The sequence below is a fragment of the Salmo salar genome, chromosome 16 (genome assembly GCF_965601325.2).
Source record: "Salmo salar chromosome 16, fSalSal1, whole genome shotgun sequence".
Lineage (NCBI taxonomy): Eukaryota > Metazoa > Chordata > Actinopteri > Salmoniformes > Salmonidae > Salmo > Salmo salar.
In genome coordinates, this window is record NC_138306.1 from 68,393,097 (window position 1) to 68,532,500 (window position 139,404).

At 44.2% G+C, this 139,404-nt stretch overlaps 7 protein-coding genes across 17 annotated transcripts in view; 6 read left to right on the top strand and 1 right to left on the bottom strand.

Moving 5' to 3' along the window:
* Positions 1-268: 268 nt before the first annotated feature.
* Positions 269-15,414, top strand: LOC106574243 (mitogen-activated protein kinase kinase kinase 2). Its single transcript, XM_014149973.3, has 15 exons — positions 269-657; positions 4,271-4,349; positions 4,560-4,678; positions 4,799-4,939; positions 6,633-6,746; positions 7,152-7,248; positions 7,473-7,603; positions 8,176-8,255; positions 8,372-8,532; positions 8,686-8,898; positions 9,085-9,233; positions 9,309-9,440; positions 9,661-9,790; positions 10,062-10,239; positions 11,152-15,414. The coding sequence occupies exons 2-15, from the start codon at positions 4,298-4,300 to the stop codon at positions 11,369-11,371; spliced, it is 1,917 nt and encodes a 638-aa protein (XP_014005448.1). The 5' UTR covers positions 269-657; positions 4,271-4,297; the 3' UTR covers positions 11,372-15,414.
* Positions 15,415-16,371: 957 nt separating this feature from the next.
* On the top strand, positions 16,372-35,433 carry LOC106574240 (sterol 26-hydroxylase, mitochondrial). Its single transcript, XM_014149969.3, has 9 exons — positions 16,372-16,691; positions 20,124-20,314; positions 22,809-23,008; positions 23,230-23,427; positions 23,720-23,883; positions 29,455-29,621; positions 33,866-33,947; positions 34,121-34,327; positions 34,715-35,433. Exons 1-9 carry the CDS (start codon positions 16,425-16,427, stop codon positions 34,829-34,831), a joined length of 1,593 nt encoding a protein of 530 aa, XP_014005444.2. The 5' UTR covers positions 16,372-16,424; the 3' UTR covers positions 34,832-35,433.
* Positions 35,434-36,043: 610 nt separating this feature from the next.
* LOC106574242 (transmembrane protein 198) lies at positions 36,044-55,542 on the top strand. 2 transcript variants are annotated; one of them, XM_014149972.3, is made up of 6 exons: positions 36,044-36,478; positions 43,364-43,532; positions 50,503-50,793; positions 51,297-51,881; positions 52,634-52,839; positions 53,077-55,542. In XM_014149972.3, the coding sequence occupies exons 3-6, from the start codon at positions 50,628-50,630 to the stop codon at positions 53,239-53,241; spliced, it is 1,122 nt and encodes a 373-aa protein (XP_014005447.1). In that variant the 5' UTR covers positions 36,044-36,478; positions 43,364-43,532; positions 50,503-50,627; the 3' UTR covers positions 53,242-55,542. The 2 variants fall into 2 exon arrangements, with proteins under 2 accessions (XP_014005447.1, XP_045553571.1); XM_045697615.2 differs by lacking the exon at positions 43,364-43,532 and having other exon boundaries at positions 36,046-36,478.
* Positions 55,543-55,614: 72 nt separating this feature from the next.
* Positions 55,615-62,944, bottom strand: LOC106574241 (desmin). Its single transcript, XM_014149971.3, has 9 exons — positions 62,141-62,944; positions 60,738-60,798; positions 60,237-60,332; positions 58,919-59,080; positions 58,207-58,332; positions 57,690-57,910; positions 56,985-57,028; positions 56,531-56,619; positions 55,615-56,173 (listed from the first exon to the last, which is right to left on the bottom strand). Exons 1-9 carry the CDS (start codon positions 62,752-62,754, stop codon positions 56,132-56,134), a joined length of 1,455 nt encoding a protein of 484 aa, XP_014005446.1. The 5' UTR covers positions 62,755-62,944; the 3' UTR covers positions 55,615-56,131.
* A 17,410-nt stretch (positions 62,945-80,354) lies between these two features.
* Positions 80,355-104,785, top strand: LOC106574238 (RNA-binding motif, single-stranded-interacting protein 1). 7 transcript variants are annotated; one of them, XM_014149961.3, is made up of 13 exons: positions 80,355-80,864; positions 87,571-87,722; positions 89,961-90,019; positions 90,215-90,306; positions 96,397-96,557; positions 96,697-96,776; positions 96,877-96,989; positions 97,542-97,682; positions 97,837-97,887; positions 101,214-101,315; positions 101,518-101,601; positions 101,765-101,840; positions 101,951-104,785. In XM_014149961.3, the coding sequence occupies exons 1-12, from the start codon at positions 80,814-80,816 to the stop codon at positions 101,831-101,833; spliced, it is 1,155 nt and encodes a 384-aa protein (XP_014005436.1). In that variant the 5' UTR covers positions 80,355-80,813; the 3' UTR covers positions 101,834-101,840; positions 101,951-104,785. The 7 variants fall into 7 exon arrangements, with proteins under 7 accessions (XP_014005436.1, XP_014005441.1, XP_014005442.1 ...); XM_014149966.3 differs by having other exon boundaries at positions 101,518-101,589; XM_014149967.3 differs by having other exon boundaries at positions 101,521-101,589.
* A 4,547-nt stretch (positions 104,786-109,332) lies between these two features.
* LOC106574237 (integrin beta-6) lies at positions 109,333-126,124 on the top strand. 4 transcript variants are annotated; one of them, XM_014149958.3, is made up of 16 exons: positions 109,333-109,559; positions 112,980-113,055; positions 113,546-113,625; positions 114,113-114,311; positions 115,326-115,572; positions 116,080-116,245; positions 116,463-116,624; positions 116,911-117,006; positions 117,314-117,403; positions 118,779-118,913; positions 119,067-119,484; positions 119,672-119,894; positions 122,880-122,977; positions 123,907-124,023; positions 124,807-124,973; positions 125,074-126,124. In XM_014149958.3, exons 2-16 carry the CDS (start codon positions 112,998-113,000, stop codon positions 125,176-125,178), a joined length of 2,361 nt encoding a protein of 786 aa, XP_014005433.1. In that variant the 5' UTR covers positions 109,333-109,559; positions 112,980-112,997; the 3' UTR covers positions 125,179-126,124. The 4 variants fall into 4 exon arrangements, with proteins under 4 accessions (XP_014005433.1, XP_014005432.1, XP_082818983.1 ...); XM_014149957.3 differs by lacking the exon at positions 109,333-109,559 and adding an exon at positions 112,706-112,826; XM_045697622.2 differs by lacking the exon at positions 109,333-109,559 and having other exon boundaries at positions 112,765-113,055.
* A 175-nt stretch (positions 126,125-126,299) lies between these two features.
* LOC106574236 (secretory phospholipase A2 receptor) overlaps positions 126,300-139,404 on the top strand; it is a 28,948-nt gene continuing 15,843 nt past the window's right edge. The window contains 11 exon segments of the mRNA XM_014149956.3: positions 126,300-126,559; positions 128,131-128,511; positions 131,018-131,191; positions 131,401-131,565; positions 131,848-131,961; positions 132,265-132,417; positions 134,845-135,039; positions 136,264-136,421; positions 136,533-136,643; positions 138,293-138,405; positions 138,538-138,710. Of these exon segments, the coding sequence (XP_014005431.2) occupies positions 126,421-126,559; positions 128,131-128,511; positions 131,018-131,191; positions 131,401-131,565; positions 131,848-131,961; positions 132,265-132,417; positions 134,845-135,039; positions 136,264-136,421; positions 136,533-136,643; positions 138,293-138,405; positions 138,538-138,710 (1,876 nt within the window). The 5' untranslated portion in view covers positions 126,300-126,420.

The window sequence follows — 139,404 nt, forward strand, 5'->3', positions numbered from 1 at the left end:
TATAATTATTGTATGGACATTTTAACTATGAAGTGCAGGACTAGGAGTGCAAGTTATTAACAAAGATATATATTCAAGGGGTAACCTTGAAAAAGAAGAATAGAGTATATATATATATATATATATATATATATATATATATATATATATACTCTATTCTTCTTTTTCAAGGTTACCCCTTCTGCCTGTGTTATTAATCTGACAGCCAAATCGAACGACCACATATTTTGATGACGAAACCAGAAGCACACACACATTTCTCTGACATCAACAAACTTGTGTTGTGGTTGGACTCTTCCAACTAGGCTTGCTGTTATTATTGGGGTAAGATTGCAGCTGAGCTGTGTTGGTAGAACCGTTTTCACGTAGCTAGCTTTATAAATCAAACAGAAGTGTGGATTAAGTTTTTGTCAACGGATAGATATTCAAATGCTTGTTTTAATTAGTTCACATCGCTATCGTCAGTTTTCACGTCGAAGAACATCTTGCACAACACAAGCGTTAGTGATATCTTGGCCTGAAACTCCGGGCCTTGGACTCAAGTAAAGTTCGAAGCGGACTCTAAACTTCTGCTTTCTCAAAGACCGCTATCCGCGGGGCCGGGGCTCTTGTCGCTGGCCCTGTGGATGAGGAAGTGAAGATACAGAATCCACCCAGGTAAATTAGAAACATTTTTGTTAACCGTTACAATTTACAGAAAGAAAGTACTTGACGAATTGATTTGCACGATGTGTGTGGCTCACGTCACGTAGCTAACTAGCTACGTACCGGTAGCAAGCAAGTTAATCGAGGAAAACATTAGCTAGCTAACGTTAACCAGCTAACTCGACAACTTCCCTGTCAGGCGATGTAATCTAACGTTAGCCATCCTAGTTAGCTGTCGTTTGCAAACTGTTGATTTATCAAATAATCAGTTTGCTAGCACAGATGCATGTCTCCGTCGATAACCAACTAACACGTTTGCTAGCTGTCAACTTCTGTCATGAACCGACTAGTTAGCTGTGCACGCTAGTAATTTAGGGTGTCATGTGTTGATTTGGATCGCAGTGTTTAGTTAACTAATGACCATAGGCATAAATCCGAATGTTATAGCTCAATTAGCTAGATAAGCTTGCATTACTAAATAGCTTGAACGACAGCCTCATATGGGTTCGTTCCATTTGATTTCAATCACTTTTTGACCGCACCCCATTTGGTTTGAATGACACTTTCTATATTTGCCAATGGTAGAGGTGGTTTAATGCTAAAACATTTAGTAGGTAGAGGGGTGCTCAAAATGGACAAATGTTGCATACGGGCAATTACACTGTAACAGTGACACCGAGACTCAGATTTGTCTGACTCAGAAAGGACTAACGTTAGCAACTTTTAACAATTTCCACTGAACGTTTTACAAAAACACATTCACTTAAAAAACAGTGCAGATGCAAAGTTTAGTAACAGAATGGTGGCACAAACCGTCATTCTGTTACCAAAGTTTACATATGCACTGTTCTTCAAGTAAATATGTTTTTGTAAAATGTTAAGTGAAAATTAAAAGTAGTCATTGTGCATAAAGTTCTATGGTTTGTTTAGCTTTGCAATTATTGTTTTTTGTTTGACATTTTTAATGTGAAAAAGTCTGTCACATTGTTATTGTGGAATTACACATACCCCTACATTGCCTAATAAATCAGACTGATACCAATTATTGGTATACAGTCTGAAACAAAGTACTGCAAAATTGTGTACATTTTCCTTACAAGCCAGAATGTTGAACAAAATTATATTTGAACTTACTCAACCGGTTATCTGTGTGGTTGGACTTTCAGCTGCTCAAATTTTTTGTTAAAATATCCACATGAAAGTATTGTTTACCAAACTTACTGAAGTTGAATTTTCTATAACCTGCCACGTGCAAGACCATGTAAAGACCTGTTAGTATGAATGAGTGCATGTGCTTCCGTCTAGTGCACGTGCCTTCGGTCATAAGCAAACACATTTTGATTGCCACACACATAGACCCATGTTTTGAAGTCTGTTTAATAGTACTTTCCTGTGGATATTTTGTCAAATTTTGACCAGCTGAAGGACCAACACCACTGGACAATCGGCAGAGAATGTAATGAAATATAATTTTATTCAACATTTGTTGGCAGAGAATATAATGTTAATTTCTCTATCATAAGCCGCCTCCAACATCAATTTAGAGAATTTGGCAGTATCTCCAACCGGCCTCACAACCTCAAACCATGTGTATGGCGTCGTCTGGGTGAGCGGTTTGTTGATGTCAACATGGTGGGGATATGGTATGGGCAGGCATAAGCTACGGACAACGAACACAATTGCATTTGATTTTTAATTTGAATGCACAAAAATACCGCTACGAGATCCTGAGGCCCATTTTTTATATATATATTTTTTAATTTATTTATTAAGGTATATGTCACCAACAGATGCATATCTGTATTTCCAGTCATGTGAAATCCATAGATTATGGCCTGATGAATTTCTACTGCAGAAAAATATAAACCCAAAATGCAACAATTTCTAAGATTTTACTGAGTTACAGTTAGTTCATTTAAGGAAATCAGTTAATTGAAATAAATTCATTAGGCCCTAATCTATGGATTTTGCATGACTGGGCAGGTGGCTTGGAGGGCATAGGTCCACCCGCTGTGGAGCCAGGCCCAGCCAATCAGAATGAGACCGATACTCCCCAGTTTTATCAGCCAGTCCGGATGGCTGGTCTCAGACGATCCTGCAGTTGAAGAAGCTGGATGTGGAGGTCCTGGGCTGGCGTGAATACACATGGTGTGCAGTTGTGAGGCTGGTTGGATGTACTGCCAAATTCTCTAAAATGATGTTGGAGGTGGCTTATGGTAGAGAAATGAACATTAAATTCTCTGGTAATGGCTCTGGTTGACATTCCTGCAGCCAGCATGCCAATTGCATGGTCCTTCAACTTGAGAAATCTGTGGCATTGTGTTGTGACAAAACTGGTTGATATGCCACACCTGTCAGGTGGATGGATTATCTACGCAAAGGAGGAATGCTCACTAGCAAGGATGTAAACAAATTTGTGCACAACATTTGAGAGAAATGTTTTTTGTGTGTATGGAACATTTCTGGGATTTCTTATTTCAGCTCACTTTACATGTTGCGTTTATATTTTTGTTCAGTATATTTCAATTGACTGATTTCCTCATATGAACTGTAACTCAGTAAAATCTTAATTGTTGCATGTTGCTATTTTTTTTGCATATTTAGAAATTAATTTAATCTTGAATTAAAAATTAAAAATATTTTTAACCTTGAACATCAATGATCAAAAAACAAGTAAAATCTTTTTTTTTTCTTTTCTCCCCATTTTCACATATGTTGTAGCTTAGACCCTATTTTACATTTGAGGTGTTTGTGTTGTGCCTGCCTTCGGTTGATACACAACTTACTCTTGAATACAGGGTGGGTGTCATGTCAATCATACATTTATAATTCATACCCCTTCAGACCACTGCAATTTAACTGGTGCATCATTGGTATTTAAATTGAAATTACATTTTTACTTCCATTTACTGCCACAAAGATGGTAGCTGGTCCACCCACCGTCGAATGTCGGTTCTATTATCTATATTTCTGTGATTTCAATAGGTTTCCTATGGAGGACTGACAGTATAATTTAAAAACAAATTATATTTCCATTAAAGTCAACATTCTTTGATGTGTGGACCTCCAATCATCTTTCTGCTACCATTTTGAAACTTGAAAATAAAATGTTATTCCCATTTTAGTACATTTTATCACACCCACCCTGTATTCAAGAGCATGCTGTGCCTCACCTGATGGCGGGCACAACACAAACATCACAGATGATGTAAAATACAAGTTTTTAGATAATTGACATTAAAGTACGTACATTTTATTAAACTAGTTTGACAACCCTGTTTGTAAGCTTTAAAATGTATATCAAACTGAACCGTTTATCTTTTCCGGTGATGAAGAAATGGATGTCTCATGGTAGGGTGGGGATGTGCAAAATGGCTCATCTTTAAGCACCTTTATCTCCTCAATGTTTCGGCATTCAGGTCCAAAAAGTTACTTTCTGACCACTTCTACCATGGGCAAATATGTATAGAAAGTTTCATTCAAATGAAAAAGAGTGCGGTGAAAAAGTGAATGAAATCAAATGGCACGACCCAATGTAAACAATATTTAGCAAGCAATGCAGAATGATTCTAGTTTGTATCAGTTTGCTAGTGAGTGACTAATTCTGTTTGTGTGCAATACTCAGATTTTACAGGAGAAAGGAACCCCTTTGATGGGAGAATCCTCTATCCTGGACTCCTGGGTGAATCAACGTGTCAAAATGAGTATGTGTACTTTCTCCCAACACATACACATAGTTGTAATACATAGGAACTGTCATGACATTAGGCCATATCTGATCATTTAAGGTGCCCTGGGAATGCTTTGCAATACTGTCTGTTCTATGGCTAAGAACAGAACATCAAACAACAGAGAATATTCTATGGCTTCTATTCTGTGTTTTCTGTTCTGAGCTTTCTACCTGCCCCAAACAGATGAACAGGAGGCGCTGAACTCTATAATGCAGGACCTGGCCGAACTGCACCGCTCTAGCCGCCCTGCCATGACCCTATCTGACCTGGGAAAACCCAAGGCCTCTTCACCCAAAAATCAGGTCTGTCCACCTGCCTCCACTTGGCACTCATTAGAGAATAGTCTCAATACAATGAATGGCATTTCTCTTTCTCATCCCCTTTCCTCTCGTGGATGCTGGTGTGTTGTGTGTGTTTTACAGAACGATGTGCGAGTGAAGTTTGAGTTCAAAGGGGAGAAGAGGATCTTGCAGTTCTTTCGCCCAGTCAGGCTGGATGACCTGGGGAACAAAGCCAAAGTGGCCTTTGGTCAGGCCATGGATCTGCATTACACCAACAATGAGGTACTTATCACGATAACATCATCACCAAGTCACAGTGGGGCTGGGTGGTATACCGTATTTTACGATGTACTTGTATTGATGCACAGACTAGTTTGGGTTTTAACTTGACCTTCTATAACGGTATTTGAATGTTTGGTTTGTGATACGCCGTGTGTAACGCCCATCGTTATAGTTTGCTACTTGAGTCATCTCTCTCTGCCGCTTTCCACACAGAGCTAGCCCCTGTCACTGAAGGAGCGCATTTGTTGTTCCTCAACCACAAGACACTTGCATGTGTATTTGTTTTGTTCATAATAATAATACAATAAAATGCAAAAAATAATACAATAAATCATGAGACACTTGCGTTCAGTCTGCATGGTCAATGCAGCACATGCTACAATCATGTTGATGACAGCTATGATGTTTTCACTTCGCTTCTTAATATAAATCCACTAGTGTTCTATAATTACACTATTGGTTTGTGTTTCTTACATCTGCAAACAGCTAGTTTCTTTTGTTAGCAAGTTGGGCCTAAATCGTGTTTGCTGCTAATGGCTAGTTAGCTGGCTAGTACATTTATTATGTTTGCCGCTAATGGCTAGTTAGCTGATTCAGTACATTTATTCGCTAGCTAGCGAATAAATGTACTGAGTCAGAGCAAACGTAACTAGCTATACAGCCTGATAATACTAGTGACGGTGTAGACCTAAATTAGCATGGTTGTGCAATAGTATCTTCTAAATAAAGAGGAATACCCAAAGCATGAATGTTAGCTACATGAAGTAGCGAAGAGGGAACATTTAATGTAGCCAAAGATTATAGGGTCCCGTAGAAAACACTTCGGTTCCTACCCTGTCACAATTACTTCTCCGTGGCATTTTGTCACGTCAAACACTGTATTCAAAGTGCCAACTTTGCGGCAGGTAGCCTAGTGGTTAGAGCGTAGGGCCAGTAACCGAAAGGTTGCTAGATTGAATCCCCGAGCTGCCAAGGAAGAAAACTGTCGTTCTGCCTCTGAGCAAGGCAGTTAACCCACTGTTCCTAGGCCGTCATTGTAAATAACAATTTGTTCTTAACTGACTTGCCTAGAAAGGTTAAATCAAATTAAAAAAAATGTTACTCTAAAATTAGAATGATCATTCTATTTCCATGATTCCAACAGTTCACACAAGTGTTTGGCTTTAAATTGCAAATCAGATCACAATTGCAACATTTGGTTAAAAATAAAGCCTAGATTGTTTGTCCATATTGTGCAGCCCTACGTGGCAGTGTGGAGATCTCAAATGAGGGCAGGAAATGCAGAAATTGATTAAAATGCAGGAAATAATTTTTGGTTGAATTGAACAGATTGGAGAAAAACAAATTGAAATCACTTAGAATGTATGTGTTGCCACTCTAGGGTCATAAAGAAAATGTAGAACTTTTATTGTTCATAACATAAAATACCATCCAATATTTTTTTTAAATACAGTGATATGATATTTGGGCCATATAGCCCAGCCCCTAGTCACAGTGTTGGTCTCTGGTAGTCAAATAAGCACCAAAAGCCAATCATCAACATGTGTGAGCGAGAGAATGAATTGTTCTGTGAGAAACTACCAATACCTTTCTTTTCTATTTCACTTCCTTCTCTTGCTGCCGTTTCTTCCTCTTCTTCCAAGCTGATCTGTCTGTTTCCTTCTCTGTGGTTCTCTCCCCTCCTCCCTCTCAGCTGGTGATTCCTCTGACCACTCAGGATGACCTGGACAAGGCCGTGGAGCTGCTGGATCGCAGCGTCCACATGAAGAGCCTGAAGATCCTCCTGGTGCTCCAGGCCTCCTCTCAGGTTAGGACCAGGCAGTTCACGGCCCATATTCACAAAGCACCACAGAGTTAGGAGTGCTGATCTAGGATCAGTTTAGCCTTTTGGATAATAATGAATAAGATTACTTGGACAGATCCTAGATCATTACTTCTACTCTGAGAGGCTTGGCGGATATGGGCCCAGACCATATCACAGCACAGTGACTGTAGGGAATCACACACAATCCATAGCATACTACTGTACTGGCTGATTGACCCATCAACAGCTCACTATGTTCAGCACACTTTCTCGAGTATTTACTTTAATGAATCATCTTGAGACCTTTGTTTAAGCTGACATAAAAGCATTGTTTTATTCTGTAAAAGAAACGGCTGTATAGTAAAACTGTTTTGATATGGATGGATGGTGTTTACTTTCTCCTCTCAGACCTCCACGTCCAGCATGGACCTGCTGCCCCCACACGAAGACCTGGACAACACCCGTTTCAGGGCCACAGACAATAAAAGCATGCTGGCTTTGATAGGTGGGTCATCAACTCAGTGGTGTTTTCAATGACAACTATATCTGTGTGTGTAATTCATTTAATTAAATCTGTGAAATTGTCCTTCTAGTAAATACTTTCCATTTCTTTCTTTCTCCAAATCCATTTGCTTCATGGCATTAGACACATCCAAAACACCTTGTCTTTCACCACCAGTCTAGTAGTAAGTCTTCAGCTAGAAATGTTTGTAATTCTCTTTCATCCAGGGTCCCACTCCGGGGACCGCAGCTCTCCCCCTCCAGGCTACATTCCCGATGCCCTCCAGCAGGTTGCCAGAAACGGCTCCTTCACCAGCATTAACAGCGAGGGAGAGTTCATTCCAGAAAGCATGGACCAGGTAACCTCACCTATAGAGGACTCTATCCATCTAACCAGTTAACATTGACATTTAGGGCTTCCACCATTTTTAAAGTAGTCAACTGTTTGGGGATTCCTATGGGTTGGGAGCGATCAGCCAATAATCAGAGCATTGTCTTCTTCAAATTGGGTTGCCAATGGTTTGTAAATGGCTTTTAAGCTAAGTCACGGCCATCTAGTGGCTATAATAAATGAATGACACACACAATTTTGTCCAGGACTCCAGCACTGTAGGTGGCGGTAAATCACAAATTAGCCTCACACTTTTTTTTAATACACAAAATAAGAAAATTGACTACATTAAAATGGAGATGGCCTCAATGGCGATGCCCAAGCTGTCACAGACGCCATAATGGCACAGCTACAAAGATGAGTCCTCTATCTAGATCGAGACAGGGGCCCAGATCAGGAACAGTCATACTAAGGCCTAGTCTCAACACTCTTGCCTACTCGTAACTGTCCTTCATTACCGCTGTTATGAACATTTTTATTAACATGTTCAGAGTATGACAAATAACAGCAGAGTCACAAACTCAATCTCTCCTTTCTTAGATGCTGGACCCTCTGTCAATGAGCAGTCCAGAGAACTCTGCATCGGGGAGTTGTCCCTCACTGGACAGCCCACTGGACAGGTGAACATCCAGCTAAGAACTACATAGCCAGCATGCATTGTGGTAACCTTCAACATTTCATCTTCTGACTCGAACAGGTTTTTTAAAACATGTGTTCCTCCTGTATTTCCTTGCAGTGATAACTATCCTAAGTCACGTATGCCCCGGGCACAGAGCTACCCAGATAACCACCAAGTTTACCCAGAGTATGATATTCCAGTGTTTGAGAAGTCGGGGAAAGGGGGCACTTACCCACGGCGATACCACATTTCCTTTGGCCTTCAGGACTACAGTGATGGTAAAGGAACAAACAGAAACACACCCTCTCTAAAACAAAAGTCATATTCAATTCAACCTTAAACCTGGGTGTCCCGATTTCTTTTATTTTTAGAGTATCACAGAAAACTATTGTTGTTTACCTTCAATCTCCCTCTCCCATCCTCCCCTGCAGGGCGTAAGACGTTCCCTCGAGCGCGGCGCACCCAGGTCCACGGTTTCCATTCCCCGGTCAGTTTCAGCCCCACAGAGCAGTCTCCCAGCACCAGCAGTGGCAGCAGCATATTCACCCCAGACCTGGAGGAGCCTGGGGGTCGCAGACGCAGGGGCAGTGACATCGAGCCCAACCCCACCCTCTCTGTTATGGACATCAGCCCACCCAGCCGCTGTGAGTAGAGCTAGATGGAGGGAGACAATAGGAAGGGGGGGGGGGAAAGCAGAGATTGAGATGGCAGAACGTTCAGGTGGAAGGATAGCTGGTCTGGCCGGGTAGCTGCTAAGCACTTTTGCACCCAGCGTTTTTCTTATAAGCGCACACAAATGACCTGATTTGATTTCCCCCATGTCTGTCCAGCTCCACGTGCCCCTACTAACTGGCGGCTAGGTAAGCTGCTGGGTCAGGGTGCGTTTGGCCGGGTCTTCCTGTGCTACGATGCAGACACGGGCAGAGAGCTGGCTGTTAAACAGGTCCAGTTTGACCCAGAGAGTCCCGAGACCAGCAAGGTGAGTGGAACAGAGATTGTGTGTGTGTCGAGAATTGTGTACACTGTGTACTCAATATATCTTGTCTATCTGCAGGAGGTAAGTGCCCTGGAGTGTGAGATCCAGTTACTGAAGAACTTGTGCCATGAACGGATCGTCCAGTACTACGGCTGTCTACGAGACTCCAACGAGAGAACTCTGTCCATCTTTATGGAGTACATGCCCGGGGTAAGTGTGTGTGTGTGTGTGTGTGTGTGTGTGTACGTTTGAATAACTGGACTTAGACCAACTCAAAACTGTCTCCGTCCACCAGTGTGGCGACGTCGGCTGTGTTCCAGGTTGTATTTGTTTCAGTGAAGTTTCACAGCTGATCGGCACGACGCTGCTGCAGTAAAGATGACCAGGAACGGACGTGCAGGTTGCTTGAACTCTCACCCTCTGTCCCCAGGGCTCCATCAAAGACCAGCTGAAGTCGTACGGGGCCTTGACGGAAAACGTGACGCGTCGGTACACCCGTCAGATCCTGGAGGGAGTGTCCTACCTACACAGCAACATGATCGTCCACAGAGACATCAAAGGTACAGAAGGAGGGGGGGATAAATGGATGGAATATTGGAATACAATGTTGCTGGATTCTGATAGGAAGGACCATTATCATGACTCATAGAGTTCTCATGTTCTGGTTCATGTAGTGCTTATGACAGAATGTTGATGGATATTGAGGGGAATGTTGCTGTAACTCAAGTAGTGACTTCTGGGTAATGTAGTTTCTTATGAGAGAATGTACCTTAAAAGCACCTCCTTACCTCTTCCTGTCCCTCCCTCTTTTTCCTCCATCTTTCTCTCCAGGGGCCAACATTCTGCGGGACTCTGTGGGAAACGTGAAGCTGGGGGACTTTGGGGCGAGCAGGCGGCTACAGACCATCTGTCTGTCAGGAACAGGGATCAAGTCAGTGACTGGTACTCCCTACTGGATGAGCCCAGAGGTGATCAGTGGAGAGGGCTATGGCAGGAAGGCTGATATCTGGTAAGACGGATTTATTACTGAGGCAGACTTATCAGCAAAATTGTTTCCACCTCCTTGTCTCCTTCTCTTTCAAACCACTGGCTGAGACTTAAAGCCCACATGCAGTCTTTTGTAATTTTTTTAATCATCACTGTATGCCTAATAAATCAATGTTTATTTAATGAAAATAAGTCATATTTATTATTATTTGTTTCCCTGAGTTTCCTTTCGCCCTTGCTCTGTCTGATCGTGTGGGTGTTAGGGAACACACATTTTTAAGATATTTATATAGACAGCCCTGATTGGCTAATAGGATGGTCTAGAGCCCACCCCCTTACTCAGATGAACTGTCATTGGTCTATTATAATCAGATCCCATTGTCATAATGTGGGCCAAAAGTTCCATCCCACCTGAACAGGCTGAAATTCCAGGCATTTTTTTCAAACAGCTCTTACACCAAAAGCTCATCACAATTTGTACAATTTCAGACTGTTATTTTGACCTAATAGTGTGGAAATATAACAAAACTGCACCATTAAGAGGTGTTTACCATATGATGAAGTCTCTTTAAATTAGTGGTCAGAAAGGATAGGGGATCTGGATAGGAGGCAATGGTAGATGAGTGTAACAGCCACTGAAAAAAAGTGTCTCCCTTTTTTTGTAATGTAAATCTTGGTGAGATGAGAACCAATAAAGATCTTGATGTGTTGAGTGGGATGCTGGTGGGAATGGCTATAGGAGGACGAGCTCATTTTAATGTCTGGAATGGAATTAATGGAACGGAGTTTCCATATGTTTGATCTGTTTGGTACCATTCCATTCCAGCCATTACAATGAGACCGTCCTCCTATAGCTTCTCCCACCAGCCGCCGCTGGTGGGATTTCTTGTCAACTGTTGATGATGTTGGCTAATGTCAGTGGTGTCCTCTCCAGGAGTGTGGGTTGCACGGTGGTGGAGATGCTGACCCAACGGCCCCCGTGGGCCGAGTTCGAGGCCATGGCGGCCATCTTTAAGATCGCCACCCAGCCCACCAACCCCTCGCTGCCCGCCCACGTCTCCGACCACGGCCGCGACTTCCTCAAGCGCATCTTCGTGGACACCAAGCTGAGGCCCTCGGCCGACGACCTTCTGAGGCACATCTTTGTTCACTAGCCCCTTCCCCCTGAACTGCCAGAGATGGCCTTAGATGATTCGCTGTCCCTGCCTCTGACTCCCCTGAACTCCGCCCTCCCAGCTCCAGACAGAAAGCCCCCATTGGACCAGAGAGGACTTGGTGGGAGGTATCCATCTGGTGATTGGATGAGGTGGGGACTACAACTCCTGCGTCTCTGTTTTTAGGAGACTGGCAAGGAGGAATTAATGAATGAACTCATTTAGAGAAAGAAAGTTGCACCTTAATTTCAGAAATAGGGTAAGTTTCCCAACCGAGATGACAAAATAACCTTTTTTTAAATGTTTTTATGATTAATATCTCCTGCTTTTGATTGTGGAGTGGGACTCAGTCACTCTGTGCTTAGCTCACTGAGTCAGTCGGTGTTTCTGATCTGGACCTTAGTGGAGATTTGAGGTGACGATCATGATAATCTGGGCCACATTTAGTAGGCAAACGTTGTGGACCGTTGCAAATAGAAATGGCATGACTAGAGCCGAAACGATTCCTTACTCTACACGTCTTAGAGGCGGGTTTGTTCTACATGCTATATCCATCTGAACGTTGCACAACGGCGTGTCCTGCTGAACGCACCCCTGGTGGTTAGTGTGGTCCTGACTCGACCCAGAATGTACAGCTGAAAACCCATAGCACGCTGCTATCGAATCCACAACCAGAACACCGGGTGAGGAGAACACTCCTACCCCCCCACGCTTCTTGTCACACTGCTGCCTATGTTGCTCCCCCCTCACTTGCACATTCACAGTCCATGTAGAACATCCAGAACTCAACGGTTCTTCTTACTTATACTGTAGACATTCTATGATGAAAAAAATAATTTTGTTGCTAGGATCCCTCGCTTTACTCCTGTCCTGCGACTGTCTGTCTTGTCTGCTGTGTCAGTCAGGTCCCCCGTCTGTCAGGGTCTGTTGTCAAATCCCCTCCCAGTCTGTCGTTCTTTGCCGTGTGCCTTTTTAGCCGCGTAGGCACGTCTTTGGTTGAAACGTTTTCGCTACGCATCAGACAGGTACCAGCCTATTTACGGTTTGGATCATATCCAAGTGTTTCTATCAGTGTGGTTCAGCCAGTGGTGCGCCAAATTGGTCTGCTCTCTCTGATCTGCCTTTTTTTCTCTCTGTATCAGACTGGTGTTAGATCAGTTGTGGCACTGTTCTCTGCCTTCTCCTCACCAGGGGTCATAGGTCTCTTACTGACCCCAGATCAGATACAACTGAGACACACCAAAGCAGAAACCTAGAGTGCTCATCATAATGGGTTTGGTGCTTCAGTTCTTAACAGAAATACACCGGAGCTCTGTGATTGGCCGTGTTGTACTGATGCCAGTTGATTGCTCAAAGTTTAGGCAGGCCTTAGTTGATTGGTCAAATGTACATTATGGCATTTTAAAACAGGAAGAGTGGAGAACCGCTAGCCAATTAGGATGCTTGTTACTCAGTTGTAGGCATACTGTATGTTATTATCAGGTACTACTTTGCGCTGAAGCACTCTCTACGTTAGCCAGTTTACATCTTGATTAAGATACTACTGCACTGAACAGTACTCAGCAATTATGCCAATATCAATACTCGACAGTGCTGGTGAATACTCAGTTATACTCCACAGTGTTGGACACCATCTGGTACTATTATGCCCTCTTGCCCTACTATGCCTTGGGAAAGAAAGTACTGGTATGTTGTAGTATGTGTTGTTTAATTTCTCCTCTCAAACACTCCTTTAGCATACACACACACCAGAGCAGTTTTCAGTATGTTTCAGTTGGGGATGGGCTCGAGTACTCGATTCTAGATTTGTATTGGAAATTTGCAAATGCAACTGTTTAGCAGGTTCAAATGACATTTCAAACTTTAAGATGTGTTTTTATTGTTTTGGAGTGTGTCAAGTGCACTGAAAACATAGCATTAAAAAACCATGAATTGAAGCAATCGATAGCATACTGCAAATTAGTTTTGCCTTCAGCCCTGTTTTGTGCTTGAATACGAGTACACAAAATGATTTGCATGAGCGTACTCAGACATTTTTTTTCAATGTCCATCCCTAGTTTCAATGCTGTACTCAGCCACACACCTCAACATTACTAACAAGTAGACTTATCTAAAATCACAGCAGTGCTAACTGTTTTGTTGCTGCCAGGTACAGAGAATATGTCAGATATATTTGACCCATATTTTGTAGATGCAGTAGGATAGGTGTTTTTTAATTTAATGATGGAAGTGGCTGTCTATTTGACTCCAGGAGGTGTTGTTGTGATTGCCTGTAAGCTAACCCATAGGTACTCAAGGTATGGAAACACAAGCTCTTTTGTGTGAGGGGTTCGGGAAACCGACTGATCAACTAGCCTGAAATATGATGGCGCATTTCTCCCATCGCCTAGGCACTTTCTCCCCTTAACCATAGCACCACAAGTTACTAAATCCTGTCTCTCTCGTGCGCCGAAGGAGTGCTTGTTAAGCTGGTTAAGAGAAACAATGGTCATTGACTCCACTGTTCTGGACTCTGTTTTCTTTTAGTCTGAGAAGCAAAACGGCGACCCGTGCGTGTTATCATCAGCTAAGCTGGTCCCCAAGAAGTTAGACCCCTTCCTTACCCTCCTGCATTGCGTTGCCTGTCAAAATGAAACTGAACATTTCCATTGGCACTGGGACTCGCTGTTATCAACTCAACAGAAATGAGTATGCATATGCACTATTTAAAACTGGTACATAATGCGTTCTCCACCGCTCGCTTCTTCAAGGTTACTCATTGGACGATGGACTTCTACTCTGTTGAGCATAGTCTGTCTTGTGTTTCTGTTGTTAGCGATGAACCTTTTTTGCACATTTTTGAAACTATACAGATTTTTTACACTGATTGTAATACTTTTGCTTCTGTGTGTGGGTGTGTGTGTGCGCGTGTGTTGTATATGATTGACTCAGTGTGGTTGTGTTGCACAAGGATCTTACAGTCAGGAATGTAATGTTTCATTCTCACCACCAGGTGGCCTCATTCACCATTGTGGATTAACACTCCCCTGTTGAAATAAGAAGTCAAGTCTATTCGAACTCTGAACAGACTGGGTTTAACTACACCTCCCCACTCAGAGGGACTGTTAGTGATGGTAGACGAGGCCTGAATCCCAAACCAATCAATCCCTAGCCCCTGCTCCCTACTTGTGTAGATCTGAGAGGATTGGGCAGGTTGGTTTGGGATTCGGGCAAAACTATTTAAAGTAATAGGCAGTGAAGTGAAATACGGTATGATAAGTCACCACATGGTATTCCCCTGCTTCTTGAAAACCAACAAGATACAGACCAATATGGTCCAATATGTGCTTTTTATAAGCCACTGCTGCCACTCCAAGGTGCTGTAAGCACTTCTCTCGTGTGCGTGTGTGTGACTGTGTGCGCGACTGTGTGTGTACTGCAATTTGTGCTCAAAGGACACTGGGGGCGCCCAAAATGCCTTGCGCATTCGGACTGTAAAAAAAAAGATAGAATTGAAGAAGAAAAAAAATGTACAAATGTATACATTTTGAAAAATGTACCCCTTTTAAAAAGAACGATTACACTTATATCCCTCACATTTGTTTTCTGTGTATTGTAAAAGAAGCCATGTTTATAATTCTATTTGGTTTGTGACCAATAAGCCTGTTTATATCAGAACTGTATATCAGTGGTATGCATAATTTTTTAATATATATTTTTATTTTTAATTTTTAAATGGGAGATTTTATGCATGGTTGGATCCTGAGAGAGGTACAATGGTGGCAGGAGGCCCATTGCTTTTAGCCTGAGTGCCAGTCTGTTTGTGCCATCATGCTAATTCCATCATGCTAATTCCATGTCACTCATTGTTTGGCTTGTTAAATGACAGCGATGGAGTAAACAAGAACATCTGGGACCAGGCTAAAGCTCATTGGCTCCTGTAAATGAATGCTGAAGAGAGGAGACCTCTTGATGGAAAAGGGTCGGGAGACTGTCAGTCTGTTGGCACTTTGATGTGTTAATAATTATGATGACAATGAAAATAATAAAATATATTTATTTCACCTGTTTTTCTAAGATTTACTTTTTATTCATTTTTTTTTTTTACCCACCAAAAAATGATTTCACCTGTTTTGTGTGTGAGATTTGTGAGCACAGTCGATTATTTTGTAAAGGCAGTGATCTTTTGGACAGGCCTACTACAGGTCTGATTGCATCATGCAAGCCTTTTAGGAGGGGCATGTTGTTGACAGGCAAGTATAAGCAGTTTTTCTAGTAATGGACAACAGTGAAACTTGATAGTTTATCAAACTATGTATTGTTGTCTTCTTGGCTCCATGTGAAGTGTATGAGCTATTAGCAGTGTTTCCTGAACTCTGTTCTGTGTACCTCAAGGGGTGCATGTTTTGGTTTTTGCCCTAGCACTACACAGCTAATTCAAATAATTAACTCATTTAAGCTTTGATTATTTGAATCCGCTGTGTAGTGCTAGTGCAAAAAACAAACGTAGGGCCGAGATTGTGAAACACAATTTAGTGACAGGTCGCACACCCACACTGCCCTGACTCACCTAGATAAGATAAATACCTATGGTGAGAATGCTGTTCATTGACTACAGCTCAGCGTTCAGCACCATTGTCCCTCTAAGCTCGTCACCAAGCTTAGGACCCTGAGACTGAACACCTCCCTCACATCGACGGGACTGCAGTGGAGCGGGTTGGAAGCTTCAAGTTCCTCAGTGTCCAAAACACTGAAAACTTCAAATGGTCCACGCGCAGTCGTGAAGAAGGCACGTCAGCGCCTCTTGCCCCTCAGGTTGAAAAGGTTTGTCATGTACACTGAAATCCTCAAAGTTCTACAGCTGTAACATTGAGAGCACCTTCTACCTTGTTTTTAGTATGACATAGTTCTTGATAACTGCATTGTGGTTAGAGCGTTTAAGAAAGGCATTTCACTATATTTGTGCATGTGATGTTGAAATGTGAAACTTATGGGCGAGTCCCAATGTGCCGCAGGGCAAACTGTACTAAAAAGCCACAGTTGGCAGAATGCGCCTTTACGCGCTCCACTCAACATGTGTAGCCCTGCTGCGGTGACCAGGACGCTCAGGCTCACAGTTCACCACGGCCAGACACTGTCAGTGACCCTGGACGGTTTTGTGTCTGGTGGTCGGAGGTTCAAGTCCGGAGCCAGCAGACACGTAGGACAACATTTTCAGACAACAATAGAAACAGCTCCGGAGAAGTACAAAACAATAGACGATCTACGTGGACCTAGTTTGGCCACGACGGTGTATTGGCTGTTCGTGAAGGGATATGCAGATAAGAGCCATGCGATGCAGGTAAAATTAATCCCACAGTGCCTCGCTTAATTTCTGCTGTATGACTAACTGCATACGTATAGTGAGTGCACGTTATCGAGCGAATTAAGGAATATCGACGTCATTTTTAACGATGTAGACCAGGGGCGAAAATCTGGTATCAACTTTGGAGGGGACAATTACATGACATTTTCTCAAGAGCAATTCCTGAGGGGGACACCAAAAGTAGTGCTGTAATACATAGCCTACATTGTAATATGGTAAATGTATATTGAGGAACCAAAGAAATAAGGTGTTTGCCGTACTCCTAACTACCGGTACCCAAAACTACACAACTAATCACAACAGCAATACCATTGCCTTTAACAAATCATAGTTCAGTCACCAGTTTAAGTTGAGAGTGGTCTAGTCTTTGAGATATTAGGCTACTAGGGTTCTTACTATGCGTTTTGGTGTATTGAAAAATACTCTGATGTCCGTCTTTTATTTTTCTGCCATTTTTCTACCTGGCTGGCTACACACACAGTGTGTAGGTTATTTACAGTAGGAGATGGGCTTCTATCATCTTCAATCATTCTATTTGGGCTTCGATCTAAAAGGTAGCTAGCAAATGTGAAACGGATTAAAATGACAAGAGTTGACAGCTGTTATGAGTTCACCATTTACACAACATATGCTGCAACCTTTTGTAATTTTAATAGTTTGTTTCATATTGGCTGGCTTCCAACAATAGCTGAATTTGCAAAGCTAGCGAGCACCAATTCAGTTTCAGTGGTGTTTGCTATAATCTTTGCTACCCAGGTTAAATAAAGGTGAAATAAAATAAATAAAAGTTCACTTGCGACAATTTAGCTTTTGCAACGAGACCATTAAATATATTTAAGACAATGGTAGATGAGTGTAGTTCTGTTCAGTTTGGATTTCAGTTTATCGCTAACCTTATCACAGGGACTTTGAAGCACTAACTTACATCATCTGCATGCTGATTCCATCTTTGACAATGCCACATAAATGGAATAGGTACTAGCTAGCTTAATAGTTAATATTTGCGCGCTAGCTCTGCATATTCAGCTAGTGTGTGTGCGCGATTGACTGGATTAACCTCACGTCAGTTACGTGCATTGAGTGCCTTTCAGACAGTAGATACGACCCCTCTGTTACATTGCCAACTAAGGAACTGGCAGTGGATCAAACCATTGTGAGGCAAAGGGTGGGGGGGTTGCAATCTTTTGAAACTTAAACGTGTTATTAAATGTCTATAATCAGCACAATTGCTTTCATTGCGTATTATTAATATTATTTAAATTACATAGTTATGTTTCAGTGATATATTGGGGGGGGGACAAATATTTTTCCCAGGATGGGGGGGTCGTGTCCCCCCGGGATTTCCGCCCCTGATGTAGACTAAGAAGTTTAGATTATTTCGCAAGAGAAAAGGTAAGTCACTTAAACTATCCAGATCATTTCCCGTCAATGGATGTTGATGTAACTTGGTTAAACTGGTTACCAACGTAATTAGAACATAATATATATTTTTGGGTCATTCCCGTGGTACATGTTCTGACGTTATTCTGTGGCAGATGTAAAGACTACAAACAGTTATAAAATGGCCTATTTGCGAGATTTACTTATTTCAATAGGCATAGGCTACTGACTAACATCTGGGTTTATAATTGCAATTCAATGTTGACATGGTTTGCTGAGCTAGATGCAGCCCCCTGATAGGCCAACATCTAATTTCAGGGAAAAGTCCACAATGAAACTGACAAATGTTAGAGCTGTGACCATGATCACAATTGATAACTGCAGCACTCTCAACCAGAGCACCCTTTTTCAGTCTCACCTCTGCCAATTACATGAATGTATACTATTGTTACACACAAATATGGTATAAGAATACTCTGTACTCATCAAGAAACCGCACATACAAACACCAGTACCTGGTTTCCCTTACCAATTGAAATCAAGAAGAAGAAAATAATAATGAAATAGACCAGTATACTGCTGTGCAATGTCACATGTACTGTGTCTATATCAATAAAGACTAGGATGGGCCAATTTATTTTGTAGATGTTGTTAACTGAAATAAAAGATCAAGGTGATTCTGGAAGTATTCTCAGGGTGATTATTGGGTTGTATAAACATGAGTGCTCCACCCCCCCCCCCCCCCCCCACACACACAATGCTGGCCTTCAAATGTGTTTCTAAAGTCAGGCAAGACTGCCTCTGACTGGAGAGATAACAGGCTGTGTATCCTACTAGAAACCAGTTCTTTCAAAGGTCATAACACTGTCTTGAACTTACATAGTTGAGCCTAATATAACCGTTACAAATGATCCGTCATTGAGAAATAGGGCTCACATGCGAGATGTCCCTTCGCAATAGAAACGTTCTCTATTTGAAAAATATCCTTTTCTACAATTCTTATTTGTACTTATGAATTTACCATGTTAAATATAACTGTATTTATTTATTTGTTAAAAGTTAGCTCACAGAATTAAGGGTTTTCAAGCCTTGTACACCCCCCCCCCCCCCCCCCCCCCCCTTCACAAACCATGGGCCGGACCAAACCGAAGGCATAATTGGCAGCAGGGGGATCCAATCATAATATTTGGAATTGAGTAGTACTGTGTAGAAAGTCAGTACATATGGTGGTTAAATCATTTGACATCCATCAAATTTATCATAGCATATTATTTAGGGGGTCAAATTGGCTCTGATATTTGTGGGATCATAAACCCCCCCTAGCTTCATGGTTTATTTAGGTTGATTTATGACAAATTAGGTTAATAAGTATTTTATATACTGTTATTTGTTAGTAAATATACACTGAACAAAACATTTGGAGCACCTTCCTAATATTGAGTCCACCACCCTTTTCCCTCAAAACAGCCTCCATTTGTCGGGGCATGGACTATAAGGTGTCAAAAGCATTCCACGAGGATGCTGGTCCATGTTGACTCCAATGCTTCTTACAGTTGGGTCAAGTTTGCTGGATCTCCTTTGGGTGGTGGACCATTCTTGATACACAACGGAAACTGTTGAGCATGAAAAACCCAGCAGCATTGTAGTTCTTGACACTCAAAGCGGTGCGCCTGGCACCTACTACCATACCCCGTTAAAAGGCACTTAAGTCTTTTGTCTTGCCCATTCGCCCTCTGAATGGCACACATACACAATCCATGTCTCAAGGCTTAAATTTTTTTTTTTTACCTGTCATATTCCCTTCAGATACACTGATTGATGTGGATTTAACAGGTAACATCAATAAGGGATCATAGTTTTCACCTGGATTCATCTGGTCAGTCTGTCATGGAAAGAGCAATGTTCCTAATGTTTTGTATACTGGGAGTATATTTTGTGAATCATGAATTCATATGAAATATTAATAATATTGGACTGTCTCACTGTACATTTCCAGAATCAAAGATCTTTTCTTTTCCCCCAACCCAGGTTGAACACAAGAAACTGTACGGGCCCATCTGGCGCTCGCGGTTCGGCCCGTTTGATGTGGTGAACGTGGCGTCTCCAGAGCTTATATCCCAGGTGATCCGTCAGGAGGGCCGCTACCCGGTCCGGACAGAGCTGCCACACTGGAAGGAGTACCGCGATATGAGGGAACAGGCCTATGGACTCCATGTGGAGTGAGTGGCTGATGAAGCACATCAAGGACTATTCCTAGATTGGGTGTAGGAAAGGGAATGGATAATACTTACACCCACTGTTCCCTCAAATGTTGGGGCACTGAGGACATTTTAGTTCTTGTGAGCGGAACCTTTAATGTGAGAATTTTGTACAACTTCCACCTCACGTTTACAGTAAACCCTGCGGCTGTACCATTGCAGTTTTAGATAGTAGCCAATAGGCTATTGTGGCCATTTGAGCTTAATGTAGGTCTACTGTACCAACAAAACCAATGGAGCAAATCCCATAACATTTTCACATGGAAATAGCTTTTGATTTCTGTGATATAGCTTACAGTAGCCTATATGTGGTGTTCAATGCAGGCCTATATTGCATTCGATTTTTAATAACGTTTTTACATTATGAAACGCTTGATATTAATGTTTTACTTGGTCTAACACCATGGGCCAAATAGTTGACTGTAAATTGCATTGTATTATATGATGCAAGAAACCACTTTACAAAATAAAATGTATTATTACCATACAGAGAATTAGACAATGTAGGATATTCAAGCATGTCTCAAAATACAACACTGTCCCTTTAATTAAGATGTAAGCTTTTTACCTGATTAGCTTTTCAAAGAGAGCTTGAAATGTGGCCTATAATAACTCCCCATTGCTGATCTACAGTGCCTTGCGAAAGTATTCACCCCCTTGGCATTTGTACTATTTTGTTGCCTTACAACCTGGAATTAAAATAGATTTTTTTGGGGGGGGGTTTGTATCATTTGATTTACACAACTACCACTTTGAAGATGCTAAATATTTTTTATTGTGAAACAAACAAGACAAAAAAACAGAACTTGAGCGTGCATAACTATTCACCCCCCCAAAGTCAATACTTTGTAGAGCCACCTTTTGCAGCAATTACAGCTGCAAGTCTCTTGGGATATGTCTCTATAAGCTTGGCACGTCTAGCCACTGGGATTTTTGTCCATTCAAGGCAAAACTGCTCCAGCTCCTTCAAGTTGGATAGGTTCCTGCTAGTGTACAGCAATCTTTAAGTCATACCACAGATTCTCAATTGGATTGAGGTCTGGGCTTTGACTAGGCCATTCCAAGACGTTTAAATGTTTCCCCTTAAACAACTCGAGTAGAACCCAACCCTGATCTGTACTTCTCCACAACTTTGTCCCTGACCTGTTTGGAGAGCTCCTTGGTCTTCATGGTGCCGCTTGCTTGGTGGTGCCGCTTGCTTAGTGGTGTTGCAGACTCTGGGGGCTTTCAGAACACGTGTATATATACTGAGATCATGTGACAGATCATGGGACACTTAGATTGCACACAGGTGGACTTTATTTAATTAATTATGTGTCTTCTGAAGGTAATTGGTTGCACCAGATCTTATTTAGGGGCTTCATAACAAAAGGTTGTAATGCAAAAAAATAGGAAAAATGCCAAGGGGGTGAATACTTTTGCCAGGCACTGTATATTTAAGCAATAAGGCACCTCGGGGTTGTGGTATATGGCCAATATACCACAGTTAAGGGATGATCTTATGCATGACACAACGTGGAGTGGCTAGATACAGCCTGTCCGAAAAATCAGCATTCGGCTCGAACCACCCAGTTCATAATTTTGATACGATCACAGAAAAAGAACGTTAATCTATATAGTGCAAACTAATGCGGCAAACTCAGTAAAGTTCAATCTCTTGGGTCTCTGCATGGCATTTCTTCAGCGCGGCAGTCCTGGAGGAGGTGCGCAGCTTAGAAGGAACATTGCTTACACCCTATGCTTCAAAGATACACTATGACTGTTATTGGTAATAAATCATTGCCTTGGGTAAAAGCAATATTGGTCTGGTTTGAGGAAACTATGGTCCTACAGGTAAACTTGTTTCAGTAGTACCTCCACCGTAACATTATCCATCTAACCTACAGGTAACTGCCAAAATAAAGGAAACGTCAACATAGCGTCTTAAATGGGGCATTGGGCCCCCACTAGTCGCCAGAAACGCTTGAATGCGCCTTCGCATAGATTCTACAAGTGTCTGGAACTCTATTGGAGAGATCTGACACCATTATTCCATGAGAATGTAATCGTTTTGTTGATGGCGGTGGAAAAAGCTGTCTCAGACGCTGCTCTATAATCTTCCATAAGTGTTCAATTGGGTTGAGATCTAGTGACTGACGCACACACTTTAAACCCCATTTGCTCCATTGAGAACCCTATTTCAAAGTCACTGAGATCTCTTCTAGCCACGATAGCCAAAATAATAGGCAACTGGGCATTTTCAGACATGACCCGAAGCATGGTGGGATGTTCATCGCTTAATTAACTCAGGAACCACACCTGTGTGAAAGCAGCTGCTTTCAATATACTTTGTATCCCTCATTTACTGAAGTTTTCCCTTTATTTTGGCCGTGACCTGTAGATATACCTCCACCCCTTTATTCTGAATATCTACTGTAGATTCACTGTCTGTCTCCTGTCCTCTCCTCTCCTACAGTAAAGGCCTACAGTGGTACCGTATCCGTAGTGTCCTGAATCCAAAGATGCTGAAGCTAGCGGAGGTGTCTGTGTATGCGCCTGTCATCCACCAGGTGGTAGGGGACCTGCTACAGAGTATTGAGAGGCTCCGCCTTCGCAGTCAGGACCACACCACCGTACCAGACCTCACCGCAGAGCTCTACAAGTTTGGCTTTGAAGGTGTGATACCATTGGTTCATTCATAATTTTTGGATGCTTTTAACCCCTTCAGAAACACACACACACCCAGTGGGGTTGGAAGCAAGGGTCTGCCACAGTGCCTCTAGAACAGCTTAGGTAAAGTGCCTTGCTCATGGGCACAGCGGCATGAGATGGCATCTCGGATACCTAGAATCTCTGTGTAGTCCTCATTGTTGACTGTGTTCTCTCCGTCCCTGCAGGGATCTCTTCCATCCTGTTTGAGACGCGGCTGGGTTGTCTGGAGGAGGAGATCCCTAAGGACACGCTGAAGTTCATCGCTGCAGTCAACGACATGCTAACCCTGTCTGAGACCGTCCTCTTCCTCCCGCTCTGGACACGCAACGTCCTGCCCTACTGGAAACGATTTATCCGAGCCTGGGACGACCTGGTGAATGTAGGTATGTTTGTAAATAATGTTAGGGGCTCCTTCTATTGAGTGTCAAGCGGACTTAAATGTGTAGGTGGAATGGTTGTTTCTATTGCCCTGTCAATTGCACGTCAGCCACTAAGCACTGTTGAGAAGTGTCAGAAATCACAGACCTATGTGGGAACTTTGTTAATGTGGGAGGCAACCCGTCTGCCTAGGGAGACTAACTGTTGAGCTATGTTCACTATTGAGACTCATTTTGTGTTTGTGCGTGTCCACTACATGAATGTGTGTGTTCAATGTATTTCTATATAAACCCTCAGCTCAGCGTCTGATTGACCATAAGTTGGCGCAGATGGATGCCCAGGTGCTTGCTGGGAAGCAGGTGGAGGGGATGTATCTCACCTACCTGCTGTCCTGTGATAAACTGACCCTGGGAGAGGTGTACATCTGCATCACAGAGCTGTTGCTGGGCGGAGTGGACACGGTGAGAGAAAAGGGTCATGGGAGGTCATACAGAGAGGAGGGTGGTGCCATACACAACAGCAGGTTCACGTTCAGTAGGGTACACCGTAAACAAACCTTTTGAAACAGAAAATGACATTGGGAAAATGCTATTATTTCCTCTACATTTCAAAGTGTTTTCTTCTGTTTTGTGCCTCCTGGACACGTCCTAGGGAATGGGTGGTGGTGTATTTTGGCTTTAAGATTACATGATTCACCCCAGGCCATAAATACTGAGACCATTTCCTTTAGTTTGTTGACATATATATTTGCAGTGTAACTTTTTTATTTGTTTTAGAGGGTACAAAATGTACTCGTACACAAACGCATGTAACCACAGAGAAACACACAGTAACCATACAAACACAGCAGGACCTGCCAGACTGCATTCCCTGGTGCAGTCTGGGCTTGTCTTTGTCAAGCGCCACTTGCTGCTCTCTGGGATCTGTTGCTGAGTAAAACACAAGCCTCGAGCTCTATTTATTCCACCTTTATGTAACGTCAGAGATGAAAATGTGTTTTGTTCACTGAAAATCAGTGTTCTCGCTTTTATTCAATGACTAGATGTCACTTGAAATGATCTGATGTTCCAAAGTAATTTCCTCAGCTGCTTTAATGTTGATGTCAATAAATGTTGATGATCACTGATAACTTGTCTCTGATACAGCCTCCACCACTCCCTCAACTTTTCATCTTTTTTTGGTGTTGAAACATCAGCATTTAAATTGTCCAAGTCAAATTTCCCCTCAGGGACAATAAAGTATACTGAACAAAAATCTAAACGCAACAATTTCAAAGATTTTACTGAGTTACAGTTCATTTAAGGAAATCAGTAAATTGAAATGTATTAATTAGGCCCTAATCTATGGATTTCACATGACTGGGAACACAGATACGAATCTGTTGGTCACAGATACCTTAAAAGAAAAAGTAGGGCCTGCCAAGTGGCGCAGCGGTCTAAGGCACTGCAGTGCTTGAGGCGTCACTACAGATCCAGGTTCGATCCCGGACTGTGTCGCAGCCGGCCGGGACTGGGAGACCCATGAGGCAACGTATAATTGTCCCAGCGTCATCCGGGTTAGGGGAGGGCGCATGTACTCTGACACGGTCGCCAGTTGTACGGCGTTTCCTCCGACACATTGGTGCGGCTGGTTTACGGGTTAAGCGAGCAGTGTGTCAAGAAGCAGTGCGGCTTGGCGGGTCATGTTTCAGAAGACGCATGGCTCTCGACCTTCACCTCTCCCGAGTCCGTATGGGAGTTGCAGCGATGGGACAAGACTGTAACTACCAATAGGGCTAAAAATAATAATAAAATGAGAGAAAAGTTGGGGCATGTACCAGAAAACCAGTCAGTATCTGGTGTGACCACCATTTGCCTCATGCAGCGCGACACATCTCTTTCACATAGAGTCGATCAGGCTGTTGATTGTGGCATGTTGTCTTACTCCTCTTCAATGGCTGTGCAATGTTGCTGCATATACATTTACATTTACATTTAAGTCATTTAGCAGACGCTCTTATCCAGAGCGACTTACAAATTGGTGCATTCACCTTATGATATCCAGTGGAACAACCACTTTACAATAGTGCATCTAAATCTTTTAAGGGGGGGGGGGGGTTAGAAGGATTACTTTATCCTATCCTAGGTATTCCTTAAAGAGGTGGGGTTTCAGGTGTCTCCGGAAGGTGGTGATTGACTCCGCTGTCCTGGCGTCGTGAGGGAGCTTGTTCCACCATTGGAGTGCCAGAGCAGCGAACAGTTTTGACTGGGCTGAGCGGGAACTGTGCTTCCTCAGAGGTAGGGGGGCCAGCAGGCCAGAGGTGGATGAACGCAGTGCCCTTGTTTGGGTGTAGGGCCTGATCAGAGCCTGAAGGTATGGAGGTGCCGTTCCCTTCACAGCTCCGTAGGCAATCACCATGGTCTTGTAGCGGATGCGAGCTTCAACTGGAAGCCAGTGGAGAGAGCGGAGGAGCGGGGTGACGTGAGAGAACTTGGGAAGGTTGAACACCAGACGGGCTGCGGCGTTCTGGATGAGTTGTAGGGGTTTAATGGCACAGGCAGGGAGCCCAGCCAACAGCGAGTTGCAGTAATCCAGACGGGAGATGACAAGTGCCTGGATTAGGACCTGCGCCGCTTCCTGTGTGAGGCAGGGTCGTACTCTGCGAATGTTGTAGAGCATGAACCTACAGGATCGGGTCACCGCCTTGATGTTAGTGGAGAACGACAGGGTGTTGTCCAGGATCACGCCAAGGTTCTTAGCGCTCTGGGAGGAGGACACAAGGGAGTTGTCAACCGTGATGGCGAGATCATGGAACGGGCAGTCCTTCCCCGGGAGGAAGAGCAGTTCCGTCTTGCCAAGGTTCAGTTTGAGGTGGTGATCCGTCATCCACACTGATATGTCTGACAGACATGCAGAGATGCGATTCGCCGCCTGGTTATCAGAAGGGGGAAAGGAGAAGATTAATTGTGTGTCGTCTGCATAGCAATGATAGGAGAGACCATGTGAGGATATGACAGAGCCAAGTGACTTGGTGTATAGCGAGAATAGGAGAGGGCCTAGAACAGAGCCCTGGGGGACACCAGTGGTGAGAGCGCATGGTGCGGAGACAGATTCTCGCCACGCCACCTGGTAGGAGCGACCTGTCAGGTAGGACGCAATCCAAGCGTGGGCCGCGCCGGAGATGCCCAACTCGGAGAGGGTGGAGAGGAGGATCTGATGGCTCACAGTATCAAAGGCAGCAGATAGGTCTAGAAGGATGAGAGCAGAGGAGAGAGAGTTAGCTTTAGCAGTGCGGAGAGCCTCCGTGACACAGAGAAGAGCAGTCTCAGTTGAATGCCCAGTCTTGAAACCTGACTGATTAGGATCAAGAAGGTCATTCTGAGAGAGATAGCAGGAGAGCTGGCCAAGGACGGCACGTTCAAGAGTTTTGGAGAGAAAAGAAAGAAGGGATACTGGTCTGTAGTTGTTGACATCGGAGGGATCGAGTGTAGGTTTTTTCAGAAGGGGTGCAACTCTCGCTCTCTTGAAGACGGAAGGGACGTAGCCAGCGGTCAAGGATGAGTTGATGAGCGAGGTGAGGTAGGGGAGAAGGTCTCCGGAAATGGTCTGGAGAAGAGAGGAGGGGATAAGGTCAAGTGGGCAGGTTGTTGGGCGGCCGGCCGTCACAAGACGCGAGATTTCATCTGGAGAGAGAGGGGAGAAAGAGGTCAAAGCACAGGGTAGGGCAGTGTGAGCAGGACCAGCGGTGTCGTTTGACTTAGCAAACGAGGATCGGATATCGTCAACCTTCTTTTCAAAATGGTTGACGAAGTCATCCGCAGAGAGGGAGGAGGGGGGGGGGGAGGGGGAGGAGGATTCAGGAGGGAGGAGAAGGTAGCAAAGAGCTTCCTAGGGTTAGAGGCAGATGCTTGGAATTTAGAGTGGTAGAAAGTGGCTTTAGCAGCAGAGACAGAAGAGGAGAATGTAGAGAGGAGGGAGTGAAAGGATGCCAGGTCCGCAGGGAGGCGAGTTTTCCTCCATTTCCGCTCGGCTGCCCGGAGCCCTGTTCTGTGAGCTCGTAGTGAGTCGTCGAGCCACGGAGCAGGAGGGGAGGACCGAGCCGGCCTGGAGGATAGGGGACAGAGAAAATCAAAGGATGCAGAAAGGGAGGAGAGGAGGGTTGAGGTGGCAGAATCAGGAGATAGGTTGGAGAAGGTTTGAGCAGAGGGAAGAGATGATAGGATGGAAGAGGAGAGAGTAGCGGGAGAGAGAGAGCGAAGGTTGGGACGGCGCAATACCATCCGAGTAGGGGCAGAGTGAGAAGTGTTGGATGAGAGCAAGAGGGAAAAGGATACAAGGTAGTGGTCGGAGATTTGGAGGGGAGTTGCAATGAGATTAGTGGAAGAACAGCATCTAGTAAAGTTGAGGTCAAGCGTATTGCCTGCCTTGTGAGTAGGGGGGGAAGGTGAGAGGGTGAGGTCAAAAGAGGAGAGGAGTGGAAAGAAGGAGGCAGAGAGGAATGAGTCAAAGGTAGACGTGGGGAGGTTAAAGTCACCCAGAACTGCGAGAGGTGAGCCATCTTCAGGAAAGGAACTTATCAAGGCGTCAAGCTCATTGATGAACTCTCCAAGGGAACCTGGAGGGCGATAAATGATAAGGATGTTAAGCTTGAAAGGGCTGGTAACTGTGACAGTATGGAATTCAAATGAGGAGATAGACAGATGGGTCAGGGGAGAAAGAGAGAATGTCCACTTGGGAGAGATGAGGATTCCAGTGCCACCACCCCGCTGGCTCGATGCTCTAGGGGTATGCGAGAACACGTGGGCAGACGAAGAGAGAGCAGTAGGAGTAGCAGTGTTATCTGTGGTGATCCATGTTTCCGTCAGCGCCAGGAAGTCTAGGGACTGGAGGGTAGCATAGGCTGAGATGAACTCAGCCTTGTTGGCTGCAGACCGGCAGTTCCAGAGGCTGCCGGAGACCTGGAACTCTACGTGGGTCGTGCGCGCTGGGACCACCAGGTTAGAGTGGCAGCGGCCACGCGGTGTGAAGCGTTTGTATGGCCTGTGCAGAGGGGAGAGAACAGGGATAGACAGACACATAGTTGACAAGCTACAGAAGTGTTGTTTCTTGTATTATTGTCTCCTGTGTCTTTAGAGAACTGTTTCACTTTGATATCCTTTTTCTTCTGTCCTGATTTTCCCTTTCTTTTCTTCTGTTAACTAGATGTTCTTTGTTGTTCTTCGTTAGCTAGCTAGCTTCTTCCAAAAAAGACATTTTCAGCTCCTGGGAATTGTGTACAGATCCTTGCGATATGGGGCAGTGCATTATCATGCTGAAACATGAGGTGATGGCATCGGATGAATGGCACGACAATGGGCCTCAGGATCTTATCACGTTATCTCTGTGATTTCAAATTGCCATTGCTAAAATGCAATTGTGTTCGTTGTCCGTAGCTTATGCCTGCCTATACCATAACCCCACCGCCACCATGGGGCACTCTGTTTACAATGTCGACATCATCAAACCGCTCGCCCACACGACGCCATACACGTGGTCTGCGGTTGGGAGGCCGATTGGACGTACTGCCAAATTCTCTAAAACAACATTGGAGGCGGCTTATGGTAGAGAAATGAACATTCAATTCTCTGGCAACAGCTCTGGTGGACATTCCTGCAATCAGCATACCAATTGCACGCTCCTTCAAAATTTGAGACATATGTGGCAGTGTAGTGTGACAAAACTGCACATTTTTAAAACAGCCTTTTATTGCCCCCAGCACAAGGTGCACCTGTGTAATGGTCATGCTTTTTAATCAGCTTCTTGATGTGCCACACTTGTCAGGTGGATGGATTATCTTGGCAAAGGAGAAATGCTCACTAACAATTGTGCACAACATTTGAGAGAAATAAGCTTTTTGTGAGTATGGACAATTTCTGGGATCTTTTATTTCAGTTCATGAAACATGGGACCAACACTTTACATGTTGCGTTTATATTTTTGTTCCGTATATATCATATCACTTCACCTTAAGTACACCCCTCTTTCTTTCTATCGTCCTTCTCCTTTCGCCTCAGACGTCCAACACCTTGTCGTGGGCATTGTACCTCTTGGCTCGCGACGCCGCGTCCCAGGACAGGCTGTACCGTGAGATCATGTCCGTGTGTCCGGGAAGACAGCAGCCCAGATCAGAGGACCTGAGCAGGATGCCCTACCTGAAGGCTGTCATCAAGGAGACTCTAAGGTGAATACACATGCACGTAAGCACAGATGCATGTACACACATCCAGGTTCTGAGGTGAACACATCCCACACACACACACACAAACACACACGCACCAAGAACAGCGACCTGCAACTGGTCACTTGTTTTGCGCATGCCTGGTCAAAGAGAGATTGTGTGCTTGCATTTCCCTTATTATACTGATAATGACTGATAAGTGAGTGCAGAGGGTCAAGGTCGAGGTATTGGACATGTCCTTATATAACCTGAATGGTGTGTTCAAATGTCATAAAGAACAGGTGTAAACTAACAGTGAAATGCTTACGGGCCCTTCCCAACAATGCAGAATACAATATTTTTTTTAATAAAAAACATTAACACAAGGAATAAATACACAATAAGTAATGTTTACTTGGCTATATACACGGGGTACCAATACTGAGTCGATGTGCAGGGTTATGAGGTAATTGAGGTAGATATGTACATATCGGTAGGGGTGACTAGGCAACAGGATAGATAAGACAGAAGCAGCAGTGTATGTGATGAGTGTGGATGTGTGTACGTGTTATCTGTGGGTGAGTGTGTGTATGTGTCAGAAAGAGTGTGCAAAAAGGGTCAATGCAGATAGTCCAGCTAGCTACAGTTGAAGTGGGAAGTTTACATACACTTATGTTGGATTCATTAAAACTCCACACATTTCTTGTTAACAAACTATAGTTTTGGCAAGTCGGTTAGGACATCTACTTTGTAGATGATAAGTCATTTTTCCAACAATTGTTTACAGACAGATTATTTCACTGTATCACAATTCCAGTGGGTCAGAAGTTTACATACACTAAAGTTGACTGTGCCTTTAAACAGCTTGGAAAATTCCAGAAAATGATGTCATGGCTTTTGAAGCTTCTGATAGGCTAATTGACATCATTTGAGTCAATTGGAGGTGTACCTGTGGATGTATTTCAAGGCCTACCTTCAAACTCAGTGCATCTTCGCTTGACATCATGGGAAAATCAAAAGAAATCAGCCAAGACATCAGATTATTTTTTAGACATCCACAAGTCTGGAAATTGCTCCCAAGGATGAACCAAACACCTGAAGGTACCACGTTCATCTGTACAAAGAATAGTACGCAAGTATAAACGGCATGGGACCACGCAGCCGTCATACCACTCAGGAAGGAGACACGTTCTGTCTCCTAGAGATGAATGTACTTTGGTGCGAAAAGTGCAAATCAATCCCAGAACAACAGCAAAGGACCTTGTGAAGATGCTGGAGGAAACAGGTACAAAAGTACAGTGAGGGAAAAAAGTATTTGATCCCCTGCTGATTTTGTACGTTTGCCCACTGACAAAGAAATGATCAGTCTATAATTTTAATGGTAGGTTTATTTGAACAGTGAGAGACAGAATAACAAAAAAATCCAGAAAAACGCATGTCAAAAATGTTATAAATTGATTTGCATTTTAATGAGGGAAATAAGTATTTGACCCCCCTCTCAATCAGAAAGATTTCTGGCTCCCAGGTGTCTTTTATACAGGTAACGAGCTGAAATTAGGAACACACTCTTAAAGGGAGTGCTCCTAATGTCAGCTTGTTACCTGTATAAAAGACACCTGTCCACAGAAGCAATCAATCAATCAGATTCCAAACTCTCCACCATGGCCAAGACCAAATAGCTCTCCAAGGATGTCAGGGACAAGATTGTAGACCTACACAAGACTGGAATGGGCTACAAGACCATCGCCAAGCAGCTTGGTGAGAAGGTGACAACAGTTGGTGCGATTATTCGCAAATGGAAGAAACACAAAAGAACTGTCAATCTCCCTCGGCCTGGGGCTCCATGCAAGATCTCACCTCGTGGAGTTGCAATGATCATGAGAACGGTGAGGAATCAGCCCAGAACTACACGGGAGGATCTTGTCAATGATCTCAAGGCAGCTGGGACCATAGTCACCAAGAAAACAATTGGTAACACACTACGCCGTGAAGGACTGAAATCCTGCAGCGCCCGCAAGGTCCCCCTGCTCAAGAAAGCACATATACATGCCCGTCTGAAGTTTGCCAATGAACATCTGAATGATTCAGAGGACAACTGGGTGAAAGTGTTGTGGTCAGATGAGACCAAAATGGAGGAGGAGGAATGCTGCCTATGACCCCAAGAACACCATCCCCACCGTCAAACATGGAGGTGGAAACATTATGCTTTGGGGGTGTTTTTCTGCTAAGGGGACAGGACAACTTCACCGCATCAAAGGGACAATGGACGGGGCATGTACCGTCAAATCTTGGGTGAGAACCTCCTTCCCTCAGCCAGGGCATTGAAAATGGGTCGTGGATGGGTATTCCAGCATGACAATGACCCAGAACACACAGCCAAGGCAACAAAGGAGTGGCTCAAGAAGAAGCACATTAAGGTCCTGGAGTGGCCTTGCCAGTCTCCAGACCTTAATCCCATAGAAAATCTGTGGAGGGAGCTGAAGGTTCGAGTTGACAAACGTCAGCCTCGAAACCTTAATGACTTGGAGAAGATCTGCAAAGAGGAGTGGGACAAAATCCCTCCTGAGATGTGTGCAAACCTGGTGGCCAACTACAGGAAACATCTGACCTCTGTGATTGCCAACAAGGGTTTTGCCACCAAGTACTAAGTCATGTTTTGCAGAGGGGTCAAATACTTATTTCCCTCATTAAAATGCAAATCAATTTAAAAATTTTTACATGCATTTTTCTGGATTTTTTGTTGTTATTCTGTCTCTCACTGTTCAAATAAACCAACCATTAAAATTATAGACTGATCATTTCTTTGTCAGTGGGCAAACGTACAAAATCAGCAGGGGATCAAATACTTTTTTCCCCTCACTGTATCTATATCCACAGTAAAACAAGTCCTATATCGACATAACCTGAAAGGTCGCTCAGCAAGGACGAAGCCACTGCTCCAAAACCGGCATAAAAGAGCCAGACTACGGTTTGCAACTGCACATGGGGACAAATATCGTACTTTTTTAATAAATGTCCTCTGGTCTGATGAAACAAAAATATAACTGTTTGGCCATAATGACCATCGCTATGTTTGGAGGAAAAAGGGAGGCTTTGAAGCCGAAGAACACCATCCCAACCATGAAGCACGGGGGTGGCAGCATCATGTTGTGGGGGTGCTTTGCTGCAGGAGGAACTGGTGCACTTCACAAAATAGATGGCATCATGAGGTAGTAAAATGATGTGGATATATTGAAGCAACATCTCAAGACATCAGTCAGGAAGTTAAAGCTTGGTCGCAAATGGGTCTTCCAAATGAACAATAACCCCAAGCATACTTCCAAAGTTGTGGCAAAATGGCTTAAGGACAACAATGTCAAGGTATTGGAGTGGCCATCACAAAGCCCTGACCTCGATCCTATAGAAAATTTGTGCGCAGAACTGAAAAAGCGTTTGCGAGCAAGGAGGCCTACAAACCTGACTCAGTTACACCAGCTCTGTCAGGAGGAATGGGCCAAAATTCACCCAACTTATTGTGGGAAGCTTGTGGAAACGTTTGACCCAAGTTAAACAATTTAAAGGCAATGCTACCAAATACTAATTGAGTGTGTGTAAACTTCCAGCCCACTGGGAATGTGATGAAAGAAATAAAATCTGAAATAAATAATTCTCTATTATTCTGACATTTCACATTCTTAAAATAAAGTGGAGATAATAACCGACCTAAGATAGGGGATTTTTTTACTAGGATTAAATGTAAGGAATTGTGAAAAACTGAGTTTAAATGTATTTGGCTGAGGTGTATGTAAACTTCTGATTTCAACTGTATTTGGTTTACTATTAACTAGAAGCTGTTCAGGAGCTTTTTGCTCCCAGACTTGGCGCTCCTGTACCGTTTGCTGTGCGGTAGCCGAGAGAACAGTTGATGATTTGGGTGGCTGGAGTCTTTGACAATTTTTAGGGCCTTCCTCTGACACCACCTGGTATAGAAATCCTGAATGACAGGCTTATAGAAGGACATTGGCCCCCTCCACCTCTTCCTATATGGTCATAGCCATTTCTCCCATGTGCCCTTGATTTTCGAATGATTCAAATGCTCAATAACAGCATCTAGGTCAGAATCACAACCTGCCATTGCCAACTCTCTCTGGTGTTTAGGTGTATTAAAACTTTACCAAATACCAATGCTAAGTACCTTAGTACCTTACTGAACATTCCTAGCCACACAAAGGTTTATTTAAGGCAGTCCTACAGAGGCTCCCATGTTGCTAAAGCTGTTCTCTCTGCAGGATGTACCCTGTAGTTCCAGGGAATGGCCGTCTAACCGTAGACAATGACGTTGTTGTGGACAACTACTGGTTCCCAAAGAAGGTAGGGGCAGGCGATGACGAGAGAAAGATATCAACACTCCTCTCTTTCACTTTTGTCAATACTTAAGAAATCTCCATTTTTTTTGTCCGAAGGATGTGATGTAATATCCATGAAATTCTGTCAGTCTCTCTTTACTTCCTATATATCTACTTCTTCCTATTCCCCTCTCCCAGACCCAGTTCCATCTGTGTCACTATGCTGCCAGTCATGACGAGGGGGAGTTTGTGGATGCAGAGCGTTTCAGGCCTGAGCGTTGGCTGCGAGGGGACCCAGAATCGTACCAACATCACCCCTACAGCTCTATACCCTTCGGGGTGGGCGTGAGAGCCTGTGTGGGCAAGAGAGTGGCAGAGCTAGAGATGCACTTTGCCCTCTCCAGGGTGAATAAGAGAAGAATTTCATTGAGATTTTCAAGGAAGTATTGAGTAATAAAAAGCCATCAGTGCCAAAATGATGTTACCGGACGGTTGGAGGTGATTGTTGTTGGATGATTTTGTCCATCATCTGTGGTGATTTTGTTAATTGTAAATCCCCAGAAGCAATCGGAGAGAGTGTGGGAACTTAAGTGTGCAACACTTACAACAGGGGTGACGAACCCCATTTTTATGAGCGGCGCAATATTCTGGTTTTACTGTCCCATTTGGCAAAAATTTGGCGTGGGACATTATAAAGACTTATTTTTATGGTTGTAAACTGATTCTCTGGCTAGAGAGATGTCAGATAACCACATGGCTCATTAACACTGAACTCTTGTCCCCCCTCTACAGCTGATGCAGCATTATGAGATCCAGCCAGAGGATGGGGCCCCGACCACAGAGCCCAAGACTAGAACACTGCTCATCCCGTCCAAAGCCATCAACCTGCGCTTCCTACCCCGAGCCTGAGGAGGGTGCCAGGGAGTTATAGAAAGGGATTGACAGGAAGGTCTGGTGTTTTGCTGTGGTAACCTCCATTCCCCTAGATCCCCTTAAACATAGCTGCAGGAAGTAGTTTGGGGGGGGGGGTGGGCACTGAAAAATAAAGTTTGCTCGTGCTACAGACAGCTATATCGGTCCGCTAATACAGGACCAGTAAAGGCCCAGTGCTCTACTTTTGTGAAAAAAAATCATATTTTCAAAAATATATTTTTTTTAATGATTTTTTTTAATGCAGATTTTTTTTCAGGGGGTGCAGCAGCACCCCTATTTCCTGTGGCTATGCCCTCAAATCAAATATGATTCATATCAGGCATATCAGAGGTGTATGACTGGGAGCTTTGTTCTGTTGACCTTTACTACGACGCTAATACTTACAGATTGATCTGCCCCTTAATGAATGCACATTGGTGTTGAGGAGAATTGTATCACTGTGTGTGTGTGTGTGTGTGTGTGTGCGTGTGTGTGCGTGAAGGACATTATAATATCATTAGATGCTAATACACTTTGAATATTTGTCTAGGGTATTGGCCATCAACCTTTTACTTCATTAAAAGTCTATGAAATGTGAACTTATGTGCCCACATTGTATCCCTATGTCCTATATTAGCATTTAACAAGTGCTGGAAACTCTGTGGTCCATACAAAGATGAAAAGATGGGTTTTATTTACGTTAAATATTCGTTTGTATTGATATTTATTAGATTTAACCAAAGGGGAAAAGTAAGTTGTGTTTAAATAAATACAGTAGGTTGCAACTTGAAATATAGGTTTGTTAATAATCAAACATAACAGTTGGCGTTGAATCATATATTTGGTTTCAACAAATGTACTTTTTTTATTTAGAACCTAACAAATGTGTAACTTGTTGAAGCAATTTTTTACATTACAGGCCACATAGGCACCAATACTGTCGGCAGTTTTATGGATGATTAGGCCTACAGTTTACATCTCACACGTGGGCTATATTATAGGCCCATAGCCAACCTAGACATATTAAGTCGCCTATGGACCACAGCCACAGCTACGTAGCAACTCAGAACACTGGATGTATTTAGTTAAATATTCATATTTATTCGATGTTTAGAATAGTTTAAAAACAAATTGTATGCAGAACATCTCACATGGGTCTGTCCTCCATATTTTGTCCTGTAGCGCTCCCTCCGTCTTATCCTCATCCATCCAGCCCTGCACTTTTCCCTAGAATGGTATGCCCCGGCATGAGCCTATTGAGCCTGCTGACGCGATATGTCTCCTCTGTACACCCTGGACGCTCATATGATTTTTGTCGGCACTCTGCAAAGCCTCGAATGTGGATTGGACGAAGATGTAGGATACATCTCTAAAATGTTGCTATACAAATATAGTATATGTTATATCATGTAGACTAGTCACTGTATTTGTTTGAATTAGGCTACAGTTGTTATGTCTGCCTGGCTACGTTGGATTAACCGGAGTAGCTAGAATCATCGGTCGCGCCCTTGTGGGGCTTTGACTGTCTATCCTATTCATTGGGAGTGAGTAACACAATGAGGGATGCTGAAGGAGTCGTTTTTGGACAAGATGCGGACAGAATGGTCGGGGCAGTACTTCGTAGGATGCTGAGGCTTTTCGATGGTGAGTTGCCGCAGACGGGTCGACTCTTCATTTGTTCATCATAGGAACCATTCGAATGGACATTCCATGCCGCGGGCATCCCAGGCCGAACCGCTTTCCACTGGCCTAACTACTCAACGGCTGCGATTACAATTGGTTCGCTATGGTTCGGTCGCTAATGTCAAACGAAAGTTGTTTTTGCATTATTTGATCCTACGGAATGATTGTTTACGTCTAATTAATTAGGTCAGACCTCTACAAGTCCGACGGTACTATAGCATCAATTCCACCATCATTTAATTTCTGCATTGTCCATGATGTCCACAAAGCACAAGTGTGCAAAGATTCCATTCCAGTCAATGGTGCTTCTATCACGGGGTCATTGGCAGTTACATTACAAAACAAATGTGGTGTAGACGCTTTGGGTAGTCAACCTAGCGTAATCTATTATAAAGCGCAGACCAGGGAAATGCCACCGCCGTACATCCAGTCTAAATAGATAGGTAGGCTAAGCCTGTGTGAGTGACTGACTGGGTTTCAGCCCAGGTCGTCTGCGCACCTCTGCTGTGGAATAGCCCACTGAGCGAAAGCCTAGGCTATTAGCTCAGGGAAACTAAGTCTTTAGGTCTCACTGGTGTGTCGTGGAAAGAAAGCGTCCAGTTGTCACTGAGTCACAGGGTAAACACATTGAAGATAATACTACCTGCTCTGTCGCCTAACAGACAGGATATCACTGTATGGCTGTCTGTGTATTATTATTCTAGTGAGGCAGTCAATCTGTCAACCCCACAGCCTTCATGCCGTGAGGGTTTCCTTAGCCTGTTGGTGGTGCACACTGGTTTGACTGATCCTAGAGGGAAAAACAAACAGACAGCATCTTGAGCCTTGTTGACAACAATCTGGCGTCTGTGTCTCTCTCGTTTCATATCTCTCGCTCTTTCTTCCGATCTCTCTATCTCTCTCCATATTTCTCATGTTTTGTGTAGATTCTCTCCTAGTGTAAACATCTGCCTTCCAGAGAAATCGCAGGCTATGATAACACATGGACATGTTTTCTTTCTCACGCACACTGAAAGGTGTGTGTGTGTGTGTGTGTGTGTGCGCGTGCATGCGTACGTGTTTGTCAGCGGTGGCGATAAAGCTGCACGTTGCCCATTGATTTCCACGGCAGCAGTGGAACAGCCGTGCCCAGACACTGATCCAATTGGAAAGCTGAACCACCCAGGTTCCACTTCATTATCCTGACCTCTGACCTGTCCTGTTCCAACCCCTTCTCAGAACAGGCCAGGCAGCGCCAGTCAATGTCAATGGACCTACATAGGAACAACCGCTGTGGCTGAGTGACCATCTAATTAGCGCTGTCTATCTGTCCTCATCGTGACCCTTTATTGGCATCCTAACTGTCACGTGTTGTCATATCGACCAATGGAAGCATTGTTCTTTTAACATCAAAAACAAGTCCAATTGAATGGATTTATTCCATTCATTAATCACTGTGTTGATTGAATTGCATGATAGCTCCATCGATGAGGGAGTTCATGAAGACGATTGATTCATGACAGAGGTCGTTGCTGTGTTGCTATTTGACAGTGCTAGTTTAGAGGTCAGGGGTCATATGAGTGTGCAGCCTGAACTAAGGAACTGAAAAGCAAAAGTCCTTCCTAGACATGCACACAAACAGGAATGTGGTATCGCTTATCAGACAGGTGTTTTGTTTTACATTCTGAAATCCTCCTTTGTGTGACCTTTTTGTACACAGATTTATGGAGATTAAGGAATTCGTTTTAATTATGGAGATGAGCGTAGCTATGATGCTCTAATACCATGTCCTGATGAGCTGCTGAGATATTTTTTAGATTATGTTGCGTTAAATGAAATAACTTAATTCGGAGAGAGAGAGAGATATCTTTATTGCCTTACTGTGTGTGGTCGAATGATGGCTAAGTGTCAGGCTGCCAGTAGTTTAAGTGCACGACTTCCTCTCATTCCCTTCCCATCATCGCCTCTGAATTCGAGGAACAAATCACCCAGTCATTCATTTCAAATCATTACGCAGCAAAGATACAAGGAGAGGAAACATTGGAGAGTATAGCGGGAGGAGGATGGGGCGAGGGGAATCGTTACGCAGCAAAGAGACAAGGAGAGGAAACATTGGAGAGTATAGCAGGAGGAGGATGGGGCGAGGGGAATCGTTACGCAGCAAAGAGACAAGGAGAGGAAACATTGGAGAGTATAGCAGGAGGAGGATGGGGCGAGGGGAATCGTTACGCAGCAAAGAGACAAGGAGAGGAAACATTGGAGAGTATAGCGGGAGGAGGATGGGGCGAGGGGAATCGTTACGCAGCAAAGAGACAAGGAGAGGAAACATTGGAGAGTATAGCAGGAGGAGGATGGGGCGAGGGGAATCGTTACGCAGCAAAGAGACAAGGAGAGGAAACATTGGAGAGTATAGCGGGAGGAGGATGGGGCGAGGGGAATCGTTACGCAGCAAAGAGACAAGGAGAGGAAACATTGGAGAGTATAGCGGGAGGAGGATGGGGCGAGGGGAATCGTTACGCAGCAAAGAGACAAGGAGAGGAAACATTGGAGAGTATAGCGGGAGGAGGATGGGGCGAGGGGAATCGTTACGCAGCAAAGAGACAAGGAGAGGAAACATTGGAGAGTATAGCGGGAGGAGGATGGGGCGAGGGGAATCGTTACGCAGCAAAGAGACAAGGAGAGGAAACATTGGAGAGTATAGCAGGAGGAGGATGGGGCGAGGGGAATCGTTACGCAGCAAAGAGACAAGGAGAGGAAACATTGGAGAGTATAGCGGGAGGAGGATGGGGCGAGGGGAATCGTTACGCAGCAAAGAGACAAGGAGAGGAAACATTGGAGAGTATAGCAGGAGGAGGATGGGGCGAGGGGAATCGTTACGCAGCAAAGAGACAAGGAGAGGAAACATTGGAGAGTATAGCGGGAGGAGGATGGGGCGAGGGGAATCGTTACGCAGCAAAGAGACAAGGAGAGGAAACATTGCAGAGTATAGCGGGAGGAGGATGGGGCGAGGGGAATCGTTACGCAGCAAAGAGACAAGGAGAGGAAACATTGGAGAGTATAGCGGGAGGAGGATGGGGCGAGGGGAATCGTTACGCAGCAAAGAGACAAGGAGAGGAAACATTGGAGAGTATAGCGGGAGGAGGATGGGGCGAGGGGAATCGTTACGCAGCAAAGAGACAAGGAGAGGAAACATTGGAGAGTATAGCAGGAGGAGGATGGGGCGAGGGGAATCGTTACGCAGCAAAGAGACAAGGAGAGGAAACATTGGAGAGTATAGCGGGAGGAGGATGGGGCGAGGGGAATCGTTACGCAGCAAAGAGACAAGGAGAGGAAACATTGGAGAGTATAGCGGGAGGAGGATGGGGCGAGGGGAATCGTTACGCAGCAAAGAGACAAGGAGAGGAAACATTGGAGAGTATAGCGGGAGGAGGATGGGGCGAGGGGAATCGTTACGCAGCAAAGAGACAAGGAGAGGAAACATTGGAGAGTATAGCGGGAGGAGGATGGGGCGAGGGGAATCGTTACGCAGCAAAGAGACAAGGAGAGGAAACATTGGAGAGTATAGCGGGAGGAGGATGGGGCGAGGGGAATCATTACGCAGCAAAGATACAGTTCCTGAATGGTCGAGAGCGGGAGGTCTTTGGATTTTAGCGAACTCCTTCCTCGGGGTGCACAGGGAGAGAGAGCGTGTAGGGGTGCAGTGAGGGGAAGTGTTGTGAACACCGAGGGGCCTATACTGCAGGAGCATCATGAAGACGGTGTGGAGACGGAGCCTTTGTTGGTCAACTGTCCCAGTGACGTAACAATGACAACGCTAGGTAAAGACTAATAACAGCGTCCACACTCAAAAGGAGCGGGGGGACATGGAGGGAGAAGAGTAGAGGGAATGTGGAGAAATGATAGAGTTGGGGAATGGGATGTACACGAATGAAGGAATGATAGCAGAAGACGCACTATAAAAGTTGTGGGATACAGACAGAGGTGGAGAGAGTGAATAAGGGAAAGGGAGGTGAATTGAGGAGAGGTGAAGCGTGTATGCACGAGGGGTGTGAATGAGATGGGATTGTAATAGCATTAATCCAGCCCTCTGCTGTCCTTCCCCCAGGCTACAGATAGCAGGTCTCAATCACATTATCTGTCTACGTTCAGACACACACACACACACACACACACACACACACACACACACACACACACACACACACACACACACACCAGATCAGACTGACACAGACTGGGACTAACTGAATCATAAGTATGAAGGGCATAAACAGTAATACGCTGGATTTAGTTTTACAACTGCCTAAGGTCTAGCCCTTGTTTCTGGACCTCAATCATTTGTCCTAGGGAATAAATGAATAAATACAGGTGAATCGATTCAATTAGAAGAGTCAGTAGAGAGAGAGACTCTTATATGTGAATAATAAACCACTGCAAGTCACCTCTAGGTCCACACACAGAAGGAATTCAACTCCCTTAGATTCCCACTAGACTGCCTTGGTCTCTTGAGAGATGTGTTAAGTGGTCTGTTCAGTTCATTAACGACTTCAAAGGAACTCCATTCCAGAGAGAGTGTGTGAGCTGCAGCCTCCGCAGTCTGCTGGGGAAAACAATTGGTAGCATTCATGGCCATGTCCGCTGACACACAAAGCTCTCATAGATAAACCCATCGTTCTCTATCTGCCCCCGGATCCACCCCACCATCACCACCAACCCCTTTTATGGGCAGAATGAAGAGATTTCTAGTCCATCCAGTCTGATGGGCTAGCTGACCCATTGATGAGCGCCAATTGGGTTTACGTGACAGTTGCTGTCACTATGCCATTATCTGCTATGCCAGGCAGGATTTACTGAAGTAGAATCATTTTTATTTTGCCCATTATGTGCCACCTTTGGGCCACCGACAGTCTAACTAGGTGATCCCCAGGCCAGACATCCTTGTCTAACCCAGGTCCACACCGCTCTGCCTGGGCCTCCACGGAGAAGCTCTGCCTGGTCCTAGTATCACAACCAGAGCCAGAGGACAAATAAATAGGCCAACGATGAGCCTGAAGCGGCCAAGTCTAACACCCTGTCTCCTTTCTCTGGTAGGATTTGACATTTTAGTTGAAACACATCTACCGCCCCCTCAAGTGTTTCTCAGTGTCCCTATGGTGCCCCAGCACAGCAGCCTGGCTCTTACGGGACTGTGTGTGGGGGAAACACATGAGACTGTCTCTCACAGTGCCCTCTCTATGGTGTTGACATACACACCAATGATCTTTCTTGCCACCACAGCTGTCCTAGTTACCACGGCGGCGCAGCCTGTCACGTTTCCACAGCGACCACAGTCAGTCAGACATCAGTGATGGATATTGATCGACATGTGCGGGCAGCTTTAGAGGTTGAACTGAACAGCTATATTGATTGATAACTGTCACTGTTATCGCCGCTAAACCCTTGCGTCCATTCCACAAGTTTTTACAGCTCTTCATCGGAAAGTGGCTCTGATAGGAAGTGTGTGATCTAAATCTGTGACCAGTCTGTCACTCACCTCACGGAATTCTATCAGTAGTTCATTGGCCTTCCTTCAGTTACTTCATACTCGTCGCCAATCCCACTGGCTCCAGGTCACCTACAAGAAAGACCCTGCGAGGTAAAGTCCCTCCTTATCTCAGCTCACTGGTCACCATAGCAGCACCCACCTGTAGCACGCGCTCCAGCAGGTATATCTCTCTGGTCACCCCCAAAGCCAATTCCTCCTTCGGCCGCCTCTCCTTCCAGTTCTCTGCTGCCAATGGCTGGAACGAACTACAAAAATCTCTAAAACTGGAAACACTTATCTCCCTCACTAGCTTTAAGCACCAGCTGTCAGAGCAGCTTACAGATTACTGCACCTGTACATAGCCCATCTATAATTTAGCCCAAACAACTACCTCTTCCCCTACTGTATTTATTTATTTTGCTCCTTTGCACCCCATTATTTCTATTTCTACTTTGCACTTTCTTCCACTGCAAATCTACCATTCCAGTGTTTTACTTGCTATATTGTATTTACTTCACCACCATGTCCTTTTTTGCCTTTACCTCCCTTATCTCACCTCATTTGCTCACATTGTACATAGACTTATTTTTCTACTATATTATTGACTGTATGTTTGTTTTACTCCATGTGTAACTGTGTTGTTGTATGTGTTGCACTGCTTTGCTTTATCTTGGCCAGGTCGCAGTTGTAAATGAGAACTTGTTCTCAACTAGCCTACCTGGTTAAATAAAGGTGAAATAAATAAATAAATATGTGGGCATCGTACATTCATCCTAGCCTGGCTGGTCCCAGATCTGTTTGTGCTCTTGCCAACTCCTTTGGTGTCATTGTCAAGCCAAACACGTTTGGCATAACAATTCCATAAGGAGTTGGCAAGTGAGCAGAAACAGATCTGGGACCAGCCAGGCTACATTGATCTCAAAACGTTCTACATAACCTCGTGGCTGCTGCACTAGGTTGTTTCTTTTGATTATGCCCTTAATTCAATTGGGGAGAGAACAAGAGATAAGACCGGCGAACCCAAAGATATCTGTAGCTACCAATAGGGGAAGGGAGACGGGCGAGACCGAGGAGACGAGAGAAAGAGAGAATGGAATGATGCAATCTTACTTGATCAGACTACTGATTATGAAGTTGATGAAGGAGGAGATCAGAAGCAAAAAAGGAAAGCGACCGGCAACACAGCCACCATTTTGTATCTGTGGGATTGGACATAAAAATATAATTACACCCGATGGAATAAATAGAACGTGAAAGTGTATATTTCCTGAAGAAAATGTGTGCGCTTGCTTCATTGTAATTTTTTGAAAAGCACACTAATTGTTCTCCTATCTCCAAAACAGTGAGAGAACATCTGGGCGACCCTATGAAGACATTCAGTAGCAGCGACAGACCAGAAGCCCACAGCAGCAATAACAGTGAGAAATCATCTGATGAAGTCGATAAAAGACATTTAGTAGCAGCGACAGACTAAAGCCCACAGCAGCAACAACACAGTAACACAGTAACATAGTGAGTAATCCATTATGAAGGGGTTATGTAAGCAAACACTGGGGAATGGGGAGCCCATTGGTAGATCTGGCCTATCTTTCTTTTTCTTGTTCTCCTTTTTCACTCTTATTCACCCTTTCTTTTCTTTCTTCTGTGTGTTCTCAGGTCTCATCCATGTAATTCACTTCCTGCTCTCACCCCATGTTCTTTGTCAACATGTCCCTTTGAGATTGGGAAACGCTACAAAGAGTGTATGCGGGGTCGTACATATGAGAGTTATGCTATATGGCTCCCGAGTGGCGCAGCGGTCCAAGGCACTGCATCTCAGTGCAACAGTCCCCGGTTCGAATCCAGGCTGTATCACATCCGGCTGTGATTGCGAGTCCCATAGGGCTGCGCACAATTGGCCCAGCGTCGTCCGGGTTTGGCCGGGGGTAGGCCGTCATTGTAAATAAGAATTTGTTCTTTACTGATTCGCCTAGTTAAATAAAGGTTAAATATGGTTGGTATTGGAAGCCAAGCCTGTGCTGGATATCACACGTGTCACAGCTATTGCTGTTGCCCACTCACTACAGTGGGATGATCATACACGGTGACATGTCCACTGGTGTTCTTCTCACGACACTGTGTAATTGTGAGAAAGAGACTGGCATCTGTAGTGACACATTTGTTTGTATTGACAAGAACACTGAGATGACTAAATAGGTTAGTGCAATCTGCTAATGGAGTAATGGAGGCAGCCACTCTCACACACACGCACATATTCCCCCCCCACACCAAGGTACATACTGTCCTTAAACATATATCAAAATGTGTCTGTGGAGCCGTAGGAGGATGAGTATTATATTATGTCTGCGTACCAAATTACACTCTATTCTCTATTTAGTGCACTGGGCTCAGGTCAAAAGTAGTGCAGTATATTGGGAGTAGAGTGCCATTTGGGATGCAGCTGATGTCCTGCTGCTTGTGTGTGTGTGGAGACTGGAGCGAGTCCAGTTCCTGTACGGTGGGGTTGTGGGTAGTCACCAGTCAGCATGGTTACATCTTTGGTTACATCACCTCCAGACTGCACTGCCAGGCTGTAGCACGACAACAGCTTTGCAGGAAGAGGAGGAGGCTTGGGTGGGCTGTGCGGGGGAAGGAGGGGGGATCTGGACTGTGTGTGTGTGTCAGCGTATCGCCAGTCATTCACTGGGCTACTTATTTGGTACACGCTTTGGCTAGGCGTCAGTCACGATGACTGTGGCGCAGACGCAGAAACATAGTCACCCACATACACCATTCGGTACTGATCATTGTTGCGTCTAAATGAGACTGACGGAAGACTTTGTTAGAATTCTCACCCACATTGTTAGTCAGAGCCTCTTCTTGAAGGCTTTGATGACATTTATACAGAAGCACTGACATTTCCATCCTAAACATACAGTCACGTCACTGTGGTGCCACACATCAATCAATCAAATGTATTTATAAAGCCCCTTTTTACATCAGCCGATGTCACAAAGTGCTGTACAGAAACCCAGCCTAAAACCCCAAACAGCAAGCAATGCAGGTGTAGAAGCAGCTAAGAGCAACTCTCTCAGAGAGTACTGGAGAGATTGGTCCTGGTCGTGAATGAGGCTTATGAGCATTGCAGACACACACACACACACACACACACACACACACACATTCATCTCCATGTTGCTAAGAGCTGAGGCGCTCAGCAAGATGATCTGGGGCTGACTAAAGCCATGGCTTCCTGTCCCTCCTAGCCCCTCTCTTTCCCCTCTCTTCCCCACCCCACTAGAATCAATCAGAAATGGCAGGGCTATTGTACTGAGAGATACCACCCCTTTCACTGTCATCCCTCTGTACAGACACAGACACACACATATGTATATATAATATATATATACAGTACCAGTCAAAAGTTTGGACACCTACTCATTCCAGGGTTTTTCTTTATTTTTACTATTTTCTACATTGCAGAATAATAGTGAGGACCTCAAAACTATGAAATAACACATATGGAATCATGTAGTGACCAAAAAAGTGTTAAACAAATGTAAATATATTTTAGATTGTTCAAAGTAGCCACCCTTTGCCTTGATGACAACTTTGTACACTCTTGGCATTCTGTCAACCAGCTTCACCTGGAATGCTTTTCCAACCATCTTGAAGGAGTTCCCACATATGCTGAGCACTTGTTGGCTGCTTTTCCTTCACTCTGCGGTCCAACTCATCCCAAACCATCTCAATTGGGTTGAGGTCGGGTGATTGTGGAGGCCAGGTCGTTTGATACAGCACTCCATCACTCTCCTTCTTGGTCAAATAGCCCTTACACAGCCTGGAGGTGTGTTGGGTCATTGTGCTGTTGAAAAACAAATGATAGTCCCACAAACCAGATGGGATGGTGTATCGCTGCAGAATGCTGTGTCTATGCTGGTTAAGTGTGCCTTGAATTCTAAATAAATCACGGACAGTGTCACCAGCAAAGCACCATCACACCTCCTCCTCCATGCTTCACGGTGGGAACTACACGTGCAGAGATCATCCATTCACCTACTCTGTGTCTCACAAAAACACGGCGGTTGGAACCAAAAATCTACATTTGGACTCATCAGACCAAAGGACAGATTTCCACTGGTCTAATGTCCATTGCTCATGTTTCTTTGCCCAAGCAAGTCTCTTCTTCTTATTGGTGTCCTTTAGTAGTGGTGTTTTTGCAGCAATTCAACCATGAAGGCCTAATTCACGCAGTCTCCTCTGAACAGTTGATTTTGAGATGTCTGTTACTTGACCCTTGAAGAATTTATTTGGGCTGCAACTTCTGAGGCTGGTAACTCTAATGAACGTATCCTCTGCAGCAGAGGTAACTCTGGGTCTTCCTTTCCTGTGGCGGTCCTCATGAGAGCCAGTTTCATCATAGCGCTTGGTGGTTTTTGCGACTGTATACGTGGTTTTTGCGTCAGAATTCTGTATACCACCCCTACTTTGTCACAACACAACTGATTGGCTCAAACACATTAAGAAGGAAAGAAATTCCACAAATTAACTTTCAAAAAAGGCACACCTGTTAATTGAAATTCATTCCAGGTGACTACCTCATGAAGCTGGTTGAGAGAATGCCAAGAGTGTGTAAAGCTGTCATCAAGCCAAAGGGTGGCTGGAATCTAAAATCTGAAATGTGTTTTGATTTGTTTAACACTTTTTTGGTTACTACATGATTCCATGTGTGTTATTTCATAGTTTGTCTTCACTATTATTCTACAATGTAAAAATAAAGTAAAACCCTGGAATGAGTAGAGAGAGAGAGAGCACAAACCCTCAGTCTGGAGGTGATTATAGCCTGAGCACAAACCCTCATACCGGCTTTCCATGCCAATAAAGCCCTTTGAATTGAATTGAACTGAATTGAGAGAGAGAGAGGGAGCAGGTTTGACCAGAGGAGAGGTGCAGCTGGGTGTGTGTGTGATATATATATTACACACACACACACACACACACACCTCCCTCTGGTTAAACCTGCTCTCTCTCAATTCAGTTCAATACAATTTATGAAAACTAAAATGAGCTTTTTGGTCTTAATTTAAGATGAGGGTTAGCAGTGTGGTTAAGGTTAGGATTGGGTTTAAAATCAGATTTCATAACTTTGTGGCTTTGCCAAGCTAGTGACCACTCTGCAGAGCTGCCTCCAGAACAACATTCATGATGAAAAATGCTGCAGAAAGTAGTGGCATAGGAGTAACAAATGTATCAAAACGTATATATTGTGCCTTATGAAAATTCATTTGTGAGTAGAAGTGGGAGTCAGGTACAGTATAATGTTGTCAACATGTCGTTTTCCTATGACAAGGTTGACCTGTAAAGCCCACAGTCCATTCAGTGAGGTCTCTAATTTGTCCACACCAGCAGACACCACATAAAGGGGGTTCACAGCAGCTATATTAATGCTGTCTGTTAACATATGGCTGAGAAGATTTGAGCATCTGTCAGATGAGATGTCAGCAAGTACAGCTGTCTGCCCCACTGGCTGAGGGGAAGTCATAGACAGTACACACACACCACACACACACACACACACACACAGGCCCGTTGGGGATTAACACAGCTGGATGTCTGCTGGACTAGAACATGATGCTGCTGGGCAGTGGACAGATTCCACCCATCTCACAGGATAGGCTGCTACACTTCACAGCACCTACAGTGTATATATACCATGGTTTTATCCACACCACATTGCCCTCTATCATATGATATTCTTAGATCCTGAGTTTGCCCTGAACCTGTGACCTTACCAGGAAAAAAACCCAGTTACTAGAATGATTCTGCTCTAAAAAAGATATGTGGAAAGCGATTCAATGAGTGTGTTTGCAGTTTCCACCCTGTCCAGATAATCACCAGTGTATAGACACTCCATATGGAGCTTAAATGGCTGGGCCTAAATTTAGGATCTAACACTATTCCACACCAGCCTCTAGTTTTAGCATCGGCTTAAAGCCGATTTGATTAATAAAGTTCAAACAAAGTCCATGGTTAGCACGTGCCTTGGTTCGAATTAATCAAATGTGGTCTAAAGATGGAATGGTCGTTTGTAGAAAAATAATTAAGAGGAATTGTTATGATCTTCCCTGTGCTAAGTAGACTAAATATGTAGTTTAAAATGTATCGGGCTGAAAGCTAAGGTTTCTCATTATCAGTGAAACAATTGCTGCCTACCTGTGTTGATTTCGACCATAGCTAGGCATATAGCCTAGGCAGGCTACGGCTGGATAACTTGAGGTACTCGGATTTCAAGAGAGAATACTGTTATGTAGAAAGAACGAGACTTATCTAGTTCTTTATAAACGGCTCGGGTTTCCAAGCTACAACTCTCCCCACGTTCGTGAGCTAGCATACGCTACGTAGTGTATGTGAATTGACGCTCGCTACTCTCGCACACCAATTTCACGCCGTTGACGGACATCTCCCCGTGTGATTCGGGGCTCACACTGTCACATGGCACTCTAGTCTTTTGTCACAACTAGATGAATGTGAGGCAAAAGAATCCAGCAAGGCCACGATGTGTGTGTTCTGTATCTTGAGTCATTGTTTACATCTGACATGAGGGGGGGGCTTGTCAAAGGGAGAGAGCTGAAAGGCTGTGAACAAGTAGACAGGAGAGGACGGAGAGATACTAACCAACAGAGAGGAACAAGCCAGACAGGCACTGATTGGCTCTCTGACTGTTGCTATGGTGGTTTAGGCAGTTCTCCCATTGGTCAGACAAGCAACTTGGACAAGGACATGCTCTGAATCCAAACATCCTCCTGTCGTCATGACAATAGACAGGAAGTAGGAATTTGTTATTGTGGAAGAATGCCAAGCTGTTTTCAACTGAACTGTGGTTTTCAACAGATGATCTCTTGTGAACATAGAAACTCTCTATTCTAACCCTGGATCTGCTTCTAGAACAGCTTAGTGGCGTTCCATTCCGCTCTCGGGTGTTCAGCAGAGATGGAGTAATCCACACGGAAAGATGATTATTATTATAACATGTTTGGATGAGAGGAGAGCGGCTAGGGGCTAGATGTGACTTATGGGTTTGGAAGGATTTAGTCAGCGTCAGAAGACAGCGGGATCCTATTCTCCTTGTCCACTTCCGTCTGAAATAGCAACCCTACTAGACATGTTTCTTAATGTAATAACGTAATAGCTAATCATGTCGTCTACACCTACTGCATACATAGAGTCCTGTCCAATCCTGTTTCAGCGCAGTACATGTTGGCGTAGTGCAAAAGAGAAGGCCTCCAACCCAATTCTATTTTTAATCCATACCTCAGGGAGGATTTCATAAATCCAAGTTGATACTGTAGAGTCAGCCAGGGATCCATTGATGTTTCACTAGGTTCTCTCCCAGAGCTCTCCCTTACTCCTCCTATTCCATCTTTAGAGGACGGTAGACACGGTATCCCACAGAGACCTATTGCAGCTTCAGTTCATTCATATCAATGTGTTTACTCTGCCTCAGACAACCTCTCCCTTCAGGTGGATGGTACATCACTTCAGACACACAGCTTCATGCTGGGCCATTGATCAGGCCTGACACTGGCACTGAGCCATATAGAGAAACACACACACACACACACACCTGGCTTTCTGGTTGATGCATATGCAGAGGCCTTGGTAAATGCTGACATGCTAATACTGTCTACCCAAGCAGCATCTTCACCTCTATGATGTTTAATGGTGTGAAACCTGTTTGCAGTAACCCCATAGCTGTCAGAGCCACACCTTCTGGGAGAGAAATAATGAAACCTGCCATGGGAAAGGGAGAGAGAAGGAGACGGAAGGGGAGAGAAAGTTGAGGAAAGAAAGGAAGGAGAGAGAGAGAGAGAGAGACGCAAGGGGGGAGGGGTGAAGTTTAGGTGAGGGTGAGCGATAACGAGGTGTCGGGGAGGTGAAGTGATGTATGCTGGGAACAATATGGAGCTCATGAATATCTCACCAGCTCCAGTGAGAGTCAGACTAGCTCGCTAACACACACTGGGCTCCTTATGTAACCCAACATCTGACCCAGAAACCTCCTCGCACAGAAGGCTGGAAAGACAGAGAGACGGGGAGAGAGAGAGAGAACAAAGGAGGAAGAATGGGAATGAGGGGAACGAGGTCGTTGGGTGTGAGCTTTAATGAAGCACATGTCGGTGTCTTTGTGTGGGAGTGAGTCAGTCACTGTTCAAATAGAAGAACATGCGTGTAGAGCAATACGACTGTGTCTCTGATGTTTGTTCCACTGTGTTGAGAGATGATATTCATACTTAAATGCCTGATCCAAACACGAGGGAGCCTGTCCTCTGTAACTCTTGATCACTGCTCTACTTAACACCTGTGTGTGTGTGTGTGTGGAGGTTTTTGCAACAACTATAGTAAATGCATACATGTCTAACGTTGTCCTTCTCTCGCTGTCACTCTCTTTCGCTCTATCTCTCGATCTCGCTCTCGCTCTCTTTCTCTCTCTCTCTCTCTACAGGTGTATTCTTGTGGATGGGAAATGCTCCCTAATCTTCCCTGCCCTACTCCTCCCTCTCCTGAAAACCCCAATCCCTCCATCTCTCGTTCTCACTTTCTCCATCACTCCATCACTCTGTGGTCGCCATGACGTCCACGCTGCAAACCCTGGGGCTCAAGCTGGCCCCGCCCCCTCAGGACCTAAACCCTGAGCGGTTGGACGGCTGCGAGGAGACGGGCCGGCGCTACAAAGTGGTTCCCTCCGTCGTGTGCTCCATGTGTTGCCTCTTCGGCATCATCTACTGCTTCTTCGGTGAGCAAAAGGGATTCTTTGTAGCGGTAGTATGGTCATAGTTCCTTCCTCCTTGGAAACACTAAGGGTTGTTTCACTAGTCTCAATGGTAATGTTCATCTGTCACTGCTGCAGAACCTCTCTGACACTATGGTAAACAGGGATTACAAATGAAGCGCAAGTGATGATATTATGTAAGCAACACTGGGCTAATATTCTGGAGAATTTAGCCGCTCCGGGGCTATGCATAGGGTAATCATCTCCGCTCTCTCGCTCTCTCTCTCTTTCTCTCTCTCCCCCATCTCTCTCTTTCTCTCTCTCTCAGATAAAAATGTGTCTCCCGCTTTCCCAATCCAATTTAATTGAGTAAAACTATTGACTTGGTACATGTATGTACATTGCCACGGTAAACATATGACAGAGATGGTCAAACAAGACAATCTCAAGACCGCAGAATTAAATGGAACACAATATGGTGGATCTCTATGCTCAAGACAGAACTCCCTGTCTCTCTCTCTCCTCAGGGTACCGTTGTTTCAAGGCGGTGATGTTCCTGACGGGCCTGATGTTCGGCTCCATCGTCATCTTCATGTTGTGCTATAAGGAGCGCGTCCTGGACACCCAGCTCAGTGTTGAGGCCTCTGTGGGCATCGGCCTGGGCATCGGCACCCTCTGTGGCCTGGTCACCATGCTGGTTCGCTCCGTGGGTCTCTTCATGGTGGGTCTCCTCCTGGGCCTCTTGGTGGCTGTGGCTACCCTGGTGGGCATGGAAGAGCTGTCGAACAGCCCCCCGAGGTCGGTCTGGGTCCCCCTGGGGGTGCTGCTCGGCCTGGGCATGCTGTTCGCCGTTCTCACCCTCCAATGGCAGCGTTTCTTCACCACCGTGTCCACGGCCGTGTTCGGGGCGGCGGTGATCACCGTGGCGCTGGACTACTTTGTGGAGCTGTTTGCCCTGGTGCTGTACCTGTATGAGAGGGTGAAAGCGGCGCCCAGAGGGAGACCCGTCTGCTGGATCACCTGGGTGGTGCTGGGGGTGTGGCCTGCTCTGACGCTCCTGGGGGTGCTAATACAGTGGAAGGTGACAGCAGAGGGATACTCCCACACCAAGGGTGAGTCTGAGATCTGGGGCTGGAAAGGTTACACTGATGTCAATGCTAAAGGTTGTGGACTTTTTATTTTGAGAGTGACAGAGCTATTTATTAGAGAGAGAGAGGTGCTTGAAAGGAAAAGGGGATACCTAGTCAGTTGTCCAACTGAATAAAATTCAACTGAAATGTGTCTTCCGCATTTAACCCAACCCCTCTGAATCAGAGAGGTGCGGGAGGCTGCCTTAATCAACATCCACGTCTTCGGCGCCCGGGGAACAGTGGGTTCCCCGGGCAGAACGTCAGATTTTGAACTTGTCACCTTGGGGATTCAATCCAGCAACCTTCCGGGTTAATGGCCCAACGCTCTAACCACTAGGCTACCTGCCGCCCAAATGTAAGCAAAGATGAGAATAAGAGTGAGAAACAAAGAGAAAAAGAGAGGGAGGGGGAGAGACAAAGAGCAGGTAGCTTAAGGGGAAGAGAGAGAGAGAGAGAGAGAGAGAGTGAAGCAGATTATTGCTGGGTGAACTCCCTGGCTGCCAGATGGTGCCTGGCTCTGCTTGTCTAGTCTAAATAAAAAGATGAACACAATCAGAACACAATCATGTGGAGCAGGGCAACTGTCAAAGGGCGTGTTGGGTCGTTCTTGTCCGTGTTTTAAAACATCTGTTGCCTAGCTGCACGGTGGCATTGCGTGTGTATGTGTGTTTTTGACTGTGTGTACAGTATGTGTGTGTAATACCTGATCTCCGTCTTCCGTCTCCCTCTCTCAGTGATAATCAGTCGTCAGCAGCGGCGGGTCCAGCTGATGCGTATCCGTCAAAAGGAGGAGCGGAGGGACCGCAGCAGGAAGAGGAAGAATAAGCAACAGAGAGACTCCACCCACAGCTCTCACCCTCCCAAACCCCTGCACCCCGAGCCCGCCTATCGCAGGAAACCCAACCCTATACGACGCTTTGACGGGGACGTCCTATCGCCTGTGAGTGTACAAGTGTCTCTCTCTCTCTCTCTCTCTTTCTCTGTCCATTCTCCTCATCTCTTCTTACTCAGTGTCTTATCAGCATTCATCACATTTTTTTTCTCTCTCTTTTCCTCTCTTGCTCCCTCTCTCTCACTTTATCCTTCATCACTGTTCTAACATGCAATATTAATCTCTCTGTCTCTCTCTCTCTCTCCTCTCTCTCTCTCTCCTCTCTCTCTCTCTCTCTCTCTACAGAGTTACATCCAGAGTTTCCGGGACAGGCAGGTGGAGGCTAGGCCGTATCCTGGAGGGGGCAGACTGATGGGGGGAGGAGGGGCTCACACCAATGTGGATGTGGACTATGACTGTGGGTCCACCACGCCCCTCACTGCGGCTGCAGGCCCCTTACTTCGAGTCTGAACACTCCCCTTACCACTGGTCCGACCACACCCCCCAAAACCTGTACAGCAGTATGAATCTGGCAGCCACATCACACCCCCAAAAGGTGTGACCACACCCCCGTAGGCCTGTATTGCAGTTTAGGTCTGACTGACCACTCCCCCACCACAATGCTGGAGCCAATCAGAGTATGTGAATAGCAAAGGCCTGAACGCCTTTTTCTGTTTCACTCGCACACCAGCCACATGCATGAAAATACTGTACACACATCCACAAACACTGCAGTGGAACTGGATCTGGTGAAAAGAGAAAGAAACACAGGGGCCTCTAACCGTTACCCGGGGCTTCTCTCTCTCCAGCCGGTCTCCATCAGGACACAGTTTAAAGAAGCATGGCTCAGGTTTCAAACGAGGCATCGTTTTACCATGGACACCGGATTACAATCCTCTCTCTTCAGGATTTTAAAAAGATTTTAAAGTGTGTCTACCACTTGGCAGTCTTAATTCTTCAAATCATTCTCTGTCGTCAACAGGCAGTTCCTTTGTACTGCATTTCTACGGTTCCATCCTTCTATGGAGTTGGGACCTTCTGATGAGAACTGACTAGTAATAAATACTCCTGCTCTGTGCCATTCCAGCCCAACAACAGGTCACCTCCTGGGAAGGAGGAGAATATGTGTCTTTTAAGATGAAGCATTATGCATTCTTGGTGCTGGACGATATCCTTCTTTGGAAAGCAGTTTGAACTCCCCCTTCTTTAACTGAAGTTGGGAGATCCGGTGGATTTATGGGTGCCTTGTGATTGCCCTTACTTGGACTGTACCATTCAGCGGTGGGATAGGGGTTACTGGCAGTGGTCACTGACTGAGAGATGTGAGAGACTATATGATAACATGATATATTATTATAGTGACAGACAACAAAGTTGTTGCGATAGGAATGAGGGTAGGCCTATGTCTAGCAGAAGAACAACAGTGAACCAATCAGGGAGCAAGCAAGGAAACAGTGGATGGCGATTGGTCTAACCTGCCCGGGGCTCTACCAAAAGGAACACTACAGGAAGTCAGTACGGGGTCAATAAAGAGTTCAAAACAGAAAGGGGTCAGAATAAAAGATCAACCAATACAACGACAGTATTGACCACTCCCCATCCACTCTACAGAGAGGACCATTCAGGTCACAGGCCTAACAAAGAACCCCTACATAATGTGCATTGGTGTTTTGAATATGGGTCATAACATTCTGTCTATAGTGTATCAGTAAATTACATGACGTCTATGGTTTATTATTGTCTTTGACTCAGACTGTGAAAGGGACTGTGATAATATAATACCGGCTTGATGTTATTATTATTATTATTAGGATTGCCCCATTGGGCTGTGGGTCAGGACAGGGTATAAGAATCAAAGTTCCTTTCCCAGAATCTTCCAGGGGAAACCTACCTGGCTGCATGACTCAGTGGTTCCTTCCTGTTCCTGTCCCCCTCTCTTATCTGTCTCCTGTGGCATTGTCCTTCTCACCTCACCAGACAATGGTTCCTATCCCCTCTAGCCTGATCGCCCCACATCTAACAACCACGTGAATAGTTCGTAACACTTCTCATGAATGGCTTCTTAATAATGCATTATAAGCACATGTATAATGCCTTATGAGCTATGTATAATGCACTTTAATGCATAGAGATTAAATTGATATTCATGAGCACTTACTATGCGCTTATTATACATTATGAAGAGCGTATTCATAGGAAGTGTTAGCAAATTAGCCTGAGTGCCAGTCTTGTTTAAGCCATCATGTCAACACCTTGCCACTCAATGTCATGTCAAACATGCTTAGCATGACAATGAGTGACAAGGAGTTGGCATGGTAGCACAAGCAGATCTGGGACCAGGCTGTTACAGAGATGGCGGTACAGCACAAACAGTAGAGATGTGTAACTCCCCACTGTCTCCCTCCGGTGTGCATTCTTCTGACCTTCTGTCTTGTACATAAACAACACTGTTACTGTACTTTTATCTTTCCCTTGTATTTCTTGCTTAATTTGATTGTTTTAGTTTTTCTCATGGATTTATTTTAGGATACTTGATTTTATTTATATGAAATAATGTGTCCTTTCTGAAGTACTGTATGTATATTTATTTATCAGGTCATTTATTGACATTATATTATTGCCATCTTTTGACTTCAGGAGTGCAGCCTCATAAATGTAGGCCGGTGATATTCCATGCCTCTTATTAAAAGTATAATTATGAATACTGTTATTATTATTATTAAAGCATGTGTTTTTATGGGCCTATATATGATAAACAAAGTGATTCTACAATGTCTTTGGCTGTTAATTCAACACACACACACAGAGAACATGATAGACAGGTACAGAGACTGGCAGACTGAATCTGGTGACCTTGTGTCGCTGTTTGTTTTATTTGTTAACCAACCTATATGCCCACCATTCAGAACAGCATAAGCGATTGTCAGCCTCACTCTCATTCCATATTCCCTCTTTCCATCTTTCATTTTGTCTACCCTTATCACCTGTTTTAGCCCCCATCTCCTTTTCCCTAGACACATCTCTCCCTTCTCACCCCTCTCCTCTGTCTCTCTGTCCATTCAGAACCCTCCTCATACTAACGTCAGCCTTGTGATAGAACGTACAGTATCATATACAGTCATAAATAAAGACAAACGGTGCACGTAGATGTAGTAGGAAATTACAAACAGGTCGGCTCGTACTTGAAGTCACCCAGCTTTTTGACTATTTAATTTGAGGGAATGACCGTTGTGTCTTTAAAGACTTAACGCCTTTGAAATAAGAACAACTAAGGGCCACCGGGGTGAGTTGTTAAAGTCCTTTTAGTTTTTATTTCGTCTTGTTGTCTTCCCGCGGTCTTCAGCTTCTCTTCTGTTGTCTGTTACATGATATCCTGCTGGTGCTGTGTTGACTCAGAGACCACCTGTAGGGGGAGACAAAGGAGACATTTACTGTAACGTGAGGAGAAGAAAGCCAGAGATTGGTGTATCAGAAGTGAGATAACAAGCCTGTTATACTATTAGGAAAGATACATGTGCAAAGTAAAGTTACAATGTGTGTTGGTCGAACAGTATGGCTTGTGAGAACTTGAGTCAGGTGGAAGGGAAACCTTAGGTGGATTATATTGTTGTCAGCGCGGGAGAGGAATTTTAGATGTTCTCTCAAATACAAGTCTGTGGGTGTGTTAGTGAGCTATCTCTAGGTTCACACTACAAACAGGTGTACCTCTGTCAGGGTGTGTGTGTGTGTGTGTGTGTGCTTGCGTGCCAGTGTGTGTTACCTCTCCGTCGCGGGTCTCGATGGTCTTGATAAGGACACTTTTCTTTGAGTGTGACTCAGCAACGCGATGATGATGCTCTGGGCTCGTTTCTGTCCAGACAGACAACCGTATAATTAATATTCATCTTCTTTACAACAACTCTGTTCACCTTTTTAATTTCTTAAAATCAATTCATGAATGGTTCTATTTATGCATCAGCAGTGAGGGGTCAAGTGAGGATCATTTGAAGTTCCATCCTGTCACTTTTGATTTCTGCTGAAGTCAACTGCACAAGATTTAGCTACCTGTTTCAAGTGTGCCCTCTTGTGGTGTGATGCTGTAACGCATCTTATTTTGCTGCAGTTTTTGACAAATGCATAGTGTGTGTGTGTGTGTGTGTGTGTGTGTGTGTGTGTGTGTGTGTGTGTGTGTGTGTGTGTGTGTGTGTGTGTGTGTGTGTGTGTGTTGTTCTTACCACGGAAAGTCATGGTGGAATAGTTCTGTATGGGCAGGGAAATCCTACAGAGGGAGAGAAAAGGGGAATGTCAGTTTCTAGCAGTGATACCAAATACCATTGTCATACAAGATAATTAATCACCTCTCTGTCCTCAGCCCTCTCCTCCTTTCTCCTCGCTGTATTCCTTCAGCCCTCCTTCAACCCCCTGCCATTGTCTTCTCTTTCTTCCCCCTATCTCCTGCCCTCCTCTATCTCTCTCTCTCCATCTCTCCTGCCCTCCTATCTCTCCATCTCTCCTGCCCTTCTCTATCCCTTTCACCTCTATCCCTTCCTCTCTCCTGCCCTCCTCTCTCTCCATCTCTCCTGCCCTCCTCTATCTCTCCATCTCTCCTGCCCTTCTCTATCCCTTTCACCTCTATCCCTTCCTCTCTCCTGCCCTCCTCTCTCTCCCCATCTCACCTGCCCTCCTCTATCTCTCCATCTCTCCTGCCCTTCTCTATCCCTTTCACCTCTATCCCTTCCTCTCTCCTGCCCTCCTCTCTCTCCCCATCTCACCTGCCCTCCTCTATCCCTTTCACCTCTATCCCTTCCTCTCTCCTGCCCTCCTCTATTCCTCTCTCCTGCCTCCCTCCTCCTGCTTCTCTGTCACCTACCCCCACTCCTCCCCCATCGAACCTGCTCTCCTCTCCTCATTCCTCTCTCTCCTCTTCTCCCTCCTCATACCTGCTCTCCTCTCCCTCCAGCAGTTTCCTGTAGGTTGCTATCTCTACGTCCAGGGCCATCTTGACGTTGAGCAGGTCCTGGTACTCTCTCAGGTGCCTGGCCATCTCATCCTTCATGTTGGAGATCTCAGCCTCCAGACGGGAGATGGTGTCCTGGAACCCGCCGGCCTCCCGCCCGTGGCGCTCCTCCATCTCTCTCATCTGCCTCATCAGAGACTCGTTCTGCAGGGAGGGAGAGGGGGTTAGGGGGAGGATGGGAGAGTGGTAGGAGGAGGGGGGGTGAGGTGGAGGAGTTGAGAGGGAGAAAAGGAGGGGGAGAGAAATTAGAGAAAGAGATTGACGTGGAGAAGTGTGCCGTCATGTTTCTTGGAAGGGAACTTGCAGACCAGGCAAGGTCAAAATGAAGAAAATGAGAAGGAGAGGAATGAAAGTGTGGTGGTATGACTTATGAAAGGACAGAAGGATTTGAGGAGGTATAAAGGGTGTCGTGAGAATAGTATTCAGACTGAGAGACTTACGGTGCCTTTAAGGGAGTCAATCTCACAGGTGTAGGACTGGAGCTGGTGTCTGAACTCCATGGTCTCCATCTTGGCCTGTTTCAGAGCCTCGTTGTTCTTGTTCACTGCCTGGTTCAGGTCTGTCACCTACAGGAAGTACATCACTTTGTCTGACATCACAGTAATTGCGCCGCCCCCACAGCGCCAGAGACATGTTCTTGTAAATCAAAGATTTTGATTGATCTCTCTCTCTTTCTCTTTCTCTCTCTCAAATAAAATGTATTTATATAGCCCTTCTTACATCAGCTGATATCTCAAAGTGCTGTACAGAAACCCAGCCTAAAACCCCAAACAGCAAGCAATGCAGGTGTAGAAGAACGGTGGCTAGGAAAAACTCCCTAGAAAGGCCAAAACCTAGGAAGAAACCTAGAGAGGAACCAGGCTATGAGAGGAACCAGGCTCTCTCTCTCTCATTATCTATCTATCTATCTATCTATCTATCTATCTATCTATCTATCTATCTATCTATCTATCTATCTATCTATCTATCTATCTATCTATCTATCTATCTATCTATCTATCTATCTATCTATCTATCTATCTATCTATCTATCTATCTATCTATCTATCTATCTATCTATCTATCTATCTATCTATCTATCTATCTATCTATCTCCCAATTCCCTCCCCCCTCCCCCTTTCCCCCTTTCTCTCTGTCTCACCCCCCCATCACCTTAGACTTGTACCACTCCTCGGCCTCCGAGATGTTCTTGGCTGCAATGCCCTCGTACTGGGCCCTGATGTCCCTGAGGGCAGCTGTCAGGTCCGGCTTGGACATGTCCATCTGGATCTGCACCTGGGTCTCCTGCATCTGGGACTGCATTTCACGGATCTCCTGCAGGTGAGGCGTGGGGGGAGGTGGAGGGGGGGAGAGGTAGAGAGGAGGGAGGGGTGAGGTGAAGTAGAGAGGAGGGGGGAGGTGGAGGTGGGGAGAGGAAGAGAGGAGGGAGGTGAAGTAGAGAGGAGGGGGGGAGGTCAATAGGTTGAAAGTGGAAGAAGGCGGAGGAGGAGAAGAAGGAGGAGGGGGAGAGATAGTTGGAGAAGGAGAGAGCGTAGGAGAGGTCAATAGGTTAAGGTTTCTGCAGATTTCTCTTCCCCATTGTCTGTTAAGACGCGCACACACACACACACACACACACCAATAGTGTTTGTTCACCTTTTATAAGACAGTGTGAGTGTCTGCTAAATAGTTAGTCTATGTAGCTATTGGTTAACTATTTAACTATCTGCATTGACCCTTTTGTCTCATCACATATGCTGCTGCTACTGTTTATTATCTGTCCCTTTATTCCTACTTATATGTACATATCTACCTCAATTACCTTGGACTCGGTACTGGTAGCCCTTGTATACAGCCAAGTTATCATTACTTATTGTGTTTCTATTATTACGTGTTTGACTTTTCTGTTATTTCTCTATTTTCTTTCTCTCTGTGTTGTTGGGAAGGGTTGGTAAGTCAGCATTTCACTGTTAGTCCACACCTGTTGTTTACAAAGCATGTGACACAAACCTTGATTTGATTTGGTTTGTGTGTCTCCACTCCTGTCTCAGAGAGTAATGAGTCTGTTGTAGGAGATTACACAGACCTCATACAGCAGCCCACAGGCCCAGTGCCAACTGCCCACTGCGCCTGCAGTGTGTGTGTGTGTGTGTGTGTGTGTGTGTGTGTGTGTGTGTGTGTGTGTGTGTGTGTGTGTGTGTGTGTGTGTGTGTGTGTGTGTGTGTGTGTGTGTATATGTGTGTGATGTGTGTATATATGTATGTGTGTGTGTGTGTGTGTGTCTTTGTTCATTCCTACCATAGAGAGACAGACAGATGGAATGACCAATGACTAGATGTGTTGACAGACAGACAGACAGACAGACAGACAGACAGACAGACAGACAGACAGACAGACAGACAGACAGACAGACAGACAGACAGACAGACAGACAGACAGACAGACAGTAATAACACATAGCAAACTAAAATCCACAGACTGAGTAACGTACCTCCTCGTGAATCTTCTTGAGGAAGGCGATCTCCTCCTGCAGGGTCTCGATGCGTCTCTCCAAGTCTAGACGGGCCAGAGTGGCAGCATCAACATCCTAGAACAGACAGACGTTAAGAGTAGATGAATCTGACAGACATCTCACTGGGCAAAAACTGATTGAATCAACATTGTTCCCACGTCATTTCAACCCCCCCCCCAAAAAATTTGATGATGTTGAATCAACGTGGGACACTAAGGGCATTTCGTATTTTTTTCACCCAACTTTTAACCTAAATCCAATGATATAGTGATTTCTTTGTTGATTTAATGGTAAATTCACATTAGCTGACAAATCCCAAAAATCTTAACGTTGAACCGACTGACGTCTGTGCCCAGTGGTGTGGCAGTTCAAATGACTATCCAGTCTACATTTAGATGAAAAGGGAGGAAAATACTAGTAGTGAGACATGAAAATGTTATCATATTCATCATCTGTGTTGATTAATAGTGTTCAACTCACAGCTCTGAAAGCAGCCAGGTTGTTCTCTGCATCCTCCCTCTGAAGGATCTCTTCTTGCAGTCTGGATACACAGTCGAACAAAGAGATGGAGTGAGACCCGATCACAATTGTGTCTTTTACGTGTCCGTCCGTACCTTTTATTTGTATTTGTTTTTTTTATTTAACATTTATTTAACTAGGCAAGTCACCTGTCTAATAACAAGTGATTTGTCATCTGAAAATAGTATGATATGGACTTTAAGACTGCCGTGTGGATATAACGTGCAAATGTGTTTATAATCCAATCCCAGGTCCCATTTTGAATACCAGCTGTAGACGTCAAGAGGCCGTACTGACAGATAGCCGAGATCTGGATTGTATCTGTCTGAATACAGATGTTTTCATTCCTGGCCTTTTATAGAGTCGGACCGTGGCGCCAGTAAGCGACGGTAAGGACATGCCTCTGTAAGGGCTAGAGGCTTAGACCATACCTTAATGTGAGAAGGAGGCTGGCTCTAGTCCTTCAGAAGGAGGCTGGGTCTTTCAGGGGTTAGGTGGTGGATGGATCTTGTTGACTTAATTAAAGGTCCACTGGAGTTGGGACAAGACTATCCCACTCTGCACTTGTGTGCATCTTTCTTTCTTCACCAGTCTTTATTAATCCCTAGTGCTTCTCTCCTATTTCATGGGTTGAATGAGAATGTCATGGAAGATTCTGTGCTGCCGCTCAACTCCACACATACACTGCATATTTAATATGTCGTCTAGGCCTACACTTCAACAGCAGGGGAGGCATGCTGATCTCGCAACTATGCAAATGGAAGTAAGACTATCGCACATTTGAAAAACCTGAAGCGGAAACACTCGCTATTTTACTTGCAGTAAGAATCCAAATACACGTCGTCTTCAACAGCACCTCACAATCAGTCCACTTGTACTGAGCGATATGACCAAGTTTAAAAATACTTGCCGTAACCACAACAAACAAACCAGCTAAACCACTACAGCTAATCGAGAGGCGCTGACTGAAATCCCAGGGGACTGTATGCATGAACCAGCCGTGATATCAGTGCTGCTTTAGGTAGCTGAAATGTCACGCTTACTTTATACTAGGATCTACACTTCTAGAGTTCTCCTCTCTCTAATCCTACCCATGATCCTCTCCTTCATCCACTTATCCACCAATCAGAAACTACACCCCTGCAGTCTAACATCAACTGAGCAATTAATCGATCAATCAAATGTATTTATAAAGTCCTATTTACATCAGTAGTTTTACAGTAACTTCTAGTTGCCATATTTCTCCCCTACTGTTCCTCCTTCTCCCCTGCTCTTCCTCAGTCTCCTACCTCCTCCTTCTCTTCCCCTCCCCCCTCATCCTGCTCCTCTCGCTTCCCTTCCCCCCTTCCGCCCCTCTTTCCTACCTGAGTTTGAGTTTGTCCAAGTCTTCGCCCAGGTTGTCCCTCTCCACCTCGACGCGGCTCCTCTGATTGGTCAAGGCCTCCACCTGGCGACGCAGGTCCCTCATCTCCTCCTCGTACAGGTCGGCGATGCGTGTGGGTTCACGCCCCCGCAGCCTCTCAATCTCCACCACCAACGTAGCGTTCTGCTGCTCCAGGAAGCGAACTTTCTCGATGTAGCTGGCGAAGCGGTCGTTCAGGTGCTGCAGCTCGACCTTCTCGTTGGTGCGCGTGTGGAGGAACTCCTGGTTCAGCGCGTCGGCCAGGCTGAAGTCCAGCGTCTCCCCCATCCCCGCGTAGGACCGCGAACCGTGTGCGGTCGATGACATCACAGGTCCCCCGAAGTGAGACGAGGTGCGGTAGCCGGAGTAAGAGGGCGAGGCGGAGGTCTTGGTGACTTCGTAGACCCGGGAGGAGATGTGCCCGGAGCCGCCATGCCCGAGTCCGAGGCCCCCGCCCGAGCCCCGGCTACTGTAGAGGGAATGTGACATGGCAGGGCTGTACCCTGCGCCAAAGGTGCGGCGGTAGGAGGAAGAGCCAGACTGGGCCGACTGAGCAGAGGAGCGGTAGGAGCTCATGGTGGCGCAGGAGAAGGGTCTGGGCTGGAGCTGAAGAAGGGTCTGGGTTGGAGCAGGCGAAGGGTCTGGGCTGGAGCAGGAGAAGGGTCTGGGCTGGAGCAGGAGAAGGGTCTGGGTTGGAGCAGGCGAAGGGTCTGGGATGGCTGCTGGAGTGGACTAAAGCAGGGAGGCTGACTGAGGGACACACAGGACTCACTCTGGCTATTTGTAGTACCTACCCCCTCATATCCCCTCCCTCAAATCCTCTATATACCCTCCCCTCTTTGCGTCTCTACCCATCTCTTCCCTTCTCTGTCTGTGTCTCTGTCTCTCCGTCTCTCATCCCCCCTCCCTCCCTCTCCAGAATGGGCTGTCACAGGTCCTGGTGTGGGGTCTGGTATTTGGTTCAGATTGTGTTCCAGCGTGAGAGGAGAGAGGGTTCTGGGAGGCTGTGTCCACCCTGACCGTCACAGCAGCATGACTGAGCTCACAATGGCCAGCTAGACCTCAGCTCAGCTTCATGTCCACACCCCAGCTCAACCCTAACCTTAGCCTCAACCATAACCCTAACCCTAGCTTCATGTCCCCTCCCCAGCTCAACCCTAACCTTAGCTTCATGTCCACTCCCCAGCTCAACCCTAACCCTAGCTTCATGTCCCCTCCCCAGCTCAACCCTAACCTTAGCTTCATGTCCACTCCCCAGCTCAACCCTAACCCTAGCTTCATGTCCCCTCCCCAGCTCAACCCTAACCTTAGCTTCATGTCCCCTCCCCAGCTCAACCCTAACCTTAGCTTCATGTCCACTCCCCAGCTCAACCCTAACCCTAGCTTCATGTCCCCTCCCCAGCTCAACCCTAACCTTAGCTTCATGTCCCCTCCCCAGCTCAACCCTAACCTTAGCTTCATGTCCACTCCCCAGCTCAACCCTAACCCTAGCTTCATGTCCACTCCCCAGCTCAACCCTAACCCTAGCTTCATGTCCACTCCCCAGCTCAAACCTTCTCTAGCTTCATGTCCACTCCCCAGCTCAACCCTAACCCTAGCTTCACGTCCCCTCCCCAGCTCAACCCTAACCCTAGCTTCATGTCCACTCCCCAGCTCAACCCTAACCCTAGCTTCATGTCCACTCCCCAGCTCAAACCTTCTCTAGCTTCATGTCCACTCCCCAGCTCAACCCTAACCCTAGCTTCATGTCCCCTCCCCAGCTCAACCCTAACCCTAGCTTCATGTCCACTCCCCAGCTCAACCCTAACCCTAGCTTCATGTCCACTCCCCAGCTCAACCCTAACCCTAGCTTCATGTCCACTCCCCAGCTCAACCCTAACCCTAGCTTCATGTCCACTCCCCAGCTCAACCCTAACCCTAGCTTCATGTCCACTCCCCAGCTCAACCCTAATCCTTGGGTTAGAAAGGGGTCTATACTATATCACTCAAAGCAAAGCTAGGATTATATCAATGCCACTCTTTCGCTCTTTCATTTCTAAATGGGTTTGTAGAATATCATTTGTAGGATTGTTGCTCTGTTTGTTGTAGTTTGATGGAGCTGATTGGTTGATTCAGACATGCTCCAATGACTCATGTTCTTCAGAACATTATGTTGAAGGTTTACTGCATAGCTAAATACGAAAGCATAGTCATTCATTGACAGAATTTAGTACACAATACATCAATTGAAGTGCTTCTGCAGGGAAGACCTGGCTTCACTGACTTCACGACTGAACAATTTAACGATGGTTTTAAATGCTGCATCATCCACACATGGTTAGGCAGAGTGTTCCTCTCGATGCGGTAGGTTAGGCCAACCTGCCTTAAAAAGGAAAAGCATCCCAAAGAGAAGAGAGGTATGTGCCTGGCCTGCCCTCTCTCCTCCAAGAAAAGAGCAAGAGAGCCATCATTGTTCCTGAGCAAAACGTGGCCTAAACAAAGGGCGCCATTAATGATGATGTCATCATAAACATCTGTCACAGCTCTCACTGGCTGAAGGAAGGGGGCTTTAACTTTCTAAGGACATCGTATGGACTATGGATGCCATGATGGGATGAGAGGGAAAAAAGCACTTCTCAGGAGACCCCATCCACTCAGATTACCCCAGACTCTACTGCATTTTATTGAGAATTGTATGCATTGGTGAAGTCAGACGACATACTATCCTACGAGATGCTTTGGGTTTGGCCCTTGAGGCTCACATTGTTCCTAGGGGCTGAGTGTGATAAGCCACTATCTACCTGGAGAGCGGGGTGGTACTATACCACTATAGAATTATCACTGAATTATCACAGTGAATTATTGTAATGTTTGTTTATTTGTCAGTTAATCCCATAAGGGATGGGTTGCCAATTGGTGATTTGACACGAAAATTAAATATCTTTAATTCATTTGTCATTCATTCATTAATTCACCAGTAGTATCACATAGGTAAAACAACCTACCCCAGAGGCCATCACTGTTGGGCCCAATGCGTGAGTGAGGTGTGCAGTGATTGCTCCTCCCCTACCCAGGCCTGGTGGTGTCAGAGATATATATAGATCTACCAGACTGAACACTGTGATCACAGTGGAAAAGACCCAAGCAGAGCAGTCTCTCTGGGCTTCCTCAACACTCAGCAGAGAGAGAGAGTCAACTTGACAAGACGTGTAAACAAAGAGCAAAGTGCTACCTCCCTTCCTCCTTCCTTTCTTTCTACTCTCCCCCTCGTCTTCCATCCCTCGCTCTCTCTCTGTCTGTTTCCCTCTCTCGCTCTTTCTCTCTCTCTCGCTCGCTCTCTCTCTCTCTGTTTCCCCCTCTCTCTCTTTCTCTCTCTCTCTCTGTCTCTCTCTCTGTCTCTCTCTCTTCCCTCTATCTTTCTCCTCTCTCTCTCTGTCTCTCTGTCTCTCTGTCTCTCTCTCTCTCTCTCTCTCTATTTCTCTCTCTCTCTTTCCATCCTTCTCATACTCTCTCTGACAAGGCATGTAAACAAAGACCAGTGCTCTGTCCTTCCTTCTTTTCTTTCTACTCACCTCCTCCTCTTTCATTCCTCTTTCGCTGTCTCTCTCTATCGTCCTCCGCTCTGTGCGTCCCAGCGCTATATAAGGCCGGGTGCTGCTCTGTCTGATGGGGGTGGTGTTTAATGACCAGCATGAAGACCAGCAGATGGAGACTCATATGAATGAGAAGCAGAGCAGGGCAAGACCATGTTTATGATCTCTGTGTGCTTTGTTAAGATGACCTCAGAACAGAATGATGGGCTAGTTTTCATTCCAAATGTTCAGATGTTTCCACTGTATTGGTTATTGAACTTGTGTTGAACCTGTTTGACACTTCAAACCATCAAGTAGCAGAACAAAGGAGATGGACTGAGCCAGAGAAAGCCTGGACTGAGCCAGAGAAAGTGCATGGGCTGCTGGATCAAGACGATCTGATCGTCCTTCCAGTTATTATCCTGATTTTGGTTACAGGGCCAGGCCAAAGGGCCAGGACATAGGCACAGTTGGCCGTCACCAAGAAGGTTAATCTCCCTTTTAAAAGCCTTTGGACTGATACTATGTGAAATATGCTACTTTTATTGAGATGGTTGAATGGATTTTTGCACTTCCAAACATTACAGACAGTAGGGTGATTCTTTTTTTTACCACTGTTAGATGTTCGTTTACCATACTATTTGTATTTATTGAGGATCCCCCATTAGCTGTTGCCATGGCAGCAGCTATTCTTCCTGGGGTCCAGCAACATTAAGGCAGTTATATACAATAAAAAGTATTACATGACATTACATTTCATAACACTTTCCACAACACGTTAAGTGTGTGCCCTCAGTCCACTACACTACTACCACATATCTACAATACAAAAATCCATGTTTTACGTGTGTGTAGAGTGTGTGTCTTATCATGTGTATGTGTGTCTGTGCCTGTGTGTGTCTCTCTTCACAGTCCCCGCTGTTCCATAAGGTGTAAATACTGAGGAGTATTTCTGTCTGTAATAAAGCCCTTTTGTGGGGAAAGACTCATTCTGATTGGCTGGGCCTGGCTACCCAGTGGGTGGGCCTGGCTCCCATGTGGGTGGGCCCCTGCCCAGTCATGTGAAATCTATAGATTAGAAACTAATGAATTTATTTCAATTGACTGATTTCCTTATATGAACTGTAACTCAGTAAAATCGTTTAAATTGTTGCATGTTGCGTTTATATTTTTGTTCAGTGTACTTCTCTTCCCTGTTTAAGGGTTCTATGTCTCCATTTTGTCCCTTTAACCTGTGCACACCTTTGTTATATCTACCGCACCCTCTTCAGGTGACACCATTGTGCGTCTGAGCTTTACGTTGCTGGGCGACAGGATCCCTGTTCTCTCACACTCTAAAATAAACACACAGCAGAATGGGAACAAAAGCCCTCAAATGCTTCCAGGCAGCGGCATTCCAGTCAGGCTGCGTCAGGGGGGAGCAAGTTCCTGGTAGGTCTACTGTACACTGAGTGACCAAAACATTAGGAACACCTTCCTGATATTAAGTTGCACCCACTTTTGCCCTCAGAACAGCCTTAATTCGTCAGGGTATGGACTCTACAAGGTGTCAGAAGCGTTCCACAGGGATGCTGGCCCATGTTGACTCCAATGCTTCCCACAGTTGTCATAAATTGTCTGGATGTCCTTTGGGTAGTGGACCATTCTTGATACACACGGGAAACTGTTCAACGTGAAAAACCCAGCGGCGTTGCAGTTCTTGACACACTCAAACCGGTGCGCCTGTGACCTACTACCATACCCCGTTCAAAGGCACTTAAGTCTTTTATCTTGCCCATTCACCCTCTGAATGGCACACATACACAATCCATGCCTCAATTATCTCAAGGCTTAAAAATCCTTATTTAACCTGCCCGCGCCCATCTACACTGATTGAAGTGGATTTAACAAGTGACATCAATAAGGGATCATAGCTTTCACCTGGATTCACCTGGTCAGTCTATGTCATGGAAAGAGCATAATATTCATCATGTTTTGTACATACAGTGTAACCAGGTGAAAGCTATGATCCCTTATTGATGTCACTTGTTAAATCCACTTCAATCAGTGTAGATAAAGGGGAGGAGACGGGTTAAAGAAGGATTTTTGAGACGTGGACTGTGTACGTGTTCCATTCAGAAGGTGAATGGATAAGAGAACATATTTTCGCCATAAAATAATTATGAAATAATGAAAAATATTAATAACATTCCACCCATGAGGCCACTAGGTCATTTGACTGCAGGAAAGGGCTACCTATAAGTTACTTTGAAAAAAGTGGTTCACTACATCCAAACTACTTTGTGATAAATTATCAGATATAAATCTGAAATGTCATAGACTGCAGTTGGCAAGGTCACTTTGGGGTCGTACAGACGTAGGATCTCAATCTAAGCCAGTTTGCTACAGCAGGAAAAGAATCATGCAGCAACAGGAAATGTGAATTACTATGTCAAATTAACAGAATGTATCATTTTGCATATTAAACTTGAAAACGATGTTTCAGGTGAGAATTAGATAGGTCTGATGCAAAGAAAAAAAAGGAAATGTTTGCCTGCTTCACCCATATTTTATTTTCTTGCAAAAAAAATGTGTGTGTAGTTCCAGTAGTTAGCTACACCTCTACACTGCAAAAAAACACAACCTACATTTGAATTGAGTTCATTTACCACCAAGCTCCTGCAAAATACAGTTAAATTACTAGCTGAACTACATCTAGTTCACTACTCCCCAACACCGTTGAGCACTACACTATAATGTTGATTAAGTGCTCTAAATAAATGCGTTACAAGTAAATCTCAACCAGTAGATGTCAGTCATGTAACACGTGTGAATGTGGGCTTCATTCATGTTTCTTCTATCAATCAACACGCCCCATTCCGTTGATCAAAAACGAACTAAAGACATTTCGTGAAAGTTTCAGGGAAAAAAAGGCATGTTTGGTCTTAGATATCTAAAGACCACATGATTATATATGATAGTCCACCAGAGAAGTGCTACAGGGACTCCTAGGGATATAGGACCCACAGTACCGACCACCACAGATCTCTCTAACCCCTGCTGAACCCCAGAGAGGTTCAGTTTCCTTGTTTTCCCCCAATCTGTCATAGTACATTTCATTAACCCCCAAGGAGCACCAGGCTCTTTTTGGGGGGGGGGGGGGGGGGGGTCATCTAACACCCGCAGCTCAAACAGAACCACTCTGACCTTCAACCTACTTCCCCAGCCTGCAACAAAATGAAACAGGCTCCCTGTTGTGCTGAATCCCTCATCCTCCATTTGGGGTCTCTGAACTCTCTGTCTGAGGGATGGGAGAAGAAGTGTGTGTGTGCTTGTGTGTGTGTGTGTGTGTGTGTGTGTGTGTGTGTGTGTGTGTGTGTGTGTGTGTGTGTGTGTGTGTGTGTGTGTGTGTGTGTGTGTGTGTGTGTGTGTGTGTGTGTGTGTGTGTGTGTGTGTGTGTGTGCCCGCCAACGTGCGAGCAAGCGTATGTAAACGTGTTTAACTATACTTGTGGGGACGACAAGTCCCCACGAGAATAGTTAAGCAAAGAAAAATTTGACCAACAGGGAACATTTTGTTAGTCCCCACAAGGAAAAAAGCTATTTCTAGGAGGTTTAGGGTTAAGGTTAGAATTCGAGGGACAGAGCTGGTCATGAGGGACAGAGCTGGTCATGAGGGACAGAGCTGGTCATGAGGGACAGAGCTGGTCCTGGACCAAGGTAAGGTTTCTGTCTCCCTGGGAACATGTGCATCCAACACGGTTCTTAAATGCTGATTTCTCGCATAGATGCACACATTCGTTCAGGTTGTAGACCATGTAACTAGGCCTAGGACCGTGTAGGCTACAGTAGTTATGGGTTTCGTAACAGTGAGTGTGTGACAGATTGCGCAATCATCCCAAATCCTCCCTGGCTCTCTTGGCTTCGTTTCACAGTGAGCATACGGTGAACTGTTCAAGTCCTAGTGTCCCAGCAATTGTAATGCGAGTTTTGCAGGCACATACACTAATAACATCCACATGTGACATAAAGCTGTAATCTCTATATTTATATTCCATAGTAAACAATACCTATTGTGATTTTTCAGACGTAAATGAGACGCTGCTTCCCCCCCCCCCCCCCCCCCCCCCTAAGAGTTGCAGATGAGTCTGTGCCCTGAGACTGTATTACTCATACGCCATGACTCACTTACTGTGAAAACACTTTTAGTACCAAATAGTATGGCGTAAACATAATAATTCCTAGTATTAGGCATCAATTTCCATGTTTGTGTCTTTGATTGCCAAGAACTTTGTTTCCATGGTATTATGCTAAATACATTTCTAAGAACAGCAGCTCCAAAAAGGGGAAGAAGGATGAAAGGTATTTTCCTGGTGAAATGTTAAGCTTAAACTCAATGCTTTCTATGGCAGGAAGTGGTGTCCATATAAGGAGCATAAGATGCTTTCCTGTTACAGTTTTTGTTCAATCATGGCTGATGTTTCAAAACTCTAAGCACATTTTAAATTGACTGAGTACAAACACACAAAATCATACAGTCACTTTTTCACCAGACTTAATCAGTGTTTCATCTAGAAACACATGTTTCACATTGCAATACATTTACATTTAAAGCAATTGCTTTTTACAATGCAATGCTCCCAGTACTTTTGATATGATTCTCTTCTCTTTTGTTAAAATATTTCATCTGACTGCTCTTAATTGATGACCACTTAAATGTTTGGTAACCTATAGATTTGACATGCATACTGGTTTGTCTACTGCAGATTTTGTGAACCACATCATGGAAATGTCTGTAAAGTAGAAACATAAAAAGTATGACATATACTCAAATGTACTACTATGATGATGACTATTCTGACTTCGCAGTAAAGAAATAAAACATCTGATACTGACGAGATCAGATATATGTAACGAATCAATTCAAATCAAAGTTTATTGGTTGCTTAAACAGATTATCAGATGTTACAGCAGGTGCAGCGAAATGCTTGTGTTATGTGTTTCTAGCTCCTACAGTGCAGTAATACAATATTAATACAATGCAATACCAATATGCAAATAAAAACAGAAAGTCCAAAACAAGAATGAATGCATCCCCATACAAAATGAAGTTGCTGGGGTCTGACAGGCTAAGTACAAAAAAGTGCTGTAATTTCTAAACCGTTCACCCGATATGGATGGAAATACCCTCAAATTAAAGGTGACTGTCTGCTCTTTAACTTCATAGTCACTGTATATAGTTTGATAACTGATGAACACTGTACATTTCTATATTTGTACCTCAAATGTATCAATTTGACATCAGTTTATGTTGGAAGACGTGGCTGTAAATACTACATCATTCTCCATCAGCCAGTCTGCTTCAATTGGACAAAGTGGAACGAGTCGCTCTCATGTCCTACCATTTTGGAATTATAGCATAGTATCCAATGCACTGCTGAAATACCTGGGTTGTATATAACAATATATTCCAGTCATTATCTGAATTTCATTGATAACCTGCTAGCTGATGAATTTTGTCAAGCAGAGAGGCAGGCGATAATGTATCAGTTGACAAGTCACATAGAAAAGGTGATCTTGTACATTGTTACATGGGGCAAAACATACAACGCCGAGCTATGTTTTTTCAGTAGCCAACTGCTTTCCAATCCCTCTATTTCTGATGATTTGTCCTACGTACTGTATGTACTGTATAAGGATAATGAAAATGTCAGACTGGATTGAAATGTGCATGTCAAGTTATAGTCAACTACTGTAGGGGAAATTATATTTACCATCTACTATTCTTTCTATTTAGCACTTCAAAAATAACAGTTTTCAAATCGATATTGGATTAAATGGTAGTTAAAAATGATCAAGCCTATCATTATCTGATGTCTTGGTGACTAAACAAAATATGCTGATGGTATTTCACAGAACACATGGATTGTGCATGAATGACTCATGGGTGAAAGATGTGTTAAAACCCTCATTGCACAATCAAAGGTTCTGAACTTAAAATAAGGGTGTCACGCCCTGAGAGAGACATTTTATTTCTCTTTTTTATTTTTTATGCTGGCCCCCTGTGGGAATTGAACCCACAACCCTGGCGTTGCACACACCATGCTGGCGTTGCACACACCATGCTCTACCAACTGAGCCACAGGGAAGGCAGGTTGTCTCTGATTGGGAATCATACTTAGGCAGCCCTTTTTAACCTCCTTCAGTGTGGGATCTTGTTTTTGTACATCTCAGTAAGCCTGCGGAACGTGATGTTTGTTTTTCATTATTTTGATTTAGTGTTCTGAGTTACAATAAAGTAATATGAGCACTTACCACGCTGCACCTTGGTCTACTCCTTTTGACGATCGTCACAAAGGGGCAATACAAGTGTTATCAGTTTAGAGTTTTGACTCACTAAACACAAATGCTTTGTTTATAAATTATGTCTGAGTGTTGGAAAAAATGATATAAGTAATTTGAAATGATTTATACTTTTACTTTTGATACTTATTGTATATTTTAGCAATTACATTTACTTTTGATGCTTAAGTATATTTAAAACCAAATACTTTTAGACTTTTCCTCAAGTAGTATTTTACTGGGTGACTTTCACTTTTACTTGAGTCATTTTCTATGAAGGTATCTTTACTTTTACTCAAGTATGACAATTGGGTACTTTTTCCACCACTGTATACCACTTACTGTACATATGAAAAAATGTGTCAAAGTGATTGAAAGGAACAGAAACTGGATGGCCTATAACACAGTATTCTGCACCACAATGTGGGTGTGTGGTTTAGTTTAGTTTAGTCTTTGAACGGGGTATTGTAGTAGGTGCCAGGCTCACCGGTTTGTGTCAAGAACTACAATGCTGGGTTTTATCCTCGCTCAACACTTTCCCGTGTATACATGGTCCAGCACCCAAAGGACATCCAGCCAACTTGACACAACTGTGGGAAGCATTGGAGTCAACCATGGGCCAGCATCCCTGTGGAACGCTTTTGACAGCTTGTAGAGTCCATACCCCGACATATTCTGTTCTGAGGGCAAAAGGGGGTGCAACTCAATATTAGGAAGGTATTCTTAATGTTTTGTACACTCAGTGTATATAGGAAAGACACCAAGAGACAACAAAAATACTAATTACACATTATTCATACAGACATGTAACATTAACAGTTACATTTCATCTTTAGAAAGAGGAGCTGTGATACAAGATCCGTTTTGTAAAAGCTAAACCCGCTTTCCGCCTGAGTAACCTCTGGTGGAAGAGCATTCCACGATGACATGTCTCTATGCATAACTGAGTGACGCATTCAATCTGTTTTTGGTTTGGGTACCTTGAAGAAACCCATGGTGGCGAGTCTGGTGGGGGTATGTACGTCTGTTTGAACTGTACGCAAATAGATAATACTATTGGTTAGGCATTTTTCAACACAAATGTTTCTTGAGAAGAATAAAAGACAAGTAGTCCATTTCTCCTCAACCCTCAGCCATGAAAGACTATCATGCATGTGGTTGATGTGTGGTGATGCCTGTGTGGGATTTCCCAAGCATTTCTCAGCATTCCATTTGAAGGGCTCACAACCACAGAACTGGGTTAGTGCAGTCCCATGCAGTCCCATATCCTAACCGATAGACTGAGAAGCCTAAAAAGCCCAAAATCCCTACGTACTGTAGAACATCAATGACATGGTACTACTTCTTCATATATGGGTCAGTGAATTAATGAGATTGATGGATGAATAGTTGGCAAACGATCAATATGTGCACGTAAATGGCCTGTAGATATTTCAAGATGTCTTGCTATACCTGAGAGCAAAGTAACATTCAAACGCAAAGAGCTGTTGATGGATGGCCGTTTTTGTTAACTACCAATAAATAAGCAGGATTTAACTACTAAGTATAAAAACATACCTTCTTCATTGTGGCAGCCGTAGATTACCCTTTAACCAGATAAGATTGAACCTTTCACTTGCTTGGACACATTAGAGGCTGCTGTGTAACCTGATCTGACCGTGAAACCCTAATACAGGCCGCAGAGGAAATGAGGAGGAAATCTGATGCCGTAAGAGCCTCTGAGTAGCTCTGTCCTAAATGGATTTGGGCCTGTCTAGCTGCTATAGTCCTCCTAAAGGAGAAACACACAGACTACCACAATCTGTAGTCTATATGGATGGTAATAAAAACACTTTGAAGAATAACAGATATTTGTATACACCAGTGATGCATTTCGAACTTTGTTACATGGGCTATGTCTGTTTAGTGTTCTATTGTATAGTTAAGTGCCACGACAATGACACATTCTTCTTTATTCATTTTCTTTATTTTTAATGGTTTAATGACGGCTGGCCCTCATGTGCTCAAGTAAATTGAGTTAAATCTATTTATTTCCTCCTACTTGATGTTTGTTCCCTGACCACACTATCATCTTTTAGTTTCTCTTACGAGGTCCTTGAGTTTGTTATATGGACTGGTCTGTTCCCTTTGTCCTGTGACAAACGTATTGGTCAAAAGCTCTTATACTGTGAATAAAATGCTCCTTTGTCTCTGGTAGGTCTACAACCGGATGTGGCATTTCCTTAGCTGTGTTCTCTGTGGTGAGTGTTGGGTAATAGCCATGTCCTCTATGGTATGTGAGTAATGCAAACTCCCCTCTTTCCTGCAGCAGGAATGCTGGCTATGCCAGACGCCAGACCCACCAGACCCACCACCGTCTCCACACCCCACCAGGCCCCCAGCCCACCCAGCCCTGCTTACACACCATGATCATACACACCAGATGTAGTAGTGGGTAAACCCAGAGTGTCGTGGATAAATAGGTAGGTAAATCCTTGTGCAAAAACACTTCTCTGACTTAATATGTGGGTTTACGCTTATCACAAAATTAAAAGGTGCTCGTTTACTTCCGTTGACTTGAGTATAGCCCCCCTCCTCTATATCACTGATTCACAGCCAAAGATCAAAGGCCAAATGCCAGCAAAGCCCCTCTCAAACAGAAACTGGGGAAATAGTAAATGTGTGTTCTTGTGTTGCTTTGAAGTAACCTTCTCCTTTTGTACGATCATAATACTGTAAGAACATACATGCATGGACTTAGTTGCAGTATTGTTAGGTAAGTCTAGGGCGAACTGGGAATTGGGAAGTCAGAACATAGGGAAGAGAGTTTGCTTTGCTGATTGAGGAATGGACAGACCAAATCTACAGATCACATTTCAGAGGTCCTGGGCCAACTATCTCAGGAATTATAATTGGCAACAAAAACAAGATAGGAAGGAAGTTCTTCCTCGATACATCCAAACTAATTTTGACCAGGATTATGGATCGGAGATGGTTTGATTTAAAAAATATTAAGAGTTATGGAACATAGCTGAACTCCTTCTCCCCTCTCCCTGGTGGACAATGACTGACTACTTGCCCTACAGTACAGAAACATCATTTACTTTAAGTTAACTAAATAGAAATGACTCAAGTTAACTTAGTGAATTGAATTTAGCTGCTGAGGCCTAGAAAAAAGAACATCATGTGCCAATCAGAATTCTGTTCACACCAAAAGGCAGAGGTTTAAAGAACTACTACTGTTGTGTAGTGTGGATTTACATTGGATACTACGTCAGTTCTAAATTGTATGTTCTATCAGAATCGTTCACTTTTCCAGCTCTATTGTGGATCTCGTATTCTGTTACAAGGAACGTTGCTACCAACACAAAGTAGGAAACACAGATTGAGTGAGTGGCTGGTTCCTATCAGACAGCTGCTAATGGAATCCAAGCGGCACATGATAGTGTTGTTGTAATGTTTGAAGGGGTGGACTAGGAAAGGAGGGGGGTTTCCACTGGCAGGGCCTTACAAGGTCGACTGTACATGTACAGTCCATGAATAACACACACATATATATATATATATATACAGTATATATATTTACAAAAACATATATGGGGGATTGGAAATTATGCAGACAATTACATTGACAGAAGCCACAATCTATCTGCAAGAGTAAAGCTGATCTACAGGTGTGGCATATATATATATATATGCCAGGTGGATGAATTATCTTGGCAAAGGAGAAATGCTCACTAAAAGGGATGTTTTAGGTTATTGTCCTGCTGGACGGTGAATTCACCACCCAGTGTCTGGTGGAAAACAGACTGAACCAGGTTTTCCTCTAGGATTTTGCCTGTGCTTAGCTCCATTACGTGTCTTTTTTATCCTGAAAAACTCCCCAGTCCTTAACAATTACAAGCATACCCATAACATGATGCAGCCAACACTATGCTTGAAAATATGGAGAGTGATACTCAGTAATGTGTTGTATTGCATTTGCCCCAAACATAACACTTTCTATTCAGGACAAAAAGGGAATTGCTTTGCCACATTTTTTGCAGTATGACTTTAGTGCCTTGTTGCAAACAGGATACATGTTTTAGAATATTTGTATTCTGTACTGGCTCTGTAAAAGTCTGACTAAAATACCTAAGAACCTGTGTGTGGAATAATGGGAATGTACGTCCTTTGAAGACTGAGAAAAATGAATTGGCGCACCAGGAACATGTCATTTTGAGAAAATGGCCGATAAAGATAGGCTAATGGAATTAAAATGTATTTTCCATAAATATGACAATTTATGTCACATTAATTAAACTCTTATTCATATATCACGTCTAAACTGACAAATAAACATCAAACATACCTTTTACAAATAAATTAACACGTTTAATACATTTGTTTCAAGCAATAGAGCATATGCTTTGAATACGGGTCTGTTGGGCAAATATGGCGTTTTGGGCAAATTCTCATATCACTTTGCTCAATTTCTCAAATACAAGGATTTTGCATGGCTGCTAAAATGTGCAGAACATTAACCAGCTATGCCTGTCCCATATGTAAGGCCCTCTTTGAGTTGTTGCTGGTGACTCTTAACTTTCTTGACTGTGTCATGGGACCTCCGCCTACACTTGACACACTCCATTGAAGAAGAATCAGCTCTCACAAATTCCTTTCTGATTGCTCCAGTTGTCACCAAAGTGCTGTAAAGCCAAAATGTGTTCATCACATTTGTTATAGCAGTGGCTCCCTCGTTGAACGTGGCTACTGCCATACTGGCTGCTCCGTCAATGCGGCTTTTGCCCACGAAGACAGTTTTGGGACATCGCGACCATATTACAGAGTTCAGACATTAATTTGCATTCTGGGTTCCTCTGTGCTACATTCTTTTGAGGACGTTATCTTTTGACATCCTATGATATACAGGTACCATTTTCGGTGGAACCTCTCTATTACATTTTTTTATGGCCTCCAAGGTTTTTGTGACAGGGTGGATCTTCATCATTTTCTATGACTCGCTGGTACCAGCACCAATGCACACACCTATCCCGTAGTTGGAAGTGAATCCTCTCTTGTGCCAAGTGTCATCAAAGGATACATTAATGTCTATGACGGCATCCTCATCCTCCTTCAGCAACTCTGCTATGTCTCGCTCTATTCTGCGTATGCTCTTCTAATTAGCTTCACAGCACTCTCCATTGACTGTTGCCCTCTCTGAATCTCTGCAACTAAAGTGGGGGAAAAGTACATCAAGTAAATACATGCTAATGCAAATATTTACATAAGGTAACATGCTGATATTTAGTCCTGCAGTTATGTCTGTAATGTCGACAGACATAACTGCAGGACTAAATATCAGCATGTTACCTTATGTAAATATTTGCATATTAGCGTGTATTTACTTTATGTAAAGCTAATTTCCCACTAATCACATTAGCCTACAGCCCTATGACAGTGTAGGCTTACGTGACAGTCCCATTGTATAGTTATGTTTTCCTATCACTCTGTTTAGTTAACTTTGAATGCATTCGCTGGAGCAAGGAAGTAAATATTATTTATACACAGCAAGTCACCTGACAATAATGGGCTACTCTCCCTTTTGATTTACCTGTCATGTCTCTGATATGAGCTGAGAAGCAAGGAAGGAATCCCTAGGACTTTGCTTATTTTCTTTAGAGGTGCATAACCAAGTCCAAGTTCGTGGGTTAGAAGAACCATCCTCGCATTTATATCAAATGCCACATCTCCCCTGGAGCACTCCTGCAGCCTGGAGGAAGTGTAAACAGTCTTCCTAAATGCATCACGATCACCTTCACAGTCTGCACATTCTATCATGACAGAATTACAGAATCACTGATTGGTGAAGTCTGTGGTGATTTTCAGTCCAGTGTTTAGACACTTAGGGCAAATCAAATCATGTACAAGTTGGTTTATTTGAGACATATGGAATAAAAACCACTGTTGGCTGTTTGCTGTCTGGTTGATCGCTTCTAGTTGTCATCTTCGTCTCAACGCGCTGCTGCGGGCTACCTCCTTTTCCTCATCTATCTGTACTGCCACTGCCTCGATCGGCGGATCAGACACATTTTTTATTTAATTCACTGCTTTTCTCGCATTGGCTAACTGAGATCGCCTATTTTTATTCACATACTGTAGGTATATTCTTCGAGATTTTCTCATTTTGTCTCTCTTTACTTTGATTCTTCGCGGGAGATATTTTTAAACAAGGAAGTGCTGCGTGAGGCTTTTTTAACCAATCAAGTTGTCGGAAAGGGCCTTTAAATGCCAGTAACCAATCGCATGTCAGGAAATAACTCATCTTTCATCACGAAGCACTACGTCTACAAACGAAATAGCCATATATGGACTAGTTAACGATATGCTCGGGAAAACAATCTTTTGAATGATATATGATTCAACATGGAAAGTTTTAAAAATAGCAGTTGAGTTTTACATGAAACATGCTATCAAGAACGACATTTATGGTAGGTGTAGTTGACGGAGTTGGGATAAAATGATACAAAGATACAAATAAAGTATTTATATACATTATTGTCAATGTATTGTACATTTTATGAAAGTATGGAAGTTATAGTTGCAAAATCATTGAAAATAAGAATTTGTTCTCAACTGACTTGCCTAGTTAAATAAAGGTAATATATATATATATATTTTAAAGTTAGTCATTCACCAATCATGTTAAACTCTTTTATCGCACACAGAGTGAGTCCATGAACTGAGCTGCAACTTATTATATTACTTGTTAAGCAAATGTTTAGTCCTGAACTTATTTAGGCTTGCCATAACAAAGGTGTTGAATACTTATATTGACTGATTACATCTCAGCTTTTCGTTTTTAATTAATTTGTCATAATTTCAACAAATATAATTCCACTTTGTCATTATGGGGTGACAAAAACATATATTTTTAAATTCAGCCTGTAACACAACAAAATGTGGAAAAATACTTTTTGAAGGCAATATATGTGTATATATATTTTTAGGCAATCTCATCAGAACAAATTCTTATTTTCAATGACGCCTAGGAACAGTGGGTTAACTGCCTTGTAAGGTACAACAGATTTGTATTTTGTCAGCTCGGGGATTCGAACTTGCAACATTTCGGTTACTAGTCCAACGCTCTAACCACTTGGCTACCCTGCCGCCCCAATATACGCATGTTAACATACATGAACGAGACTGTCTACAACAAAATACCACTGAATGGTACAGATATTGTTGTATATTCAAAGAGGCAGTGGTGTAAAGTAACTAAAGTAGCATTGAAGTACTACTTAAGTAGTGTTTGGGGGCATCTGTACTTTACTGTATTTTTTATATTTTGGACAACTTTTACTTTTACTGCACTTCATTCCTGTAGAAAAGATGTATTTTTTTCCTCCCATTCATTTTCCCTGAGTCGTTACATTTCAGATGCTTAGAAGGACAGGAAAATTGTCCAATTCACGCACTCATCAAGAGAACACATGGTCATCCCTACTGCCTCTGATCTGGTGGACTCACTAAACAAATTATTTTTTGTAAATTATGTCTGAGTGTTGGAGTGGCTATTTGTAAATAAACAATTACAAGACAATCGTGCCTTGTAATTTATAGCGTTTACTTTTAATTTCATACTTAAGTATATTTAAAACCAGATACTTTTATACATTTACTCAAGTAGTATTTTACTGAGTGACTTTTACTTGAGTCTATTAAGGTACTGTAACTTTACTTTTACTCAAGTATGACTATTGGGTACTTTTTCCTCCACTGCAAAGAGGCTTATTGTTGATAAATATAGCCTAGTAAATCATTCAAGGTGGTCTGAGCGCAGTGAGATCTGAGGTGGATATACCCTCCCATTACAGATTGGACTTTTAGAGTGCACTTTTTAGTGATCATAGATCAGTCTATATTTAGTTTCTACTCCCACCGTCCTTAGGTCTACATCGTCACAGGAGCTGGAGGAAATAGCCTACAATAGATCACAATTTCTAACCTATATCCTTCCTATGTCTATCCCTGTCCCTTTGTAAAAACACCCTAGACACGCACGGCCTTGTCTTGACTATTCATGTTGGTGAGGCACAAACCAATGACATGTTACAGTATTTTGCTTATCTAACTGAACCGCCTATCCTTTACATCCTGACCTGTCAATTCTCATCTCTCGCTTTAACCATTGGACTCCGGGAGGGGAAGGGAGTCAATGGGGGAGGGGGTAAAGAATGTATGGTATGTGTGGGCGTCAACAAAACGCGGGGTATGGGGAACGACAAATTGATACAATGTATTAATTTGCGTATTACATGTATCTTTCGTGGTAGTGACTAGTTATATGTTGATTGTCAAACATTTAAACGTGTTTTGTGTTCAGAATATTAATACTAACCGTACTCAATAACAAGGTTATTTGATTATATCTTGAAACGCACCTCTATTGTATGCGCAATGGTTTGGTCTGTAGTAGGTGGGACTCAGGAGTGGTCAGCAGGACGTCGTAGATCAATGAACTGAAATGAGTTTTGATGCCTGGGTTGGACGACACTTTGGTGGGATTAAACCATATAACCTACGCAGTGTAGCCTATGTCAGGTAGCCTACAGATGTGACAACGCGACAAGGAAAATTGAATCAGGATCGAAAACGGAAATATCGGAGTTTATTTCTAACCCGGTCGATATGCGGATTTTTTCCAAATAAACCCACTGGATTTTAATAAACGGGTCTGCATGTAGCTTTATTTTTTGGGGAAACAAGCTTTTTGTCTCGGAATAACTGGAATAGACTATCCAGAATGATCTTTGCAAATACTGCCAACCCGTTGAAGAGCACATATCGGAAGCAGGTAGGCCAAAAAAGCCCTGGCTGGGATGGTCCAAAACGGTGCCATAAGTCCCTTGAACCCATCCAATTCGAATGTGCGTACGGCCCAGCTGTCTTATCACCTCAGTTAACACGGTCACGAGAAGCGACAGTCGTTATTATAGTGTTATAACACCGCTCACCGACAGTCAGGTTGCAAAGTGATGTAGTGTGACTGTCCGTAGCTCGCTACACTACATTTTGGTCAAGTATGTTCTGTGCATTAGTGTCCATTTTATATTATCGGCTTTGTCCTTGAATTAGCATTACAGAATTGCCTATCTAGCAGCTTTTATTGTATTAGGCCCTAATGGCTTATAACAACTGTCATCCAAATAGATTGATTCCCTAAATAGGATAACATTTTTAACATTCAGATACGCATCGAATTGCCCATTCAGAACGTAACTGATGAAGGAATAGGCCTATATGATGTATGATGTAATTACGCATTAATTGACTGGAGGACAGAGGAAGAGGGAGAGAGAGAGAGAGAGAGAGAGAGACCCTCCGTATGGTCCAGGTAACCCAGGTTTAGATGCTGAACATTTGTTAGGCCTACTGCTATAATAACATTGCTATAATGTTCACAAGAAGAATCACCTATACACTGACCATACGCCGTTTTATTTCCCCAGTTTTTGAAATGTAGACCTACGATATTATATCTCTACATCCCCAAGTCTTGGAGGAGAAATACATTATTTCTTCAGCATGTTTTTCATGAAAATAGGCCACGCAGGTCACACAAATGTATGGCATTTAAATTGTAGTGCATATGTCCCATTTGTTCGATTCCTTTCAGGATTGAATAGAATAGCAATAGAATAGAACAGAGTAATATAGAATAGAATAGTTATGATGATGCATAGCTACAGAAGGCACTGTAGGTCTATTACATCTTAGATTCCTTGTTGGTATTGTTAGAACAGAACATGCTCTGTATAGGCCGACTAGTGATACAGTAGGCCCTGCTCCACCACCTGAGTTAGTTCGGCCCAGTAGGCCTTCTAGTGAGTGGCGTGCTCAGCTTCTGCCTAATGTGGGTCAGTGTGCTGGAGTGAACATGGGTGTTCATGCATCTATAATGAGCCTTTTCAGGTGTAGCTACTTATGCAGTGGTTCTGTACCACTGCTCTGTTGTAGTTCACCACTGATTCAGCCACTTAGTCAACAAGATGGAGGTGATTGCGATTTGTAGCTATATCCGCCCTGAATGATTCCAATAGGCCTAATGATCCAGTACCAAGTCAATGTGCGGGGGTACAGGCTAGTTGAGGTAATCTGTACATGTAGGTGGGGGTGAAGTGACTATGCATAGATAATAAACAGCGAGTAGCAGCAGTGTAGAAACAAAGGGGGGGGGGGGGGGGGGGGGGTCAATGTAAATAGTCCAGGTGGCCATTTGATTAATTGTTCAGCAGTCTTACAGTATGGCTTGGGGGTAGAAGCTGTTAAGGACCTTTTTGGACGTAGACTTTGCACTCCGGTACCGCTTGCCGTGCGGTAGCAGAGAGAACATTATGACTTGGGTGACTGGAGTCTTTGACAAGTTTTTGTGTCTTCCTCTGACACCGCCTATTATATAGGTCCTGGATGGCAGGAAGCTTAGCCCCAGTGATGTACTATGTTACGTCTAGTCTATGAGACCGGGCTGCTGATTCAACCATCTAGTCCACAAGAGGTGATTGTGTGTAGATTCTGTCGGTAGGCTTAGTATATCTCCTCCCGTAAAGATATCCATAGGCATAATCATCTGTTGTTAATCTGAATTAGTTATGCAATGGTTCTTCATTCTTTGCTTCGTCAAAGATTCTAGTCCACAAAATGGAGGTGATTATGTGTGCATTCTGTGGGTAGACTTAGGATATCTCCAACTAAAACGATATCAGTAGCCCTAGCCCTAATTCAATGTGGTGGCCATCTTAATGTAATTTAGCTCACCATTTTGTTTTGGTAAATATGTTTTCAAATGGTGGAAGGCAGAACATGTTATTTCTTAATTCACAGATGAATTGGTCTGCCGCATGCCATTCTAGATTTTCCTAGAGTGGCTTTTGCGGGGTTGGAGCTATTTTAATGAGTAAGAGGAAGGAAATGCCTTGCAGAGGAGGGCTCTGGTTTGCCTCAGAGAATGTGTGGTAGGTTCCCACTGACACACCAGACCAGACTGTAGTACTAGGAAGGAACCGTGATGGAAGGAGTGTAGACAGCACCCCACGCAAGAATGTCACCAGGGAAATAGCCTAGCGGCAGGTAGGCTAATGGTTAGAGCATTGGGTCAGTAACCAAAAGGTTGCTAGTTTGAATCCCTGACCTGAAAGTGTGACAAGTCTGTTATTGTTCCCTTGAGCAAGGCACTTAACCCTAATTGCTGTGAATAATGGGGGAGTTGGGATATGCAAAAAACACATTTCCAATTCACACATATAAGGACAAATATAAGCACCCATTATTATAATAGCCTATAGTGCATTCTGCAATGCATAGAACCAGGGTGAGGATTTGTTCCTGACCATGTGACTAGGAAAAACTCCTACCCCTATTCATCTCATTATATTTCACTGCCGACATTCTGGAGCTTGGTGAAATGGAAAAACTCCATGCTAGAAAATTCTAGAAAGAACAGTAGTGCTGAATGTCTTTTCACCAGGCATAATGGGACCCATGTCGTCCAAAAAAGTTAGACTTTTAAATAATCTGTCCATAGGACATTCTTCCGAGAGTCTTGATGATCATCCAGGTGCTTTTTGGCAAGCTTGAGTCAACTTTTTGGATGAGATGGGTCCAATTATCACTGGTTAAACCTAACACTGCATTCTACAGTAAGAACCTCATACCAACGGTCAAGCATGGTGGCTGTCGTGTTATGGTTTGGGAATGCTTTGCTGCCTCAGGACCTGGACAACTTTCCTTAATAGAAGTAACCATGAATTCTGCTCTGTATCAGAGAATTCTACAGGAGAATGTCAGGCCATCCGTCTGTGAGCTGAAGCTGAAGCGTAGCTGGGTCATGCAGCAAGACAATAATCCAAATCACACAATCAAGTCTACATGAAAATGGTTAAAAAGCAACACATTTGAAGTTTTGGAATGGCCTAGTCAAAGTCCAAACCTTATCCCAAATTGAGATGTTATGGCAGGACTTGAAACAAACATTTCATGCTTAAAAACCCACATATCCTTGAGTTAAAGCAGTTCTGCATGCAAGAGTGGGCCAAAATTCCTCCACAGTGATGTGAGAGACAGATCGACAACTACAGGAAGCATTTGGTTGCAGTCATTGCAGCTAAAGGTGGCACAACCAGTTATTGAGTGTAAGGGGCAATTACTTTTTCACACAGGGGAATCATTGGGTGTTGCATACTGCAACTGTGTTAATTAAATAAATAAAATAAATATAGATTTTGTTATTTGTAAAATCTGGTTCCCTTTATCTAATATTAGGTTTTGGTTGACGATCTGATAACATTCGGTATCAAAAATATACAGAAATAGAGAAAATCAGAAAAGGGGCACATACTTTTTTACGGCACTGTGTACCATAATTTCCGGACTATTAAGCGCACCTGAATATAAGAATTCACTGAATTAAAAAAAAAAGTATTATTTTGAACATAAATAAGCCGCACATGTCTAGAAGCCGCAGGTGCCTACCGGTACATTGAAACAAATGAACTTTACACAGGCTTTAACGAAACACGGCTTGTAACAAAAATAAATAGGCTTTAATGAAACACGGCTTGCAACAAAAATAAATAGGCTTTAACGAAACACGGCTTGTAACAAAAAATAAAACATTTGCAGTAAGCTTTAGTTGTCTTTTTGCACTGAGTCAATTCCTCACGCTGCTGTTTCAAACGTCGTATCATCGACTCATTAAGACCAAGCTCCCCTGCAGCAGCTCTATTTCCTTTTCCAACAGCCAGATCAATCGCCTTCAACTTGAAAGCTGCATCATATGCATTTCTCCGTGTCTTTGCCATGATGAGGGTGACAAAATGACTACCGTAATCAGAATGATGGGAAGTTTGAGAGCGCTCAATTTAATCTAAACAGTAAACAAAAAAGTTGTTTGACCTTAACCCGTTCGGCAATTTCATTGGTCTAATGAAAGCTTCATGCCGCCCAAAAACTGAGCACGTCACAGAATGTGTTTTTTGGAGAAAAAAAATTTGAAAGCGGGAAAAATCCATATATTAGCCGCGTCATTGTTTAAGCCGCGAGGTTCAAAGCCTGGGAAAAAAGTTGTGGCTTATAGTCCGGAATTTACGGTATATAACACTGAGCAAAAAATATAAACGCAACATGTAAAGTGTTGGTCCCATGTATCATGAGCTGAAGTAAAATATCCCAGAAATGTTCCATACGCACAAAAATCTAATTTCTCAAAAATGTGCACAAATTTGTTTACATCACTTTTAGTGAGCATTTCTTCTTTGCAAAGATAATCCATCGATTTTACAGGTGTGGCATATCAAGAAGCCAATTAAACAGCATGATCATTACACAGGTGCATCTTGTACTGGGGACAATAAAAGGCCACTCTAAAATGTGCAATTTCGTCACACAACAACATGCTAAAAATGGCTCAAGTTCTGAGGGAGTGTGCAGTTGGCATGCTGACTGCAAGAATGTCCACCAGGGCTGTTGCCAGATAATTGAATGTTAATTTCTCTACCATATGCCGCCTCCAACGTTGTTTTCGAGAATTTGGCAGTACGTCCAACCGGCCTCACAACCGCAGACCACGTGTAACCACGCCAGCCCAGGGCCTCCACATCCGGCTTCTTCACCTGCGGGATCGACTGAGACCAACCATCCAGACAGCTGATGAAACCGTGGGTTTTCACAATTGAAGAATTTCTGCACAAACTGTCAGAAACCGTCTCAGGGAAGCTCATCTGCATGCTCATCGTCCTCACCAGGGTCTTGACCTAAATGCAGTTTAGCGTCATAACCGATGGCCACTGGCACGCTGGAGAAGTGTGCTCTTCACAGATGAATAGCTGATGCACAAGCTCAGCAGATTACACAATCTCACCACTACTGTCAGTTGTAGCAGGGCCGTGTAGCGTGACTGGTGCTGTCAACTACTATATGCTCTCCAGTGGTGTAAAGTACTTAAGTAAAAATACATTAAAGTACTACTTAAGTAGTTTTGTTTTGCTATATCTGTACTTTACTAGTTATATTTTTGACTACTTTTACTTCACTACATTCCTAAAGAAAATAATGTACTTTTTACACAATACATTTTCCCTGACACCCAAAAGTACTCGTTACATTTTGAATGCTTAGCAGGACAGGAAAATGGTCCAATCACACACTTACCAAGAGAACATCCTTGGTCATCCCTACTGCCTCTGATCTGACGGACTCACTAAACACACATGCTTCATTTGTATCTATCTGTACATTTTTAAAACAAGAAAATTGTGCTGTCTGGTTTGCTTAATATAAGGAATTTGAAATGATTTACTTTTGACACTTAAGTATATTTTAGCAATTACATTTACTTTTTGATACTTAAGTATATTTAAAACCAAATACATGTAGACTTTTACTCAAGTAGTATTTTACTGGGTGACTTTCACTTTTACTTGAGTCATTTTCTATGAAGGTATCTTTACTTTTACTCAAGTATGACAATTGGGTACTTTTTCCACCACTGATGCCCTCGCGTTAGTGTTGGAGCTACAGTGATATGCATTGACCTAATATGTGACTGTGTGTAACTCACAGTGGTAAGTCAGTTGATTAGGGCATGAGTCAAATAATGCACACACATACAACCTTGCTATCTCCCTGCTGCACTCACACATTATATGCCAATACACATTAGAATGTCATCATGGTTTGTCTGTACAAAACCAGATGGGAAATGACTCGATAAGATGGCATAGACTGTACTTGAAAAAAAAACACATCGTGATGTGTTTATAGTCTATGTGAAATAGAATCTCAGTCTTACGTCACCAGCTAAGAATGGCACGCCAGCCTGTCATGTCATAAGCTTAGGTTGATTCAGTTATACTACAGACTGGCTTGTTTTGCCTTGCGTGTCAGGAAGGGGAAGCCAGGTATATATCCGAGCCTTGTTGACAGTCTGTGCTCAGTGTGCCGTGGGTCTTATCGCTGAAGTGCCAGCTACCTGCGTCTCATCTCGAGTAAAAGCATGAAAAACATCATGATGCTGTGTACGTTTCCTGCCAGGAATTGACATGACGGTAGACTGTTGTGTGTTCAGGAATCCACTGAGGCTGTTGTGTGCTGTTGGGGAGGGGGGATTTCCTAGATTCCAAGATGTATTTTCTGGGTGTGGCACAAAGGCCACTGGAGGCCATGTTTCATATTTCCGTAGGCAAGGGACACCAATTTGTCTCTGTATGTGTCTGTGTGTCTGTGTACGTGAGGGTGTGTGTGTCTGTGTGTGGGTGTGTCTTTGTCTGCGTGCATATATGTGTGTGTTTTTGCCTGCTTACCGGTGTGTGTGTTAAGTCAGTGACATTGTGTATGCCTGATGTCCTCTCTTGTCTCTCTCCTGTGTAAATACCATATAACTACAAATGTGTCTGAGTTGAAACTCGTCGTAACTGGTTGAGGCACAAACACCGCTATTGACGGAGAACAACAGAGTGACCGTGTGTTTACTGTGTACCTGACAGTGTCTTGTCTCTTCCTTGCAGTCGTACCCCATGGCTCCAGCCAGCCCCAGCACGGTGAGTACCAGCAGCAACAGCAGCACCACAGGATGGGACCAGCTCAGCAAAACGAACCTGTACATCCGCGGCCTGCCTCCAGCAACCACTGACCTGGACCTGGTCAAGCTCTGCCAGCCGTGAGTACTGCACAGTACACACACACACACACACACACACACACACACACACACACACACACACACACACACACACACACACACCACACACACACACACACACACTCGTAGGCATACACACGTGTGTATAAACATGAAAGCACGCCACGCACGCGCACACGCACACGCACACGCACACACACACACACACGTAGGCATACACACGTGTGTATAAACATGAAAGCGCACGCACATACACACACACACGTAGGCATACACACGTGTGTATAAACATGAAAGCACGCCACGCACGCGCACACGCACACACACACGCACACGCACACACACACGTAGGCATACACACGTGTGTATAAACATGAAAGCGCACGCACACACACACACACACACACACACACACACACACACACACACACACACACACACACACACACACACACACACACACACACTCGTAGGCATACACACGTGTGTATAAACATGAAAGCACGCCACGCACGCGCACACGCACACGCACACACACACGTAGGCATACACACGTGTGTATAAACATGAAAGCGCACGCACACACACACACACACACACACACACACACACACACACACACACACACACACACACACACACACACACATACACACAAGCACATGTACAAACATGAAAGCACACACACACACAAGTCTACACAAGCACTGACTGACTTACACACATTATTATGATGAATTAGAACAGCTTGCTCCAACTATATATGCCAATACCATATTCATGTGGACTATGCATGAACCAAGCATAGAGGCCACTAGCTAGCACCCTTCCAACCACCTAAACCATGGGAACTGTGTTTACATGATACTGTATCTGTAGAGACGAGAGATTAGGGAACGTGACTGTTTTCTACAGTATTGGGATTGGTGAATGCAGCAATTGTCATGTTTGGTTGGGTTTGTCTCTGTGTGCCTCTGGCCTCTGCTGGACCACAAGCATATGGAGCGAAGCATTCAACCATGTTACCAGGGGCAACAGCCGCTGTTGCTGTGTTGTTCACTTGTGTTTTGCTCCCAACGGTGGTCGCCTGCTCGCTGGCACAAAGCAGAAATGAAAGAGCCTTTCATTGCAACCAGGCTAATTTAGTTCAAGCGTTTAGTTCAACCAAAGCATGATGCACGTCCTTAAAATACCAGTTCCGCAAAACGGCTTGGCATCATTTCAACTCGGGTATTTCTGTCTGAGTTTGAGCATAGTTTATGACACAGGCTGTTTTTCAAGTACTGTGACATGGAGTGTTGACATGAACAAATAGTTAGGCTAGGCTATGCTAGGCATCTGCTGTTTAGTCTTTGGACTAGAGTTAGGCTGCTCTTTGACATAATGTAGGCGGTTATAGCAGTGTTTGTTTTCTCTTTATATTTCTACATCCCACCACACATATTTGACATATTATGGATGTTTGTAGCTAAGTCCCTTTTGTGGGGAGTCAATTTGTTATTTTTACAGTGCCCAAAGCTTTCCGAATTTTATACATATATTTGTATGCTACTGTGTAAATACTGCTATGTGTGTTCGCATGGATTGCATTAACCTCTTGTCTTCAGTCTGTTGTAATTATTGACCTCGTTCAGTGACTTGGGCAGAAGTGCCTTTTAGTATGCCAGTTAGTATGAGGGTTTAATTCGGGTTAAAGACACAATGTGGTTAAAGATACAATAATGAATTGATTCTCTTAAATGAGTCTAAATGAAATAACATGGTGTGCTGTGTGGTCATAAGGCTCAGTATGTTCCCTCCAAGACTCACAACCCGGTTGCCTCACCCGGCTTAAATTGCTGCCTTTTTTCTCAGCGATGATGTCATGCATTCTTGTGCAAGCCTAGCGTTCTGACTCCCGGACCTTGTTGTAGAAGTTTAGCAGTAGAGTGACACTCTGTCTGTGATATAGGGCATACAGTATTTTTTTTTTAGGAATTCATATATTTGAAGGTAAAATAGTGGTTGAAATGGTTGAAATGACGTAACTACAGCCATATTTGGGTTGTAAACTGATTGTATTGACATCATTTCAACCAGCTTTAACCATTGAACCTTCATAACACATACTGTACCAAATAAGAGAGGATCGGTAGATTGAAATATAGTTTGACCTTTAAAACAATAACGTATGCATATTGTAGTGTTAATCAATGCAATTAAAGGATAAGAGAGCAACATCCTGTTATTAACATTTGATTCTTCTTGTGTTCATAGATACGGCAAGATCGTATCGGCAAAGGCTATCCTCGATAAAACAACTAACAAATGTAAAGGTCAGTATCACGTATTCTAATATTTATCTCCTTTTCTCCAATTTATCGAAACAAATGATACATTTTACGGTTGTCAGATAGTATCACACACTGGTGTGCTACTAAGCAAATGCATTTGCAATGTAATGTAAAGCGAACTAATATCAAGTTGTAGTACTGTATATGACGGTTGTTTCTGTGCTCCTCCAACCCCAGGGTATGGGTTTGTGGACTTTGACAGCCCTGCAGCAGCCCAGAAGACGGTCCATGCCCTAAAGACCAGTGGGATACAAGCCCAGATGGCTAAGGTGAGAGGAACTCTGTGTTCTTCTGGTAGCAGAACAACAAACTGTCTGTCTCGTAGCACAGCAACTACTAATTCGTGTGCTCTGGGATAGGATAGTCCTGGTTAGCATTTTATGCTGTGTTATGAGTTAGCATATTATGCTAATGTTCCATTCCATTTCTCTGTTTTGTAAGTTACAATGACAGATTATTTGGAGCAGTACACTGTGTGTGTGTGTGTGTGTGTGTGTGTGTGTGTGTGTGTGTGTGTGTGTGTGTGTGTGTGTGTGTGTGTGTGTGTGTGTGTGTGTGTGTGTGTGCAATGTACATGTACGTGCATTTGTGTGTGTGTGTGTGTGTGTGTGTGTGTGTGTGTGTGTGTGTGTGTGTGTGTGTGTGTGTGTGTGTGTGTGTGTGTGTGTGTGTGTGTGTGTGTGTGTGTGTGTGTTTGTGTGTGTGTGTAAAGCAGAGCAGCAGAGTCAGTCACATGACCCCACATGGCTGTTCAGGCGGTGACCCCATTCACGTTCTCAAATGAAGCCAGATGTCCTCCCTTCCCTCTCATGCTCGCTGCCAAAAAACAGTCAGTCCACATGCACGCACAGAACAGGACGGACAGCTTTCTGCTGCTATGCAAATATTATGACTGTCTCGTAGCACAGCAACTACTAATTAATGTGCTCTGGGTTAGGATAGTCCCAGGTTAGCATTTTATGCTGTGTTATGAGTTAGCATGTATGCTAACGTTCCATGTCCGATTACTGATGTTATGCTTATTAGTTTGAATACTTCTTTGGTGAAATAGGGTGGTCTTTTTTTCAGCCTCAACCTATGATTTGAACAACTCCTCTTCTCCAGTGGTGGAAAAAGTACCCAATTGTCATACTTGAGTAAAAGTAAAGATACCTTAATAGAAAATGACTGAAGTAAAAGTGAAAGTCACCCGGTAAAATTCTACTTGAGTAAAAGTCTACATGTATTTGGTTTAGAATATACTGAAGTATCAAAAGTTAATGTAATTGCTAAAATATACTTACATTTACATTTACATTTTAGTCATTTAGCAGACGCTCTTATCCAGAGCGACTTACAAATTGGTGCATTCACCTATAATATCCAGTGGAACAACCACTTTACAATAGTGCATCTAAATCTTTTAAGGGGGGGGTTAGAAGGATTACTTTATCCTATCCCAGGTATTCCTTGAAGAGGTGGGGTTTCAGGTGTCTCCGGAAGGTGGTGATTGACTCCGCTGTCCTGGCGTCGTGAGGGAGCTTGTTCCACCATTGGGGTGCCAGAGCAGCGAACAGTTTTGACTGGGCTGAGCGGGAACTGTGCTTCCTCAGAGGTAGGGAGGCGAGCAGGCCAGAGGTGGATGAACGGAGTGCCCTTGTTTGGGTGTAGGGCCTGATCAGAGCCTGAAGGTACGGAGGTGCCGTTCCCCTCACAGCTCCGTAGGCAAGCACCATGGTCTTGTAGCGGATGCGAGCTTCGACTGGAAGCCAGTGGAGAGAGCGGAGGAGCGGGGTGACGTGAGAGAACTTGGGAAGGTTTAACACCAGACGGGCTGCGGCGTTCTGGATGAGTTGTAGGGGTTTAATGGCACAGGCAGGGAGCCCAGCCAACAGCGAGTTGCAATAATCCAGACGGGAGATGACAAGTGCCTGGATTAGGACCTGCGCCGCTTCCTGTGTGAGGCAGGGTCGTACTCTGCGAATGTTGTAGAGCATGAACCTACAGGATCGGGTCACCGCCTTGATGTTGGTGGAGAACGACAGGGTGTTGTCCAGGGTCACGCCAAGGCTCTTAGCACTCTGGGAGGAGGACACAAGGGAGTTGTCAACCGTGATGGCGAGATCATGGAACGGGCAGTCCTTCCCCGGGAGGAAGAGCAGCTCCGTCTTGCCGAGGTTCAGCTTGAGGTGGTGATCCGTCATCCACACTGATATGTCTGCCAGACATGCAGAGATGCGATTCGCCACCTGGTTGTCAGAAGGGGGAAAGGAGAAGATTAATTGTGTGTCATCTGCATAGCAATGATATGAGAGACCATGTGAGGATATGACAGAGCCAAGTGACTTGGTGTATAGCGAGAATAGGAGTGGGCCAAGAACAGAGCCCTGGGGGACACCAGTGGTGAGAGCACGTGAGGCGGAGACAGATTCTCGCCACGCCACCTGGTAGGAGCGACCTGTCAGGTAGGACGCAATCCAAGCGTGCGCGGTGCCGGAGATGCCCAGCTCGGAGAGGGTGGAGAGGAGGATCTGATGGTTCACGGTATCAAAGGCAGCAGATAGGTCTAGAAGGATGAGAGCAGAGGAGAGAGAGTTAGCTTTAGCAGTGCGGAGAGCCTCCGTGACACAGAGAAGAGCAGTCTCAGTTGAATGCCCAGTCTTGAAACCTGACTGATTAGGATCAAGAAGGTCATTCTGAGAGAGATAGCAAGAGAGCTGGCCAAGGACGGCGCGTTCAAGAGTTTTGGAGAGAAAGGAAAGAAGGGATACTGGTCTGTAGTTGTTGACATCGGAGGGATCGAGTGTAGGTTTTTTCAGAAGGGGTGCAACTCTCGCTCTCTTGAAGACGGAAGGGACGTAGCCAGCGGTCAAGGATGCGTTGATGAGCGAGGTGAGGTAGGGGAGAAGGTCTCCGGAAATGGTCTGGAGAAGAGAGGAGGGGATAGGGTCAAGTGGGCAGGTTGTTGGGCGGCCGGCCGTCACAAGACGCGAGATTTCATCTGGAGAGAGAGGGGAGAAAGAGGTCAAAGCACAGGGTAGGGCAGTGTGAGCAGGACCAGCAGTGTCGTTTGACTTAGCAAACGAGGATCGGATGTCATCAACCTTCTTTTCAAAATGGTTGACGAAGTCATCCGCAGAGAGGGAGGAGGGGGGGGGGAGGGGGAGGAGGATTCAGGAGGGAGGAGAAGGTAGCAAAGAGCTTCCTAGGGTTGGAGGCAGATGCTTGGAGTTTAGAGTGGTAGAAAGTGGCTTTAGCAGCAGAGACAGAAGAGGAAAATGTAGAGAGGAGGGAGTGAAAGGATGCCAGGTCCGCAGGGAGGCGAGTTTTCCTCCATTTCCGCTCGGCTGCCCGGAGCCCTGTTCTGTGAGCTCGCAGTGAGTCGTCGAGCCACGGAGCAGGAGGGGAGGACCGAGCCGGCCTGGAGGATAGGGGACAGAGGAAATCAAAGGATGCAGAGAGGGAGGAGAGGAGGGTTGAGGGGGCAGAATCAGGAGATAGGTTGGAGAAGGTTTGAGCAGAGGGAAGAGATGATAGGATGGAAGAGGAGAGAGTAGCGGGAGAGAGAGAGCGAAGGTTGGGACGGCGCAATACCATCCGAGTAGGGGGAGAGTGAGAAGTGTTGGATGAGAGCGAGAGGGAAAAGGATACAAGGTAGTGGTCGGAGACTTGGAGGGGAGTTGCAATGAGATTAGTGGAAGAACAGCATCTAGTAAAGATGAGGTCAAGCGTATTGCCTGCCTTGTGAGTAGGGGGGGAAGGTGAGAGGGTGAGGTCGAAAGAGGAGAGGAGTGGAAAGAAGGAGGCAGAGAGGAATGAGTCGAAGGTAGACGTGGGGAGGTTAAAGTCACCCAGAACTGTGAGAGGTGAGCCATCCTCAGGAAAGGAACTTATCAAGGCGTCAAGCTCATTGATGAACTCTCCAAGGGAACCTGGAGGGCGATAAATGATAAGGATGTTAAGCTTGAAAGGGCTGGTAACTGTGACAGCATGGAATTCAAATGAGGAGATAGACAGATGGGTCAGGGGAGAAAGAGAGAATGTCCACTTGGGAGAGATGAGGATTCCAGTGCCACCACCCCGCTGGCTCGATGCTCTAGGGGTATGCGAGAACACGTAGTCAGACGAGGAGAGAGCAGTAGGAGTAGCAGTGTTATCTGTGGTGATCCATGTTTCCGTCAGCGCCAGGAAGTCTAGGGACTGGAGGGTAGCATAGGCTGAGATGAACTCAGCCTTGTTGGCCGCAGACCGGCAGTTCCAGAGGCTGCCGGAGACCTGGAACTCCACGTGGGTCGTGCGCGCTGGGACCACCAGGTTAGAGTGGCAGCGGCCACGCGGTGTGGAGCGTTTGTATGGCCTGTGCAGAGGAGAGAGAACAGGGATAGGCAGACACATAGTAGACAAGCTACAGAAGAGGCTACGCTAATGTAAATGAGATTGGAGTGACAAGTGGACTACACGTCTCGAATGTTCAGGAAGTTAAGCTTACGTTGCAAAAATGTTATTGACTAAAATGATACAGTACTGCTGGCTGGTGGAGTAGGCTAGCTAGCAGTGGCTGCGTTGTTGACTTTGAACGTGTAGCTGGCTAGGTAACCTCGGTAGTTTCAGTACTACACCTTGTCATGATACAAAGCAACTTTGTAGCTAGCTAGCTAACATAACACTAATCAAGACGTTCCTTGTAGTGTATTTAGTTTCAACAATGCTGCTCGTCGGTAATAGTTGGCTAGGTTAGGAAAAATGCCGTCGCGGGGGACGGAAATAGCTGGCTAGCTAACCTCGATGGCTGGCTAGCTAACAATTATCAATTAACAATTATCAAGCTATGACAAAGACAACTAGGTAGCTAGCTAGGTAACACTGCACTAGTCAAATCGTTCCATTGTAAAGTATTAGTAACTACAGCGCTGCTAGTCGGTAACGGTTGGCTAGCTGGCAGTGGGTTAATGATGACTAGGTGTGTTGAGTAAGTCTGGCGCCGCGTCGCGGCTGGCTAGCACACCTCGATAATACTCAAACTCAAACTACACAATTATCTTAATATAATATTTAACTTTTATGAAATAAATGAAAAATAAACGTTTGGTTCCTCAACTGCGTTGCCCTCCAGTCGGCAGATGGCGATGTACGTCTTTTAGGTTCAGGCGATGCTGCCAGTGTGACGTATAATCTAGTGGACGGGACGCTCCTTCAACAACAACAGCTAGTCAGTATCAAAAGTAAAAGTACAAGTATGTAATTTCAAATTCCTTATAATAAGCATACCAGACGGCACCATTTTCTGTTTTTTTTTAATTTATGGATAGTCAGGGGCACACTCCAACATTCAGACATAATTTACAAACAAAGCATGTGTGTTTAGTGAGTCCACCAGGTTCCGAGGCAGAAAGGATGACCAGGGATGTTTTGTTGATAAGTGTGTGAATTTGACCATTTCCCTGTCCTGCTAAGCATTCAAAATGTACTTTTGGGTGTCAAGGAAAATGTAAGGAGTAAAAAGTACAGTATTTTCTTAAGGAATGCATTTTTGATGTAAGTACTTTAACATCACTACTCTCCTCCCTCTCCCAGTTTCACCAGTTCCACTTTTCCATATATATATTTCTCTCTGTCAGCACATTTCTGCTATCTCTCTCTCTCTCTCTCTCTCTCTCTCTGCCCTCTCTCTCTCTCTCTCTCTCTCTCTCTCTCTCTCGTCTCGTCTCTCTCTCTCTCTCTCTCGCTCTCTCTCTCTCTCTGTCTCTGTCTCGTCTCTCTCTCTCCTCTCGCTCTCTCTCTCTCTCTCTCTCTGTCTGTCTCTCTCTCTCTCTCAGGGGACCTGTGTCTAGCTAGCTCCTGTATTTCTGCCGAGGCCAGCAGAACACAGTGTGCCTGTATGGTAGCTGCATAACTGTACTGCTTAGCTGTTGAGCTCGTAATGGTAAAGATGGGAGAACTGAACCAGGTGTTAAATCTATGGAGAGGATGCATAGAAAATAGCAAAAAGAGACCAGTCGCCATTACGAGCAAATCAAGGGCCATAGAAACTCAAGTCCTTGATAACGCACTTACAGAGTTGTTGACTGAAGACCCCACATGACCTGGACGTGACCGTCACTAAGGCAACACACAACCGTCACTAAGGCAACACAAAACCCTAGCTAACTCATGTTCAGTTGTGTTTTTTGTTGTTGTTATGGCTTGGATATCCTGGCTTGGATATCATCACAGACTCAAATCGTGTCAACACATCATTTTAATCAGAGTGAAATGTTCATGTAATTGTCCTCGAATGCTATTGTGTTTTAAGTTGGTGTTGCTGTCCAAATTACCATAGATTCTTTGGAGGAAAATGATCCTAATACCTCTCTATTCATTTCTCTGTCCCTCTCTCTAAGCAGCAACAGGAGCAGGACCCCACCAACCTGTACATCTCCAACCTGCCTGTGTCTGTAGACGAGCAGGAGCTGGAGGGGCTGCTGAGGCCTTTTGGACAGGTCATCTCCACCCGCGTCCTCAGAGACTACAGCGGGGCGAGCAGAGGGGTCGGCTTCGCCAGGTGAGAACATCTCAATGCTCAGAAACAGTTTGACAAGAGGGCCATGTTGGTAACTCGAAGGGTTGTGGGTTCAAATCCTGCTACTTTTTCTAATTTAGGTCCCATTGATTCATGTGTGACTTATGCCTACTATTCTCAGGATGGAGTCCAAGGAGATGTGTAACTCAGTCATAGCCCACTTCAATGGGAAGTTTATCAAGATGGCGCCTGGAACTATGGGTAAGGTCTATTTTCTCTTATTTTCTCTCATGCTTTGGGCTGTGATGCTCACTTTTTGATTTCGCTAATGGTGAGGATGATGTGTTTTTTCCCTCTCCAGCTCCCTCTGAGCCCCTGCTGTGTAAGTTTGCTGATGGTCAGAGGAAGAGGCACAGCCACAGTCCATACATCCCCAGCGGTCGCACATGGCCCCGGGAGGGAGAGCTCAGACTTGTAAGTGCCTCTCTGTCCTTCTCATCTGTCTGGATGTCTCTGTGGGTGGACCCACAACTGCAAGTTTTCTCTCCCTGCCAGACTAATAAAGGCCATTTTAAGAATAAATGCATGACCTCATGTCTAGTGTTGACTGACTTGCCCAGCCCAGTGTTAATCCTATCCTGAGAGACCAGTTCATTAGAGCAGGGGTTCATTAACTTTTTCACTCGGGTCCCCCTTCCAGGTCCCCCTTTTACTTTTACTTGAGTCATTTTCTATGAAGGTATCTTTACTTTTACTGAAGTATGACTATTGGGCATTTTTTCCACCTCTTGTTGGTGGACTGAATTTTCCAGGTTTAAAGCTTATTTCCTGCAGTTCTACACAATTCTACCGGTGCCCCCCCTGCCGACCCCAGGGGGGCACGCCCCACAGTTTAGGAACCACTGCATTAGTGCATAGCCCAATACAGATCATGGTACTGATTTAATGGTTGGTATTGTGATGCTAATGTGACGGTTAGATGATAAGGATCTGGCTTTGTGTGACAGTTCTGTTTTGTCCTACCAGGGCGGGATGACTCTCACCTACGACCCCACCTCAGCTGCTATGCAGAACGGCTATTATGCCTCTCCCTACACCCTAACGGCCAATAGAATGATGGCTCAGCAAGCCATGTCTCCCTACATGTCTCCTGTCACCTCCTACCAGGTAGGCACATGATTATCCTGGAGTTAATTCAATATAAATGATCAAAAGATGATAGTCGCTTTGGATGAGAGTGCCTGCTAAATGACTAAAATGTAAATGTTATGTAAATATGAAGAATGTGGCATGAGGTTAACCCTACCCTTTCATGTGCCAGGTACAGAATCCTTCCTGGATGGCCCACCAGCCTTACATCATGCAACACCCAGTAAGAGAAATGAAATGATGTCTTTCTTACTCCACACACACAGTGCTAGAAATATGTCAGACTTCATTTTGCCACAAATGGAGTAATACCCTACCTTGGTACAAAAACACAGTGAAAGAAACTAATTCTCACTCAATTCATAGCGCTATACATGTAGACTACAGACATACTGCAAGTAAACATTTAATTGGATGATGTATACCATGCGTATCTCATACGTACGACTAATAATACAGTTAGTCGACTACTTCCCATATACAAAAACATAGTGATTTTTTTAAATATACATATATCCAGGGGCACAACTTTGGTTTTAGAAGTGGGGGGGACATATACACTACCGGTCAAAAGTTTTATAACACCTACTCATTCAAGGGTTTTTCTATATTTTACTATTTTCTACATTCTAGAATAATAGTGAAGACATCAAAACTATGAAATAACACATATGGAATCATGTAGTAACCAAAAAAGTGTTAAACAAATCAAAATATATTTTATATTTGAGATTCTTCAAATAGCCACCCTTTGCCTTCATGACAGCTTTGCATATTTTTTTTTTTCATCCAGTCTGAAAAACTCTCCAAACAGCCTAAACGACCGCTCGGAGGCGTCCTCTTGGTCCTAAAGCACACTGTTGTCATGTTTTGTATCACAATCCAATGATAAAAATGGGGGGGACAAAAATGCAATTTCAGAATGTGAAAGTTTCGCCCCTGTATATATCTTATTCCACTGATAGTATATGTTGAGAGGCTGACATATGACATGTTACCTCAGTTAAAAATACCCTGATTCAAAAACAGAATTTGTTACTTTAATCGGCGAGTTCTGCTGACGCTGCAGAATGCACACCCCCAAAATCTGTGTGGGAAGAGAACAGAACAGAACAAAACAGAGCCGAGCCCAGTTCTGGGAACCGGAACATTCCCTCATAATTCAGTGAGTGCGGAACAAATCAATTGTTTTGATTAGGATTTAAAGGGGAACCTCCCCGGTGAGTTTAAGCTCTTGAGCTCTTTTCCTTTTATCATCTGGATGTGACACGGTGGATTAAGGTCGCGTCTGAATTTGCACCCTATTCCCTATATAGTGCACTACTTTTGACCAGAGCCTGAGACAAAAGCAGAGAGCTCTCTTTTCCTGTAGCTAACTGACTCTGGGCTCTGGTCAAAAGGGGTAGGGGTATTCAACTCTTACCCTACTAGGTCCAGAGCCTGCTGGTTTTCTGTTCTGCCTAATAATTAATTGTACCCACCTGGTGTCCTAGGTCTAAATCAGTCCCTGATTAGAGGGGAACAATGAAAAATGGTCCAGAGTTGAGTTTGAGGGAATAGGGTGTAATTTGGGACCAAGATACGTCTGTGCCTCTCTGGCCTCTAGTTCTCTGCTCCCACTGCTGTATGGAGCCAACAGGAAATGCCTGCAGCAGACACGGTCTTATGACTGAATGATTTGCATCTCTCAGCAGATGGTTTCAAGTAGAACAAGTGTCTGTGTCTGTTTCCCCCCCATTTTGGCAAGGAAATGGTACATTCCCTCAAGGCCTTTTGGCTTATACGGATAGCCTAAGGCCTAAAAAATATGTATTTTTGAGGGGTGTTGAGCTTGTCTGATTAATCAAACTAACTTGAAGTCACAAGTTACACTTGGTTAGTGCTGAGCGATTAGTGCTTTTTGAGATGGTTTCAGTTTTTGTTAGATTATTACAAAATTCAAAAGGCACTCGCACATCTGGTGTCGTAGGGTGTAGACCAAAACGCAGCAGGAAAATGTATACTCATCTTTTTATTTGTGAAGAAGGGAAAACACAAACAACGTATACAAAAAAAAAACAAACGAACTAGACAGTCTCGTCAGACATACAGCAAAACAAGAAACAATCTCCCACAATTCCCAAAACAAACACACTCCTAAATATAGGACCTTCAATCAGAGGCAACGATAGACAGCTGCCTCCAATTGAAGGCCCCAATCCGCATACCTAAACATAGAAATACAATACCCTAGCACAGACATAGAACTAACAACATAGAACTAACCAAAAAACCCCGGACTAATAAATCAAATACCCCTCTACATGAACACATACTCAAACACACCCTGAACCACATAAAACAAATACCCCCTGTCACGTCCTGACCAAACTAATAAGAACAAATAACTCCTTTACTGGTCAGGACGTGACAGCAACAGTTGAACAAGATGAAGGAAAAAGGAAACAGCACACTGCTCTTGATAGTATCACTGATATTTAATAAGCTTACGTATCGGCCTTCGTCAGAGCTTTTGACGAAGGCCGTGAGGCCGATACGTAAGCTTATTAAATATCAGTGATACTATCAAGAGTAGTGTGCTGTTTCCTTTTTCCTTCATCTTGTTAGATTATTACAAAAATAATCACGGTTTTATTTGTATATATTTTGTATTTATTTTTACATTAAATGCACTATGCAGTATGTGGGTTGAATGCTGTAACAACACTGAATAAAACTATTATTGATGGTAGTGACTGACCATTACTGCTTATCACTTATTAACCATCATTTATTCACATTACTATAGTTTAATAAGATATTTTATTTGATGACTTTATTATTTTATTCCAAGTCATTATCTCATCTCAATAGAGCTGCTCCCTATGCTGTCTGACAAAATCACTATGTTAGTAGTTCTTCAAAGTAAATAAGGCCTACTTTTATGACTGCTGAATACCAACTATCAATCACTTAGATCCTGCATTTTCAAGCTCGCGAAGCAACTCCGTTCTATCCCTCTCGTTCTCTGTTCTCTGTCTCCATGTCTGCTCCTCACAGATCGGACAAGTTTAAACCGGGCACACAATGGATTATGGTCATTGTAGTTAATTACCATGTTTTCTTCGCTAAACTATGTAGAATATTGGCCTGTTTGAAACTACAACTCCCTACTATATCGGACAGTTCAGGCTTGATCTGATTTATCTCTACAGAAACTGCACATCGAGGTCACTAACAAAAAAAAATGAACGAAATGGAATTAAAATAGTTAAACCGATGTCGGTCAATTAGTTGTTTCATAAAAAAATAAATAAAAAAAATGTTAGACTTGTTAGTGTAATTAAGTGTAACCAGTCCCTGTTCAGCTCTGTACCGAATCAGTGTTATGAATGAGTTATTACAGTTAAACCTAACCACAAATTCCAATCATTTTAAAGCCAGATATTTTTACCTGTAGACCTTCCATTGATCCTCAATGGATTTGAGTATGAGGATGACCTTGTATTGATTCTAGAATTATTATCTCTCTCTCTCTCTCTCTCTCTCTCTCCTCTCTCTCTGCTACAGCAGGCTGTAATGTCGCCCTCTGTGGACCACACCATGACAATGCAGCCCACCGCTGTCATGACACAGCAGATGGGCCATCTCTCATTGGGCAGCAGTGGAGCGGTGAGGGGGATTCTGGGGAAGGGGGAGGTGCAATTTAGTTAGTCTCATTTTACCTGATGCAAACTCAGATCTAAAGTGCACAGAGGCTAAGGAATAGGGGGTGGTTTGGGATTGGGTGAAAATGAGTTGGCTAACTTCTGAGGGGTACAGTATTTCTTAAATCCCGATTTGAGCTAATCTAATGTTGTTTTCCTTGTGACAGCAGTATATTTCCGCCAACGCTGCAGTCCAGGCAGCCTATATTCCTCAGTACGCCCACATGCAACAGACAGCCGTAAGTTCCGAGGTTCGTCTTTGCCATCTCATTGTGTTGATCTCCTCTCATTCATTCAATTCTCATCATGAGTTCAGCCATTTTACATACATTTTGACATCCCATACCATTACTTACTTGATGGTGCTAATACCAGATATTAAGATGTGAAGTTACACAGTTTTTCCCTCTTCAGGAAAATGGTTCACAGCAACAAATGGATTCGTCCAACAATTCGTCTCCCTACAGTCAACAGAGCAAGTAACGATAAGGTGTGTGCTTCCTTAGGAGTCCCTATATGAGATGGAAGTGATAGTTTTAATTGTACTGTAGCACTGCTAATAGTAGGAGTAGTGATCCTGATTGTGTTGTGTGTTGTCAGGTGACTTCTGTGAGCAGTAATGGATGCTGTGGGCGCTGACTCATGATGTCACAGTCACAGCCTCTCCTAATTGGACCAGACCAGACTTCAGTAAGAACTCTTTTGCACAGCTTCAACCAAACAACTGTGTATGATGGAACCAACAGCAATGATACGATGGTGTGTAAAACGAAGACAGAGGTGTAAAAATGGACAAAACCAACAATTATTCCCCCCTTCAAAACAGGAAAAAATGTTTTATTTTGATAAACGAAAAGACGTGTATTTTTTACCACGGATTCTCCAAGTGGATGCAATGGGACAAGTAGCCTACAGCGTGATGTTAAAAGATGCATGAGATTGATTCTTTTTTTTGTGGAATCTGTTGACTTAAGGAAAAAGAGATTTCCAATGGGTTTTATAGGTAGTTTATTAGCCAAGATATATGATGAAAAAAATGTTGCTTGCAAAAAGTGTTCATTTGGTGAGGTGTTAGTGGTTTTTATTTTTGGTCTTTATAAGATATTATCATTCAATTAGGCTTTTAGGGTTAATGTCTGACATGATTTTCTGTATCAGATTAAATATGTAGAATTGGCCGTTTGGCAGCTGTCAATCAATCTATGAATAGAGAACTGATAAAGAAGCAGATTTTTTGCCAAATAGATGATGGGTTGGATAATGTGCCTTCCGCTAACATCATAATAGTCATTTTACATAGCCTGGCAGAATCCCAAGTGATTCCCTGACGTTTCACTGTTTCACTTCATGGTGATCCCAGTATTCAGTCTGGTCTAACCAGGCTACATTAAAAAGAACAGCCACTCTTAATTAGAACTACTGTCAGTCCATAGTAAGGTCTCTTTAGAATTTGACAGTGTAGGTGTCTTGCTTTGTCATATTTCACACACAGCCAAGGATGTGGACCTCCATCAAATGCTACACATACTGATCTCATCTCCCTAATTAAGACGATATAGCCTACAATTGAAATAAAAAAACACAAATAGAATTAAAAGAAATGCAAGCTCGACATTGTGAGGTAACGTCAAGGCGGTTACGTTTTCTTCTCTGCTATTTTTTACTTCTACAGATACAGTAATATTAATCGAAAATGCTTAACTTTAATGATGAAATTACAATCTGTTTTACTTTACGCTAAATTGACGGGGTTGTCTTTAAAGAAAATAGACACTTTTGTGCTAATGGTCATCTTGACCATGTGTGGTCATGTGTGACTGGTTTTATCTACCTCAGAGTTCTGTCTGGGCTGGTATGGCTGGGTTTGCAGGTCCAGCCCGCCTCACCAGAGAAGAACACAAAAGCTGCGGACCAAATCGCACCCTTTTCCTTATGTAGTGCATTACTTTCACATAGGGCTATGTTCAAAACATAGACTTAGATAGACATCACATCATTGTATTTATCCCATTATGGCGTCTGTGAGAGCACGGGCAGCTCCATTGAAGCCATCTCCATTTTGAAGTACATTTCTTCTACTACTTCTGAGTTGGTAACCAAACTGAAAGGGTGCACACTGCCATCTAGGATGTGTTGTTTGAACAGGTATAAAGATAAGGTTGGTGATATACTGCCACCTGTAGTTATGGAATATTTACTCACAAGTATAATTCATTGGCTGATACCTCGTGGTGACCTGGATGGAATTATGTGATCCTTCCTTAAAGGGAGACTTCGGGATTTTGGCTGTGATGCCCTTTATCTACTAGCATGCTAGCAGATACCCATAGACCTCCAGTCATTGCGCTAACACTAGTTAGCAATGGCTTGTGAAACTACCTCTAACTTCAATGATACTGGACACAGAGACATAAAAATGGTATCCACAAATTAATTTGACTCTGGAGAAGTAGATAAAGCGCCTCATTGCCAAAATCCCGAAGTATCCCTTTAACCCATTGGAAGTCCCACCCAGTTGACTACTTCAAAATGGGGAAAGTCCTCAATGGCGCCACCAAGCCAATAGGCTTCTGGACACTAGAGTCCTCTATGTATCTCTATGGGTCAAAAGCATTGCACTATAAAGGAAATAGGGTGTGATTTGGGACGCATCCAAAGCCAAGCTCAGGAGCTGGCCAATAGCAATTTTTACAATTCTTCCTCCTACTACTCTGTCCTCAAATAAAGAAACATTCTGTTTTGTTTAGTATAGTATCATGCTGAATCTTGTTTTTGTTGTGTTTTTCCGATATGAACATTGTTACAGGTAGAATATGGTTTTAGCTCCGCCGTAGTTTTGGAGTCTCTTAAATGAAAAACAAAGTGCTGCTTGTCGAACAGATGTTCCAAAAGGCTGGGGAATGAGGCGATTTTTTTTAATAAAAGAGGAATGCAAACCCACCACGTGGTAGTGTAGGCGGCTAGACTTGATCTATTCTTCCCTTGAAACACACACACACCTTCGCTGTATGGGACTTTGTGTTGGCAGTGAGGGGGTTGTAGAAGTCTGAAAGATGGAAGTTTAAATTGCAACCATACTATTTGTAGTCTTGCATAGCTAGCGATGTCTGAACCAAGTGCAATTCTGTGTCTGGATCAATAGGCTAGTTGTACAGCAAATTCAACCAACACTTGTGTGATATAGACTGGCTGATGACAATAAATAAAATGAAATAGTAGTAATTTATGCAGAAAGGTAGATTTTTTTGTTTTACATGTCCGGGTGATGATGCTGCTCGGTATCATTAGTTAGAAAAAGAAAAATACGCTCATTTTGTATTTTTGTTTCTTTATGTATGTTACAGCCATTGTTTCACCAGATTGTTCTACCAATCTTATCCTTGTGCTTTCCTTTATAAAAACATTTGAATAAAAACCCACCATGAATCAGCCCTATGAGGTGAGTTTGTTTAGTCATTTATGTCTCATATTTTATTTTTGATGTATTTGTTTACAAAATCTTAACTTGAACCCCTTCAGTTACAGCTATTGTGGCAATGTTTTGGTTGGAACAGGATATGACAAGAAGCATGTCATTTTACATAGTACCCTCCAAGCTCATCATTCAGCTCAGGGACCTGGGTCTGAAGCCCGCCCTGTGCAACTGGGTCCTGGACTTCCTGATGGGCCGTCCCCAGGTGGTGAAGGTAGGAAACAACACCTCCACTACGCAGATCCTGAACACAGGTGCCCCACAAGGGTGCATGCTCAGCCCCCTCCTGCACTCCCTGTTCACCCATGACTGCGTCATTTATCGAGTTTGCAGACGACACAACACGCCTGATTACCAACAACGACAAGACAGCCCACAGTGGGGAGGCGAGGGCCCTGGCGGAGTGGTACCAGGAAAATAACATCTCCCTCAACGTCAACAAAATGAAGGAGCTGATCGTGGACTTCAGGAGACAGCAGAGGGAGCACGCTCCCATCCACATCGACGGGACCGCAATGGAGAAGGTGAAAAGCTTCAAGTTCCTCGGCGTACACATCACTGACAATCTGAAATGGTTCACCCACACAGACAGTGTGGGGGAGAAGGTGCCACAGCACCTCTTCAACCTCAGGAGAATGAAGAAATTTGACTTGGCCCCTAAGACCCTCACAAATTTCTACAGATGCACTATTGAGAGCATCCTCTCAGGCTTTATCACCGCCTGGTATGGCAACTGCACCACCCGCAACCACAGGGCTCTCCAGAGGGTGGTGCAGTCTGCACAACACATCACCGGGGGCACACTGCCTGCCCTCCAGGACATCAATCACCTGAGCCACGGCCTGTTGACCCCGCTATCATCCAGAAGGCGAGGTCAGTACAGGTGCATTAAAGCTTGGACCGAGACACTGAAAAACAGCTTCTATCTCAAGGTCATCAGACTATTAAATATTCATCACTCGCCGGTCTCCGCCCAGTACCCTGCCCTGAAATTAGTCACTGTCACTAGCCGGCTACCACCCGGTTACTCAATCCTGCACTTTAGAGGCTGCTGCCCTATGTACATAGACATGGAATCACTGGTCACTTTAATAATGGAACACTGGCCACTTTAATAATGTTTACATAATGTTTTACACATTTCATATGTAAACTCAGCAAAAAAGAAACGTTCCTTTTTCAGGACCCTGTCTTGCAAAGATAATTCGTAAAAATCCAAATGACTTCACAGATCTTCATTGTAAAGGGTTTACACACTGTTTCCCATGTTTGTTCAATGAACCATAAACAATTAATGAATATGCACCTGTGGGGCGATCGTTAAGACACTAACAGCTTACAGACGGTAGGCAATTAAGGTCACAGTTAGGAAAACTTAGGACACTAAAGAGGCCTTTCTACTGACTCTGAAAAACACCAAAAGAAAGATGCCCAGGGGCCCTGCTCATCTGCGTGAACATGCCTTTCCATGCTGCAAGGAGGCATGAGGACTGCAGATGTGGCCAGGGCAATAAATTGCAATGTCCGTACTGTGAGATGCCTAAGACAGCGCTACAGGGAGACAGGACGGACAGCTGATCGTCCTCACAGTGGCAGACCACGTGTAACAACACCTGCACAGGATTGGTACATTCTAACATCACACCTGCTGGACAGGTACAGGATGGCAACAAAACTGCTGAGTTACACCAGGAACGCACAATCCCTCCATCAGTGCTCAGACTGTCAGCAATAGGCTGAGAGAGGCTGGACTGAGGGCTTGTAGGCCTGTTGTAAGGCAGGTCCTCACCAGACATCACCGGCAACATCGTCGCCTATGGGCACAAATCCACCGTCGCTGGACCAGACAGGACTGGCAAAAAGGGCTCTTCACTGACGAGTCGCGGTTTTGTCTCACCAGGGGTGATGGTCGGATTCGCGTTTATCGTTGAAGTAATGAGCGTTACACCGAGGCCTGTACTCTGGAGCGGGATCGATTTGGAGGTGGAGGATCCGCTATGTTCTGTGGCGGTATGTCACAGCATCATCGGACTGAGCTTGTTGTCATTGCAGGCAATCTGAACGCTGTGCGTTACAGGGAAGACATCCTCCTCCCTCATGTGGTACCCTTCCTGCAGGCTCATCCTGACATGACCCTCCAGCATGACAATGCCACCAGCCATGCTGCTCATTCTGTGCATGATTTCCTGCAAGACAGAAATGTCAGTGTTCTGCCATGGCCAGCGAAGAGCCCGGATCTCAATCCCATTGAGCATGTCTGGGACCTGTTGGATCGGAGGGTGAGGGCTAGGGCCATTCCCCCCAGAAATGTCTTGCAAGGTGCCTTGGTGGAAGAGTGGAGTAAAATCTCACAGCAAGAACTGGCAAATCTGGTGCAGTCCATGAGAAGGAGATGCACTGCAGCACTGCAGTACTTAATGCAGCTGGTGGCCACACCAGATACTGACTGTTATTTTTGATTTTGACCCCCCCCCCCTTTGTTCAGGGACACATTATTCCATGTCTGTGGAACTTGTTCAGTTTATGTCTCAGTTGTTGAATCTTGTTATGTTCATACACATATTTACACATGTTAAGTTTGCTGAAAATAAACGCAGTTGACAGTGAGAGGACGTTTCTTTTTTTGCTGAGTTTATATACTGTATTCTACTGTATTCTAGTCAATGCCACTCCAACATTGCTTGTCCTAATATTTATATATTTCTCAATTCCATTATTTTACATTGAGATTTGTGTGTACTGTTGTGAATTGTTAGATACTACCGCACTGCATTTCGCTACACCCGCAATAATGTCTGCTAAATATGTGACCAATAAAATGTGATTTGATTTACCTTAAGTACCTTCAATCAACAGCAGAGGGGGCTATGCATTCAGATCAGTAAGTAGACCTAGTGGATGTCCAAAATCATATAAATAGAATAATATATATTTTCAGATTCCACTTTAAGTCATCGTTAGCACTGTCTTGATAAGAACTTGATGTATCAATGTACTTGCTAACCAGTGACGTATATAAACGTGAGTATACAGTATATATCCATGACGCTAACCTTGCTCTTTTTCACACTGTTTCTAGCATCCAGGGGGTTTGTTGTAATGTATCGTTTGTAATATCAGTCTCTTTTATGGGGCTTCTCTGTTAAAGCCTGCGGCTTACTTGAGCTGATGCCATAGACACAAAGGCACCATGTCCCATATATCTTACCAGTAAAGGGATGAAAAAGAACTGGGGAGAAAGATCCCCCATTACCACACACACATACGCGCCGGACACCACCCAGCCAGACTGTAATGCCAGGCATATGCCCCCTCCCCCCCCCCACGCCACGCAAGAAAATCGGCCCTATGAACATAAGGAGCAAATGATGGAGGATTAGCACTCTCTCTCTCTGTCTCACCCCCCACCCCCCTTCTCGCTCTCTCTCTCTCGCTCTCCTTTCTCTCGCTCTTTCTGATGTCTAATTCTCCACAGCTGAAGGGACACATGGCGCTATTCCCTAAAGTAGGGCCAAGGTCAGATTGGGGGTGCCTGTGCAGACATCGGGGGTGCAGACAGTGAGAGGGTCTGTGGTATCTAGTGTCTTGATTCATTCACTCATTTCTGTTCAATGGTATTTCATAGGAAAGGGGCTGATTGACCTTTAAATAAATATTTCTGGCACATATCTTTATGGGGTTACAGTATAGCCTATGGATACATTTTACAATGGCAATGTAAAAAGTGACTAATGCGTTTTACGCTACGGTAGTAGAGGGTAACTGTACCACATGGCAAAGAGTCAGCCTGATTAGCCTGGTAGCCATTTTGAACCAGAATCGTTACCATATTGACTTCTGGGAATGATGCCTTGCCTGAATGTGCAGTTTGAGTCTCATTCCTACAATGTATGTCTGTCACCTTGTCTACCTCCTCCCTCTCCCTCTCTCTCTCTCTCTCTCTCTCCGTATCTCTTTTATGCACACACACACACACACACACACACACACACACACACACACACACACACACACACACACACACACACACACACACACACACACACACACACACACACACACATACACACACACACACACACACACACACACACACACACACACACACGCACACACATTCCAATCATACCACCGTAGGGAGGAGACAACATTAATACAGTGTCACTCCTTTCATCTCTGACCTTCCTCTGCACTTGATTCAATTAACTCTCTGGGCTTGATGTTCACTTCCAAACACAAGACAGCGACATAAACAACAAACACGCACACATGCCCTAAATATTTGTGCTTTACATCTTGACACAAGTTCCCCACAGGGGGCTGTAACCTACTGCCTCAACCAAGAGAGGGCAACACTGGCACATTTGGCCTGTCAGTCAATCTGGATCACTGCCACTCTGCTACCATCCCTCTCCAATGAAGGCGGCTGTTATTCGTATGTCTCAGACCCACCAGCAGTTGCTGCCATCAGTCATCAGCACCCCTCCACCCCCATCAGCCTGGGAGCATGGGCAGTGGGGAGGGTGAGAGGGACAGGCAGCGTCATGCTTCATAAAGCTGTCTGTTACTGTAGGTTTTTAGTTACTCCTGCCCGGGGCTGCAGTCGGAACTGGATATTTTGAGGGCCGGCGGCAGTGGCGGTGTCTCCCTGATTCCTCTCCCCTCATTTTTTAGGCGGTGACGAGGACGCAGTGCCCCTTTGACAGGACAGCATGGTACTAGAGGAGGCCCCTGTAGGTGAGTTGGTCTCATTGCAGTGCCGACCGTTGTAATGTATTGTGTATTGACACGGCCTGCCCGGCACACACACACACACACACACACACACACACACTGATATATCTGTGATATCATATCACACAGCACTGTGTACAATCCGGAGCAGGCATCTCATTGTAAGGGATGACTAGGAGTAATGACTAGGATTCAGTTTCTTGGGAATCCCTAAACTTGACAAAGCCAATATCATGTTCATGTCTCAACAACGGGAGTAGAGGTAGGAGTCTAGTTAGGAATGCTGGCAGGTTTTGTGTGGGAGAGTCTTCCTCCCTCACAATGGGACGGATGGTGGGAATGAAACCTTGGGAAAGCAACATTGAATATGAAAATAAGCTTTTTCTATTTCTCACTGTATGGTTAGACATGATCATCTGACCCAAAGATTGGCTAAGGGTTTATTGACATACTGGTGTACACTTTTTTGGGACACAGGGCTGGTTAGGTAGAACACTTTGAATGAAAGAATGAGTATCTGGGCTAGTTAGGTAGGATAATTTAATGAAATAATGATTATCTAGGCTGGTTAGGTAGGATCATTTAATGAAATAATGATTATCTAGGCTGGTTAGGTAGGATAATTTAATGAAATAATGATTATCTAGGCTGGTTAGGTAGGATAATTTAATGAAATAATGATTATCTAGGCTGGTTAGGTAGGATCATTTAATGAAATAATGATTATCTAGGCTGGTTAGGTAGGATAATTTAATGAAATAATGATTATCTAGGCTGGTTAGGTAGGATAATTTAATGAAATAATGATTATCTAGGCTGGTTAGGTAGGATAATTTAATGAAATAATGATGATCTGGGCTGGTTAGGTAGGACAATTTAATGAAATAATGATGATTTGGGCTGGTTAGGTAGGACAATTTAATAGAAGAATGGACATCTAAGCTGGTAAAGTAGGACAATTAAGTAGGACAATTTAATGAATGACCTGAGTGGATTAGGTAGTACAATTAGGTTAGATAATGTAATGAATGAATGGATGTCTTAGTTGTCAGACAGCAACAGATCATATTTTAAAAGGTCACAAGTGTGTATGTTTTAAAGATTTTTATGGGTGGCCTGTGTGCTTTCTCTGAACAGCGGTGGCAAAACAGTACATATGTTTGTCCTCTAGTCAGATAAAGAATGGAGGGAGCTGCAAAGTGGCAGAGGACAAGTGCTGTCATTCCGCTGTGACTCCATCCATCAGCTGAGATGGGATGACAGTGGGAATGACAGACAGCTGGGTGCCTCTGGGGGTGGAGGAGGAGAGGAGAAAGGATGGAGAAAGGATGGCGGAGGCTGAAGACTGGAGAAAAGACGAGTGGACTATAGGAGAGATTATCATGGAAGAACCATTTGGAGAGATGAGTAAATATGAGAGGAGAAGTGGAGAAGGGAGCAGAGGAGAGGGGGATAGTAACAGAGAAGGAGAGGGGGGGGTTTGGAGTAACAGATGAGGGGCTTACTGCGATTCGGAGGGGTGTGATGCTGCTTTAGTAGGATATTCCGTCTGGAACAGACAAGCTGAGAAATCCACACTGCAGCTGTCAATTGTTCACCACCTACACACACCGCCTGTTAAGACACACACTCCATGTGCTACGCACACACACATTCACCGCCTATTCACTCACAGGTTACATACACGCACGCACGCACGCACACACACACATTACTTTCTGAGGATTTTTGTATTGAGCAATAGACTACTTTTCAAAAGAGCCCGAGATGTAGTTTTTGTCCCTACTGTTAATCATTAAATCGAAATGAACCCTTGAGATATGTACATTTCCGAGGGGTTTGTCATGTTAAATATTAACATCTTTTATTTCAGTTGCAGTATCTCATCTGGGTAATTCAGGGGTAATGACTTATGGTGTGGCACCTCTGGACAGTTGGTTGTCCCTATAAACAATGGTTATCACGTTGCCCTACACCCCCTTTTATGCACAGCTCCAGAATGGATCAGGTCACACTGCTTTATGGGTAAATACAACATAGAATAGAGTATGAAGTGAAAGCCAACAAACAACAGTCGATGGAGACGTGTTATAGTGCAAAAATGCTACAAACAAGACAATGTGTGCAACGATATAATACATTTCAAGGACAGGGCAGTGAAGACACGATTAAACATATATTGCAACACATTGACAGACAGGCAGTCATGACCCACTGAACTATGGGTAAGTGTTCTGTTGCATATTCTGGAAGTTCGAAACTATGACGTTTTACAACCACTGGGATTTGACTTGCTCGAGTTTATTTGGTCCTGTGTGGCTCAGTCGGTAGAGCATGGCGCTCGAAATGCCAAAGGTGGTGTGTACGATTCCCGCTGGAGCCGCCCATATGTAAAATGTATGCACGCATGACTATAAGTCGCTTTGTATAGAAGTGTCTGCTAAATGGCAAATATAATATTAATTTGTGATCACTAGGGAATAGGGCTTCTGGCCTAGGTATTTATCAGGTTGCCATTATAGGTCATAAGGCATTAATACAAGTGAATTACCCATACAAGTCAATTTACACACCTTACAAATACTATGGCCTTCGTATCTGCGTCAATACTCATATTCAAAGTTTCAACACTAGCCTATATATTTTGCAGTGAATCAGAGGTCCTGTCATGGCCGATTTAAAATGAAGAACGATCAGTCCACATAACAGGGCCTCTGATTCACTGCAAAATATATAGGCTAGTGTTGAAACTTTAAATATGAGTATTGATGCAGTTACGAAGGCCATAGTATTTGTAAGGTGTGTAAATTGACACATAACAGGCTTCTTTAGAAAGGCAGAATGAAACATGTTATTACTACATTCATGAAATATTGGTGAACGTTTGAAACACTATTTCAGAGTTATTCATTTGTGTGTAAAAATAGTTACATGGATTTGATCATTTATCCCATAACCTGCACTTCAATATTTGTTCTAACAATTTAAGATTGCAGGCTAACATATTATATTGATTTAAAAAAAAAGATATGTAAAAATACAAGTTCATTTCTGTTATATTTCGATTATCAAATAATCTTCCATTGAAATAAAACCCAGTTCAATGTAGCTGTTGTCTGGCCACTCGTAGCTCATTCCCGCACACTCACTTCTCACTCACTCTCTGTAGTCCCGTTCCGTTTATGTTCTCACCTGTACGGAAGTGAACATAAAAGGCTTGGCAGGTAAGAATGTCTGAACCACGCAGGCACTCAACGTCTTTCCTGCCAGGTAAGAAAGACGGCGCATTCTCTTGTCGTTTACCCTAGAGAGTGATACCAAGAGAAGCTCACTAAGGCTGGAAATACCTATTTGTTTTGTTAATTTTACTGTACATATGAGAGTTTCCAGAGAATGTTTTGTTGTTCTTTCATATCCCTATAGCAGTTACCGCGAGGACCAATGGGGATTGCTGTACTTCTGGTCCTGATTCTTCGGCATTGGATCAACAACGTGGAGGGTAAGACTAGCGACCGGATCGAATGACTTTGATTAATTAAATAACTTCTCCTTTCAAGGTTACATGTAACTGCAGTATATCCAGATTTTCCCCAAGATTCTAATAGCTTTATTGTACTTTTATAGAGGTAAATATTCCACGTCATACATGAATGCAATGTATTGATTACATTTCAATTACTTTATTTGATCCAGTGGTTTATATATACAAATATTTATTTATAACCCCCCCCAACCCCACCCACCCACAATTATTATTGTGACTTATCATGATAACATAACCTAGCATTTGCTCTAGTTATTCATGCGCAAATTAACCAGGCGCATCACAAAGACAGAGGCGCTTAACAATCACTCATATACTGATATACAAAAGTATTACATGCCAGGTAGCAGTGCCGTGAGAACGTGTAACCAGTGCTAGACAGGGCCAACCACGCTGACCACTTCTATATTCTATATTCTATATTCCCCGTGTGGTGTCCATGTAGGAACATGTTCGGTTGGCAGTGCAGTGACTTGTGACGAGTGTCTCCAGCTTGGTCCCCACTGTGCATGGTGCACACAAGAGGTAGGCTCTACGTCTAGGGCAGGGGAACCCAATTACATTCAGCCGTGGGCCGATGTTTACTTGAGCGGATAGTGGGGGGGGGGGGCGCATTATAGTTATAAATAATTTGTGCACTGCAAATTGACCGTAAGAATTGCAAACAGATAAAAATATTTGACAAAAACAGAAGAATTTCAAACTTGAATTACATTGGGATACGATCACATAGGCCTCTCTATTTATTTATGCGTGGGAATACTAGGGAACAGAGTTCCTGAATAAAAATAACGTTGACGTCATTTTCTGCTGATTGTACAGTCTTTTATGTCCAAGAACGAAATGTATATATGTCTAAAAAAAAATATATATATATTTTGCACAGAACTTTGGGGGCCGAATAAAATCACTGCCTATTGACTGACGAAACACCAGTAAAATATGTTAGAGTCTCTGTGTCAGATTGGCTGTAACGTGGGAGTAAAACCTTGTGGTGTTTTTAACCTCTCAGAATTTCACAGACTCGTTTTTAATCAGTGAGCGATGTGACACGCCGTACGTCCTCCAAGAGAGAGGCTGTCCCCAGGACCAGGTAGAATTCCCAGTGACCAACTCCGAGGTCCTCCGGGACCAGCCTCTCGGGAAGAAGACAGGAATTACCAACATCACACAGATATCCCCACAGAAGATGGCCCTCAAACTCAGAACTGGTAAACCTTCATTTATACAGTTACTGATGGAGACCTGGGGCAGTCGCCGTGTCCATTATTTATACAGTTACTGATGGAGACCTGGGGCAGTCGCCGTGTCCATTATTTATACAGTTACTGATGGAGACCTGGGGCAGTCGCCGTGTCCATTATTTATACAGTTACTGATGGAGACCTGGGGCAGTCGCCGTGTCCATTATTTATACAGTTACTGATGGAGACCTGGGGCAGTCGCCGTGTCCATTATTTATACAGTTACTGATGGAGACCTGGGGCAGTCGCCGTGTCCATTATTTATACAGTTACTGATGGAGACCTGGGGCAGTCGCCGTGTCCATTATTTATACAGTTACTGATGGAGACCTGGGGCAGTCGCCGTGTCCATTATTTATACAGTTACTGATGGAGACCTGGGGCAGTCGCCGTGTCCATTATTTATACAGTTACTGATGGAGACCTGGGGCAGTCGCCGTGTCCATTATTTATACAGTTACTGATGGAGACCTGGGGCAGTCGCCGTGTCCATTATTTATACAGTTACTGATGGAGACCTGGGGCAGTCGCCGTGTCCATTATTTATACAGTTACTGATGGAGACCTGGTGCAGTCGCCGTGTCCATTATTTATACAGTTACTGATGGAGACCTGGGGCAGTCGCCGTGTCCATTATTTATACAGTTACTGATGGAGACCTGGGGCAGTCGCCGTGTCCATTATTTATACAGTTACTGATGGAGACCTGGGGCAGTCGCCGTGTCCATTATTTATACAGTTACTGATGGAGACCTGGGGCAGTCGCCGTGTCCATTATTTATACAGCTATTGATTTGAAGTTGATTTAGAAACTCTTTTTGATGAACGAAGGATGTTTAATTTATATTTTCACATCATTTGTCACGTAAAGATAATAATATGAATCGAATTTCTCCCTAGCATGGTCAGACCTTGAACTGACCGGAGCCCGGAGAGAGAGACAGAAAACACTCTGTTCGATTTCGTATTTTTTTCTTTCAGGCAGTGAGGTGACCTTCCAGATCAGCGTGCAGCAGACAGAGGACTACCCTGTAGACATCTACTACCTGATGGACCTCTCAGCCTCCATGATTGACGACCTGGAGATGATTAAAGACTTGGGCTCCACCCTGTCCAAGGAGATGGCAAAGCTCACCAGTAAATTCAGACTTGGATTTGGGTCCTTCGTTGAGAAACCAGTCCTCCCGTTCATTAAGATCACTCCTGGAGAGCTGGAGAACCCTTGTAGGTAGGGTACAGTGTGGTCGTGAGAAATTAAATGAAAACCACATCCTCTATGGTTGAAGTACAAATGAAGAGCACTTTCTTTATATAATAATATAATATATGCTATTTAGCGGACACTTCAATCCAAAGCGACTTATGGTCATGCGTGAATATGTGTGGGTGGTACCAGGAATCAAAACCCACTACCCTGGGGTTACAAGTGCCAAACTCTACCGACTAAGCTACAAAGGACCATCTTTCTGTGGAAGAGAGAGATTTTCTCACTAAAAGAGCTTAGTAAACGACACAGTGTTTTTGAGTATGTTTATAACAAGCTTACTTGTTGTAAGTAATAGTAATATCTAGTAATAATTCGTTAGTTAAACGGTGATGGAAATATTTGCCTGCCAAAGTCTTATCTGTAGACATGGAAAGTCATGGAAAGTTCTGTTGTTTTGAATTTGTCTTAGAGTGGGAACCCTGGTCATAGATGTAATACGCTATGTTTCTCTATGGTATTCCCATGCAGGAGTGTGGATGAGAGCTGTCTGCCGACGTTTGGATACAAACACGTCCTACCCCTCACCAGCAGCACAGAGAAGTTCAACAATATCATCACCAACCAGCGTGTGTCTGCCAACATCGACCTGCCCGAGTGTGGCTTCGATGCCATTATGCAGGCTGCTGTCTGTGGAGTAAGTGAAAGAGTCTGGGGTTCAGGTTTGATTTGATTTGTCCCCAAAGATGGTATTTTAACAGAAGAGAAAAGAGCTGAATAGAAAATAATACTGCAGAATAGAATATAAGGGAATAGAATAGAATAGCTTTATTTTTCAAGGGAACTTCGGGTGTGCTTTGACAATGGACTATTGTATTATTGCGGTATAATAATCTCTCATCTCTCCCTGTTAGGACAAGATAGGCTGGAGGAATGACTCCATGCGTCTGTTGGTGTTTGTGAGCGACGCAGACTCTCACTTTGGGATGGACAGCAAGATGTCAGGCATCGTCGTCCCTAACGACGGGGAGTGCCATCTGGACAGCAACAATGAATACTCTATGGCTGCCCATCTGGTAAGGGGACAGTCACATCAGATTCATTTATTATTTCTATGACTGGGGTTGTTGTACAAGGATTCACTGTTTATGATACTAACATGGCATTCATTCCTATCCATGGTGAAGGAGTGTCCCTTTACTGTAAAGACTACTGGCTCTTTGGGGTCTAGGCCGGGTGACTGTAAATCACTTTTTATTACTGTTGATGTGAAAAGGGCTTTAGAAATACATGTCATTGTTTCATTCATTGGGATGAAATACGATCGCCTGAGGTTTTAAAATACTGGCTTTGTCCATCCAGGAATACCCAACTCTGGGACAGCTGATGGATAAACTGGTGGAGAACAATATCCTGCTTATATTCGCTGTGACGGAAAATCAGAAACACAACTACGAGGTGAGAACGTCTCCTTCTCCCTCAAATTGTCCTTTTCCCAACAGCAACATGACGCTTACCTGTTAGAAAACACCGGGTTGACACGAGGTATGCGGCAAGCCGGTTATGAAATGGAGAAGGAAAATGTATCTCTGTGTATCGGTGAGGTTAGCATATTTGATTTGCTAAGTGCTCTCAGTGGACGTGTTGGAACAAGCGCTCTCTTCTTCATGTTTTCGGTAGAACTTATTTCCTTATGACGTGGCTGTGACTGGTCGACCGACCTACATGAACAGTAACCGTGTGTCTGTTGTGTGTTTTATCACAGAACTATGCAGATTTCATACCTGGTGCCACGGTGGGGGTTCTGGAATCAGATTCAAGGAACATCCTGGAACTGATTGTGACAGCGTATAAAGTGAGAATACGATTCTGTCACTGTGGGTGTACAGTGTGTTTGTTAGTTAGCAGGACTATTGAGACTTGCCGAGTACACGGACGGTGTGACCTCTGTCTCGGTCCCTCGGGTTAGATATCTCCTATCTGTTTATCTCTTCTCTCTCCCTCCTCTCCCCACCACCCCTCTCCCTCCTCTCTCTCATCCCTGTCTCCCCGTTCCTTCCCCCCTCTCTTCCTCTCCTCTCTGCACCTCGGTATGCTGTCAGCAGGTCTGTACTCGCCCCTGCTGTTTGATCCTCTATCGTGGCTCTGTGTTCCTCCCTACAGTCTAATCCCTATTGGCTTCAGGCCTACAGGCAGTGTGTGTGTGCGTGAGTGTATGCACGAGGGTATGCGCGAGTGGTGTGTGCGTGCGTGTGCGTTGAGGGGGACGAGAGCAGACCCACAGCTTCTAATCACTTCATCAGACACTTCCTGAAGAGCCTACCATAGCCAAGTCACGTCTGGCTCCGCTAGTTATGCCAAGGGGCTTCACTGAGAGCTTTATTCAACACCGAGCTAATGGCAAAGCACTTAGCATCTAGCATCTAGCATAATAACAAATGTACAGGACATACTTTATGTGTAAGCTATTAAGAGGTTAGCCACATTACCGATGTAGCTTATTTTTGTGATAGCTAGATATTGATTTAGTGCTCCTCATAGTACACTGTGCGTGTGTACACAGTGTCTCAGCTCAAGCTGTTTCTCTCAAGCATCACACAGACCACATCTTCCCCAAAGGCCTGAAGGAACTGAAAGGATAAAAATGTCAAGTACTCTGTCAACACTGTGCTCACTCAGAGAAAGAGTTATATTGGAGTCATATCTACCTCACTATAGCCTGTGGTGATTGGCTACTAACACCTGGGATACCTGGGAGCTTGACGGAATACCTGGGAGGTTACTGGGATCATGACTCAAACCACTCAGAGAAAGGGACTTACCAATATAGTGGAAGACTAGGAATGACTAGGCCCAGCTGAGTAAACCTCAGCAGTGTTGGAGCATACTGTAGACTTAAAAAGTGTGTGATAAGTCAGTGGTTGCAGAAGATTATAATGGTTCCTTTTCTCTCTTTCACACATACGCAGACACACACACACGCACACACACACACACACACACACACACGCACACGCACACACACCCACACGCACGCACGCACGCACACACGCACACACACACACTCCTATTACACCCCCCCCCCCACACTAAAGAAACAGCATAATCCATTGAGTGTGAGGTAAAATACAGCATTGAATAAAGTACAAAAAAACACTTACCTGAACTCTTCCCTCACGAGGTCTAGGACCTGACCGTGGCCCCGTTATAGGTTCCCTTTGTGTTTCCAGGAGCTGCGGTCTGAGATAGAGCTGGAGGTACTAGGAGACACAGAGGATCTACAGATCTCCTTCACAGCGATCTGTCAGGATGGGACGGTACTACCTGGACAGAAACGATGCTCCAACGTCAAAGCTGGAGACACGGTTTGTTCCTGTTTTGCTCATCAGTTGGTCGGTGATGTTAAAGAACAACATTCCTATAGTTTCATATTGTCGTAACAAGTTTCCAACTGACTATACAGCCACCTCAATGCATGTATGCTCTAACATCCACCCTTCAATCTCTGTGATTCCCAGGTCTCCTTCAACGTGACGGTAGAACTCTCAGAGTGTCTCGACGGTCCCCAGCGTTTCCTCATCAAACCGGTGGGCTTTCAGGACCCCCTGGAGATAGACCTGGAGTCCCTGTGCTCCTGTGCCTGTCACCAGACCCCCGAGCCCAACAGCAGCCACTGTAGCCTGGGCCGGGGATCTCTGGAGTGTGGCTCCTGCCTGTGTGATCCAGGGTACATGGGTTCCAAGTGTGAGTGTACGGAGGAGAGCGTCCAGAGCAGTAACTGCAAGGCCAGTGGCGCTCCGGAGTCCTGTAGCGGGCAAGGGGAGTGTTACTGCGGCCAGTGTGTGTGTCACCCGTCTAGTTTCGGACGCGTCTACGGGGCCTACTGCGAGTGCGACGACTTCTCGTGTGTGAGGTTCCGAGGGTTGCTCTGTGGAGGTGTGTACGCCCGGTCGAAACACGGACTCTCATGACGAGCGTTGTGGTTTCACCTCTTCCTCTTCTGATGAAAACAGATAATGTACTGACATCACAATGACTCAGTAATATAACGTATGCCCAGCAGGATATACTGTAGTTACTTTCTTGCGTGCTAATGTGCTAATATGTGTGTGTGTGTGTGTAGGTCACGGGGACTGTGACTGCGGCGAGTGTGTGTGTCAGAGCGGCTGGACGGGGGAGTACTGTAACTGCAGCAGCAGCAGGGACACGTGTGTGTCGGAGGACGGAGCGCTGTGCAGCGGACGGGGGAAGTGTGTGTGCGGGAAGTGTGTGTGTTCCATGCCCGGAGCCTCTGGAGCCACCTGTGAAAGGTGCCCTACCTGTGGAGACTCCTGTAACTCTGCTAGGTAAGAAGAACACACGCCTGTCCAGTTTCCCAGCGGGTCATATATATACAGTGCCTTCAGAATCTAGTCATGCCCCTTGACTTATTCCACATTTTGTTGTGTTACAGCCTGAATTCAAAATGGATTCAATAAATACAAATTCGCACCCATCTACACACATTACCCCATAATGACAAAGTGACAACATGCTTTTAGACGTTTCTGCGAATGTGTTGAAAATTAAATCCAGAAATATCTCATTTACATAAGTATTCACACCCCTGAGTCAATACATGTTAATCACCTGAATCACCTTTAGCAGTGATTACAGCTGTGATTCTTTCTGGGTAAGTCTGTAAGAGCTTGGCACACCTGGATTGCACATTATTCTTTTTTAAATTCTTCAAGCTCTGTCAAGTTGGTTGTTGATCATTGCTAGACAGCCATTTTCAAGTCTTGACATAGATTTTCAAGCCAATATAAGTAAAAACTGTAAATAGGCCAATCAGGAGCATTCAATGTCGTCTTGGTAAACAACTCCAGTGTATATTTGGCCTTGTGTTTTAGGTTATTGTCCTGCTGAAAGGTGAATTTCTCTCCCAGTGTCTGGTGGAAAGCAGACTGAACCAGGTTTTCCTCTAGGATTTTTCCCGTGCTTAGCTCTAATCCGTTTATTTTTATCCCTCAAAAAACTCCCTTGTCCTTGCTGATGACAAGCATTCCCATAACATGATGCAGCCACCACCATGCTTAAAAATATGAAGACTTGTACTCAGTGATGTGTTGTGTTGGATTTGCCCCAAACATAACATTTTGTATTCAGGGCATAAAGTTAATTTCTTTACCACATTTTTAACAGTTTTACTTTAGTGCCTTATTGCAAACAGGATGCATGTTTTGGAATATTTGTATTTTATACAGGCTTCCTTCTTTTCACTGTCATTTAGGTTAGTGTTGTGGAGTAGCTATAATGTTGTTGATCCATTCTCAGTTTTCTCATATCACAGCCATTAAACTCTGTAACTGTTTTAAAGTCAATATTGACCTCATGGTGAAATCCCTGAGCGGTTTCCTTCCTCTAGCAACTAAGTTAGGAAGGACGCCTGTATCTTTGTAATGACTGGGTGTATTGCTACACCATCCAAAGGGTCATTAATAAGGCATTGGAAAACCTCCCTGGTCTTTGTGGTTGAATCTGTGTTTGAAATTCACTGCTTGACTGAGGGACCTTACAGATAATTGTATGTGTGGGTTACAGAGATGAGATAGTCATTCAAAAACCATGTTAAACACTATTATTGCACACAGTGACTCCATGCAACTTACTATGTGACTTGTTAAGCACATGTTTACTCCTGATCTTATTTAGGCTTGCCATAACAAAGGGGTTGAATCCTTATTGATTCACGACATTTCAGCTGTTCATTCTGAATGAATTAGTACCATTTTGTAAAAACATCATTCCAATTTGAAATGATGGGATATTGTGTGTAGGCCAGTGACACAAAATTCAGAATGTGGAAAACCTCATAGGGTGTGAAGGCACTGTAGGACATCTGTTTCAGGAATGGCAACAGCGACTGTAGACAGTACAGCAAACAAATACAGTACTGAAAGTGATGAGATCCCAACACTTATAGCAAATGTCTAGACCACACTAGCCCACATCCTGTGAAATCTTGTTCCTGTTCCAATAATAACCAATCATGTTTACCTACAATATTGAGAAGCCCTTTGCTTTTTATTTGACTAATCGATTCTTGCCGGTCTTTACGTTGATTAAGGGTTGTTGTTTTTTCCAAGCCAGGTTTGTCACCTCTTTTCAGTACTGGGATATAGTGTTCACCTCATCTTGTCTGAATTTGTCTGCTTGTTCCTGAGGGCGTCAAAAGACAGCCAACAACAGTGCTGGACTATTTCCTTTCTCCATTGTAAAGGACCTGTCACACACAGTCCATCTGACACCACCATTATGTGCTAGACTACACAGAGAGAGAGAGGGAGAGAGAGAGAGAGAGGGAGAGAGAGAGAGAGAGAGAGAGAGAGAGAGAGAGAGAGAGAGAGAGAGAGGGAGAGAGAGAGGGCGAGAGAGAGGGCGAGAGAGAGAGAGGGAGAGAGAGAGGGAGAGAGAGAGGGAGAGAGAGAGAGAGGAGAGTGAGGGGAGGAGAGAGAGGGGGGAGAGGAGAGAGAGAGAGAGAGAGGAGAGAGAGAGAGAGAGAGAGAGGAGAGAGAGGGGAGAGAGAGAGAGGGGGAGAGAGAGCGAGGAGAGAGAGAGGAGGGGAGCGAGGAGGGGGAGGGAGAGCGGGGGTGAGAGAGAGAGGGAGAGAGAGAGAGGCGAGAGAGGGGGGAGAGAGAGGGAGGGAGAGAGGGAGAGGAGAGCGAGGGGGGAGAGAGGGAGGGAGGGGAGAGAGAGAGGGAGCGAGAGAGAGAGGGGAGGGAGGAGAGGGAGATGGGAGAGGGAGAGAGGGGAGAGGAGAGAGAGAGGGAGAGAGAGAGAGAGAGAGGGGGAGAGAGGGAGAGAGAGAGGAGAGGGAGAGAGAGGGAGAGAGAGAGGGAGAGAGAGGGAGAGAGAGAGAGAGAGAGGAGAGAGAGGGGAGAGAGAGAGAGGGAGAGAGAGAGAGAGAGAGGGGAGAGAGAGAGAGAGAGGGAGAGAGAGGGAGAGAGGGAGAAGAGAGAGAGAGAGGGAGAGAGAGAGAGAGAGAGAGAGAGAGAGAGAGGAGAGAGAGTGAGAGAGAGGGAGAGAGAGAGGAAGAGAGAGAGGGGGAGAGAGGGAGAGAGAGGGAGAGAGAGGAGGGAGAGAGAGAGAGAGAGAGAGAGAGAGAGAGAGAGAGGGGGGGAGAGAGGGGAGAGAGAGGGAGAGAGAGAGGGAGAGAGAGAGCAACCTTGGGAACAAACTGAAATCTGGCTAAGGCTTCTTCTGTTCACTCTTTATCAGGGAACACAAATAACCCTCCTCTTAAGGCCAGCACTCAACACGTGACAGATGTATGTGTGTGTGTTCCTCAGGACCTGTGTGGAGTGTCATCTACAAGCAGAAGACGAGGCCACAGAGGAGTGCGTCCAAAGGTGCAGCGTCCCTCATGTCTTCGTCAACAATTCCACAGGTTAGTAACTCCTGCCTGTCCGTCCGTCTTTCTGTCCGAACCGTTTATAGACACGAGTAGCCGAATCATGACTGACAGGATTCAAATGAATTCTGTGAAGAGCGAAATGAGAACTAGAGAGAGAGAACCTCAGAAACAGCATGACACAGACCTGTCCAGATTGACCGCTTGTTTTAATCAAATGTGTGATTGCTAGGCTTGATGCCAGACTATGTCTGCATCCAACAATGGTACACTGTTTCCTTGCCAACCTTGATGAAGAGGTTTCTGGGGGAACTTTCCCTTGTCTGGTCCTTTCTCTTCCCTTTTTAATATGATCACCCCACGTTGTTTTCCCCGGGCGGGTACTAAACAGACTAGCATGTAAAGTTCCCCCATGGGTCAGAGATCTGGAGGTATGCTGGCCCGTCCTGCGTCAAGTGTCTCTCTTTGCCCCTGTCTTCTCTCTTCAACCCTCTCCCTCTCCATCAGAACACTGTCTGGGTCCGGTGTTCATCTGACACTAGACAAAGGGGAACATATTATTTACCATGTCCTACAGATGGGGCTATTGTGGTGCTGGTTGAAAATACAAGGAACTGATTCTTGCAGGTTTGTTCCTTTCAAGGGGAGCTTATTTTGAACCTGCTTTGAACCCGCTTTGAACCCGCTTTGAACCCGCTTTGAACCCGCTCACAAGCTGAGAGGTGTGTCTGATCATCGCACCAGATCTTCAGGACTCAGATGTGAAATGCAATGGTGTGACACGCACACACGCACACACATTCACACAACATAGATCTTGGCCTTTGATATGGAAATCATATTGGCAGCAGAGTAGAGAGGAGGGTATCCTCTTGCGTCCTGTTACAATGCAGAGGGAAGTTGATATATGGCGTGTTCAGTCATCCCATCTTCATAGCTGTGCATGTGTCCACGTTCCTTTACAGAATACGATGAGAGCCGGTCCACGCTGTGCACCCTAAAGAGCGAGAACAACTGCTTCATCTCTTTCAGTGTGGTGGCTGGAGACATGGGGAGCACTGTGTATAATCTAAAGATGTACGGTAAGGTCAACGCCACACCTTGGGCCAGATTCACCGGGAGGTTTTTGAACGTCACATAACCGTATGAACAGTGAGAGAATGAAGGTCGTGTAAGCGAAGGAACGAGGCCAGAGGTTTAAGTGAAAGTAGACAATGATGGGGAATCGTTTTATACAGTCCTTTCCGAAAGTAACGAGTTCAACTGGTAAAGGGGCTTAGTGAATCTGATGGGGCTGGACATGCAGTAAGTCCGTTAACAGGCAGAGGTGAAAATCTCTGGGAAACATTGGAAACGGAATGCCCAATGATCTGCTTGCCACATTATTTTTGCATGTTTTATTACCTTTATTTAACTAGGCAAGTCAGTTAAGAACAAATTCTTATTGACAATGACGGCCTACACCGGCCAAAACGGGACGACACTGGGCCAATTGTGCGCCGCCCTGTGGGACGCCCAATCACAGCCGGTTGTGATACAGCCTGGAATCGAACCAGGGTGTCTGTAGTGACGCCTCAAGATGCATTGCCTTAGACCGCTGCGCCACTCTGGAGCAAATGATGAGTCTGATCACTGTAATGATCAGACTCATCATGTGACCAATATAAAATATATATTCATAACATTAGCATAAAAGTTCTAAATTTCTATCACAACCAGGGTAACGGTTACTGTAATGATCAACGAATTTATCTCGCTAAGTGTGCTAACAAAACTTGCTATTACAATTACACCTCGAAAAAGTGTCTCTGTGATGACTACGGACGTAACTGTGTGTGTGTCTCTCTCTCTCTCCATCCCTCCAGACTGTCCTGAGCCCCCCAACATAGTTATGATAGTAGTGGGGGTCTCTCTGTCCATCCTCACCATCGGCCTCATCCTGCTGGTGGTGTGGAAGCTGCTGATCTCGGTCCACGACCGCAGTGAGGTTGCCAAGTTTGAGGCAGAGAGGGCAAAGGCTAAATGGCAGTCGGTAAGATGGTGTCCTTGTCCTCATTTGCTCTGTCTCATGTCAGTTACTTAGAAATTCTTGTATAATTTACTGTTAAACTGTTTTTTTTCTTTCTTCACAGGGTACAAACCCTCTGTTTAGAAGCTCGACATCAACGTTTAAAAATGTAACTTATAAAAGCACAGGGAGACCGAAAGTTGATATTCATTCAATGGATGGCTACTGATGATGACATCAGCTTTTATATGTAAAATATTTACCAGCTGTTGAGTGCACTGGAAGTCCGTTAGGGCAGTTGTGGAGATATTTATGTTGTATAGTATCTATGTGTGTGTGTGTGTGTGTGTGTGTGTGGTGTGTGTGTGTGTGTGTGTGTGTGTGTGTGTGTGTGTGTGTGTGTGTGTGTGTGTGTGTGTGTGTGTGTGTATTTGTGTGTGTGTGTGTGTGTGCGTGCGTGCGTGCGTGCATGTGCGCGTGTGTGGTGTAAGGACAAATTGTAATCACCACAATGTGCAACATTGTATCACTCCAAAAGGTCTGGATCTTCTTCAGGGATGCTATCTCATATCAGCAGACAGAAAATGGAATGTCTAGCTATGAATCATCTCTACATGAAATGACTTTGATTTTGCTGCTCTTAAAGTTGTCTCTGGTACAAACGCTCTGCTGAACTGAACACTGGATTTTCCCATTTAGGTTGTTACAGATGTAGGATTTTAATTTGATCACCCTGTTGCAGGAGAACCTTCCTGCAATGTAGGAAATGTAAAACTTGTAGTGTATTTGAGATTTAAAAAGGTTTCTGAAGTTTGTAATTTCTACTTTGAAATGTCAGATTTGTCCTTTAATTGTAATCCACATAATCATTTACATTTCTGGTTGCTGCAGGGTTATTTTCTTGATGTAGCAAACTGGCTCAAATTAAGAACCTACATCTTTACTTTTTTTCATAGACTTTGGGTTGGGACATAGGTAGCCTAAAACTGAGAATAAGCTGAGTAGGCTTGATACTACTGCAATAATGTTTCATGTTTTTTTTGTGTTATGAATGTTTTGTTTTGGGTTTTGAGTCGAGGCTGAGCCTTGAATTATGTAATTTTGATTGGAATAATTGATTAACTTTAATGTATGGCGCAAAAATAAAGTTGAACTTTTGAGTTGGCGCCACATCATCAGGTTCGTCATGTTTTGATTTATTATCGTTGAGTGTAAATTATGTAAACCTATTTTTGAGTATTATTTGAAATAGACTGTCAATGTTCTTCTAAAACGTGTGTAAAAACCATAAAAGCCGACCCCCGCCCAAAAATTGTCTGGAAGAAATGTAGGCTATGCTGCCTTTTACTACCCCGCAGAGACCTTGGGCCGTGACGTCGCGATTACCCAAACTTTCGGAAAGTTCTTCAGGAGAAAAACAACCAAGGAATGTTCGAACTCCTGCCTTTTTATCCCGCAACTTGTCGTCGAAATGAGAATATATTTATCACGCTGTACAGAATCTTTAGGAGTGCTCTTGTTAATCTTTGCAATAGTCTTTGTGAATAGCTGCGACTGTGTGATTGAAGACGATGTGGTGTTGGAGAAAAAAGATCTTTCCGAACTCTACAGTAAGTTCAGCTCAGACTGCATCGAACATCAAAATGTGTCCACTAGTAGCCTACTGTTCAGTTTTTTAAAAGAATTATAAATGATAGGTCAGTCATGCAAGTCAGGACAAGAAAGTCTACAATAAGAAAGACTCCTGTGTACGCAAGTGTGGTATACTGTATGTGCAAGACAAGATATTTGCATAGGCTTCTGTAGGCTACAGCGCTGCGCCGCTGGATGCATGGCGAGATGCGTTGTATTATTCTCGGTTTCGATTATGGAAAAATACAATAAACAATATAAGAAAAGGTAGTTAAATTGTTGTGTAATCTGGACTGGAAGTACTGCAAAATGATTTCGTAATAAGAACATGTTGCCCTTATTATGCATGATCAATTAATGAATGGACTCATCATGTGACCATCAGGTTTCTGATGCAGATTGGACAGGTCAGAAAGAATAAAACATCAACATTGATGCTGTTATGGGTAGAGGGACGGACAGATTAGGGTCAGGTAAAGGTAACCATGGATAGACTGTTAGCACAGTATAACAACTGTAGGCTGTAGAGGGCATGTTTCCCTGGTGTAGACAGGAGAGAGCTCAAATTGGGTCATGGAATTATGCCAAAGGAATGACAGGAGGATACACACATTTTTATTTGATGTTAATTTAACCTTTATTTAACTAGGGACACATACACAGAGAGAGATAGAGAGAAAAGGCTCAGACATGTTGTTTGGTTGGGCACAGAGAGTAGCCCTGTCCATGTCCTAAAGTCAAGTCTCCAGTTTCATTGAATTTTAATTGTTTATCGGATGTGACAATCTAGGCTAGTGGTAATGTTGTTATGGTAATGTTATTATGCATCGGCCTAATAAAACATTTTAGCAGCCTATAAACATTCACACTTGTTTCAGACATGTGTATAAGGAGAATGACACGGATAGGCCCCTGAACAATAAACAGTTCGGAACAATACGTGCATATATTATGACGATCATTTGTGAAGTTGTTGTGCGTTTTGGTCTTCGGACCGTTTTTTTTTTCGACTGTTCGTGAACACAAACATTTTTCTCGAGGAAAGCCGAAGTTCGGAGCCGAAGTCTACGCCCCATCATCGGTCATTGGTCAACAGTAGGGATTCTTCAATAATGGGTTTGTTGCCATTCAACAATAGATAACTCGTATTCATGCCATTTTTTTAACTTGAGAAATACTGCACCAAACTGCACAAACATAAAATTGCGCAACTAAGATCTCGGCAAAAACGTACAAATTAATGACAGATAACTTCTAAATGTTTTTATTAATTCTGACTGATTCTGGGAAGTGTATACTGGCTATGGCTTCTCAAGTTGGACAAACTACTTTTTCTCGTTTTTCAAGCAAAGGTCTTTTAAGGGAGTATGCGAGCACACTCGTTCAGTCCAGCAGAACCGAAGCATGCGGAAGCCTTAAGACAGGGCCTTTTAGTGCTCAAACACCAATATTGGTGTCGTAGAGAGAGCATAGTGAAGTTTACAGTAGAAGATGTTATTATTCTTCACCACTACCCTACATTTCCATCCATCAATCCCTCTATTCCCAGACAAGGGTCTGTTCATCATGGAGAGTACCCAGCTGAAGCGCTGCATCTCCTCCTCCTCCTCTAACCTGGTCCTGGAGAGCTGTGAGAGGCCCACCCGCCATATGCTGTGGAAGTGGGTGTCTCGCCACCGCCTCTTCAATCTGGGTAGCAGCCTCTGTCTGGGCCTGAACATCAGCGACTCCACCCAGCCCCTGGGCACCTTCGAGTGTGACTCACCCCTCCGGACCCTGTGGTGGAGGTGCAATGGGAATACGTTGTACGGGGCGTCCCAGCTGAAGCTGTCCGTGGCTGGACGCCTGGTGGTGGTCAAGAGGGCCAGTTATCATCAGTGGCGGAGGTACTCTACACCGGGGGAGGGGCCATGTGCCTATCCTTATGAGGGTAAGTAGTAAACATTAGTGATGCGTGGGTCAGCTGTTTGTTCACCCGCACCCGCCCGCAACCGCTAATAAAGCATTCGTAACCGCCCGACTATATATGATACATTTAAAATCTGAGGCTCACACCCGACCCTAACCCGCAAATATAGAAAAAGCGCTGTACAGTCAGAGAAGGTGGAACGATTTTTTGAGCCTTTTTAGATAGGCATATGTTACTGCTTATAATAGACTATTTTTCAGCCAACGTCTGTAATTAGATAGGTGCAGCTTCTCTTCTGTCATTACTTGTTGCCCTAGAAGACTAAATAAACATTTGCCCATCAGAATAATGTCATAAATGTATAGAATATATGCTTCTATGTAGTTGACATAGATAAAGTTTGTTTTCTCTATTCTCTTTCGTTTCTGCTTCTCTTGCAGAGCAAAGACATTTAAGGACCGGGGAGAAAATGCAATTTGCAGAATTTCCAAATTACATCAGTTTGACCGGTTTTAAGAAAATAGAAAGCTGTTAAAATGACCCAACATGTTTTTGATAAGATTTCAGTTAGTTTTGGATGCATATTCTATGTGGTTGAAATTCTATCAGCTTCTATTATGCTGATAAAGATAGCACCTTTACAGACGGTTCCTAACCGCGCATTCATTCTCTCAAGATGCTGAATGAAATAAATCATATTTCTCCACTCCTGTTTACACTTGGTGATAGGGCTGAGAATTGCCAGGGACCTCACAATAAGCTATTATCAAATCAAATCCAATTTTATTTGTCACCTGCGCCGAATACAACAGGTGTAGACGTTACCATGAAATGCTTACTTACAAGCCCTTAACCAACAATGCAGTTAAAGAAATAGAGTTAAAAAAATATTTACTAAATAAACTAAAATAAAACATTTGATTAAAACTAACACAATAAAATAACAATAACAAGGCTATATACAAGGGGTGCCGGTACCGAGTCAATGCGCAGGGGTACAGGTTAGTAGAGGTAATTTGTACATGTAGGTAAGGGTAAAGTGACTATGCATAGATAATAAACAGCGAGTAGCAGCAGTGTACAAAACAAATGGAGGGGAGGGGGGGGGGGGGGGGGGCCTTCCTCTGACACCGCCTAGTATATACTGTAGGTCCTGGATGGCAGGAAGCTTGGCCCCAGTGATGTACTGGGCCGTACGTACTACCCTCTGTAGCACCTTGGATGCCGAGCAGTTGCCATACCAGGCGGTGATGCAACGGGTCAGGATGCTCTCGATGGTGCAGCTGTAGAATTCTTTGAGGATCTGGGGACCCATGCCAAATCTTTTCAGACTCCTGAGGAGGAAAAGGTGTTGTCGTGCCCTCTTCATGACTGTCTTGGTGTGTTTGGACCATGATAGTTTGTTGGTGATGTGGACACCAAGGAACTTGAAACTCTCGACCCGCTCCACTACAGCCCCTTCGATGTTCGGCCCTCCTTTTCCTGAAGTCCACACTCAGCTCCTTTGTCTTGCTCACGTTGAGGGAGAGGTTGTTGTCCTGGCACTGCACTGCCAGGTCTTTGACCTCCTTGATACTTAAGTGCCAATACGATATGAATTGGGATTCTCACGGTTCTATATATGTATTGCAATTCAATACTGTTCCAAAAATATTGCTTAGGATACGATAAATCGTAAAAAATAGTATCCCGATATGTAACCGTATCGATTTTTTCGTGTATCATTTTACTGCAATAAATAATTCATTTATTCAGAAGTTAATATTATTAGGCTATGAGAAGTTCTAGACCTACAGTCAGTGTCCAGGTCAGCTGCTATCACATTTAACCTGTCTGAACAGTACAGTTCCCAAGACGCGCCATTTTGAAGTCCCTGTCTTGTGACTCAAATTTGTATAGAGCCTCACCATCATCACGGATATCACTGCTGTAATCCACTTTTACCACTTCACCAAATCTTTCCCAAACATTAGACTACTACTGGCCCTCCCTTCCATTTCATTTGAACTCTCCATTTTCTTATCGAATTAAACTCCGACATTGTTCCAAAAAGCATTTGGCAATCGGTGTGTATTTGGCACTCTACGGTTAGGCCCTAATGTTTAGGCTTAGGCTAGCCTACGCACTAACGCCAGATAAAACAAATAAAAGAAAAAACCTCATTGTAGCCTATTCATATGAATTGCATAAGAATGAGACATTTATGCATTTTTAATGCATTGTTTGCTCTTTATTCAACCCTTCATACACACGATATTTCATGACACTAATCCCACCCGCCCGCGGATATAACCGCGGGGGACTGCGGGTTATAAGTCAACCCGCGCATCACTAGCATACCTAGTATATTATAGTAGTGACATGCACTGACTGACCTCTTTCTACACAGACAGTTTCATTGAGACCCAGTTGGTTTGATATTAACGCAGCCATGCAAATGCTAATCATCCCTTACATAAGAAAACCAACAGGCTCACTATATAACCGTGAACATGAGCCCAAAGAGTGACAATGTTTTTCTCTGTAGAGATCCACACACTGTTGGGTAATGCCCACGGCATGCCTTGTGCCCTGCCGTTCAAATACAACAACAAGTGGTACTCAGAGTGCACGGCAGAGGGGCGCGAGGACCACCATCGCTGGTGTGCCACCACCAGTCGATACGACCAGGATGAGAAATGGGGCTTCTGTCCCAGTCAAGGTGATGCACAGACACAGACACACACACACACACACACACACACACACACCACACACACACACACACACACACACACACACACACACACACACACACACACACACACACACACACACACACCAGTATTGTTGTACAGTGTGGGTTTGATCGAATTTCTTCGATACAACACAACCATGATAATATTCAAATGTCTTTGTCTCTGCCTCCAGAGTTGAGCTGCGACACGTTCTGGGACTTGAACCAGGAGAGCCGTGCGTGTTACCAGTTCAACCTGTACACCATCCTGACGTGGAGCCAGGCCTACTCCTCCTGCCTGGCCCAGGGAGGAAGTCTACTCAGCATCACTGACCTCACTGAACAGATGTACATCAGAGGTAGGACAACTCGTCTCTAGAACTATTTTATCACTATACTTAATAGTTCTGTCTAAACATTTAAAACTTTATTTGAACTTTTAGTCAGGAAAGGAGAGAAGGTGGGTGGTATGGTCTGAGCTACACATACTGTATAAACTGTATAAACTAGAAACTCTTGGGTGCGGTATTATGCCTTAAAACGGACTTGTGTTCATAGTTTTGCTTATTCAGGTTGGAGAAAGGACAAGACGTTTTGCCCAGAGTTAGTGGTGTTCATGTGTGTGGTTCTGTGTCTTTCAGAGCGGTTGGCTGACGTGGGAGTGATGGTGTGGATCGGACTGAACCACCTGAGTGAGAGAACAGGGTGGCAGTGGTCTGATGGAGCTCCTCTAGCCTTGGTTAACTTCACCTCGGGTAAGAGACTTGGGCTGCTCTCCAACCTTTTCATTCCCACTCCAAGGCCCAGATTCCTCCTTTAAGATGTGAATGAACAGCATTAGCGTTAGTAATAAGATGTAATAGCTTCATGTAGCCCTCTGAAGTGGAGTTTCTGGCCATTTTGCTCAGACCGGTCCAGTCAATTTGGATCTCAGCGGGGAGAATCAAGAAGTTCCTGCTGTAGCAGTGGTGGGAGCCAGAAATGTGTGTTTGAAACTAGGCCAACGTTTCTCCCTTTCTACCTGTAACTCCCCCGTTACCCGTGTTGGTCTCTCCCAGGCCTGTCATCCAGCCCTCTGCAGGACAACAGGCAGTGTGGAGTGTATAACTCAGCCTCGGGGGGGCACCAGTGGCAGAGTCTGTCCTGTGAGTCTGCTCTACCCTACATCTGTAAGAAGACCCCCAATGACACCAGGAGAGCTGAGCCTCTAGGTAAGACATCAGTGGTCCTATATGTTTCATATTGTGGCCCTAACCTGGTCCCATATCTGTTTGTGCAAAACAGTGTTTGACATGACAATGAGTGACAAAGAGTTGGCATGATAGCACAAACAGACTGGCGCTCAGTCTATTGTTGCCTTAGTGCTCAGCCATTATACTACAAGAAATGATTAATAATCTGCACTGTAACGGAAAACTGTAAATTCTACACTAATTTGGGGTATTTTCAACAGTGAAATACTCTGAAATGTTTTGCTGCAGCATACTGTAAATGATGGTGCATTGTGTGAAAATGTTGTGGGCGGGGCATAGAATTGCTGTATTTCGAATGGTACTGTAATTCCAACCCACAGAATACAGTACTGCACCTCATCTTTGGAGCGCCAAAAACCTTTTGACAACTAGTGGGTGCATGGTATTGTTGTTTCTGGCTAATTAACATATTTTGAGGCGTGCCTTGTAATAGGCTATATTTGTTGCACCTGGAAGTGAGAATGCTGTAGCAGTTTAACTCCTATGTGGTTATAGTGCCCCACAGTAGGGGACAGAATGGAGTGGCAGCAAGTCTTAAACCTTGTCCTTTTGTTCTGTTTTGCACTGTAGTCACTGCCAGTTTGGAAGCCTTTGTTAAGGCCTCTAGAAGTGCAAGTGATATAAAACACCAAATTGTAATTAATATACTGTAATGTAAACCCTTTACCTAGCAGCCACCCTGCTCGCTACTGTAAAATGCTGTGAAATAGAAACCCCTCTCCGCAATGAATGTTATGAATTCATCCGTTCATCCATTCATCCGTTCATCCATTCACCCGTTCATCCATTCATCCATTCATCCGTTCAACCATTCATCTGTTCAACCATTCATCCATTCATTCATTCATCCGTTCAACCATTCATCCGTTCAACCATTCATCCATTCATTCATTCATCCGTTCAACCATTCATCCGTTCAACCATTCATCCGTTCAACCATTCATCCATTCATTCATTCCGATTATGGTAGCATTCACTTTTTATTTTTTTACAGTATAATACAGTATAATACAGTATATGTTAAGGTATTGTGCTGTGTGTTATTACACAGTACTTGCTTTGATACCGTATTTATGTTACAGTAGGTGTACTGTTATATGACGTACAGCATTTTACCTGCCACCGAGCTGCCTGTAAGCTACTGTCAGATTCACAGTAACCTGTTTACATTGTGGTTTATAGGTGGTGATTACACGTAGAGGCTGATAAAAAAAAGGTCCGTCTGGCTCTAGGGCCTAGGGAATTATTCATCTACATCCCAAATAGCACCCTATTCCCTATAGAGTGTGCTACTTTTGACCAGGGCTCATAGGGCTTTGGTCAGAAATAGTGCATTATGTAGGGAATAGGGTGCTATTTGGGACTGATGCACAGAGTTTGGTTGTGTTTGGTACCTGAGTCAGCTGTCTCAGTCTGGCTCAAGAGGGCTTGGTGAGCTATCCCATTTGTCATATTCTTATACACAGTCTACAACTAGTACTTGTTAACAGTTCCGAACAGCCCTTTCTAATAGGTTCAACTGCATAACCATGAGCAACGTTTGGCTGTTTGTTTTGGTTGATACGGATGACTCAATTGTTTCTGTCTGGCTCGAGAGTCGTCTGGTGAATTATCCACCGGTAATGTTCCAACACGATGTTCTCTCCAACAAGAACTGTTGAATGGTACTGAAAAACCTTCTCTAACAGGTCAGCATTTGGGCACAGCTTGGTTGTTTTTTTCCTGTTATTTATTCCAGTGCCAGTCGAAGTCTTGTTATTTATTCCAGTGACAGTAGGAATTCTGAGTCACTCCGGTGAGTAATGTCGTTTGAATGATCCAACGAATAGAATGGGAGAGGAGCTTCAGCTAACAGCTCAACAGCTGGGTTCTACCTGGAACATGAACTCTTGACCTCGGCTTCTTCCACGCTAGGCTATAACAGGGCTATAACAGAAAACATAGGTTGTACACCTCCATTTGAGAATGTTTCCACCTAGGACCAAACTTCTATTTACTGCTTTCTTTCATTTATATTTCTCCAGAGTGATGAACGACACTTGGAAGAGTGGCAATGCGAGATGACTCTTTTGTGTGTATGCATTGATATGTAGGCTATGTGTGCCTTTTAAAAAAAATGTATGTAGTTCTGTCCTTAAACTGTTCTTGTCTATTGATGTTCTTTATTATGTCATTCTGTATCATGTTTCATGTTTTGTGTGGACCCCAGGAAGAGTAACTGCTGCTTTTGCAACAGCCAACGGGGATCCTAATAAAATACCAATACCAAATACTTGGAGCTTTTCTCTCTTTACCCCTAAATCTTAGAATGACAGGTGCTAATGTTTTTGTGCTGAATTGGACCGTTACCTCTCGTCTCTTTTCCTCTCCGTCACCCGCCCCCAGATAACTGGCAGTACTACCGCACGGTGTGTTCCGAGGGCTGGCTGGCCCACAACCGTTGCTGCTACAAAGCCCTGGCAGAGACTGAGGCAGGGAGCTGGGAGGACTCCTCCACTGCCTGTAACTCCATAGGGGCCAACCTCACCAGCCTACACTCACTATCTGATGTAGAACTGTTGCTGGGCCTGCTGGCTAACGGTGAGTCTGGATCTGAGCTTCTATATTCTAGTATGTGGTGTATAGTGTGTTCTATGTTCTGGGATTGTGTAGACATCATAAAGGATCATGGGACGGTGTATAGTGTGTTCTATGTTCTGGGATTGTGTGGACATCATAAAGGATCATGGGACGGTGTATAGTGTGTTCTATGTTCTGGGATTGTGTAGACATCATAAAGGATCATGGGACGGTGTATAGTGTGTTCTATGTTCTGGGATTGTGTGGACATCATAAAGGATCATGGGACGGTGTATAGTGTGTTTTATGTTCTGGGATTGTGTGGACATCATAAAGGATCATGGGACGGTGTATAGTGTGTTCTATGTTCTGGGATTGTGTGGACATCATAAAGGATCATGGGACGGTGTATAGTGTGTTCTATGTTCTGGGATTGTGTGGACATCATAAAGGATCATGGGACGGTGTATAGTGTGTTCTATGTTCTGGGATTGTGTGGACATCATAAAGGATCATGGGACGGTGTATAGTGTGTTCTATGTTCTGGGATTGTGTGGACATCATAAAGGATCATGGGACGGTGTATAGTGTGTTCTATGTTCTGGGATTGTGTAGACATCATAAAGGATCATGGGACGGTGTATAGTGTGTTCTATGTTCTGGGATTGTGTGGACATCATAAAGGATCATGGGACGGTGTATAGTGTGTTCTATGTTCTGGGATTGTGTAGACATCATAAAGGATCATGGGACGGTGTATAGTGTGTTCTATGTTCTGGGATTGTGTAGACATCATAAAGGATCATGGGACGGTGTATAGTTGTGTTCTATGTTCTGGGATTGTGTGGACATCATAAAGGATCATGGGACGGTGTATAGTGTGTTTTATGTTCTGGGATTGTGTGGACATCATAAAGGATCATGGGACGGTGTATAGTGTGTTTTATGTTCTGGGATTGTGTGGACATCATAAAGGATCATGGGACGGTGTATAGTGTGTTCTATGTTCTGGGATTGTGTGGACATCATAAAGGATCATGGGAAGGTGTATTGACTTTTAAGTAGTTGTTTTTTAATGTTGACAAATCAACTAAGTATGTGTGTGTGTGTGTGTGTGTGTGTGTGTGTGTGTGTGTGTGTGTGTGTGTGTGTGTGTGTGTGTGTGTGTGTGTGTGTGTGTGTGTGTGTGTGTGTGTGTGTGTGTGTGTGTGTGTGCGTACATTTACATATATGTGTGTACTGTAGTCTCAGGGTCTGGCTCAGAGGTGTGGATCGGCCTGATAAAGAAGCTGTCGTCCTCAGCTGTAGAGTGGTCAGACGGCTCCCCAGTCGACCTCACTCTCTGGCACATGCACCATCCTACCCATAGCAACAGTCAGCTCTGTGCCAAGACTGACATAACGGTACAGTCGACTGAATGCTTTTCACGGATGACTACAGTTTGCGGTTGGTTCGTCGTCTTTATTTGACTGAATATAGTAAATGACTCAAATATGTGTGTGTGTTTGTCCTAGGAGGGGAACTGGCTGTTGGCACCATGCGATGAGAAGCTCCCTGCAGTGTGTAGGAGAGCAGGACTTCTGTCCCTACTCCCCACTGGAGCATGGGACGAGGGCTGTCCTGAGGTAGGCACACACACACAAACACACACACACACACACACACACACACACACACACACACACACACACACACACACACACACACACACACACACACACACACACACACACACACACACACAGATGATCTGATAAGAAACCCTACAAGGTATCTGCATATGTCCTAGCCCCGAGCAGAAGAATGCATATCTGCCATATCCATGGAAGGTGAAATTGAAATTCAACATAGCTCTCTTATCAATCTTAACCCAACTGTTTCCAGAAGAACTTCATGGCACCATGCGTTGTTGATTCCATACATCCTTTGTCAGACAGAGGTTCCGTGGAATGCTGTGTGGTCAGAATAGTGGTGTTCCACATATCCAGACATGCATTACCATTACAGTGAAACAGCCTGGTTGGGTTCAGATCCGGGGTTTGGGCGAGTCTGCTCTGCGTTCAGGACAATGAGCTGATTCAACAGCTAGATGACGTATTGTCTGACTGTCATGTGGTGTTGTGACCTCTGTTTACGAGGACATAAGCAGATTGACTCATAAGGGCTGTTTCACTGTTTCACCATGTCCTAAAACGGACAGGAAAAAGCCCTGGAGGTGTAGTATCAATGGGCACAAAAAAATATGGGACTTCACAAATAAATACTTTTTTCAGAGACTGTATTTGATTATTTTCAGGCCACGTTGTGAAATTCACACAATCACCCGAGCTGTGTTCATTGAAAACGGCCTCAGTTGGAAAGGGATTTGACAACATAAAGAGAGAATCTCCTTCATCGCGGACGAACTGGTGTACATTCCTTCCACACGCACGTGTTGGAAAGTGTTGGCTGCTGTTGGTCATCAAGTGTGTATGGGGAGGTGGGAGTGAAATGTAGGACACTTGTCAAAACACTACTACTTCCTGTCCCTAAGACACTTCCCAAAAGCCCCCCCCCCCCCCCCAAAGCCCCCTCCAGTCCTAACAGATGGGCCCAGTCATAGCCCTAACCCCCACCCCCTCACCCCTAACCCCAATCCTCCACGTGTGTTTGCTTGTATTAGCCACTGCCGTCTACTGCTAATTCCAAACTATGCGGCTCTTACTGCCAGAATGTTTGGAGTGTAACACAATCCAGTCAGCTTGGCCGGCTCTCCTGAGCTTGTTGCAATTCTTGTACACCGGCCCAGACTCTTTTCAGGTGTCTGTGTGTATAGACATGGAGTAATGTGTGAGTCTGGCTTCCACCTCTAGTCTTATCTCCTCCAGTATATTCAGCGCATTGTCATGGCTGCTCTCACTCTTGGATGGTGTCTGCGGTAGAAACATTCACGCGTATAATGTTTTTATTTTATTTTATTCATTTAATCTAACTGAGATACAGATGTAGGATCCTCATTTGATCACTCGTTTGTTCCTTCTAATGTACCTGCACGGAAGGAAATGCAAACTTGTAGTGTATTCGAGGTTAAAAAAGGTTTCTAAAGTTTGTAATTTCCACTTTAATTTCAGACTTAACTTGCCGTAACAAAAAAAATGGATCAACCCCTACAGACAATGTCTTTTGATTATAATCCACATAATAATTCACATTTCCTGCTGCTGTGCAGGATTATTTTCCTACTGTAGCAAACTGGCTCAAAGTAACATCCTACATCTGTATGTCTTCCCCACAGGATTGGAAGCGGAAGGGCCACTCTTGCTACATGGTGACGAGCCACGAGCAGAGCTATGAAGACGCTGTCAAGGGTTACTACTGCAAGGCTCCTCTGGTCACAGTGGAAAACAGGTCTGATTTCTGACTTAGACTTCTTAACCATTTCTTACACGCTGCACCTTAGATGGGAACTCCCATATTTCATAGCGACAAGAATGCATTCTGATGAATGATTGAATGATTGTTGATTTCTCTCCATGGCAGGTTTGAGCAGGCCTTTCTGAACAGCCTGGTGAGTGAGATGGGAGCTAACGGTAGTGTATATTACTGGACGGCCCTACAGGACCAGGGTAACCAAGGAGAGTACAGCTGGCTGGGGGGACACAACGGATCCCCCCTACCTCTGCTCTATACAAACTGGAACAGACATCAGCCAGGTGGGGAAGGGAGACGTGGTGGGGTACGCTGTAGCGCCCTATACTCTATGTTCCAGGTAGAAGTTGCCCCTTAACCACAGATCCAGGGTCAGATTACCCAGCAATGTATACTAACGGCTATCAGTATGGTAAGGAAACCAATCTGACCCTGGATCAGTGGATAGGGACAAACTTTAACTTACTCTATGTCAATTAACAATAGTCTCTCTGGTAAACACTACTATTTTGTCGTAGTGGATTGAGTGATTTATGAGAGCTATGCTGTTTCCTCTATTCACCTCTGTTCTTCCAGACCACTCCACTGTCAACAGTCTTCCCTTTCTTACCCACTGGCATGTGGTCTCGATCACACAGACCAGCTCCACTTAGACAGCAATAGGGCTGAGACAGAACAGACAGACAGAAAGACAGAAAGACAGACATAGTTAGTGGTTAGTTTAGCCCCAGGTGGATGTGTCGGCTGTCTACTGTCCTTCATTCACCCCCCTTCACTTCACACTGTGGCTTAGTCCCAAATGGCACCCTATTCCCTTTGTAGTGCTCTACTTTAGGGGTGCACTGTGAAGGGACTAGCCGAATAGAGTACCATTTGGGATGCTGCCTATGATTAATGAGTTGAAGTGTAATTTAGGTTTCACAATCTCAACTTCCTTCAGTCAGCATCATTAATCATGCTGTTGCTATGGTGAAGTGA

What these genes read in the sequence shown, in the direction of transcription:
- LOC106574243 (XM_014149973.3), top strand. Translation starts at nt 4,298, where the DNA reads ATGGGAGAATCCTCTATCCTGGACTCCTGGGTGAATCAACGTGTCAAA. An exon ending in CCTTCAGGACTACAGTGATG is followed by an intron (nt 8,533 to 8,685) that starts GTAAAGGAACAA and finishes CCTCCCCTGCAG; the next exon opens with GGCGTAAGACGTTCCCTCGA. An exon ending in CGTCCACAGAGACATCAAAG is followed by an intron (nt 9,791 to 10,061) that starts GTACAGAAGGAG and finishes CTTTCTCTCCAG; the next exon opens with GGGCCAACATTCTGCGGGAC.
- LOC106574240 (XM_014149969.3), top strand. Translation starts at nt 16,425, where the DNA reads ATGTGTAGCCCTGCTGCGGTGACCAGGACGCTCAGGCTCACAGTTCAC. An exon ending in ATAAGAGCCATGCGATGCAG is followed by an intron (nt 16,692 to 20,123) that starts GTAAAATTAATC and finishes CCCCCAACCCAG; the next exon opens with GTTGAACACAAGAAACTGTA. An exon ending in TGCTGGGCGGAGTGGACACG is followed by an intron (nt 23,884 to 29,454) that starts GTGAGAGAAAAG and finishes CTTTCGCCTCAG; the next exon opens with ACGTCCAACACCTTGTCGTG.
- LOC106574242 (XM_014149972.3), top strand. Translation starts at nt 50,628, where the DNA reads ATGACGTCCACGCTGCAAACCCTGGGGCTCAAGCTGGCCCCGCCCCCT. An exon ending in GGGATACTCCCACACCAAGG is followed by an intron (nt 51,882 to 52,633) that starts GTGAGTCTGAGA and finishes TCCCTCTCTCAG; the next exon opens with TGATAATCAGTCGTCAGCAG. An exon ending in ACGGGGACGTCCTATCGCCT is followed by an intron (nt 52,840 to 53,076) that starts GTGAGTGTACAA and finishes CTCTCTCTACAG; the next exon opens with AGTTACATCCAGAGTTTCCG.
- LOC106574241 (XM_014149971.3), bottom strand. Translation starts at nt 62,754, where the DNA reads ATGAGCTCCTACCGCTCCTCTGCTCAGTCGGCCCAGTCTGGCTCTTCC. An exon ending in TTGGACAAACTCAAACTCAG is followed by an intron (nt 60,799 to 62,140) that starts GTAGGAAAGAGG and finishes CTGTGTATCCAG; the next exon opens with ACTGCAAGAAGAGATCCTTC. An exon ending in TTGACTCCCTTAAAGGCACC is followed by an intron (nt 57,911 to 58,206) that starts GTAAGTCTCTCA and finishes CCCTCCCTGCAG; the next exon opens with AACGAGTCTCTGATGAGGCA.
- LOC106574238 (XM_014149961.3), top strand. Translation starts at nt 80,814, where the DNA reads ATGATCTTTGCAAATACTGCCAACCCGTTGAAGAGCACATATCGGAAG. An exon ending in AGAGGGGTCGGCTTCGCCAG is followed by an intron (nt 96,558 to 96,696) that starts GTGAGAACATCT and finishes TACTATTCTCAG; the next exon opens with GATGGAGTCCAAGGAGATGT. An exon ending in GATGGCGCCTGGAACTATGG is followed by an intron (nt 96,777 to 96,876) that starts GTAAGGTCTATT and finishes TTCCCTCTCCAG; the next exon opens with CTCCCTCTGAGCCCCTGCTG.
- LOC106574237 (XM_014149958.3), top strand. Translation starts at nt 112,998, where the DNA reads ATGGGGATTGCTGTACTTCTGGTCCTGATTCTTCGGCATTGGATCAAC. An exon ending in TGCAGGCTGCTGTCTGTGGA is followed by an intron (nt 116,246 to 116,462) that starts GTAAGTGAAAGA and finishes TCTCCCTGTTAG; the next exon opens with GACAAGATAGGCTGGAGGAA. An exon ending in GTATAATCTAAAGATGTACG is followed by an intron (nt 124,024 to 124,806) that starts GTAAGGTCAACG and finishes CCATCCCTCCAG; the next exon opens with ACTGTCCTGAGCCCCCCAAC.